At 52.5% G+C, this 121,896-nt stretch overlaps 3 pseudogenes; 1 reads left to right on the top strand and 2 right to left on the bottom strand.

Moving 5' to 3' along the window:
* Nucleotides 1–22,979: 22,979 nt before the first annotated feature.
* Nucleotides 22,980–52,240, bottom strand: LOC132340110 (Fc receptor-like protein 2; annotated as a pseudogene).
* A 4,590-nt stretch (nucleotides 52,241–56,830) lies between these two features.
* Nucleotides 56,831–73,678, top strand: LOC132340109 (Fc receptor-like protein 2; annotated as a pseudogene).
* A 24,408-nt stretch (nucleotides 73,679–98,086) lies between these two features.
* On the bottom strand, nucleotides 98,087–101,794 carry LOC132340108 (Fc receptor-like protein 3; annotated as a pseudogene).
* Nucleotides 101,795–121,896: the final 20,102 nt, after the last annotated feature.

Raw genomic sequence — 121,896 nt, 5'->3', positions numbered from 1 at the left:
TGCTGCCAGGGGTGGCATCAGTTTTATCTCTGCCTTATCAGAAGTGCAGTCATAAGTTTTATTGCATGCCCACCAACTCACTTTGTCTGCCCACATTCTGCTACTAGTGGCAGTGTATGTTACTGCTGGATCTGTTTCATTCTCGGAGCCTGCCCACTTAATACACCAAGGGGTGTTTGCCATATATTGGAATTTTTGTAATATACTCACAGACCACGCACTGTCCCAAGGTTCTTTCTGATCTTTGGCCTCACACTTCCATACCAGAATGGTTTCTGTAACATTTTCTATGACCTTTTTATAGTGTGGCAAATAGCATTGCCATTGTGTGATGCCTCCCGACTGTCCCATAGGGGTTCCTAGTATGCCATCACTTAGAATACAGTCTTTCTGGCTCATAGATCTCATCCATGTTCCTACTTTCTCCCAAGTTTCCTTGACCACCTGTCTCAACTTGGGTACCTGTTTTCATGCAATTGTTTTGTTCTTTTGTATTTCAGGTAGTTTTGATGTTATGATCCCCCAATTTACTGGGTCTCCTGCTGCCTTTGGTATTGGCAGACAGGCAGTTATTCTACTGGTGTTTTGTATTTTGGCAAAATCTTTGACTAATCCAATAATTACATTCTCAGCCTGAACTGCATTAGAAATTTTCATCACCTGTGTTTCTGCCTCTCTCTTCATTCTAGAATGAAGAGTGGTTAGTTGATCTTTTTGCATCCCGCGTCCCAAAGACATTAATGACCATAACATTAGCACAATTACTAATAACAATCTCAAAGTAATTAAACACATCTTATCTGCAGTTTTGGTTCCACAGTTTACACAGTCCGTGATCCAGGATGGACTTTCTTCACTCGGGTATAGTGAATCCAGGGGTCCACACCGGCTACTTTCACTGCTGTAAAGGTGGTCAACAGTACCTGATAGGGTCCACTCCACTTTTCTTTCAGTGGTTCTTTGTTCCAGTTTTTAATGTACACCTTGTCTCCTGGATGTATGTTATGAACTGGATTCTTGAGAATTATTGGTCTATTCCACACGAGGATGCTCCGGAGCCGAGCTAAAGTTTTCCCAAGAGACAGAACATAATTATACACTTCCTGTTTTCCTGTAACGTGTACATTAGGGTTAGGCTCAGGAGATTCATATGGTTTCCCATACAATATCTCATAAGGACTGACTGACATCCCTCTCCTAGGTTTTATCCTAATCCTCAACAGTGCTATTGGCAAAGCCTGGGGCCACTGCAGCTTGGCTTCTTGGCATATTTTACTGATTTGCCTCTTTAGTGTCTGATTCATCCTCTCTGCCTGTCCACTTGACTGGGGTCTCCATGGTGTGTGGAGGTCCCAAGTTATCCCCAGCAATCCACCTACTTCTTTTACTACTGCAGCTATGAAATGGGGCCCCCTATCTGATGATACCCCTAGGGGTACCCTGAACCTGGGAGTAATTTCCTGTAGTAACCACTTAACTGTTTCTTTTGCTTGGTTTGCGCGACTGGGAAGGGCTTCTGGCCATCTGGAAAACGCCAAGCCCTACTAACAGGCATTTGTATCCTCGAGTTCTTGACAATTCTACAAAATCTACCTGCCAATAGTCTCCTAGCTCTATTCCTATCCGAATTCTTCCTAGCTGTGCCTGTCACCTAGCTGCTGGGTTGTTTTTCAAGCAGATATCACATTTTTACATGACTGATTTTGCCATTGTAACATCCGTACCGAAATTAAATTCTGCTTTAGCAATTTTACCAATGCCTCTGCACCCCAATAGCATTCGTTATGTTTAATTTGTAGAACTTCTCTCATTATCAAGGGGAGTACCACTATTTGTCCTTGTGCAAATACCATCCTTCCGAGTTTTTTGTGCATTTAGTCTCTCATCTTCTACTGAATATCTTGGTTTTGGAGGCAGATTAAATTGGGATATATTGAGCTTTGAAGGTATCAATGCCATTGTCCTTTGCACCTCTCGAGCAACCTGTCGGGCTGCCCAGTCTGCCTTTCGATTTCCTTCACAGATTTTGGAGTTTCCTGATTGGTGTGCTTTACAATGAATAATTGCGACTTGCTTAGGTTTTTGTACTGTTTTTATCAGTTGCAGGACTGCATCTTGGTGTTTAATGTGCGTACCTCGAGAAGACAATAATCCCCTTTCTTTCCACAGTGCTCCGTGTACATGCCCCACCCCAAAGGCATATTTTGAGTCAGTTCACATATTTACCTTTTTCACTTCACTTAATTCTAGTGCTCTGGTTAGAGCAACCAGTTCTGCCTTCTGGGCAGATGTGTTTGGTGGTAATAGCTTTGCTGCCACTACTGTGCTGACTGCTGTTACCGCATATCCAGCGTATCTGGTTCCATTTTCCAAGAAGCTGCTTCCATCTGTAAATAGCTCCCACTCCGGCTGCTCTAGTGGGACGTCTTTCAAGTCTTCTCTTGCTGAATAGGTGTACTCTATTACCTCTACACAGTCATGTTCCAATGGGCCTTCTTCAGTTTTGGTCCCTAGGAACAAAGCTGGATTCAAAAGGTTAGTTGTTTTTAATGTGACATCATCCTGCTCAGTCAGGACTACCTGGAATTTTATCATCTGCTTGGAGATAGCCAATGGCCCCCCTTCTGTTCTAAGACAGTGGTTACCATGTGTGGTACATAGACATCTATGTGTCTTCCCATAGTATGCTTCCTGGCTTCTTGTATCAGCATCACAGTGGAAAAGTAGCCCACCGGCCTTTTCCAGCTTCCCAGACATTGGGTCAGTACTCCTAGTGCTAGGCGTAGCCTTTCATGTACAAACAGCTGAAAATCTTTAGACAGATCAGGTAACCCTAATGCTGGAGCAGTTGTCAGTGCTTATTTTTAGTTTTTAGGAAGGCTTATTTCTGTGGCTTGCCCCAGGTGAATGGCTGCATCTTCTGAGCTTCATACAGGAGTTTTGCAATCAGTCCATAGTCCATGATCCACAAGCGACACCATCCTTCCATCCCGAGGAAGACTCGCAGCTCATGTAAGTTCTGGAATAGCACAAATAGCTTGGATACGGTTAGTACCTAGTTTTCGTTGCCCTTGTGAAATTTCACATCCCAGGTAGATCACAGTCTGTTGGTCAATTTGTGCCTTTCCTCTGCATACTTTGTAACCTCCCATTCCCAGTGAATTTAAAATCTCAATGGTTATTTTTGTACAGGTTGCTTTTTCTTCTGTGGCTATTAATATATCATTAATATACTGCAACAATAGGTATTGGTCTTTTGGTACTTGCCCATTTTCGTTCTAAATCTCCAGCTCTTTTGCCAGTTGGTTTCCAAAGAGGGTTGGTGAGTTCCTGTCCCTTGTCGTGTCCAGGTGAGTTGGGTCTTTCTTCCATTCCCTGGGTTTTCCCACTCAAAGGCAAACTGTTTCTTACTTTTGTTGTCAAGGGTGATGCAGAAAAAGGCATCTTTTAAATCAATTACAGTAAACCATTTATATATCTCTTTTTACGGATGTTAGCAATGTGTAGGGATTTGTTACCACTGGATAAATGTCCTTTGTTATTTTATTATTGCTCTCAAATCCTGCACTAATCTATATTCACTATTTGGTTCCTTTACTGGAAATATTATGTCCTAACCTATTTTACAAATTCTATGTCTAATCAGCTGCTATGTTCTCCCAACACCATCGCCTTGGTAAGGTTTTCCTGCCAGAACTGATTGCCCTGGTGAAACCTGTCTGGGCACTCTCGTTTCCAATGCCCTTCCTGCTTGCAATATGCACATTGATTTAGGCTTAACCCTTGCATAACTGGTCCTCTGGTCCTCTACCACAACTACCTCTGCCACGTCCCCCGAAACTTGGGTTCCCTTTTCCTTCTACCACTGCCAAAGATTTTGCTGCTGCCCCCCACCAGCTTCTCTTTCGCCATTATTATACACCCTCCAGGCCACTCCCAGGATTCTGAGTTTTCATAACGATTACCCTACCCATGCCACCTTACCAGGACCTTCTCTACAAGTTCCAGCTGACCGCCTCTAAATAATCAAATCTGCAGGAAAAAAAAGGCACTTCTACAAACACTGGCCCCTCCACTCCCACATCTTGTCGCAGGGGAACAATCACAGTCCGTTTTTGTCTGCCTATGTCTTTTTCCCTCCACAACAAGAGCAAGCCCCGACCGGCTTCGGGTTCCGTGGGCCACTGGGGTCGCTGATTCATTACCACCACCATCTTTTTCACCTGCATCCCTCTCCCTCCTTTCTATCACAGTTAGGTTTTGCTCATCTTCTGAGAAAGAGGGATCAGGTGATGATGGGAGAGGAGAAAAAAGAGGGAAAGGTGTACTAGATGAGACAGGCTCAGGATTGGGTGAGGTAGGGAAAGGCAGTGGGATAGGGACAGATGAAACAGGTGGGGTAGGGCTGGGCTCCCTTGGAGCTACCTGTAAATCAATATCTGCATAATTTTCCCTACTCAGACTTTCTTTCAACGCCAAGTGTTTTAGACAACGTTTCTTGCAAACCCCACACTTATTACTTGCAGACGCTCTAACCATCATTAATCCACATTCATCTTGCCATTCTGGCTTTTCCCGTAAATAGAAAAACAAATCAACATACGGAACCTCATCCCATTTTCCTTCTTTCTTACAAAATGACATTAACTGTGAAATGGTGTTATATTGCAAAGTGCCGTATTTTGGCCATTTTTCGCCATTCTCCAAGAAATATTCTGGCCACCATGTATTACAATAATCAATCAACTTAGCTTTACGTAATTCTTCCCCAAAATTACCCGGTTTCCAATGTGCTAATAAGCACCCCAAAGGAGAAGTTTGCGGAATAGAGGCATTGCTGCCGAAAATTCCTTTGAGCTTCTCCATTCAAAAATATACCACAAATGCTGAACCAGAAATGCTTTCATGATTGTCTTACGGAACAGCGCCTAGGCAATACCACCAGGAATTCCTTAGCCCAACCAAGCGTAGCTTTCGCTGCGTCTTATTGGCAGGCACCCAAACCAAAATAAAAGCAACTTACCTCTCTCCCGGGGACGTTGTGAGCAGCAGAGGCGGTCGCGGCTGATGGGCTCCCTGAGAATCCCTCAGTGCCGGCTGGAGCTTGTTTGTGTTGCGAACTCGCTCAGCAGCACTCACAGGGTCCCATCTGGGTCGCCAAAATGTTAGCGTTCAGGAACACATAATCACAAGAAATGATTATATGCACATGCTTTTATTGAAGAGCTCTGGGTGTCAGGGGTACAAACCCAAATCTGACTCCGACATAGGTTCGGGATGGATATGCTTTTATATTCTATCATTATATAACTTTCATGTTAATTATTAAACTTACATTGTTCTATAGTATACATGGATTTCAGCCAAGCATAGCCTCCTTAGACTAGGAACATACAGTTTCTCGTTGTTCTTCTTATGATTATACAATAATTATTTTAATTACTAAACAATCATCACATCTAGCAATACTACTACTTACGCAGGTAAAACACAAGGCTAAACATTTCAGAGTTTTATCTTAGCATTTTTCCAGGGCCTCACTATCAACCCCACCCATGGCACCGACATCCCACCTTACCAGGTGCCAGCCCTATCTGTGCCCCCGCTGTGCCCATGGCCTATGCCACCATCATCCCCGGTCCCCTGTCACACCAGGTGCGAGCAGGTGACCCCGTGACCCTGCGCTGCTTGGTGCAGGTGGGCTCAGCCCCTGTCACCTTAACCTGGCTGCACAACAGGCAGGACGTGGCCCGGGGTCCCCTCCTAGAACTTGGGGACATCGATGTGGGATATTCGGGCACTGACAAGTGTGTGGCCACCAACCAGCTGGGACAGGAAAAGCATCTCATGTTCCAGGCACTCAGCCCTGAGCTGGATCTGGAGGTGACACCTGGCTCATCCTGGGTCCCAGGTGGGGTCACACAGGGTCGCTGGGTAGTTTAGGACCCTCGGGGTTCAAGGTGACCCCGGTGTGTCCCCTCTGTCCCCAGCAGTGGCTGCGAATGTCAGCAGGACCCTCTTGTTCCTGCTCCTGCTCCTGGCTGTCATCACGGGCTGTCACTGGTGGCACCACCGAGGTGGGTGACAATGGCAGGGGGGAAATGGGGATCCTGGAGTGAGGGGAAGCCCCCAGAATGGGGACATAGATCAGCAGACCCCAGGGCCCCTGAGCTGGGGGAAACTGAGCCTGCAGTGACCTTGGCTGGGGGTCATGGGGGATCTGGGGGAAGTTTGAGGGTCTTGGTTGTGCTCCAGGGCCATGCCTGGGTGGGCTTTGAGGAACATTTGGGTGGCACTGGGAGCTCCTGGTGGGTTTGGGGAGCTCTTGAAGGGCCATGCAGGGATTTTGGGGGATCTTTTTGGGTCCTGGGGGAGCTTGGGGGTCCCCCTTCCTGCCAGGCTTGGGGTTCTGGGGGCTCAGAGGGTAGTGGGGCACCAGGGAGAGTGCAGGGCACTGCCATGGTGCAGAAGTTCTGGGGGGTTCAGGGGGACTCAGAGAGTCCGGGGGGGATTCAGGGGTTCATTGTAAATTGGGGCTGCAGAGGGAATTTGGGGGTTCCGTGGGTGGTTGGAGCTGCTGAGGTCCCAGGAAGGTTCAGGGGTCCCGGGGTCCCCACAATCACCCCCTCCCCTATTTCTTGCAGCTTCCAGGAAGCGCTAGCACAGGTAAGTGCGGGGCTTAGGTTGGGACTCCCCTTTCCCCCTCCCCAGACCACTGAGACCCCTCCTTATTCCCACAGGACCCCCCTGGAGGAGGGGGCTGTTCTCAACACCCATGTTGTGGGCACTGAGTGGGCTCGGGGTGAGTACGGTGGGTTACACTGGTATACCTCACCAATGGGTGTCACCCCTCGCCCAGGTGCCCGCAACCGGTGTCACTCTCAGGGGCCCTGTGGGTGTCCAGCAGCCCTGCCCTGCCTCGGTGTAGTATATGATAGAGATAATTCATGCTTTTCAACTATAAAAATTATAAGAGCCAACCATGCCTCTGACCCCCATGGCCAGAAGCAGGGCCTTCTTTCTATTCAATGATTTCCCGGACTCACCCAGATAAAATCATGCCTATTAATGAATTAATGAGTCCTTCTCAGGTAATAAGCAGCTATTTTCCAGGAATGTCCAAACATTCAAGGAACTGCACCTGGAAGAGATTACATGGAGGACCAGCGATGTTCTGGCTACAAGTAAAAAGAAGACTATCTTGAGGAGCCCAGACAGCCGTCCGAACCTATGGACTAACTTTTGTACGGGTCTGAATCTGTATAGTCCCCATTATACATATGAAGGGATGTACAGAAATCTTAGGTCATTTCTGCTCCAGGCGGAATAAACTGTATATAAACTGGCTACCTGAAGCAGTTGGTGTAAATCACTGGGGAGACGCTGACACTACATCCTCCCAAACCAGGTTCACTCAGCGTCAAAGTCTGGGGTTGACACTGTCTTGGCTGTGGCGGTTTTATAATATTCAGTTGGTTGTCAATCTAATAAATTTATAAAACTCTTTTATAAATTTGGCTGCTGATTTGATCATTTACAACACTTGGCATCCACAAGTGACCAATATGGAGCTGTCAGGACCCCACAAGGGACAGTGGGATCCCCATGACTACGAGAGCGTGCTATGACCCTGGGGGCACTGGGGTGCACTGGGGACACTGGGGTGCACTGGGGACACTGGGGGTCCCTTCCCCAGAGCACCTCTTGTGTGACTCCCCCCCAGATTCTGTGCTCCAGGGTTGGCCATGTGTTGGGGGTTATGAGTAAAAAAGAGTCACCCATTTTTTTTTAAAAACGGATTTGCAGAGTTTAAGTTAAGCTGGTAGCTGATTTCTGGCCAGGAGAGTTCTTTTGTTAGCTGAATGTTGTAATCACCTGTTGAGTATCAAGTCCTTAACCCTGTATTGTAGAGAATTGTTCTATCACTACCACCCTTGCCTGCTGCCAGGAGGATGACAACCTCTCCCCCCCCACCCCTCCCCCCCGGACGATGGGAAGGGAGGAGATCTCAGGAGACATGCAAATATAGTCTCAAACCCAGAGTGCAACAGGAGGAGATCCCCCACCAAATCCCGGAAAATACCCTAAAAGCAACAAGCCAAAACAGAATTAAGAGATCAAAGAAGTGTCTCGACATGAGGGGCGAGGTCTGAAGCTGGCAGAGACGCTGAAAACCTCAGTCGCCCCTCGCCCCGATTGAATAAGACATCAGTTGGAGCCAGGACCCCTGGACAGGTAAACCAAATGGAACCCGGGGTATACCCCCATTGCCCTCATGAGGATGAGACTTTCGGCTCTGTCCCCTAGGGGACAGAGCTGCACTTTTCTCCTCCTCCAAGTCACTCCTGGGAGCGGCAGCAGGGAACCGTGGACCTGTCAACCCCCCATCCTGAGCTGATCACTTTTAATAAAGGCATTTAAAGGAGAAATATCTCCTGCCCTGTTTATTTCATCAGGGATCCCATGTTGGGCTGCCCAGAGCTCCTCATTCCAGTGCTCCCAGTACCTCCCGGGGCTCCTCATTTCCTCCCCCAGTGCCAGGAGGCACAGGACCCCTGTCCCTCTTATTGGACCCAAAATGCAGCATTTTGATTATAACAGGAGAAATGTTTTTTGTTTGTTCAGCTCTGCCTGGGTAGCTCTGGATTGAAGAGGGTCCCGGTCAGGTTGTTGAGCAGATCCTTGAGGTCTTTGCCGGATTTTTGGGGCTCCCTCAGTCCCTCAGTTGGTGACAGGAACAAAATGATCAATTGGGGCATTTCCGAACTGGTTTCCTCTCAGCTGCCTTGCAGAAGGGAAGGATCTGCCGCTCCCTGTTCATTCTCCCTTGGTGACACTGGCCAAGGGCTAGGGCACCTATGGCTGTGTTGCCCCGTCACCACAGGCACCGATCATGCAGCTGCTGAGTCCCTCTGGCCCACCTGAACTCAGCCCATCCCTGCCCCAGCCCTGCCTGGTACTCCTGCTCCAGTGCCCAAAGCTCCTCTCCTTGTACTCCCTGAATGGCATCTGAGCCCTGGAGCTACTGTGGAGCCCCAGCCGGGCCCGGCCCTGGGGCAGGCTGGCGCACCGGCAGGTGCCGGGAGGGCAGAGGGGACCATTGACCCCAGGGAGGAGCCCTCGGCACTGCGGGAGCAGAGTCCTGCCCTCGGGTCACTGTCACCGGTCGTGGCTGCCATCCCGCTGAGAGGGTTGGGACTGTCCTGGGCTGTGAGGACTGATGGTATTGCTGTGTCCCGAGGGGGGAATTTTGGGGTCTCACCCTGTCACTTCTAGGACCCCTCGATCCCCCATTCCCGCTCGGCTCCGGGGCTGTTGGGGACATTGGGAACAGCGCCACTTGCACCAGGGGCTGTTGGGGACATCTCACAACAGCAGCTGCCGCTCCCCATGGCCGGGCCTGGCGACAATTGCGATATCTGTATCTGCCAGTGGCAAAACACGACAGCAGCCCCTGCCCAGGATCCGCCTCCCTGCATCCTGGGGACCGTGTCCCCAATCCCAGTGGGTCCTGTGTCCCCCAAAACCCTCCTGGGGACACCTCACTTCCCTCCAGACCCCCCAGTCCCTCCTGTCCCCCCTGGGCTCAGTGGAGGCTCCGCAGAAGCTCCAGGGCTTGGAGCCTGCCCGGGGAGCGCCAGGTGCAGGGTCGGGCACCGAGGGGGCACTGGGAGGGGAACCAGGCAGGGCTGGGGAGGAGGGATTTGGCACCGGGTGCAGGGTTTGGGGCACCAGGGGTCACCAGGAGGCACCGGGGGGAACTGGGCAGAGCTGAGGAGGGGGGATCCGGGCACCGGGGGGATTTGGGGAGATTTTGGGAGATTTTAGGGTGATTTGGGGAATTTGGAGGGCATTTTGAGGTGATTTGGGGTGATTTGGGGGCCATTTGGGGTATTTTGGGGTGTTGTGGGGAAATTAAGAGGAGTATTGGGGTGATTTTAGGGGATTTGGGGGTGATTCAGAGGTGATTATGGGGAAGTCTGGTGAGATTTGGGGTGATTTTGGGGAGTTTGGAGAGATTTGGGGGGATTTATTAGATATTTGGTGCAGAATTTGGAGGATGTTGGGGTGATTTGGAGGATTTTGGGGGGATTTAGGGATGATTTGGGGCAATTTGGGTGTAGGGATTTTGAGGGGTTTGGGGGTTTTGCGGTTGATTTTGGTGGATTTTCAGGGGATTTTTGTGGTATTTTGGGGGCGTTTTTTATGGCAGTTTTTGGTGGGATTTTGGGAGAATTTTGGAATGATTTGGGGGTCTCACCCTATCCTTTCCTGCAGCCCATGCGTGCCTCCAACTCCATTGTGCTCCTCCACGATGTCACCGTCCCCCCTGGAGCACTGCCCTCATTCCGGGACAAGCCCAAAACCATCCAGGTCATCACCAGGGACCTGATCCAGGACCTCATGTGAGGCTCCCAAAATCTGCCATTTTCCCCCAAAAATCTGCGAATTTTACCTCCAAAATCCAGGATTACTTCCCCCAAAATTTGGGATTTTTTCACTGAAAATTTGGGATTTTTTCACTGAAAATTCAGGAATTATTCCCCCAAAATGCAGGCTATTTTTAAAAAATCAGGATTTTTTTACTGAAAATCTGGTGGTTTTTTCCCCCAAAATCTGGGATATTTTCCCCAAAATTCGGGATTTTTACCCCCAAGATGCAGGATTATTTTCCCCAAAATCTGGGATATTTTTCCCCTGTCCCTTATCCTGGTCTGTGTCCCCCAGAATTCTCAGGGATTGACCCCTTGCCTCGCTCATCATTGGCACCGAGGAATTCCAGCAGACGCAGGAGGAGGCTCAGCCTCCGCCGCAGCTCGTGGATTGGCTGCAGATCCTCAAATACTACCAGGATACGGCTTTTGTGGGCATCTCCCAATTTCCTGAGCCCAAATTTCCCAGTCCTGAATTTCCTGATCCCCCTTTTTCCAATCCTGCTTTCCCTGATCCCGATTTTCCTGATCCCGCTATTCCTGGTCCTCAATTTCCTGAGCCCAGTTTTCCCTACCACAAATTTCCCAATCTTGATCTTCCCAATCCCAAATTTTCTGACCCCGCTTTCCCTGATTTCACTTTTCTGATCTCAATTTTCCCAATTCCACTTTTCCTGATCCTGATTTTCTGGGTCCTGTTGTTCCCAATCCCAATTTTACTGATCCAGGGAATGCCCCGGGATGTTCCCAGGAATGTTGCCAGGAATGGCTCTGGGAATGTCCCCGGGAATGCCTCAGGATGTCGCCAGGCTGTCCCAGGGATGTCCTCACAATGTCCGTGGGCTCTCCCAGGGATGTCCCCAGGAATAACCCCCAGGAAGACCCCGGGAATGCCCCAGTCTGTCCCCAAGATGGTCCTGAGTTGTTCCCCAAGAATGTCCCCAGGGATGCCCCGTGATGTCTCTGCAATGTCCCCTGTCCCCACAGGAGCAGCTGCGGCAAATGCGGAGTGCGGAGCTGGGCAGTGACAAGCAGCAGGACAGGGACAGGGACAAGGACAGGGAGCGGGATGAGGACAAGGACAAGGACATGGATATAGACAAGGACAACAACAAAGAGAAAGAGGGGGAGAGGGCAAGGAAGGTGAGGCTGGAGCCATTTTGGAGGAATTCTGGAGGAATTTTGGAGGATTTTTGACAGAACTTTGGGGCATTTGGGGATCTCTCACCCCAAAATCTCACCTCAAAATTTGATGGATTTAGTGGGGGATTTTAGAGGGATTTTGAAGAGATTTGGGAGATTCTTAGGGATTTGGGGAATTCTGGGGTGATTTTGTGGAGGCTTTTGAGGGGATTTTGTGATTATTTTAATGAGATTTTGAGGGGATTTTGGGATGATTTTGTGGGGATTTGGAGGGTGGATTTGTGGGAAGGATTTTGGGGTGATTTTGGGGTCTCACCCCATCCTTTCCCACCGATTTCGGGCCCCCCAGCCCCGTTGTGCAGCTCTGGGATGTGAGGAGCGCCCCAGGCCTGGTGTCCTTCCCTCAGGACAAGCCCAAAACCATCTAGGTCTTCACCAAGGACATGGTCTGGGAGCTCATGTGAGGCTCGGGGGGGATTTGGGGACCCCAAAAGGGATTTGAGACCCTCAGGGACTCAGAAGGGATTTGGGGACTCAGGTGGAAGCTGGACTCAGAAGGGAATTGGAGACTTGGAGAGGATTTGGGGATCCAGGTGGGATTTGGGGACTCAGGGGGAATTTGGGGACCTGGGGGATTTGCGGACTATGGGGAATTTGAGACTCTGAGGGATTTGGGGATCATGAGAGATTTGGGAATTCAGGAGAATTTGGGCACTATGAAGAATTTGGGACCCTGGGGGGATTTGGGGACCCCGAGGGATTTAGTGATGCAGATGGGATTTGGGGACACAGGGGATATCAGGAGCTGCCCCCATGTCCCTGATCCTGGTCTGTGTCCCTTAGAATTCCCAGGGATCAGCCCCAGCCTCACTCATCATTGGCACCGAGGAATTCCAGTGGATCCAGGAGGAGGTTCAAGCTGCACGGCAGCTCAGGGATCGGCTGCAGATCCTCAAATCCTGCCAGGACACGGCTTTCGTGGGCATCTCCCAATTTCCCAAGCCCCAATTTCCTGATCCCAAATTTCTGGATCCCCCTTTTCCCAATCCTTCTTTTCCTGATCTCTCTTTTCCTACTCCCCTCGTGCCAGGGCTCCTGCAATGTCCTGGGACTGTCCCTGCAGGAGATCCTGGGAATGTCCCTAAGGAACATCCCAGGAATATTCCTCAGGAGTGCCCAGGAATGTCCCCAGGATATCCCAGGCTTTTCCCTGCAGGAGGCTCTGGGAATGTCCTCAGGAATGCCCCAAGGAATGTCCCCAGGAGTGTTCCTGTCCCTGTCCCACAGGAGGCCCAGGAATGTTCCCAGCCGTGTCCCTGTCCCACAGGAGGCACGCAGCCAGGCCCACAGTGCAGAGCGGCAGCAGGAGGAGCTGCAGGAGGTATGGGCCTGCTTAGAGCTGGAGCTGCAGCAGGAGCTGGAGCGGCGGGAGCTGCTAGAGCGTGCAGCGAGGATGAAGCTGGAGCAGGAGGACGAGATGCGGCAGCTGAACTTGGTATGTGTTGTGGTTTGAGGGGAAATGAGTTTTTTTTGGGACAGTGTAGTCACGCCAATTGGTGTCTAGATTTTAATATTGGCACTTGGTTTGTCTACTGAGGGCATAGATACGCCTCTGAGAACACAGGGGGTTAAAAGCTGTGAACTCTCATTAGAAGTTCACAATGGCAAAATGTTCTCTAGGTGGTGCCACACGTGACACAGAAACATGAGAAGTTTCGACTGTTTCCTGAGTGAAGTCTGTGGTGCAAGAGGGCCTCCTCTCTTCTCGAAGAATTGAGAATTGATTATCCAAAGAGTAGTAACAGAATTGAGAAATTTAGTGGGGGGAGGAAGAAAAAATTTAGAAAGTTTTCATCCTGTGTTCTGTGTGTTTTTCCCTGTAGCTTTAAGTTAATAAAGGTTTTTTCCTTTCAATCGTAAGTTAGAGCCTGATCTGCTCTGTTCTGTCTCTAATCACATCTCACAGTAAATACCAAGAAAAAAGTATTCTCATAAAAGCACTGGCATTTTGCTAAGCTCAAACCATGACAGTATGGCCGGAACCTTCCCCTTTTTCCTTTCCCATTTCCATTTCCATTCCCATTCCCATTCCCATTCCCATTCCTGTGTCCCATAGCTCCTGCTGACTGTCCGCTGCAGCTCCATCCTGGAAAGGCAGCTGGCAGAGAAGCAGCAGATCCAGGGGGAGCTGTGGGCAGAGGAGCAGCGCCTGGTGTGGCTCATGGACACTGAGCAGGAGAAGGAGCTGCAGCTGGAGGAAGAGTTGGAGCACCGCAGAAAGCAGGAGCACATCAGGTCTGTGCTTCCCTTTTCCTCTTCCCTTCTCCTCTTCCCTTTTCCCTTCTTTTCCCCTATCCCTTTCCCCTTATCTATTTTCCTTCCCCTGTTCTTTTTTCGCCTCTTGTCTTCTTCCTCTTCCTTTTCCTCTTTCTCCTGTCCCTTTTCCCCTTTTCCCCCCTTTCTCTTCTTTTCTCTTTCTCTCATTTCCCTTCTTTTCCATTCCTCCTTCCCTCTTTCCCCTTTCCCTCTTTTTTCCTCCTTTTCTCTCCTTTTCACTCCTTTCCCCTCCTTTTCCCTCCTTTCCTCTTTCCTTTTCCCTTTTTCCCCCTTTCCCCTTTCTGTTTTCCCTTTTTCCTTTTCCTTCCTTTTCCCTTTCTTTTCCTTCCTTTCCCTTTTTCCCCCTTTCCCCTTTCCGCTTTTTCCTCCTTTCCCCTTCCCCACCCTGTACACTCCACAATACTGGAACCAGACCAGAACTTTTCCATTCCCAAATTCCCAAATTCCCAAATAATTCCCAAATGCTTCCCAAATTCCCAGCAACAAGCTGGAGGTGCTCCAGCAGATAGAGCAGCGCCAGGAGCAGTGGCTGCTTAGGGCCAAGCAGAAATTCCAGGAGGGCCAGAGGTTCCTGGAACACCTGGAGCAGATGAATAGGGAGGATCACAAGGCTGGAGATTCCCAGCAGGAATTTGGGAATTTTGGAATTTGGGTTGGAAGAGCTGGGGACAGCACAGGGCGGGATTGGGGCTCTGGTGGTCTTGGGGATGTGGTGGCATCAGTGGGAGGGGACACAGAGCTGCTGTAAATTCCAGGGAAAGCATGCTTCGGGGATTGGGGATTTCTGGGAGTGGGGATTTCAGGGAATGGAGATCCCAGGGAATGGGATCAGGAAATTTGGGCTTGGGAAATTGGGGCTCAGGAAAAGAAGGATTGGGAAAAGGGGGATCCGGAAATTTGGGATCAGGAAATTAGGGCTTGGGAAATTGGGAGATGCCCACGAAAGCCGTGTCCTGGCAGGATTTGAGGATCTGCAGCCGATCCCTGAGCTGCCGTGCAGCTTGAACCTCCTCCAAGGAATGAGGGGGCCTGAGGAGGGGAATCCCAGGAATTCAGGATCCCAGGGAATTGTGGTCCCAAGGAGTGGGAGATCCCAAGGAATGGGGATTTCAGGGACTGGGGATCCTGACGAGGGAGATCCCAGAGGTTTGGGATCCCATGGAATTGGGATCTATAGCAGGGGAATCCTGAGGAATGAGGAATCCCAGGGGTTTGGGATCCCAGGAAATGGGGGATCCTGGGAAATTGAGGATCCCAGGCATTTGGGGATCCCCGGGAATGCAAGTCCCACAGAATTGGGATCCCCATGGGAAGGTGGGGTTTGAGGGGCTCTGCGGTGACGGGATCGGTGTCCCCGTGGTGTGGCCATGGTGTCCCCGTGGTGTGGCCAGGCCTGGCAGCAGTGGCAGCAGTGAAAGCAGCAGCTCCTGGCCAAGAACCAGCAGCTGCGACAGCATGACAGGGAGCAGGACAGGTGCACCAAGCTGCGGGCCCTGGAGGAGTAGCGCCAGAAGGGGGTGAGGGGGGGCTGGCAGGGCGCTGTCACCTCCCCCAGGGTGCTGTCACCTCCCCCGGGGCGCTGTCACGTCCCCAGGATGCTGTCCCACCCTGAGGCAATGTCCCCTCCCCAAGGTGCAGTCACCTTCCAGGGCTTCATCACCTCCCCAGGGCTTTGTCACCTTCCCAGGGCTCTGTCCCCCACTGTGTCCCTGTCCCCAGCCAATATCCCTGTCCCCAGCTGTGTCTCTGTCCCAGTGTCCCTGTCCCCAGTTGTGTCCCTGTCCCCAGGAGCGGGACATGGTGCTGGAGGCAGAGCGGGCGCGGCTGTGGCAGGAGAGGCAGCGGGAGCTGGACTGGGTCAAGGTCATGCAGGAGCATGAGTGGGGCTGGCAGGAGGCGCATGTGGGTGGCACAGCCACCCTTGTTCCCTCTCCGGTGCTCTGTCACCTCCCTGGGGCTCTGTTGCCTGTCGTAGGATGTCCTGGAGTGGTGGCACCGGGACCTGTCCCTTTCCCTAGTGTCCCCAATGGCTTCAATGTCCCCAGTGTCCCCTGTCGCTGTCACTGTCCCCAGTGTCCCCAATGGCCCCAATGGCCCCAGTGAACCCTGTCCCTGTCACTCTTCTCAATGTGCCCAGTGTCCCCGATGTCCCCACAGGAGGCTCTGTGCTCCAAGCGCAGCCAGGAGGTGGCAGAGCAGGACTAACGGCACCGGGAGCTGTCACTGTCCCCAGTGTCCCCAGTGTCCCCAGTGTCCTCAGTGACCCCTGTTACTGTGCCCAGTGTCCCCAATGACCCCAGGGTCCCCAGTGTCCCCAGTGCCACCAATGTCCCCAGTGTCCCAGTGTCCCCGCAGGATGCTCTGCACAACAAGCACAGCCAGGATGAGGCAGAGCATGCCTGGCTACACCAGGAGATGTCCCTGTCCCCAGTGTCCCCAAATAGAGATGTGGGGACAAAGATATAGAGAAAGGAACCTTGGGGTTGGGGCAGCTGTGGGGACAGGGACAGGGGAACAGGGATACAGGGACAATGGCCACGTACCATGCAGATGGACCATGGGGCAGGTGGGACCATGGGCACAAGGCCATGGGGATGTGGCCATGGGGCTGGTGGGGGTGACCTATGCCAGCACAGGGTCCCCATGCCTGAGCAAGGAGTGGCTCCAGTGTCCCTCTCCTCAAGACATCTGTGCCACACCAGTGCCCGCACGGAGAGCTTTTGGGGAAAGGCCCCATACCCCGTGTCCCTTTACCTCAGTCTCCTTGGGGCCACCCCCACCCAGCCCTGTCCCTTCTCCCTTCCAGCCCAGACCCTTGGCCTCGCTGGTGAATCCTTGGGGGATGCCACAGCCCCACCCCGCTGTCCTCAGCCCCATGATGGTCCTGGCAGGCTGGTGTCTCCTGTCACCTGCCGGCCCCCTGACCACCCAGCTCCCCTGGAGGCCAGTGGTGTTGTGGGACCAGGTGACACTGACCTGCCAAGGCTCGGGGACCGCAAGTGCCACCACCTGGTACAAGGAATGGGCGGCGCTGGAGGCAGGGGGCACCTGACCTCTTCACTGTCACTGAGAGCGGCACCTACACGTGTAACAGACCCGGCACCGGGCTCAGCCCCTCCGTGAGAGTCTCAGATCGTGAGGGAGGATCTTAAATGATCTGGGTGGCCCCTGATAGGACTGGGTGGGCTCGACTCCATGGGTGGCCTCACAGCCCTTGTGTAGTGAGAGCCTGTGCCTTGAAAACAGAAAAATCCCAGTGCACCCCAGTGCACCCAGATGTCCCCAGGGCCATGGGGGCCCACCTCGAACCTGTCTCAACCCTCTCAGTTGGATGGGACCCTCCTGTCCACCAAATGAGCTGCTGCAGGTGCCAGCACGGGTACTGCTGGAGGGGGACACAATGACAAAGAGCTGCCAGGGCTGGTGGAGTAACCCAGCCATATGGGTCCAATTTTACCAGGGTAAGAATAATCTGACGGGGTCCATCAATAGGACCCAGCTGTCCCTGACCCCTCTACAGCTGCACCACAGCAACTGCTACCTCTTCAAGGTCTTGGTTTGGTCCTGGTTGTCACATTCAGCAGCAGTGACAGTGACAGTGCAGGGGAAGCCCCGCCGTGGCTGGAACTTCAATCTCCTGACACCTCCAAAGCCACTTCCCAGTGGACTCAATGTCCTCACCTCTCCTCTCCTTCCCTGAGCTCTTCCTGGTGCCGGTGCTGGAGGGTCTCCCCGAGCCCACCATTGGGTCCCACCTGAATCTCATTTGCCTCAGCACCCCCAGCCCCCTATGCCCCCGAACCCCCCTCCTGCTCATGTTCTACTAGGACAGGCAGGTGGTGGGGGGCTCGCAGGGATCTCCACAGCTGCTGGGGGAATTACAGCTGCCAGCTGTGCTCCGAGTGGGGGGCCGTGCGGTAGATAAGCACCCAGCTCTGTGTCACAGTGTGCAGTGAGTGCGGGGGTGGACACAGGGAGCCCCCACAGCCTCCTTGGGTACCCTGTTGGGGGACCTCCATGTCCCTCTGAAACATTACTTGGGTCCTTCTGCCTCTGCCCCGTGTCCCCTCACCCCTCGGTGTTGTGACCTTATCCATGACAACCCCCATCACACCCATCCCCCACACCAGCTGCCAGCTCCTCCCTGTGGCCTCAGCCCTGTCTGTGTTCCCACAGTGCCCGTGGCCAATGCCACCATAACCCCCTCATCCCCTGTCACACAAGGTGCACACAGGTGACAATGTGACCCCGTGCTGCTCAGTGCAGGTGGGCTCAGCCCCTGTCACCTTCACCTGGCTGCACAACAGGCAGAAGGCGGCCTGGGGTCCCCTTCTGGAGCTCAGGGACAATGATGTGGGACATTTGGGCACCTACCAGTGCATGGCCACCAACCAGCTGGGACAGGATGGACACTGCATGTTCTGGGCACTCAGCCCTGAGCTGGCACTGACAGTGAAAACATGGGGGCACAGTGGCACAGGTGGTGTCACATGGGGTCACAAGGGAGTGCAGGACCCCTGGGGTGATGGGTGATACTGATGTGTCCCCCTCTGTTTCTTGCAGTGGCCACAGGGGTCATTGGGGCCCTTTTGTTCCTGGTTCTCGTTGTGGGTGTCATTGTGGCCTGGAACTGGTGGCACCATGTGGATGGGTGACAACGGGGGACAGGGATCCCAGGGAGCTGTTGAGGCCTGAGACTTGGGGAATGATAGTACAGCACCCACAGCCCCAGAACTGGGACCTTGGCTGGGGTTCCTGTAGGGTTTGGGGAGGTGCTGGAGGGTTGTGCAGTGATGCTGGGGGTTCTTTCAGCGGCCCTGGGGGTGTTTTGGGGGGTCTCTGTCCCTGGTTGGCTTTGCATTCTTGAGGCTGAGTTGTTCGGGGTACTGGGGAGGTTCATGAATTCTGGGGGGCTTCAGGGATGTTTGCGAATCCTGAGGAGAAATTGAGGGTTTTAAGGGGGTTCAGGAATCCTGAGAGGGGTCAGGGCCCTGGGGACCTCAGTCACCCCTCCCCTCTTTCCTTTGCAGTGGCCAGGAAGCTTTAGGAAAGGTGAGTGGGGGCTCAAACTACACTCCCCTTTCACCCCAACCCCCAAGATCTCTCATTCCCTCCACCACATCCCCTTATTCCCTCAGGAACGCCCCGGATCCCCCAGCCCCCTGAGACAAGGGGGAGGTAACCAAGAGGGCAGGGGGTGAGTATGAGGGGACACACACACTGAAGGACACATCACCCATGTTATGTTTGCCCAATTATCCCTCCATCAAAAAAACCAAACAAAATTTAAAGTAGCAGCAATTTTAATTGAGTAGCTTAGGATATACAAAATTGGATACAATTTGGTTAAAATAAGGGATAATTTGGTTCCAATAATAGCGCATAAGCAAAAAGATAACTGCGCAGTAAAAATAACCACGTGGGGTACAGGATGCAAGGTCCTTGGACACCTGCTACCTCATGTACAAGCTTGCCAAAAGAAAATTCCCCCTTTTATTCCATATGTCAATGCCATCTCCTCCCATTTTCAATTAATCACACTTCTACCTCCACCCCACCACGACCTTTACGGCGCAAGCTCCATCATCTTTTAGGTGGTCACACCATTCTTCAGTGGTCTTCTCTGGATGAAGGCCCTCTTCTTCCTCATTGTCCTTTGATGCACCTTTGGGTGACACACAAGCATTGAGCTAGTATAATGTGAGCCAAGCTAGTATAATGTAGGCCAAAACTAACATAATACCATGTTCCAAGCATCAAAGCAATAAATCTCATATGATTAACATATCCTTGAAACCTAACCAGTTTTTCCTTCTTTTCTGGTAAGTTTTAGTAACTGTTATCTCTTGCTCCTTCCTACTTAGAACATCTGCAGGAAAGGGGGGGGTTGGAAACCCTCCTCTCCCTTCCGTCTTTACATTTTTAACTATTTTATAATTCCTAAATATTAATTACTGTATCAATATTGATTACCGTTTCAATTTTGTCAGCAGGAATCATACCTATTTATCACACCCATGAGTGTCACCCCACCCAGATCCCACAGCCCGTGTCTCTCGCAGCATCCCCCTGTGCCAGCACACTCCAAGATCCCCAGGTGACCTATGCAGAGATGCGGGGACCTCAGAGGTATCTGCGGGAACCTGGTGAAATCTATGGGAATGTGCTGTGACACTGGGGGGAACTGGGGGGCACTGGGAGTCCCCACCCATGGGCAACCACTTGTGTGTTTGCTGCCATGAAAAACTGCCCCTCTCCCTCCCCATGGAGGAACAAAGATCTCAAAGGGCTGAGAGAAGAACAATTTCCTGAAAAGACAATGAAAGAGAATAAAAACAATGGCAACAGAAACAAGGTTCAGAGTCCAAAGGGTCACAAAACAAATTATTTACTGGGGAAGCCCCCAAAAGAGAGGCAAATCCCAGATGATTCCTGAGCACGTTTCCTCCACCAGAGGAACCTGCAGGGCCCTCAACCTTCCTTGCTCTGATGGCCAAAGCAGCCTTCAGGAGGCTCTGGATTCTCTTCTCCCCTGTCCCAAACCCCTCCTCTGCTGTGGTCCCCACATGATGATGTCACAAAGGCCCTGTGGGGGTTCCAGAGCCTCCCCCTTTGCCAGGGCAGTTGGGATCAGGACTTGGCACAGGGTGTGGTGTCAGAGACAGGAAAGGTTTGATGTCTGGAGACATTCTGGAATACCTCTGTGTGGCAGGGGTGGAACAGGCCTTGTTTTTGGTGGGAGAGGCCCTGTCTGTCCATCAGTCCGTCAGCCACGGCACACTGGGGATGGTGTGATGCTCTGTCAAAGCCAGCTCCCGAGTGGGGGGTGACCAGAAGTGCCACATGGGGAGAGGGTCTTTGGTGGCCCAACTGGCTTAAAAGGCAGAGCATGAGGTGGCCAAGTCCATGACCCTGTCTGCTCTTGGGGTGTCTGTCCCATCCCCCCTGGAACCAGGATTTGTGTTGTGGTTTGAGAAGAAATGAGGTTTTTTTTGAGATAGTGTGGTCACGCCAATCAGTGTTCAGATTTTAATATTGGCACCTAGTTTGTCCACTGAAGGCACAGATACGCCTCTGAGAACACAGGAAGTTAAAAGCTGTGAACTCCCAAAAGAAGTTCCTTTTGAGTTCCGGTCTTAAAAGAGACCAGACCTTCCCCTGCCCAGCTCCGAGCTGGGCCGGGGGGGAGAGGGGAGCTATGCAGCCGGAGGGAGGTAAGCCAGGCCTAGGCTGAAGAGTAGAAGAGCACTGCACTGTGAGGACTTCAGGCAGCCATCCCCCATTTTCCCCCTTGGAGGGAGAGAGAGAGAGAGAGCAGCCTGTGCCTGTAATAGCGCGGCTGGCGTGAAAGAGAAAGAAAAAGTGCCCAGCAGAGCAGCCAGCCGTGGGAGTTCATGAACCAAACCGGCAGAGCCTGAAACTTTTAAACATTCTTAAGATGATAGAAACGTTGCAAATGCTGATTCCTCCTAGAGTTGGTGAAATTGAGAAAAGTTGAAAAAAACCTAAGTGAGAAGAGATGATAGAGTGGCCTTTGGCTAGACTTTTCTTAGATAGCTATGACAAAACCCTTGAGTTCCTGTGACACAAAGACTGCATTCTAAAAAAAAACAATTGCTCAAAGCCAAAAGAGTGCAGTGACATGAAAGTGTGTGAACAGAGACGACCGATAAGAGTAGTAGTAGTGGTGCCCTCCATCTTCAAAGAAGAAGAAAAAAATGATCTCTGTTCAAGAGACCCCTCAACCCCAAAGAGTGAAATCTAAGAGAGACAAGTGTCCCAAAAAGAGAGAGACTGTGCTCTTTTTTAGAACTAGACAAAGCAATCTTAAAAAAAAAATACCCTAGAAGCAGCTCTAGTCCATGTGCAGTGGTGAGAGCACTAGACATAGAAAGAAAAAGTCACAGTAGCAAAATGTTCTCCAGGCAGTGCCACATGTAACACTGAAACACGAGAAGTTTCAACTGTTTCCTGGGTGAAGTCCGTAGTGCAAGAGAGACTCCTCTCTTCTCAAAGAATTGAAAATTGATTATCTAAAAAGTAATAACAGAATTAAGAAATTTAGTAGGGGGAAAAAGAAAAATTTTAGAAAGTTTTCATCCTGTGTTCTGTGTGTTTTTCCCTGTAGTTTTAAGTTAATAAAATTTTTTTCCTTTCAATTGTAAGTCAGAGCCTGCTCTGCTCTGTCTCTGATCACATCTCACAGTAAATACCAAAAAAAGAAGTATTCTCATAGAAACACTAACATTTTGCCAAGTTCAAACCATAACAATTTGGCAACTCATTTAAATGAGAACTATCTGCCAAGGAAACTGGGAATGTTCCTGAAATGGAAAGAAGAGCCATGCCTAAAATTTTCTTTAGTTTCAAAAATAAAAGTGTAAATAATACACTTCCAGGCAAAAGTGTAGGAAAAGGAATAACAGCTTTTTACTGCGAAATTTATAAACCAGAACAGAACAAACAACACAAAACCAGAACTTTCCCTCCTAGTCAGCATTGTTGGTTTTTGTGGCAGTGACAACCACAACCAGTAGGTGGCGCTTCAGGAAGCACTTCCAGCCAGCAGGGGGCGCTGCAGGGAGCACTTCCGGCCAGCAGGGGGCGCTGCAGGCAGCGCTCCCAGCCAGCAGAGAGCACTGCAGGGAGCACTCCGCGCCAGCAGGGGTCCTCCCAAGTCGAGCTCCATCCCCTCAGAGGCTATGGTGGCCTTGGACGGGAGGCAGGAGGGGAAATCACTCCTTTTGCACACTCACGGCACCAATCAGTCCTGGCACCACCACCGTCAGTGGGCAGAAGCCACCAAGGCAGCAGGTTGGATCCCAGTGCCCAGTGGCAGTGTAGCAGTGTCCCGGGTCCAGGCACATGCCCTCTGCAACAACCATGACCGCTCTCCATGATCGTCAGTGGAAGGAAGGCAGCACCTGACCCCAGGCAGGTCTTGGGTCCACAGCAGCCTCTCTGGTGGCTTTATGCCACAATTCCTGCAAACCATCAGCCTTTCACTCCCTTTTCCTCTTTCAGCCCTGGCTCAGCAGCGCTGGGAATGTTGAATTGCCCTAGGATTTAGAGGAAAGCTGGTGCTCGGTTGTGACTCTGCCAGGGCTCCTCAGGGGGCTGCAGAGCACCTTTGGAGTTCCTGCTGTTCCTGGGCCACTGCTGGTTCTGACACCGCAGCCCTGGGGGAGGAGGAGGAGAGCAGACCCATAGCCCTGAGGGCTCTGCAGCCACAGCTGGACACAGGGAGAGCCTAGTCTGGAAGCAGCAGTGCCTTGGGAGGCCAAAATGAGGCAAAATAAAATCTGTTTTGGCCAACACCCCTGCTCTGCTCTGGGAGAGGCAGACCCTTAAGGAGGTGCTGTAATTAGGGCTGAGGTTCCTAAATTTCAGCTGCATTCCTAAAGCATCCCTGTGCACAAACACATGGCTCTGCATCCTCTCCTGGGTATTTTGGGATCCTGGGGTTGAGGCAGGAGCAGCTGGAGCAGGTGGCCCACGGGAACAGCACCTGACCATGCAGGTAGAGCAGGGGTGCTGGGAATTACGCAGGGTGCTCAGGGGAGACCCATGGGACCGAGCCATGGTGGGGCATCACTTGCTATTCCTGCTCCCCCCAGACTTTGGGACACAGCAGTGACACCCATCAGGCTCCCAAACCCTGCAGGGCTCGGGCGCAGCCTCACAGCAGGTCCTGGCCCAGGCCTTGGGGATGATTCAGGTGCTCCTGGGCTTGTTCCCAAAAAAGGGCAACGCTCCGGGAGCGCTTGGCACATCCCGAAGTAGCAGCCTGGGGCTGCTTGAGCCCGAGGGCTGAGGTCAACGATGGCGTGAGGGAGCCAGACCCTGCTCAGCTGGCGCTGCCCCAGGAATGTCTCATCCTGCAGGAGCTTGGCAGCCTCTGCTGGTGCCAGACCTGGGGCTGTCGGGGGGCACAGCTGGAGGGGCTGGGGGGAAAGCGGGTGGGAGGGATCGGGATGGAGGGGCCGGGACTCCACTGGGGAGTCCCAAGCATGGAGGGAGCAAAATAGCAAAATGGCAGAGGGGAGACCCCAGGATGGTGGGGTAGCAGAGACCCTGCAGTGGGGTCTGCAGAAAGGAGGGGCTGCAATGGTTGTCCCACAGCATACCATCACGCTGCGTGTCCGAAGCCACTATTACGATGTGTCAGAACCGAGCATTGCCAGGGTAAGGCCCCCACACCTCCGGGAAGTGGAGGGGTATCCTGGAAGGGGTGTGGCAGGGGCGGGGCAGAGCCCTGCCTATTCCCCATGCCCTGAGCAGGTGAGTAGGGCAGAGATGGAGCAGCTTTGGGGCCACCTGGAATCCAGACAGGGTCACTCCCCACAGTCCCACCATGGCCGCAGGGCAGAGCTCCTGCTTGGTATTACTGAACTTTTCTCTCTTGTCTGGCAGCCAAGCCAGAACCCAAATATTCTTCCTGGGCCATTCCAAAGGGCTGCAGGTTTGAGACAGGAAGGAGGAGGGACCAAGAAATGTTATTGTGCAAAATGTTATTTTCTTTGAAGGGTTTTTGGGGCTCTCTCAGACCCTTGCTGCAAGGGACAAAATGATCAATTGCTGCATTTCTGGACAGGTTCTCTCACAGCTCCCCCTGTAGGGGGGTTTTCCTGCCAGCCCTGCTCTGAAAAGCATCAAAGGCCCTCATAGAGCCACTGCTTGGGCTCCCATTGGGTTTTGTGCTTCTTATAGGGCTGAGCAAACCACAGGCAGGCCTTTTTCCCTGTCCTAGGGCGACGTTAGGATGCTGTTATCCCCATTCATGTGTGTGTAATTTATGCTGGATATTATGTTCTGTGCCTTTAACACTGGCAAGGTGAGAGTTTTGTTTTGGGCCTCTTATCAGCCACTCGGCAAGACATACAGATAGCACCAGGACTTAGTGTTCCTTTTTTCTTTTTGCCCTGCTTTTTGCTTTCGCTCTTTCTTCTGCTTCGCTTCTGCTTTGCTTGCTCTTGCTTCCCCCCCCCCACCCCTTCTCATTAGTTCATTTAGCTAAACAGTCCAAATTCCTTTCTGGACTGTTCCCCCCCCCCACCCACCCCGTTTGGACCTTCCGAACCCGCTCCAGACTGGGATTTTGGGAACACCGAGAGTTTACACCTTGTGGCTGCAGCAGCTGCCTCAGCACCAGAGGGACTGATAACCCCCAGGAGAGACTTTCTGAATTCGTCATCTTTTTCAGAGAAGTGAGAGTGGTGTCATCCAGTATTGTTCATTTTGTGTGCTGGGGGGTGCTGTGCTTGTCAAATAAACAGGTTCTTTCCACTTCTCTCTGAGGAATTCTTCCCGAACCAGTTGGGGGAAGGGGCCGTGTGGGTTTGTTTTTTGGAGAAGACCTGTTTGGGGATTCTCTCCCAAATTTGCCCTAAACCAGGACATTCCCCCACAGAATTCTCACCTTTGCAGAAGCTCCACAGACTCAGAGCCCATTGGAATCTGTCTGGGGTGACCCCCAAGCTGCGGGCACCTTGTAGGGGCTGTGCTGGCTCTGGGTCACCCCAAAATCTGGAGCACTCAGGGAAGGAGCTGAGACCCAGGAGTCCATCCAGCCACTGCTCATCCCTGGGACCTGCATTCCTCTGGAAATCAAATCATGGGGCCCCCATTCCTTATGTCTCCCCCTCTTTGGAACCCCTATCCCAGTAATGACATTCCCCAGGATCTCCATGGCCCAGGACTCCATTCCAAGGAACCTTCAGAGCCTGCAGAACCCCAAGCCTGTCAGGGAGGGTCACCCCCAAACTCCCCCAGGACCCCAAAAAATCTCCCAACATCCCTCTACAGCCATCCAGGACCTCCCCAAACCCTCCAGCAGCTTGCAGTGCTACCACAATGTTTTTCAAAGCCCACCCAGGTATAACCCTGGAGCACAACCAAGACCCTCCAAATTCACCCCACACCCCCCAGGACACCCAGCCAAGCTCACTGCAGGCTCAGTTACCCCCAGCTCAGGGGCCCTGGGTGCTGCTGATCTCTGCCCCCATTCTGGGGGCTTCCCCTCACTCCAGGACCCCCATTCTGCCCCCCCCCCACCAATGTCACCCACCTCAGTGGTGCCAACAGTGACAGCTCCCAATGACAGCCAGGAGCAGGAGCAGGAACAGGAGGGTCCTGCTGATATTCACAGCCACTGCTGGGGACAGAGTGGGACACACCGGGGTCACCCTGAACCTCGGGGGTCCTGAGCAGCCCAGTGACTGCGTGTGACCCCACCTGTGACCCTGGGTGAGCCAGGTGACACCTCCATTGCCAGCTCACAGCTGGGTGCCCGGAACACGTTGTGCCCGTCCAGCTGGTTGGTGGCCACACATTGGTAGGTGCCTGAATGTCCCACATTGATGTCCCTGAGCTCCAGGAGGGGACCCCAGGCCACCTTCTGCCCATTGTGCAGCCAGGTGAAGATGTAAGGGGCTGAGCCCACCAAGCAGTGCAGGGTCATGGGGTCACCTGCACACACCTGGTGTGACAGGGGACCTGGGGTGATGGTGGCATTGGCCACAGGCACTGTGGGGACACAGAAGGGGCTGGTACCTGCCGAAGTGGGATGGGAGAGCTGTGGGTACTGTCACCCCAAGCCCGAGGGTCCAGCTCACCCAGGATGGTTACATTCAGGGGTGACTCTCCACCATGTTGTCCCTGTCTGTTGCGGTGTGATGTCATAGTTTGTCTCAGGTATCCGCTCCTTCCCAGGTGCCAATCACCTCTCCTTTCCCCCACCCTGACCCCTGTTGAGTGCTGTCTGTCAACCCTGGCATTCCAGAAGAGTGTTAAGTGATTGGCAGACTTCAAAAGATGCTCTGCATCCCTGGGGGCCATTGGCCCATCCAAGTGTCCCTTTCACCTGAGACCTGCCTGCCCTGCACCTGGTTGGTGGGATTCCTACCCCTTCCCTCCCCCTCTCCCTGGCATTAAAAGAGCCAGCAACCACACGGTTCAGGAGATTCTGTTAGAGCTGTTACGGGATTCAGAAGCTTGCAGGTTGGAATAAAGCTCTGGATCGAAACCCTCTAGCAGAACCTGACTCCTTTTCCTTCACCTCACCTTAAAGCTGTCTCTAGCACCCAGCTGCAGCATCCAGCTTAGCCAGAGGTGTCTCTGAGGTGAAAGCACCACAGTTGCTGCCTTTTGGTCAAGCAGCAGAGGCTAGTCAAGCCTGGACACGTCCCATATGGCTATATTGGTAATTATTCCAATACCCGTCACTGACCTAGTGCCGCTGTCATTTTCCCCTGCGTGCAGCAGCTCCAGGCAGGAGCCAGTGCCCAGCAGTGCCCCCGAGCCCTCCTGGTGCCAGGGGAAGGACAGGGGACCTGTCCTTGTGGCCACCGCACGGCTCAGCTGCAGGTGGTCCCTGAGTGTGCCACCTATCCCCCAGGTGGCTGCACTGACAGGGACTCCCCCAAGAGCAGGACCCCTGCTCGAGGAGGATAGAAATCAGACTGGGGGTCCAGGAAAGGGTGGGGGACATGGGAGAGGAAAGGGGGGGATTGGCAAGGAGTGGAGAGGATCTCAGTGAGCAGAATGGGGATGCATCATGAGGCATGTTGGGACCTGGGGACAATGGCAAGACCCCATGGAAATGCGGAGAGACCCAGGCAGGGATGGGAAACCAGACAAGAGGCTGAGAAAACTCAGGGAATGATTTGGGGTTTAGAGATGGGCAAGTGGACCCAGGGAAGGAAGGGAGACCAGAGGGTGGAGCAGGGACCTTGGGAGGGGTGGGCTCTGGGACACCAGGAGGGCTGAAGAGGATAAGAGAGGGATGAGGGATCTGCAGGAGTAACTAAGCAGTCATGGGGGAAAACCAAGAGGGACTTGGGAAATTTTGGTGACCCAGGGAGGAGTAAAGGGAGGGATGATGGACTCAGGCAGTGGTGAGGAAACCCTTGGAGGATGTCAGGCTTCCCTGTCCCCATCCTTGCACTCACTTTGCACTGTCACTGTCACCAGCTGCAACTCCTTCCACTGTGACACAACATTGATCACATAAGCTCTTGCAGCAGTAGCGGCCGCTGTGGTGCAGCTGCAGAGGGGACAGGGACAGCTCGGTCCCATCATGAGGCCCCTTCAGAGGCTTCACTTCATGGTAGAAATCTGCACTTGTGAGCTGTTTGTTCTGCCAGCTCCAGCAGTGCAGTGTCATCATGTCCCCCTCCAGCAGCACCCGTGCCAGCACCTGCAGCACCAGCCAGCCTGGAGGACAGAGAGGATCTGTCACACCAGGGGCATCAGGAGGATCATGATGGAACCGGGAGGCACCAGGGGCCAACCCATTGTGAGAGAGAAGTCCTCCAGTACTGGGATGCTCTGGGATGTCCCCAGAGAAGGGAAGGGGCTCTGGTCACACCAGGAGGTGACCCATGGAGTGGAGCCCATCAGGAGCCCTCAGGGTCCCCATGGGTGCACAGCTAGGGACATCCAATCCCCCCTCACCATCTAAGACTCTCAGAGGGGGGCTGAGCCCAGTTCCGGGTCTGTAATACTGGTAGGTGCCACTCTCGGTTACAGTGACTTTGTTGCCTCCCTGCTGTGCCCAGCGCGGCCCGTCCTTGTACCTGGTGGTGGCACCAGGGTCCCCGAACCTTGGCAGCTTAGTGTCACCCAGTCCCACAGCATCGCTGGCCTCCAGGGGGGTTCCATGAGGAGCAGGGTGGTCTGGGCACCTGCAGGTGACAGGGGACACCAGCCAGCCAGGGACAGCATGGGGCTGGGGACAGCAGGGTGGGGACATGGCATCCCCCAAGGACTCACCAGTGAGGCCAAGGGTCTGGACTGAAAGGAGAAGGGACAGGGCTGGGTGAGGGTGGCACTGCAGGGACAGCAGCACAGGGGCAGAGGGTGTGGGGGCTGATCCCAAGCTGTCCCCATGGGGACAGCAGTTCTTGTGAGAAAGTGTGTCTGGGTGATTCCCAAAAGATTTGACGAGGCAGGGGGACATGTCTGTGTCACAGCCACCCGTGCACCACATCCCTGTGGCACAGACACCTTGGGAAGAGGGACACCGAGGCCACCCAGGTCTAAGCCTGAACATGGGTACGCTGTGGACACTCCAGGCACAAGGAGGACACCACGGACACAGCTGGCCCAGGTCACCCCCACCACCTCATGATCCCATCCCCATCATCCCATCCCCATGGCCGCATCTTCACTGTTCTTGTCCCCTTCTGTCCCTGTGTCCCATTTCCCTTCTCCCTATCCCCTGAGCTACCTAAGCCCAAAGGTGCCAGTCCCCACTTTCCTGTCCCAATATCCCATCCCCAAATTCCTTCCCCCTGTTCCTGTCCCCAAAACCACCCTACATCAGTCACAGTCCCACCAAGGTCCACTGTGGGTAACATGGACTGGCACTGCTGGCATTGGGGACCTCAGAGGACCCCGCAGCCCCCCTGTGTCTGCTCCCCTCCCCATCCCCAGGGTGTCAGGCCTGTGCCCGGGGCACTCACCCTGCAGGAGCAGGGCCACCTTCCTGGCCATCCCGGTGTCCCTAGACATGTGGACAGGCTGTCACTTGCTGCCACGGGTGGCTGTCCCCTGGCTGGTGGCTCTTTGGCCAAAGGGGAAGGAAGCGAGGTCAAGTCATATTCTCATGTGGAGGTGGCCCTTGGTGGGGGCAGGGTGGCCACAAGCTGGGCACAGGCTGTGGGCAGGGTGGGGACAGGATGGGGACAATACTGGGTGGTACACAGTGGGACATGGGCTTCCCAGGAGTGGGGGGCACAGGGGGTTTGTGGAGCCAGGGATGGGTGTCCAGGGGAATGGGAGGTTTCAGGGGAATGGGGTCCTTGGGGATGGGAGTCCTGAAGAGGGGGATGTAGAGGGTGATCTTGTCCCCCAGTGAGTTGCAGCTGGACCAGTTGCTGAAGATTGGAGGCGGGCCTGATCTTGACAGGCCACACCTGTAACCAACAAGAACTAGTGATATATAAGAGTAAGGAAAGAGGAGTGAGGGGAGTCAGATTACTACTACAAGGTCCTAGAACAGTCAGGGTGTAGAGGAGCTGCCTGTGAGGAACATCAAGAAGGTATAAAGCTCTGACAATACGAAAACCTTGTGCTATGATAATGCTAGAACTCGTGGTATCTAAGATAACAGGGGGAGACACTGGGGTTGGGGGGGGCCATGTGAGCAGGGGGTCCCCAGGGCTACGGGGACTCAGATAAGGGAGTCCTGAGGGAATGTGGGCTCCAGGGATCTGGGGCCACAGGATGTGGATGCTGGGGGAATGGGGTTCCCGTGGGAATGGGGGATTCCTGGAAAATCAAGGTTCTGGGGGAAGGAGGATTTCATGGGATGGAATGAACAGGAGAGGGTTCCTTGGGAATGGGGTCCTGGGCTATGGAGATCCTGGGGAATGTCAGTACTGGGCTGGGGTCCCAGGCATGGTGTGACCTAAGGAATGGGGCTCCCATGGTTGGTTTCCAGAGGAATGGCGGTGCCAGGGATGGGTAGTAGCTGGATGGACCCGTAGGTCCATAGCTCCTTCCGTGGATGCCTCAGATTTTGGGGCCTGACCTACAGCCCAGCACAGGTGCCACATGGTGCTTTAGGCCTGGGGGTCACCTCAGCTGGAATCTTAGGGGCTCTAGGTCTGTGTCCCCACAACCTCAGCTCTCTCCAGCCCTAGGTGGCAGCCAGGACCTGAGGATCCCCCCTACCCCCTTGGCTTTGATTCTGGCAGCTTTAGAGATGCTGCAAAGGTGAGAATTCTGTGGGGGAAAAACACTGGCCTGTGGCTAACCACAGCTCAGCCATGCAAGAAGCACAAAACTCCAAAGGGAGCCCAAGCAGTGGCTCTGCAAGGGCCTTTGATGTTTTTCAGAGCAGGGCTGGCTGGAAATCTCCAGCAGGGGCAGATGTGAGAGAACCAGCCCAGAAATGCAGCATTTGATAATTTTGCCCCTGTCCCCAAGGGAATGAGAGAGCCCCAGAAATACTGTAAATCCCACTCCAATCTGCACAACAACCTGACCTTGACCCTCCTTCTTGAACAAAGCACGCAGCCATCTAGAACCTCATGGAAAGAATGAGGGCTGTGGCTGCCAGAAGAGAGGGAAAAGTGTGGAAAAATTGAGCAGGAGCTCTGCCCCGCGGCCATGGTGGAGCTCTGGGTAGTAAGCCTTGTGCCTCCACGGGTAGGGAGAAGGGCAGTTTTTAGGGGCAGCATAGACATGAGTGCATGCCCATGGGTGGGGACCCCCAGTGCTCCCCCAGTTCCCCCCAGTGTCACAGCACATTCCCACAGATGTCACCGGGTTCCCACAGTCGCCCCTGGGCTCCCAACAGCTCTGCGCAGGTCACGTGGGGATCCTGGAGGGTGGTGGCACGGGGGGACACTGCGAGAGACATGGGCTGTGGGATCTGGGTGGGGTGACACTTGTGGGTGAAGTGTCCCTCTGTGTGTCTCCCCTCCATACTCACCCCCTGCCCTCTTGGTGACCATGACATGGGTGTACAACACCTCACCTTCCTCTGGGGGGGCCAGGGGATCCGGGGGGGCCCTGAGGGAATAAAAGGGGTGTGGGGGAGGTAATGGGAGGTCTTGGGGGTTTAAAAGGGAAGAGTGTAGTTTGAGGTCCCCACTCACCTTTCCTGGTTCTTCCTGGCAGCTGCAGAGGAAAGAGGGGAGGGGTGACTGTGGTGTCCCAGGGCCCTGACCCCTCTGAGAATTCGTGAACCCCTACAGGACCCTCAATTTCCCACAGGACCCCCAAGCATCTCTGGAGCCCCCAGATTTCGGGAACATCCCCAGTGCCTCCAGCTAACTCAGCCTCAAGAACCCAAAGCCCAGGAGGGAAAGACAACCCCCAACACCCCCAGGGCCCCGGAAAGAACCCCCAACATCCCTGCAGGACCCTCCAGCACCTCCCCTCTACAGGACACCCAGAGAAGGACACAGTTCTGGGACTGTGGGTTATGTCCTATGGCTCCCCAACTCTGGGGGCCTCTACAGCTCCCTTGAAGCCCTGTCGCCCATTGTCACCCACCCAGGTGGTGCCACCGGTGCCAGACCACAATGACAGCCACAAGCAGGAGCATGAACCAAAGGCCCCCACCGACCCCTGCAGCCACTGCAAGAAACAGAGGAGGATACATCAGGATCAACCATCACCCCAGGAGTCCTGCATCCCTGGGTGACCCTGTGTGACCCCACCTGTATCCCTGTGTGTCCCTTTGTCCTGCAGTGTCGCATCCTGGACTAGTGCTGGGCTGAGTGCCTGGAACAAGTGCTAACCATCCTGTCCCAGCTAGTTGGTGGCCATGCACTGGTAGGTGTCCGAATGTCCCACATCGATGTCCCCGACCTCCAGGAGTGGACCCTGGGCCACCTCCAGCCAACTGTGCAGCTGAGTGAAGGTGACAGGGGCTGAGCCCACCTGCACCGAGCAGTGCAGGGTCACGGGGTCACCTGCACACACCTGGTGTGATAGGGGACTGGGGGTGATGGTGGCATTGGCCACAGGCACTGCGGGGACACAGACGGGGCTGGCACCTGGTGAGGTGGGATATTAGTGCCATGGGTGGGGTCACCCCCAGCCAGAGGTTTCCGCTCACCCAGGATGGTGACATTCAGGGGGTCACTCTCGGCTACGCAGTCCCTGTCACTGACCTGGCACCAGTACTGGCCTCTGTCATTTTGCCCCGCGTGCCGCAGCTCCAGGAGGGGGCTGGTGCCCAGCGGTGCCCTCAAGCCCTTCTGGTGCCAGGAGAAGGACAGGGGACCTGTCCCTGCGGCCACCCTGCAGCTCAGCACCAGGCAGTCCCTGAGTGCCACCTGTCCCCCGGGAGGCTGCACTGACAGGGACACCCCCGAAGGCGGGGTCCTTGCAGGTGGACACAGAAGTGAAAAGAGGGGGATTGGAGGGATGCAGAGAGGATCCCAGTGAGCAGAAGAGGACCCTGGAAGGCATGTTGGGACCTGGGGACAATGGTGAGACTCCATGGAATGGTGGAGATACCCAGGAAGGGATGGGGAACCACACGAGGACTGAAGAGACTCAGGGAATGATTTGGGGTTTAGAGATGGGTGGGAGGACCCAGCGAAGGAGGGGAGACCAGAGGGTGGAGCTGGGACCTTGAAAAGGGCCCTGGGAATCCAGGGAGAGCTGGGGAGGACAAAGAGAGGCTTGGGGAATCAGGAGGGGGAACTGGGCAGTCATGGTGGAAACCAAGAGGCACCTGGGAAATTTTGGTGACCCAAGGAGGAGTAAAGGGAGGGATGAAGGATCCAGGCAGTGGTGGGAAAACCCTTGGAGGACGTCAGGCTTCCCTGTCCCCATCCCTGCACTCACTGTGCACTGTCACTGTCACCAGCTGCAACTCCTTCCATTGTGACACTACCCTGCCCCCACAGCAATAGCAGCCGCTGTGGTGCAGCTGCAGAGGGGACAGGGACAGCTCGGTCCAATCATGGGGCCCCTTCAGATACTTCTCTTCATGGTAGAAGTATACACTTGTGAGCTGTTTGTTCTGCCTGCTCCGGCAGTGCAGAGTCACTGTGTCCCCCTCCAGCAGTGCCTGTGCCAGCACCTGCAGCACCAGCCAGTTTAGGGGACAGAGGGGATCTGTCACACCAAGACCATCAGGAGGGTCATGATGGAACCGGGAGGTACCAGTGGCCACTCATTGTGAGAGAGAAGTCTCCTCACACTGGCATGAGAGCAAGGGACAGGCTCTGGTCACACCAGGGGGCTGACCCATGGATCGGAGCCCACCCAGAGCCCTCGATGTCCCCACGGGTGCCAGGCTGGGGACACCCAAACCCCCTCACCATTTGAGACTCTCATGGCGGGGCTGAGCCTGGTGCCAGGCCTCTCACGCCAGCAGGTGCCTTTCATGGTGACGGTGAAATTGTTGCGTCCTTCCTGCCACCAGCACCACCTGTCCTTGTGCCATGTGGTGGCATTGGCAGTTCCTGGGCTCTGGCAGGTCAGTGTCACCTGATCCCACAGCACCACTGGCCTCCAGGGGGCTCCACGAGCAGCTGGGTGGTCTGGGCACCTGTGGGTGACAGGGGACACCAACCTGCCAGGACCAGCATGGGGCTGGGGACAGCAGGGTGGGGACATGGCATCCCCCGAGGACTCATCAGTGAGCCTGAGGGTCTGGGCTGGAAGGGAGAAGGGACAGGGCTGGGTGGGGGTGGCACTGCAGTGACAGAGGCACCTGGGGTACAGGGTGTGGAGGCTGTCCCCAAACTGCCCCTGTGGGGACAGCAGTTCTTGTGGGAAAATGTGTCTGGGTGGTCCCCAAAAGATTTGTCAAGGCAGGGGGACATGTCTGTGTCACAGCCACCTGTGCACCACATCTGTGTGGCACAGACACCTTGAGAAGAAGGCCACCCTGGGCTGAGGCAGAACATGTAGACACTGTGGACACCCCAGGTACGAGGAGGACACGACGGACACAGCCCATGGTGGCCCAGGTCATCCCCACCAGCTCACGATCCCATTCCCATGGCCACATCCTCATGGTTTTTGTCCCCTTCTGTCCCTGTATCCCAGTTCTCTTGTCTCTATCCCCAGAGCTACCTGAGCCCAAAGGTGCCAGACCCCACATTCCTGTCCCCACATCCCCATCCCCAAATTCCTGGCCCTGTTCCCGTCCCTTAAGCCACCCTGGGTACATCAGGCACTCTGGGTAACATGGACTGGAACTGCAAGCCTTGGGCACCTCAGGGGACCCCACAGCCCCCCTATGCCCCCTCCCCTCCCCATCCCTGGGGTGTCAGGCCTCACCCCACTCATTCCACAGGAGCAGCGCCACCTTCCCAGCAATTCCAGTGTCCCCAACCATGTGGACTGGCTGTCACTTGCTGTTGTGGCCACCGCTCCCCTGGCTGGCAGCTCTTCGGATGAAGGAGAAGGAAGTGAGGTCACATCTCGTCCCCACATGTAGGTGGCCCTTGGTGGGGGCAGGGTGGCTACAAGCTGGGCACAGGCTGGGGACAAGGCTGGGTGGGACAAGGTGGGACATGGGGTTCTCAGGAGCAGGGGCTGAGCGGGTTTGGGGATCCGGGGATGGGTGTCTATGGCAATGGGGGTTCCCAGGGATGGGGGGACTCAGGGATGGGAGTTCCCGGGGAACATGGGCTCCAGGCTCATAGAAGGAGGATGCTGAGACTATGGGGGGGTCATGGAAGAACCAAGGTCCTAGGGGAAGGAGGATTGCAGGGGTTGGAATGAACAGGAGAGGGTTTCTTGGGAATGGGGTGCTATGCCACAGAGATCTTGGGGAATGTCAGTACTGGAATGGGGGTCCCAGCGATGGAGGGACAGAAGGAATTGGGGTCCCATGGCTCAGATTTTGGGGCCTCGCAAAGCCCTCCAGGGGTGCTGGTTTCCTGGGCATGAATCACATGGGGGTCCTGGGTTGCTCTGCCTCTGTGCCCTCCGCTGCCCTTGACTTTTTCCTCTATTTCACTTTTTTCCTTATTTTCCTCACTTTTGTGCCATGTTTAAACTACAATATATTTATCACATTAAAAATAGATATACAACACAGAGATTAGGGTAAAAATTGTAGTATATCAAAAGCAGTTAAAAAGTGATTACAAACTGTATTATATCAAAATAATTTGGAAAAACCAATATAACAGTGAACGCCAATGACTACATTGTTATTCATAAGAGGGAGAAGGTCTATAAACTCTTTATTTGACTTCTCCTTATCCTGCTCTGACAATAAATTCAGTTCATATCTCTAATTTTGAGGCAGTTTTACCCATGACAGGATTTGATGAGCGATCTCTCCTGCTCCTTTTCTCAACCCAGGAAACCTTTGCTCAATTTTCTCTCCGCATTCAGGTGCGAAGGGCGGTCAGAGAGTAGCTGTGGCGGGTGTGGGGCATCTGGCCACTGTCCACCCACAGCAAGGCAGGAAGGAAGAGGAGGGTCCCAGGTTAGATTGTTGAGCAGATTGTTGAGGGATTTGCAGTAGTTCTGGGACTCTCTCAGTCCCTTACCAAGAGGAACAAAAGATCAATTGCTGCATTTCTGGACTGGTTCCCTCACAGCTGCCCCAGCAGGAGCGGTTTCCAGCCAGCCCTGCTGTGAAAACCATCAAAGGCCCTTGCAGAGCCACTGCTTGGGCTCCCTTTGTTGTGGGAGCTCAGCACATCACTCCTGATGTCCAGAGCTACTGAGAGAACGCTTGGGGGGCTCGGGAGTCCTGGAATGTTGCCAAAAGCACTTGGTGGCTTGATTTTGATCCATCTAGAGATGTGCCACCGATGTATGAGGAAATGGAACCTGCGAGAACCACTCGGGTGTAAATGGTGAAGGGATGATATTATTATAGGGTGAATCACAAATTTTGGGGTTTTGGTACAGGGGGGTTGTAGAGACAAGATGGAGGAATCAGGGTGTGCCACCAGGCTTTTCCTTCTTCTTCCTGTCTTCCATCTTCTGGGGTGGTGTTGGCACTTGTGGATTGGTCTGGGATGAGGGTATACTTAGTGACGAAGATGATAGGTATTGGGGACAAAAATGTAAATATGATATACGTAGTTTTTGTTATAAAAGATGCGGCCGCCTTAGGGGTGGGCAGAGTGCCTTTGGCTGCCGTGCTGGTCAGATCCTTCAGGCAGGGAAAGGACTTTTTAGATAAGAGATAACAAACAATACTGAAGACCGAAAAAACCTAGCGTCCAGTCTCATCCTTTGAAGCCCAGCGTGCAAGAACCATCCTAAGCGTGTCTGGGGGCAGAGACAGACAGCCGACCCCAGACTTGGCAGTCCCTGGGCGGGCCACGAGGTGGGCCACGAGGTGGGCCACGGAGCTGGGCTGCAAGGGCAGTGCTGCAAGGCCATCGAGGACTGCGGTTAAGCAAGCAGTCTCGCCGGTGGGCAGCTCCCTGAGTTGGACGGGTTCCCAGGAGACCACTGATAACTCCTTGGGAAAACAGCCAGAGGAATCCGAAGAAGCAGCGGCCAAAAAGGACATCGCACTCTACCTCTGCCGAAGAAAAATCGTACCAGAACAGCCCGGACCGGGATTGGAAAGGCGCCTCCGACCCCATCTCCTGTGACCTGCTGGACAGAGACCGGGAGCCTTCGGACTGCTCTGACGACGTGAATTCGGTAAGAAGGTCAGAAATTAAGAACATGGGGAAAACATACTCCCAGGAACAAATAGAGGTTTTGTCTGCACTACAAAGCGTGGCAGAGGCAAACACAAAGGGAATTTCTAAGAGAGCGCTCAAAGATTTATTGATGTGGGTGAGACTTAATTATCCACATTTGGAAACCCGTGTGTTATTCGAAACGGGTTTCTGGCAAGAAGTTAATAGACACGTATATCTTTTGGCCACAAAGGGTGATGGGAAGGCCTTGAAATTGCTGTCTCCAGCAAGGACCATGTTAGAGGCAATTACGGCAAGATCCCGGAGTAGGGCCAAGAGGTCATTAATTGTGAATCCCACAGGGGCGGGGGGAGGAGAGCAAAGCTCAAAGCAGAGATTGTCTCTGGTCCCAACCAGCCCTGGAGAAGTAGCTCCCGATGAGAGGGAGCAGGAAGTAGCTCCCGATGAGAGGGAGCGTGAAGTAGCTCCCGATGAGAGGGAGCGGGAAGTAGCTTTGCTGCCTCCAGTTCCACTACCCCGAAAGTCCAGGAGGCCTCCAAAACGCCCTGAAACCCCAGAAACAGCGGGGAGTTCGGGTTCCGATTCAGACACAAATACGGTCCTTACCCCAGATGAATTAGGATTTTCATCTAGCGAACCGGAGGGGCAAGAACGCCCTGTAGGGGCAAACCCTCCCAGTTCGCGAAAACAGCAGGGGAAAGGGATGGGAAAAGCGTCTAAGTCGGAAAGGGGGGGTGAACAGGGACCGGAGGGGGAGGAGGGATTGCTCTCTCGCGGCGAGCGTGGCTGCGCGGCGGCGGCGAGCGGCGGGGGGAGCGCGGAGGCAGTGGGGGACGCAAGTTTCGGCTTGGGGGCTGTGAGCGCAACACCGACAGCGGCAGCATCAGCTGGCACAGTGCCAAAGACGCGCGCGCAGGGCGAGACCCGCGGGACGTCCGGGAAGGGCTCTCAAAATACAGCGTCCACGTCAGACGCGGGCAATGGGCTGGGAGCAGCTGCAGAGCTCCAAGTGTCACCTGTATGTAGATTTAGGAGACGCGTGATGATGCAGGACCCGGAAGTCGAGCCGCGGCGGTCTGCCCGGATTGCGCTGCGCATGCAGGCACAGGCGGGGCAGGGGTTGTACGCGCGAGCAGGGGGCGTGAATACAGCGTCAGAGGAGGAGGAGAGAAAGTCAGGGACAGACATAGGGGAGGAGTCATCAGAGGCGGAGCGGGACGGAGACAGTGACGTCAGTTCAGGGGAGACAGGGGGCATTCCCGAACCTGTGCATGCGCAGAGAGTGCGGAAGGAGCGCGGTCGGGGGCTAGCCCGATCCCCCGTGACGTTGCGGGCAAGGAGGGGCCGTGCTCGGGGTTCCACATCCCGGGGCTCCACCCTCTCTCCGGTTCCGGCTTTCCCGATCCCAATCCCTGCGGTTCAAACCTCTCCCATTCCTGAGGGACGTTCATGTGTTCAGGCTTCATTGTTGGCTCATTCAAAACCCGTGCGAGTTCGGTCCCAAAAATCAGAAACGCTGCATTCAGCCGAAGCAGCTGAGGAGCCGACCGAGTCCGGGACGCCATCACGGTCGTCCAGGCGGACCACAGCGCCACCTAGTGGTGGGAATACCACAGTGCTGGACATGCCAGACCCGGTGGGTTGCGCCACAGCGCCATCTAGTGGCAAAACGATAACAATGCAGCAGTTTTTCCCAACAACATACAAAAAGAAAACAGCAACAAAGAAGGAAAAAGCAACGCAGCAAACAGATTTTCAGTCAACTTTAGAGCTTCGAGGATTTGAAGACACATCATCAGAAGCGGAAGAAGAAGAAGAAGAAGGAGAAGACATGATACAAATTACAGCTTCAGAGGGAACCCCAGCATGGATGTTTACAATGGCAGAAGCAGCAAAAGGCTTTCTGCAATCATTTGATACAGTGAAGAAAAAAAAGAAGAAGTTACGAGAATTTGAAATTCCTATTCTGGATTTGGGAGCGAGGCCAAAAACCTCAAGTCGAAGGATGTGGACCGAGGAATCACCGACGACTTCCAGGGTTCCACTGTGCAACCTGTTGCCATCAGAACTACCAGAAGAGGAATTTCCAGAGGAAGAAGAAAGGCAACCGAAGAGGCCAATAGATTGGAAAAACATCAGAAAGGAGTTGTCCAAGGAGAAGGGTTTGTTAAGAGGATCAGGAGATCTGACAATGCCAGTGACGTATGATGCACAGGGACAGAACCCAAGGTGGGAAAGGCTGGGTCACGACATGGTCAAAGATTTAGCAAAGGCCATTCAAAGCAACGGGTTGAACTCACGGTACTTCAAACAACTGCTGAAGGGGACATTCGACAGTTATGAATTTACACCTTATGACATCCGAAGCCTTGTGTCAGTTATCCTCACGGACACGGAGAATCTCATCTGGGACAGAAGATGGTGACGATATCTCGAAGGATTGAGGAACAGTTATCAAGGTGGACCAAATGCGAACCTCACTGTAGCACAGTTGGCAGGGGATCCTCCAAATGACAATCCAGCGGAACAAGCAGCACGACTTCCAAGGCAAGTGCTGAATGACATCAAAGAAGCGGCGCGAAGAGCAATCCTGCAGATTCCACCAGCAGGAGTTCCAGATACCCCATTCGCATCCATCAAGCAAGGTCCCACAGAATCATTTTCATCATATATAGATCGACTCTCACAAGCTGTGGATCGACAGGTGGTAGATGAACAGGTAAAGCAGCCACTCATGGAAAGTTTAGCCTACGGCGGTGCCAACCCGGATTGCCAACGGGTCATCTCAGCAATGCCAGGACGGCCATCCTTGGCAGAGATGGTGGAGGCTTGCAGCAAAGTGGGAACGCCTCAGCATGTTGCGTCGATCGTGAGGGACGAGTTGAAAGGAGAGTGGGAAGAACAGATAAAGAGACAGCTGGAAGGACATCTAGCAAAACAGTCAGAGGAGAAGACGCTGGAAAAGATGCTCCAACAACAAAAGAGCGAAATAATGAGCAAAATTCATGCAGTCATCAAGAAGAACAACCCATTGGGAGGACAGTGTTACAGGTGTGGAGCATTTGGGCACATGAGGAAGAATTGTCCACAAGCGAACATACAAGTGCAAGCACCAAAGCTGCAAAAACCAATCTGCGCACGATGCAGAAAAGGAAGACATGCTGCGAATTAATGTTACTTCCAGATGGATGTGGACGGGAATCCTCTACCGTGTCCGGGAAACGCCAGATTGAGCGCGAACAATCGCCAGCGCGCTACAACACAAGTGATGGCGATGGCCCAAGAGCAGACAGGGCAATCATCGGAGAACGCCAGGCAAATGCACTCAGCAAAGTCCTCAGCCGATTCCCCAGCGACCCAGACCTCCTCCTACCAGGGGCACAGTGCACATTGGCAGCTTCCAAATTAGTGTGTTTCTTGGACGAGAGTCACGCAGAGATACCCACAGGTATCTGCGGGGATTCACACAAGAAGCAAGATTTTTTGATAGTGGGGTTGGACAGAAGTAGTACCCTTGGACTCATTGTTTATCTGTCTGTTGTCTCAGCAGACAAAAACACGGAACTGACAGTTTTGGCAAAAGCTCTCCATCCACCATTGACCGTGGCAGAAAACACCCACGTCGCAAGGGCTTTCGCCTTGCCACCACACGCCATCAAACAGGTCATGTCGATTTTCGACGAGGAAGGGTTTCCACTGAAGGGATATGTTGAGATACATGCTACATGGATAAAGCACATAGGCCGAGATCGACCCACGCTCACTTGCCAACTGACTTGTGGAGACAGAACGATAGAGGTCAGAGGAATGTTGGACACCGGGGCAGATGTCACAGTAATATCCTACATCTTTTGGCCCCGTGATTGGAGCTTGATTGCACCCTTGGGGACTCTCTCAGGCATAGGGGGAGCTTCTCTTTGCCTGCAAAGTGAAAATTCCATCGTTGTCACCGGACCAGGAGACAAGACGGCGATCATTCGTCCTTTTGTTGTGCAAAAGCCAATCACCGTTTGGGGAAGAGATCTTTTGGCACAATGGGGCACGAAGATCAAAGTGGATTTTTAGTCGGGGTCACTGCGGCACTCACCACACTGAAACTGACGTGGAGAACAGATGATCCAGTTTGGGTGGATCAGTGGCCCCTTGGGCGAGAAAAATTGAGTGCGCTGAGAAACCTGGTCCAAGAACAATTGCAGAAGGGACACATCAAGCCAACAGACAGCCCTTGGAATTCTCCAGTGTTCGTCATCAAGAAGAAATTTTCAGGAAAATGGAGGCTGTTGCATGATCTCAGGAAGATCAATGAGGTCATCGAGGACATGGGACCTCTCCAATTGAGACTTCCATCAGTTTCGATGATTCCCAGAGATTGGCCACTCGTGGTCATTGACCTCAAAGATTGCTTCTTCAGCATTCCGCTCCATCCAGATGACGCAAAGAGACTTGCCTTTTCTGTTCCAAGTGTCAACAAGGAAGCACCTCTGCAACGATACCATTGGGTGGTACTTCCACAGGGCCTGAAGAACTCGCCGACAATCTGTCAATGGTACGTGGCATGAGCTTTGTCACCGGCGCGGAAGAAATTCCCAAAGGTGAAGATCATTCATTATATGGATGATTTGCTCATTGCAGCATCAACACAACAGGAGCTGCAAAAGGCTCGTGAGTGCGTGATTGCAGAAGTGCAGAAGGCAGGTCTGGAAATTAGTGTTTCGAAGATCCAAGAGGTCGCACCTTGGAAGTATCTAGGGTGGAAGATCTCAGAGAGAACAATAAGACCCCAGAAAATGGAGGTCAGCACGAGAGTCAACAATCTAAACGATTTGCAACAACTTCTAGGAGAAATCAACTGGATGAGACCGATTCTAGGAATCACGAACAGCAACATCCCAACTTTGCTCGGTCTCCTGAGAGGAGACACAGACATTCGATCTCCCAGGACACTCACACGAGAAGCAAAAAGGGAGTTGGAGAAAATCACAGATGCCATTCAGAAGAGACAAGCGCATCGATTCGTTGAATCGTTGCCTTTTGAGTTAGCAGTGCTGGGAAAGGAGACACAGTTCCATGGTTTAATCTTCCAATGGGATCCATCACAGAAAGACTCTTTGATAATCATAGAATGGATTTTTCTACCTCACAGGCCTTCAAAAACAATCCTTACAGACTTGGAAATGGCAGCACAGATCATCATGAAGGGAAGAACAAGGTTGCTGACAATGACAGGAAGGGAATTTTCAATCATTCATCTACCTCTGAAGAAAGACTACTTCGAGTGGGCGATGCGGAAATCAAAAGACTTGTTAATTGCATTGTTAGCCTTTCCAGGGATTTGCACGATTCATTTCCCACAACACAGGGTGTTGCAGTCACAAATATGTTACAGAGCGAAGCCAAGAGTAAGCGAAGAACCTCTGGACAGGATCACGGTGTTCACAGACGGCTCAGGAAAGACACACAAGTCAGTAATCACATGGATGAACTCAGAGACAGGGGACTGGGACTCAAATGTGAAGATGGTTCAGGACTCTCCACAAATTGTGGAATTGGCAGCAGTCGTTCGAGCGTTTCAGTTGTTCAAGCAACCTCTCAACTTGGTCACAGATTCCGCATATGTTGCGGGTGTGGTCAGGCAATTGGAGGGTTCGCTTTTGAAAGAAGCCAACAATGAAGTTTTATATTCATACTTAGCAAGCATGAAAACATTGCTAGAGAGCAGGGAACATAAATACTTCATCACTCACATCAGGGCTCACACAACACTTCTGGGATTTCTAGCGGAAGGGAACGCTCGAGCAGACAGGTTGACGATGCCCATTTCATAGACACTCCCAGACATTATTGAGCAGGCAAAATTAAGTCATGCATTTTTTCATCAAAATGCACAAGCGCTGATGGAATCCTTCCGTCTCACAAAAACTCAGGCGAGGGAGATCATCAGTGCTTGTCCAGACTGTCAACTTGTGCAGCCGCCAGCTTCAACAGGGGCGGTCAATCCACGAGGGCTGCAAAGTCTTCAACTATGGCAGGCAGATGTCACAAAGTATCCATCATTTGGGAGGCTCAAAAATGTTCACGTTTCGGTAGATACATTCTCGGGAGCAGTTTTCGCTTCAGCACATGCAGGGGAAACAGCAGATCATGCTTGTCGTCATTTCCTGCAAGCATTTGCATCATTAGGCGTGCCTCAGGAGATAAAAACAGATAATGGTCCAACATATACAGGCAGGGTGCTTGACAAGTTCCTGAAAAGGTGGGGTGTCAAACACACGTTTGGTATTCCACATTCACCTACAGGTCAGGCAATCATTGAAAGAACACATCATACCCTGAAATCCTTTCTGGACAGGCAGAAAAGGGGTGAGCCAGAGGCCACGCCTCACATGAAGTTAAACAAAGCATTGTATGTGTTGAACTTTCTCAATAGTTCATCTTCAGAGCCCAATTCACCCATCTTGAGACATTTTGCAAACAGTTCTCAGGCAAGATTAAGGGAGAATCCTTTAGTCTTGGTCAGAAACCCTGAGTCAGGACAAATAGAGGGTCCTTTCAGACTAATCACTTGGGGCAAGGGTTTTGCTTGTGTTTCCACAGGGCGAGGTCCGAAGTGGGTGTCAGCGCGGCACGTGAAACCGTTCCGGACGCAAGAGCAGGAAAGCACCGATCCCGGAAGCAGAGAGACGAGTACCCAGACAGAAGAGGAAGTTGAAGTTACAAACAGCAGTTCGGAGAAGACAAAAGAATAAAAAGACTTTGGGGATTTTTCTTTCTTTGGGGAGAAAAAAGGTTTGGGAGGAAAAAATGGCAATGTTATGTTACAGGAATGGGATCATAAGGTTTGTGATTCTCATGTGTTCCATTTCATCATCAATTGCTTCAAATGACGAAGCAAATTTGCCAGTTAAACAACCAAAAAAGAATGTTTGGGAAGCTTTAGCTCAGGCAGCGAATTTAGATAGTATTTGTCTAACTCACTCCAGACCAGGGAGTCCATTTTCGGCATGCATGATTGGGATGCCGGTGGAAGAATGGCCAATTCCAGGGCACGCTCCAGTCAAAATCTCACAGGTTGTTAAAGATCCTGTGACGGAGTGGCGTGCTTGGACGCATCTTCTTCCTGTGGATTCTACTGAGCCTCAGGAATTGGAGATTTTTGGGTCCATGACAATGGAATTGTGCATGCAATTCGGAATCTTAAATGTGGCAAAAAATAAGACCATTGATGTCACACCAAATCATGAATATTATAAAAATGCATCAGCTTGGTGCAAAAACACAATAACAACTACAGGGTCACTCCAAGTTCCAGTGCAATTGCCAAAGGGATTGTTTTTGATTTGCGGGGACAGAATTTGGTATGGTGTTCCTGCGAATGCAATGGGAGGTCCATGCAGCATCGGAAAGATTTCAATGTTGTCACCAGATTCAAAAATGCTAAAAAAGTCAAAACGCAAAGAAAAAAGAACATGACAACATTATAGCACAAATTGCGATGATACAGTGTACACTTGGGACAAGACAAGGAGAATTGCAACAGCAATTTTCTCACCTCAGACAGCGTCGGGGGTGGCCTTGACTCAATTGGACCACATGGGTTGTTGGTTGAGCAAACATGCTCAATCAGTCTCTCTTGCACTGAGTGACATGTTGAAAAACGTGAGCAGTGTAAGACAGGCAACTCTGCAAAACAGGGCAGCGGTCGATTATCTGTTGCTTGCCCATGGACATGGATGTGAAGAATTTGCAGGGATGCGCTGCATGAATCTCTCAGACCATTCACAATCAATTACAGAAAACATCAAAAAGATAAAAGACAGCATAGAAAAACTTGGTGAGATCACTGGATCATGGACTGATGATGTAGTAAAGTTTTTTGACCTTTCTCCCATATGGAGAGAGCTCTTGAAGGTAGGATTTTATATTTTGTTAATTCTTGAGGTTCTCATAGTCTTCATACCATGCATCCTTTTGAGTGTACGGCGCATTGTACGTTCGATTACAAAGGAAGTGCTTTTTGTGCAAACAGAAGGGGGAGATGTGGGAGCTCAGCACATCACTCCTGATGTCCAGAGCTACCGAGAGAACCCTTGGGGGGCTCGGGAGTCCTGGAATGTTGCCAAAAGCACTTGGTGGCTTGATTTTGATCCATCTAGAGATGTGCCACCGATGTATGAGGAAATGGAACCTGCGAGAACCACTCGGATGTAAATGGTGAAGGGAAGATATTATTATAGGGTGAATCACAAATTTTGGGGTTTTGGTACAGGGGGGTTGTAGAGACAAGATGGAGGAATCAGGGTGTGCCACCAGGCTTTTCCTTCTTCTTCCTGTCTTCCATCTTCTGGGGTGGTGTTGGCACTTGTGGATTGGTCTGGGATGAGGGTATACTTAGTGACGAAGATGATAGGTATTGGGGACAAAAATGTAAATATGATATACGTAGTTTTTGTTATAAAAGATGCGGCCGCCTTAGGGGTGGGCAGAGTGCCTTTGGCTGCCGTGCTGGTCAGATCCTTCAGGCAGGGAAAGGACTTTTTAGATAAGAGATAACAAACAATACTGAAGACCGAAAAAACCTAGCGTCCAGTCTCATCCTTTGAAGCCCAGCGTGCAAGAACCATCCTAAGCGTGTCTGGGGGCAGAGACAAACAGCCGACCCCAGACTTTGTGTTTTGTGCTTCTTGCAGGGCTGAGAAAACCACAGGAAGGGAATTTTTCTACCACAGAATTTTCACCTTTGCAGCATCTCTAAAGCTGCCAGAATCAAAGCCAAGGGGGGTGGGGGGGACCCTGGGCTCCTGGCTGCCACCTGGGGCTTGCCAGAGCAGGGCTGGTTAATGGCCATCTCTCTCTGCAGTGGGGCTGGGCCATGGCTGGGCCCTACCCTTGAATGGACACTGCAACAACATCAGCCACTCCACAGTACATATCACTGTCCCAACACTGGCAACATCACAATATTTAATCAACAATATAATCAATAATGTAATATTAATTCTTACAATAGCCAGGGAAAGTCAACTTCCATTCACTTGTTTCTCACAATACATACCAGTAAAGAACTGTTATTCCAGTTCCCACATCTTTTCCTAAAAGCCCTGTAATTTCAAAGTTCTATTAATTCAGAGAGAAGGGTGTCGTGTTTTCCATTTCTTCCTTGACAGAGCTGAACAAAGAAACACCATTTCTGCCAGTTTAACCAAAGAGCTGCATTTTTGTCCCAGGAGCAGGGAACCGGGTCCTGTGCCCCCTTGGAAGTGGGACGGGGAACAGTAAGCCAGAGCACTGGGAGGGGGATTGCAGAGCCACTAAGCACAATGGGGTTAAGAAGAACAAATATGATTTTGATTTATGTCTCAACATATGCTATACATGAAGTGAAAAATTACTCCATGGGTTGTACACGTATTGGGAACCCTGTCCCCCAGTGAGGCTTCACGCAACAGATGATCAGGGGAGAGAAAGCTTCTGTGATCAGGCTGTGAGTGACCCCCCACTGGCTGGTGGGACACATGCCTGGAAAAATGTCTGGGAAAAATACTAGAGAAATCGGACTATGGGAGGAAACCTTGCAAATAAAAGCAGCAAACTGTGACATAACATGAGCCTTTTGCTTTGGATTCCTTCGAGGGATCAGGGGCTTGCTCAGAGGGTCAGCTTGGCCCTCTTCCCCTGTGGGATTCACATTCTCTGAACCTGGGAGAAGCAGTGAGACAAACAAAAAAGATCAAAACAATTCTTATCTCATTTACTCCTCCTGTGTTCACAAGTAGAATGCATTGTGGAAGATTGTTTACCTGAAGGGAATTGGTAATTGGATTGTGGTGTGAGTGTTTTATTCACTGACCAATTGAATCCGGATGTGTGTGTGTCGGGACTGTTGGCTGACAGTCATGAGATTCTGTGCAGTTGAGTGCAGTTGACTCATTGGCATATTCAGTTTAGATGTAATGTAATATAATATAGAATAATTTAGTAGGAAAAAGTAATTAATTAGCCTTCTGAAAAGACGGAGTCAGATGCACCATTCCTCCCGGACATGGGGCAAAAGTATCACCAATGCTCCCCGCCCTCGCCTTTTCCTCCCGGTGGTCCTTCTTCCCTATCTGCACCCCTTCTTCCCTGCTTCACTGCTTCCACAAGGCAACTCATTCCTGCTCGTCCTGGAGATTCCTTCATTGCCTCCCCCAACGGAGCAGATGCTGCCTGCACCCACCTGCCTCCTCTGCCGCGTTTCCCATGCTGCCCACAGCACTGAGCCTGCTGCACCTGCCCACCGCAGCACCAGCCCACGGCAGCCAGCCCAGAGCCAGCAGTGCTGCAGCACTAGCCTGCAGCCAGCCTGCAGCAGCCAGTCTGCAGCCATCGCTCGCCAATGCCAAACACACGACGGTGCTGTCGCTTGGAGATCACATCCAGACACTCACAAAAGCTATGTGGGCTCACCGTGGCTTGCAGCACACACACTCCATCTGCTGAGCTGATGCCCACAGAGCGTCGGGTTTCTTGTGGTAACGCTGTCCCTGTCTTCTGTTTTTCTCTCTATCCTTTTCCCTTTCTACTCCCTCTCTCCTGCTTCGGTAAGAACATTTACCCCCCTTATCAATAAACAGTTCTCAGATATAATATTGCCACGTTTGTGCTTCATTTTCATCCGAAAAAACTTTCAGAAGGAATCCTCCCCGACTCCCACTTTTACAGCGGGATGGGACAGGGGTAGTGAGAGGGGGAATGGGGAAGCCCTGGATGTACTGCAAGCACTGTGGGGAGACAATGGGGCAGTCACTGAGGGTACTTGGGCACTTGGATGGGGCTGGGGAGCCCCTGCAGGTATGAGCAAAGGGTTGGGGGAGCCCTTGAGGGTACTGGTAGAGAAATAGGGAGCACAGGGTGCCTAGTGTAGCCTCCCCCTGACCCATGACCACCTCCCTTGGAAGGATGGGCCACCACAGGAGCCATGGAGGGAGCATCCCCAGTGCATCACAACTTCTGGTGGAGATTGTCATAGATGTCACTGGGTTCCCATGGTTGCCTGTGCAGCTTCATGTATGTTGGTGGAGGATCCTCCACCGGGGTTGCCAGGGGGTCTGGGGGGGCCCTGTGGGAATACGGGGGTGTGTGGAAGGGGATGGGAGGTGCTGGGGGTTTGGGTAAAAGGTGTATCATGGCTGGAACATGCACTTACCTTTCCTGATGCTTCTTCCATCTGCAAAGGAAAACTGGAGGGGTGACTTTGGACACCCAGGGGCCCCCATCCACCCTTGGGAATCCTGAACCACCTCCAGACAAACAGTTCTCCCCAGGCCCGCCCAGTATCCCTGAATATGCCACTCACTCCAACACCCTGAGCCCCAAGAACCCCAAGCCTGGCAGGGAGGGGGACCCCTGATAGAACCCCCAACATCACTGCACAACCCTCCAACATCTCCCCAGGGCTCTGAACCATGGTCATTGGGGGCTCAGCCCCTCCCAAGTCAGGGGCTGTGGACCGCCCTATGGCCCCCTTCTATGGGGCCTATCCCACCTCTCCCCATGACCTCCGTCCCCCCCATTTTCACCCACCTACATGGTGCCACCAGTGCCAGGCCACAATGACAGCCACGAGCGGGACCAGGAACAAAAGGGCCCCACCGACCCCTGTGGCCACTGTAAGAAACAGAGGGGGACACATCAGGGTCACCCATCACCCCAGGAGTCCTACACTTCCGGGTTGTTATGAACAAAAAAAAGTTACCCTTTTTTTTAAGAGAAGAGGCTGCAGAGGAGTTATGAGTTGAGCTGGGAATTGGTCGCTGGTCAAGAGTTCTTTGTTAGTGAAATGTTGTAATCACCTCTTGAGTATCCTTAAGTATCGCCGTTTAACTCTCTATTGTGGAGAATTCTTGTTTTTCAGAACCACCCTAGCCTGTTGCCAGGAGGATGACAACCTCCCCTCGGAAGGTGGGGAGAGGGAGATATTTGCATCTCAGGAGACATGCAAATTTATCTCAAAACCCAGACTGCACTGGGACGGGACCTTCACCAAATCCTGGAAAATACCCCAAAAGAGACAAGCCAAAGCAGAATTGAGAAGTCAGGGTGATGTCTGGACAGCAAGGCTGAGGTCCGAAGCCGGCAGAGACGCTTGAAAACCTCAGTCACTCCTCGCCCCAACTACAAACGATGGCAGTCAGACCCAGGAGCCCTTGGACTGAAAACCCACATTGAAAACCTGGGTATACTGCCACTGCCTTTGCATGGATAGGACTTCTGGCTCTGCCCCCTAGGGGACCGAGCTGCGAATCCTCTTCTTCCGAGTCACTGCTGGGAGCCGTGGCAGAACTCTGTGGATCTGTGTGGGAGCTCAGCACATCACTCCTGATGTCCAGAGCTACCGAGAGAACGCTTGCGGGGCTCGGGAGTCTTGGAATGTTGCTAAAAGCACTTGGTGGCTTGATTTTGATCCATCTAGAGATGTGCCACCGATGTATGAAGAAATGAAACCTGTGAGAATCACTCAAGCGTAAATGGTGAAGGGAAGATATCATTATAGGGTGAATCACAAATTTTGGGGTTTTGGTACAGGGGGGTTGTAGAGACAAGATGGAGGAATCAGGGTGTGCCACCAGGCTCTTCTTTCTTCTTCCTGTCTTCCATCTTCTGGAGTGGTGTTGGCATTTGGGGATTGGTCTGGGATGAGGGTGTAGTTAGTGACGAAGATGATAGGTATTGGGGACAAAAGGTAAATATGATATACGTAGTTTTTGTTATAAAAGATGCGACCGCCTTGGGGGTGGGCAGAGTGCCTTTGGCTGCTGTGCTGGTCAGATCCTTCAGGCAGAGAAAGGACTTTATAGATAAGAAATAATAAACAATTCTGAAGACTGAAAAAACCTAGCGTCCAGACTCATCTTTTGAAGCCCAGCATGCAAGAGCCATCCTGAGCGTGTGTGGGGGCAGAGACAGACAGCCAACCCCATAGATCTGCCAAACCCTTCATTTTGAGCTGATCACTTTAATAAAGGCATTAAAAGGAGGAAAATCTCCTGCCCCTGTTTATTTCACAGGTGACCCTGTATTACCCCCACTGTGTCCCCGTGTGTCGCTGCATCCCGCAGTGTCACCTCCAGGACACCAGGGATGGTGGTGGAAATGGCCACGGGTACTGTGGGGGCAGAGACAGGGCTGAGGTCACAGGGAGGGGCTGGCAGCCGGTGTGGGGCATAGGGACAGGGGGGATGGATATGGTGGTGGCTGTCGGGGATAGGGTCACACCCCGGACGGGCGAGGGGACAAGGCGAGTGATGGAAGGACCCAAGAAATGTGTCTGGGGGACATGGATATACGCAGGCAGGGGATCCGAGGAGGCTGTGGGGCCTCCCCGTGCCCATCCCTGCACTCACTGCGCACTGTGATGCGGAGCCGGGGCGCTGCTCTTCTGCACGGCCCAACCCCCCCCCGCCCCCCCCCCTCCCTTGGAGCGCACCTCGCAGCTGTAATTCCCCGACTGGGAGACCCCCACGGCAGGCACCAGCAGCTGCGGGGACACCTGCGGCCACCCACCACCTGGCTGTCCCGGTAGAACACGTACAGGAGGGGGGTTCGGGGCCGCAGGGGGCTGGGGGTGCTGAAGCAGCTGAGAGACAGAAGGGACCCCAGGGTGGGCTCAGGGGGACCCTCCAGCACAGTCACCGTGCAGAGCTCAGGGCAGAAGAGGGGAGGGGAATTTCTGGCCCCGAGTTCCTGGGGAGGGACTGTGGGGGTGTCAGGGTGGCAGTGTGGGGTGCTCACCCTGCACTGTCACTGTCACCGCCACTGATTTCTGCCCCCCCCAGGATTCCACCCATCCCCCGCAGTGGTAACGGCCACTGTATTTCAGCTGCAGATGGGACAGGGACAGCTAGGTGCCATTGGGGAACACCCCCAGTTTTTCTTCCCTGTGGTAGAAGGACACCGAGGTGATCGAGTTGTCTTGCCAGCTCCGGCAGCGCAGTGTCACCATGTCCCCCTCCAGGAGAATCTGCACCGGCACCTGCAGCACCAGGCAGTCTGGGGGACGGGGGGTCCTGCCACATTTCTGGGATCTGGAGGGTCCCCATGCCACCGGGACCTCCCCATTAGGTCACACCCAGCGCACGAGGGGTCCCAAATACCCACATGGGTTTGCCCACACTGGGATGCTCTGGGATATCCCCAGACCAGGGGACAGGCTCTGGTCACACCAGGAGGTGACCCATGGAGCAGAGCACACCCAGAGCCTTCAGGGTCCCCACGGGTGCCAGGCTGGGGACATCCAAACACCTTTCACCATCTGAGATGTTCATGGTGGGGCTGAGCCCACTGCCAGGCTTATCACACTCATAGGTGCCACTCAGGGTGACAATGAGGCAGTCACGTCTCTGTTGCCACTAGAGCCACCTGTCCTTGTGCCAGGTGGTGGCACTGGCGATCCCCGAGCCCTGGCATGTCAGTGTCACTCAGTCCCATAACACCTCCGGCCTCCAGGGGGGCTCCACAAGGAGCTGGGTGGTCTGGGCACCTGCGCATGACAATGGACACGAGCCTGCCAGGGCCAGCGTGGGGCTGGGGACAGTGGGGTGGGGACATGGCATCCGCTGAGGACTCACCAGTGAGGCTGAGGGTCTGGGCTGAAAGGGAGAAGGGACAGGGCTGGGTGAAGCTGGCACTGCAGGAGCAGTGGCACAGGGGCACAGGGTGTGGGGCTGTCCCCGAAAGGTCTCCGAGTGTGGCACATAAGTCTGTAGGACAGGGACACAGCAGCCAACCCATGCTCAAGCATGGGGACCCTGTGCTGGCACAGGTCACCCCTGCCAGCCCCACAGCCACATCTCCAGGGCCCTGTGCCCATGTTCCCTTTCCAATGGCACTAGTTCCCATGGCCCAAGCACATGTTACTTGTCCCCTTGTCTCTGTCCCTGCATCCCTGTGTCCCTGTCACTGCCTGGCAGCTGCCCCAGCCCCAAGGTTCCTTCTGCCACATCCTTGTCCCCATATCTCTATCCCCCTGTCCCTGTCCCCACATCCCAGTTCCACTCTTCCTGTCCCCTGTTCCTGTCCCCACGACCACCCTACAACTCTGGTTACACTGGGCTCCATGCCCTGCTGGCATTGGGGACTTCAGAGGACCCAGCAGCCCCCTGTGCCCCCTCCCCTCCTCATCCCTGGCATGTCAGACCCGTGCCTGGGTCACTCACCCCACAGGAGCAACGCCACCTTCCTGGCCATCTTGCTCTCCCCAGCCATGTGGACTGGCTGTCACTTGCTGCTGTGGCCACCGCTCCCCTGGCTGGCGGCTCTTCGGTAGAAGGGGAAGGAAGTGAGGTCACGTCTCGTCCCCACGTTCAGGTGGCCCTTAGTGGGGGCTGGGTGGCCACAAGCTGGGCACAGGCTGGGGGCATTATGGGATAGTCTGGGGACATGGTGGGGGATGCTGTTGCAAGGATTTGGGGGCTCAGGGTATGTGGGGAAACAAGGAGGGGAGTCCAGGAGAATGGGGGTTCAAGGGAGCTGGGGTCTCCATGCCTGGGGGTAATCAGGGATGGAAGTGCTGTGGGAACAGGGTAACCAGGGATTTCAGGTCGTGGTATGTGGGTGCCAGGGTTGGGGGTGGAGAGGAACAAAGGGGGCTCTTGGGGATAGGGGTTCTGGGGGAAGAAGCAGCCGATGGGATGGGATCAAGGCAATAGTGGTCCTTGGCAATGGCAGTCCTGGGATGGGTCTCCCCAGGGAGAAGAGACCAAGGCAATGAAGGTCCCAGGGGAATGGGGAATGCCAGGGATTGGCAGTGGCTGGGTTGGCATGGGGGTCACAGCTCCTTCATGAGGTGCCTCAGATTTTGGGGTGACTCAGAGCCCAGCACAGCACCCATCCTGCAGCACCCCAGGGCTGTCCTGTGATGCTCTGGGTCTCTGCCCCACACAACCCTGGGTCAGGTCCCCCCATTTCCTGGCTCAGCCATCCCAGGCAACACTTGATGCCCAATAGGTTCAGACAAAATTATACATCTAGAGAATAAAAGCAAAAATCTTTCCCACACAATTTTTTCCCTAATAAAGAACATACTCAGCAAGAATCAAACTGACAAGGTATAAAATTCTCTGGTTTATAGAATCCATTGCTCTCCCTGTTGCAGAAATGATTGAAAATTATATTCTAGTTAAGAGATGCCTAGATTAGTGAAACAATATAAAGTTAGCATAAGTAGCAGTAGTTATGCTAAGGCCCCATAGGCCCGGTAAACTTCAAGTGAACTTTAGTGCTTTAGTGCCAGGTAGATCGGAGGATGTATTATCTAGAGAATGTACTAAACCTTATCTATGGAATGCACCTTTTGGCTGAGTAACGGATGTCATGGTGTACCTAATAAATCTCTGTATGCTATCTCTAAAAGCGTGCAGGGAGATGTTGGGTGTATCATGACGTTGATTAAAAATGCTTAGCAATGCACATGGAGTAAATGAAGCAATCATGTTAAGAAAGATATATAAACCCTGTAAATTCTGTGGCAAATTGGGGCTCTGACTTTGGACAATAGTCCTCAGGTCCCCAGGGCCCTCAATAAAGCACCGCATAAAACAACTTTGTTGTTTTGTGTCTTTCTACTCGGATCGGGCAACAGTTTTCTGGCGACCGCGGCAGGACTCCGAAGGTGGCTGGGGCGGCTCACGTCCTGATCCACTCCACGCCGGCACCGAGGGATTCTCGGGGAGTCATCGGTTCGTGCCCGACCCCTGCGCCTGTCGGACGACTGTGAGGAGGTAAGCCCGAAGGTGCTTTATTTCTGATATTGGTATTGGGGTGCCTGTCCATAAGACGAGGTGGTAATCCTCGCAGGATTGGGCTAAGACGTCTGGTTGGGAAGCCTAGGCGCCGGCTGTCAGACGCGGCGAAAGCTGCGCAGGTCCGGCACTTGCCACTCGCGGCGACGAGAAGCGGCAAGATTAGTTTTGGTTGGTTTGGTATCTAATAATAATCACGCTGTTGTTTTTGCTGTTTATTTTTGCTGTTTATGTTTGGAATAATTGAGCTATTGATATTTATAGTTTTGTTGGTGGTGCTTAGTGTTGTATTTGCTGTTTGCTTTTGCTGTTTATGGTTGGAATAGTCGAGCTATTGATATTTATAGTTTTGCTAGTTGTGCTTAGTGCTGGTGTGTATTGGTGGTTGCGGCTGATTGCTGTAAAGTTATTGAAGTAAGATGCCATTTAAAGCGTTTAAAACTATGGCCCAGTCTAACAATAACATACCGGGAAATACTCCGCTAGGTTGCTTATTGAAGCGGTGGAGGAGTGAAAGATTTTATCAAGATTTGGAAAAGGAAAAGATGATTGATTATTGTAATCATTGGTGGCCGGAATATGAAAGGGTAGGACCGGAGTGGCCGGTGAATGGGTCTGTGGATTATGAGGTGATCACTCCTTTAATGCAGTTTTTAAGGCGAAATGAGAAATAGGATGAGGTGCCGTACTTGGGTTTATTCTATCTCCTAAGGGAGAAAAAAGAGTAGCAGAAGGAATGTGGAATAATGGTTTTAGAGTTAAAGAATGCGGAATGCGGAGGGTGCAAAGAAAAATCTAAATGTACTCAGTGTTTGGCTTTAACCTCCCGACTAGAAGAGGATTTATCCCCGTTCGTGGCTCCCAGTGTTCCCTCAGCCCCTGCTCCGGTTTCCCTTTCTTCATACCCGCCGCTACCTAGAGATAGTAGTAGCGATGATAGTGAAGAGGAAAAACCGGGGGAAAGTAAGAAGGAACGTAGAACTATACAAATACAGCCTCATACTCCCTCTCCCGGCCCTTCTGGAAATGTGCAAAGAACTCCTCTTGCGAATAGGACAAGGCAAGGGCGAAGAAATCTTGGGGAACCTAAGTTAATAGCTCCCTTGAGGGAAGCAGTGAGACCCCAAGGGGATAGGGTACTGATAAAGGTGCCCTTTTCCCCCGGAGATCTGGTTATTTGGAAGCAGTCTGCAGGAAGCTATCGGGAGGATCCAGAAAAGATGGCGCGAGCGGTAAAAATGATAATTAGAACGCAGAACCCGGACTGGAATGATTTGCAAGTGTTGTTGGACACATTGATGGATTCCACAGAAAAGGAGATGGTTTTAAAAGCAGCAAAGGAGAGAGCTAGAGAGGCTATAAGGTTACAGTTAGCAGGAAGAACTGTTAATGATTTGGTCCCGAGTGAAGATCCGAGATGGGATCTGAATACAAGCGGGAGTATGAGCGCAATTAAAGAATACCAAGAATTGTTGCTGAAAGGGATCAGAACCGGTATGCCCAAGACATTGAATTGGTCTAAACTGTATTCAGTGAGACAGGACAAAAACGAGTCCCCATCAGCATTCCTAGAGAGACTGAAGGAAACTGCCAGAAAATATACTAATTTGGAAGTAGAGGATGAGCCAGAGATGCTACAGCTTGCATTAATCTTTATGGGACAATCTCAAGATGATATCCGAAAGAAGTTACAGAAATTAGAAGGAGAGGATACCCGCAACTTGGATAAAATGCTAGAGGTAGCCTGGAAAGTATATAACAATAAGGAAAGAGAGACTGCCAAGAAGCAGCAAGCAGAGATTCTAGCAGTAATTCAGCAAACTGGAAATAGAGGGAGGGGTAGAAGTGGATCTATGCGGGGCCGAGGAATGGGTCGCGGTAGGGGAGGATTTCAAAACACAGGAGGACGGAGACAAATTCTGGGACCCAACCAGTGTGCCTTTTGTCGCCAGATAGGCCATTGGAAGAATGAATGTCCAGTAAAGAACGGGATGAACGGGGTGGGAATGAATAGCAGTATGCCAGCAAGCTACCTGATGACTCCAGGAGATGTCGCTCAAGCTATGGTCCTGGGAAACTATCAGAATCGGAGCTGACTAGAACAGGATTTGAAGGTTAGGTTAAAAATCGAAGAGAAAGAGCAAGAATTTACTATAGATACTGGAGCCACTTATTCGGTTTTAAATAAACGATTAGGACTAATCAGTGACACTACGGTGCAAGTAGTAGGAGCAATGGGCCAGTTGGAAGAAAGGCCGTTCCTACAGCCATTAAATTTAAGATTTGGAAGAAAAGAGTTAGATCATCAATTTTTATATATGCCCAATTGCCCCAAGTCACTATTCGGAAGAGATTTGCTATCTCTTTTGAATATGAAAATTCTGTTTGAAGATAGAAGAGTTAAAGTAGAAGTCCCTGAGGAAGAAATAGCCAAATTATTTGTGATTAAAGAAGTAGAACCCACCCCTATCCCTGAGGAAGTGGAACAGGCTGTGGTACCATGGGTATGGGAGACAGGAGTCCCGGAGAAGTCCAAAGCTGCTCAACCAGTAATAGTGGAATTAAAAGAAGGGGCACAACCTGTAAATATAAAAGAGTATCCTATTAAACTTGAAGCCAAAAAGGGGTCGCTCCTCTCATAGCCCAATTTCTAACACAAAGAATACTAGAAGAATGTGAATCAGAATACAATACCCCTATTTTCCCTGTAAAGAAGCCTAACGGTAAGTATAGATTGGTACAAGATTTACGGGCAATTAATAACATTGTTAAGGATATTCACCCGGTGGTTGCAAATCCATATACTCTGTTAACATCTGTGTCTGAAAAATTTAAATGGTTCACTGTGATTGATTTGAAGGATGCATTCTTCTGCATTCCCTTGGCATTGCAAAGTAGGAAATATTTTGCCTTCGAATGAGAAAGCCCAGACACCGGTCGTAAGAAGCAACTCACCTGGACGAGAATTCCCCAAGGATTTAAAAACAGTCCCTCGATATTTGGGAATCAGTTGGCAAAAGAATTGGAAGGATGGCGGATGACTGAGGTAAGAGACTCACCGTCCTCATACGTGATTTTGCAGTATGTCGATGATATTTTTCTAGCCACTGAAGAGAAAAAATTGTGTTTGAAACTTACAATAGCATTGTTGAACATGCTGAGCCAGGCTAGATATCGAGTATCAAAAAAAAAAGCACAGCTGGTAAAGGAAAGTGTGATTTACCTGGGTTGTGAAATCATTCAGAGTCAGAGACGGTTGGGAATCAACCGAGTGGAAGCCATTTGCGCCATCCCGCTCCCGAGGAGTCATCAAAAATTAAGATCTTTCCTGGGGATAGTAAAATGGTGTCGATTGTGGATTCCGAATTTCGGGTTACTAGCAAAACCATTGTATGAGGCCCTGAAAGAACCACAGCTGAACTGGGACAGGTTAAGGAAGAATGCCTTTCAGAATTTAAAGCAAGCCCTGAAGGAGGCCCCAGCTTTAGGGCTCCCGGATCTAAGCAAAGACTTTCAGTTGTACGTGAATGAAAGACAAAAATTGGCTCTGGGAGTGTTAACCCAACAGATCGGGTCATAGAAACGCCCGGTGGGATACTTCTCGAAGCAGCTGGACACAGTTAGTGCTAGTTGGCCGTCGTGCTTGCAGGTGGTTGCGGCCACGGTGATCCTCATTCAAGAAGCCAGAAAATTAACAATGGGCAAGAAAATGGAGGTATTTATGCCCCATATGGTACTGGCTCTTTTGGAACAAAATGGGGGTCACTGGTTATCATCTAGCCGAATGCTGCAGTACCAAGCCATATTGAGAGAGCAGGATGATGTAGAATTGAAAATAACTAATCATATCAATCCAGCAGAATTTCTCCGCAGTGAACAGGAGGAAGGAGAATTAGCGCATGATTGTGTGGAGGTTATCGAGCAAGTATACGCGAGTCGGATGGATCTTAAAGACACACCAATGGAAGATCCAGATTGAGAACTGTTTACGGACGGATCAAGCTATGTGGAAAGTGGTACCAGGTATGCAGGGTATGCCGTGGTGACTGTTCATACGGTGGTAGAGGCAAAAGCTTTACCTCCTGGCACCTCAGCTCAAAAAGCAGAGATAATTGGGCTTACACGAACCCTTATTCTGAGTACTAGAACGAAGGTTAACATTTAGACCGATTCTAAATATGCCTTCGGGGTAATCCATGTACATGGGGCATTGTGGAAGGAGAGGAGACTACTCAGTTCACAGAGAACTTCTATCAAATACAAAGAAGAAATCTTAGCCTTGCTGGAAGCAGTACACAGGCCGACAAAAGTTGCAGTGATGCACGTAAGAGGACATCAGAAAGAGGAAGGAAAAATTTATCGTGGAAATGATTTGGCAGATGTGACAGCTCGAAAGGTGGCACGAGAGGTATGGACTCAGATGGCATTAATACCTGTCAAGGTAAGCCCAGTGAATCCCTTCCTAAACCAGGCACCTAAATACACAACAGACGATGAGAAGCTGGCAACGTTATTGAATGCACAAAAGAACACGACTGGATGGTATGTGACAACAACGGGACAGGTAGTAGTACCAGCAAAAATAATGAAAGTCATCCTTGAAACAGAACATAACAAATGCCATTGGGGTGCAGAGATGCTCGTAAAATTCTTACGAAGAGAGATAGTTTCGAACCAGATGTTAACACTTGCAAAACGGGTGAATGCAATGTGCCCAGTCTGTTTGAAAAACAATCCGATTGTCAGGAAACAAATTCAACTGGAGAAACTACAGGTAGGACCGGAACCAAGAGATTATTGGCAGGTAGATTTTTCCGAGTTACCAAAAGCACAGAATTTCAAGTACTTATTAGTGTATGTCTGTACTTTTTCAAGATGGCCAGAAGCCTACCCCTGTAGGACAAATCAGGCTAAAGAAGTGGTCAAGATATTGCTCAAAGAAATTATTCCCAGGTTCAGAGTACCCCTAGGGTTATCATCAGATAGAGGTCCACATTTTATAGCTGGAGTCGTTCAAACAGTAGCCAAGATGCTGGACATATCATGAGACTTGCACACACCTTGGCGACCTCAATCAAGTGGTCAGGTTGAAAGAATGAATCAAACATTGAAAGGGCAAATTAAGAAAATCTGTCAAGAAGCTAAAATGCAATGGCCGCAAGCATTACCGTTAGCTTTATTGCGAATTAAGATAAAACCCAGAGAGAGGTTGGGAGTAAGTCCTTATGAGATTCTATATGGGAAACCTTATCATGCTACTGTACTGAAGGGAGATTTGCATGTACAAGAGGATCAAGTGATATTTAACTATGTAATGTCACTAAACAGAACTCTCAACAGCCTACGAGGAGCCCTGCAGTGGAACCGACCTCTACCACTGGAGAATCCTGTCCATGACATCCAGCCTGGTGACCAAGTGTATGTGAAAAACTAGTTTACAGATCCACTGAAAGAAACATGAGACGGTCCTTACCAGGTGATCCTGACGACATACACAGCAGTAAAGGTGGCGGGACTCAACACCTGGATCCACTACACTCGAGTCAAGAAAACTCCAACACAATGGGAGGCTCAGATGGTCTCCCCGACGCGAATGATATTTCGCGCAAAGCCGCATTCTTAATTATTCTGTTACTGGTAATGATGAAATTGATACCTACTCAAGGTGTTGTAGTTGTCACTGTTTCAGAACCTGTTGTCGGAATCATAGAAGAGATGGATGTGAATCTGACCTGTGCTGTTACCAATGACCAGAAAGCTAAAGCCCGAGATTTACGAGTATTTTGGAAACAAAGAGCTAGGTACCCCAAGGCAAGTTTTACTACCGTTTGAGATAAGGATGCACAGAAAGGAAACACCACATTACAATTAAAGCAAGTAACCAAGGAAGATATAGAAATCTATATGTGTATAGTACAAATTAAGTATAGCTTTGACTATAAGAAAATCAAATTGAGAGTGGTATCTTGGAGATTACGGGAAAGAACTGTCTCTCAGGAATCGGTGTCAGTTAAGCCAACATCCGCTATTCAAGACATGTGGGACGGTCCCCCGTTAAGGCTCAATTGCCCATTCACGCTGACAGAAGCATGTAAACAAGATGTGAAGGTTAAGTGGTGGAAAGAACAACAACAAATGTGGGAACAAATTGACCAGGGAGTGAGTTAGTAGAAATTAGGGGACAAAGGAATTGAGTAGTTAAACATCTCAGACCCTAAACAAGGCATAGATGAAGGGCGTTATCTGTCTTTAGTTATGTGTGGATTAGATGCAGACTATGGTATCCGATCGTCAATAGCCAAAGCACATTTGGGAGAAAGAGTTAAGGCAACACATAGAATATTTCGAGCAGTACGGAACATGGCAGTCATTCTAGTCTGTAAGATAGAAAGGGATGTACAGTTTATTGAATATGGATGGTGGTTTAAGGGAAACAATATATGGGACAAGGAAGGGAAATATCGCAGGAAGAAACGATCAGACCAAACTGTCATCCTTATAATCAAGGACGTACAGCCTGAGGACGAGACATATTATTGGTGCTAGATTAGCAAGGATTCTTGGTGGAGACATTCAAGGACGATGGTCTCACTCACTCGAGAGAAACCAAGAGGAGTAAGAGAAACCAATATCACTATTCAAAATGAGCAAGAACAAGAAAATCTGATAGTAGGATTGATCAGAGATTTTGGGACAGTACAAAATGTCTCACGAATCACAGCATGCCTTCCGCTCCCACAGGCAGCTGGGGAGCCTATTCCATGGGGAGTGATTCCGGTCCCAATGCCTCCAACAATACAAAGAAACATGACAGTCATGTGTCAAATGGAGGTCGTAGAAAAGGAGGTAGTAGAGATTAAAGAAGGCTATTCCCCTGTATGGAGATATTCATCAATTTGGGATTGTCGGGAAAAAGGAGGTAGATACGAACAAAAACCTGGATTGTATGGAGGATTAGGAAATTATGGTTGGTGTTTTGATAAGCAAGACCAACAAATTAAGAGGAAGCAATTATCCCGGGAAATGCGATGTCATAATATGACACAAGAACAGCCCTTATGGGACCACTGGGAGGCTATTTGGGGTCCAAGTTTGCTGGAACACTATAGTTATATTGGGCCTGTTGACTGGTGTGTACAGTGGTCAGGAAGTAAAAACCAATCACATGACGAAGTGTCGGAGATATATACCTCTACTAGAGAGAGGGTGATAACAAAGGAAAACTGGAACTGTACAGAAGTCTATACATGTGATACTCCAGGGGATCAAATTAGCCTAGTCCCAGTAAGGGTCCTTTTGAAATGGGGATGTGAATGTAGGAAATACAATCATACAGTACCAGGCAAACCCCTTATGAATGGGTTTTATGGAAGGGTCTCCTGTAGAACAACTACACTCAGAAGTCCAGGAAATTTGGTGTGGGTAATGGAACATGGACAGTGGACCACTCATCTCCCTTTGGACGGACCAGTGACACAAGTAACTTTGGGAGTACCAACGCTATGTCCCTTGTGGAAACAGTCTAAGTTAAGGGCATCAGGGACTAGGAAAAAGAGAGAAATTGATGATGATTTGAATTTATTAGGAGATGAAGACCAATGGCATGAACCAGACAGCGGGGTGAAGTTTGGATGGGCATTGGAATCTTTGTTTGCACCAATAGCTACATATAGGAATAGAGAAATGTTGTTTAAGTTACTGGGACAAACAGACAGGCTGGCAGTAGCAACTAGAAAAGGGTTCACAGATTTGAACTTACAGTTGCAGGCTACTTCCCGTATGACCCTCCAAAATAGAATGGCTCTAGACATGTTGTTATTGAAGGAGCATGGAGTCTGTGGGTATTTAAACAAAAGAATTGACCACTGTTGCATCCATATCCCAAATGTAACAATAGAGGTAGAGAAGGATATCTTCCAACTAGAAATAGTAGAATCTGGAACAAAGGAAATTGAAAAGGAGGCCCAGCACAATTGGATAGGAGCCTTGTTAGACTCAATGGGGCTTCAGGTTTCTGGTTGGATATCGTCAATACTGCAATATGTACTGTTGTTTGTGATTGTACTAATCGTTGCTTGGATAGCATATAAGTGTGTTTTAGGAATAATAACCAAGGAAACAAGACGAACCCGAAGATTGGTAAAAGCTATAGGAAGAAACTACGGATTGGGAATTCCCCCGCCTAAATACGAAGAGGTGGTCCTTCCTGCCCTTTCTAGAAGAACCGAAGCTGAAGGTTGAGCATCCTTGCAGAAGATCTGAAGAATGCTCAAAAGGGGGGACTTGTTGCAGAAATGATTGAAAATTATATTCTAGTTAAGAGATGCCTAGATTAGTGAAACAATATAAAGTTAGCATAAGTAGCAGTAGTTATGCTAAGGCCCCATAGGCCCGGTAAACTTCAAGTGAACTTTAGTGCTTTAGTGCCAAGTAGATCGGAGGATGTATTATCTAGAGAATGTACTAAACCTTATCTATGGAATGCACCTTTTGGCTGAGTAACAGATGTCATGGTGTACCTAATAAACCTCTGTATGCTATCTCTAAAAGCGTGCAGGGAGATGTTGGGTGTATCATGACGTTGATTAAAAATGCTTAGCAATGCACATGGAGTAAATGAAGCAATCATGTTAAGAAAGATATATAAACCCTGTAAATTCTGTGGCAAATTGGGGCTCTGACTTTGGACAATAGTCCTCAGGTCCCCAGGGCCCTCAATAAAGCACCGCATAAAACAACTTTGTTGTTTTGTGTCTTTCTACTCGGATCGGGCAACATCCCAACAAGTCACTCACAATGAAAACCCAAAAAAATCCCAAAGAAATTAGACTTTTTGGTTCCCCTTAGGAGTCCCGTGCTGCATCCCACAGCAGCATTTCCTTGTGGATAACACAGAGTGGGGAATCTCCCTGAGTGTTCAACAGCTCCATGGGATTTTTCCCTGCCTGCTGGGCAGCAACCCAGCTCCGAAGGAAGCCTTTTCTTGGGCCATATTTAGGAACTCTCCCCATTTTTTTCATCTCACCCTGAAATTTGATTGACTTCCCATGGAGGAAGAAGAGAGGCTCTGTCCATCCTTGGGACAGTGCACAGGAATCTGTGGAAATACCCCTGTGTGCCTCAGGCTCTGATTCCCTGGAAAATCCTCTCCAGCCTGGCCTGAATTCCCCTGCCTGGGCACTCCCTGTTCCTGCTGTGACACCCCTGTTCCCCAGACCCATGTGTGCAGCCCTTGCTCAATATTTCCACACTTTCCCCTCTCTTCTGGTGTCCAGACCCAGAACTCAAACATTCTTTCTGGGAGGTTCCAAAGGGCTGCAGGTTTTGTTCAAGAATGAGGGTCCAGGTAAGGTTGTTGAGCAGATTATTATTGTCTTTGCAGTAGTTTTGTGGTTTTCTCAGACCCTTTGGCAAAGGGACAAAATTATGAATTGCTGCATTTCTGGGCTGTTCCCTTGCCGCTGCCCTTGCAGGGGGGCTTTCCAGCAAGCCCCGCTCTGAAAACCACCAACGGCCCTCTCAGAGCCACTGCTTGGGCTCCCTTTGGGTTTTGTGCTTCTTGCAGGGCTGAGCAAACTACAGGCAGGCCTTTTTCCCCCACAGCATTCTCGCCTCTGCAGCAGCTCTAAGGCTGCCAGAATACAAGTCAAGGGGTCTGGGGGGACCCTGAGATCCTGGCTGCCACCTGGGGCTGGGCAGAGCAGGACTGGCCAATGGCCATCCCTGCGCAGTGGGGCTGGGCCATGGCTGGGCCCCACCCTTGCATTGACAGGGGTCCCCAGGATGTGCCACCCCTGGGACAGTCAGCCGACCAGGAATGTGCAGGGATATTTTTGGAACCGCCACCCTCTGGGACACGGCCCCCCAATGCCATGATATATCACCCCCTGGAACAGCATCCTCCCAGGACAGGACCCCCCTGAATGTGCCCCCCCAGGACAGAAGCTGCCCCCTTTCCCTTCTGACTCTCAGCACAAATGGTATCTTCCCTCTCGTCCAGGAAAAAGAAAGTGTTGAGGGAGCACAGCTCAACACCTCCATCCCCCAAATCCTCCCCACCCTTCCCTGCACTATCTCTCCCCATTTTCCCCCTCCCTTGGGTCCCCACAACCCCTTCCCTGCTCAGATGCTCCCCAGGATTGCTGAGCCAGGAAGCAGGGGTGAGGGGACATGGCAGAAAAGTGAGGAAAAGAAGGAAAAAAGAGAAATAAAGAGAGGAAAAAGTCAGGGTCAGGGGAGGGCACAATGGCAGAGCTACCGAGGAACCCCAGGTGATACTTGCCCAGGAAACACTCACCCCAGGTGGGCAGTGCTGGGCCCTGGGTCACTAAAAAACCTGAGCTACCCTGTGAGGGAGCTGGTACCCCTGTGCCCCCCCATTCCCCTGGGACCCCAGCCATGAGATGACATTTCCTTCTGTCCCCCCTTCCCTAGGACCCCATACCTGGACTGCAATTCGCAGGATCTCCAACCCCAAGGAACAACATCCCTATAATTCCAGTCTCTGGGGCCTCCCTTTCTTTGGAGACCTTAATTCCCCCAAGATTCCCATTCTTACAGGGCCCCCCTTTCCCTTGGGGCCTCAATCCCTTCACTGCCACCCTATAATAACAGATCCCTGGAGGCCATATTGTTCTGGGACCCTCATCCCCAAGTCTGAGTCCACTCCACCACTGGAACTCCCATTCCCATGGGACCCTATCCCTGGACACCCCATTCCTCTGGACACCCATCCCTGGCTCCCTACCTACATCACCTCAGACTCTAAATTATGGCAACACCGTGTCCTCACCATGTCCCACCATCACCCCCATATCCCACAAGGTGCCCACCCTGCCCCCATCCTGTCCCCACCCTGCCCCCACCAAGGGCCACCTATGCATGGGGACAAGACGTGACCTCGCTTCCTTCCCCTTCATCCGAAGAGCCGCCAGCCAGGGGAGCGGTGGCCACAGCAGCGAGTAACAGCCAGTCCGCATGGCTGGGAACACTGAGATGGCCGGAAAGGTGGCACTGCTCCTGTGGGGTGAGTGCCCTGGGCATGGGGCTGACACCCCAGGAATGGGCCCTGGTGAGGCAGAGACTTGTGGGGAGGGGGCACAGGGGGACTGCAGGGTCTCCTGAGGTCCCGAAAGGCAGCAGAGCCAGAACATGAGGTGGCCAGGACCGTGGGTGGCTGTGGGGACAGGAAAGTGGGGACAAGAACAGGGGGACAGAGATTTGGGGAAGCATCATGTGGCTGGTGGGGGTGTCCACTGAAACCACGGAGTGGCTGTGGAGTCCCCATTTCCAGGGGTCCACTGTGTCACCATGTCCTAACTGAGCAAGGGCTAGCTGAGGTGTCTCCAAGGGATCCTTGCCACACTATGACAGTTTATGGACACCCCCACACCCAGTCCCTCCCTGCCAATGTCCCTGTGATGCCACACTCACCCAGCCCTGTCCCTTCTCCCTTCCAGCCCAGACCCTCGGCCTCACTGGTGAGTCCTCGGGGGATGCCATGGCCCCACCCCACTGTCCCCAGCCCCACGTTGGCCCTGGCAGGCTGGTGTTCCCTGTCACCTGCAGGTGCCCAGACCACCCAGCTTCTCGTGGAGCCCCCTGGAGGCCGGCGGTGCTGTGGGACCGGGTGACACTGACTTGCCAGGTTTTGAGGACCGCTGGTGTCACCACCTGGTACAAGGATGGGTGGCGCTGGCGGCAGGAGAAACAGGACCACTTCACTGTCACCGAAAATGGCACCTATGAGTGTGACAGACCCGGCAGTAGGCACAGCCCCCCCGTGAGTGTCTCAAATGGTGAGGGGTCCAGCCTAGCACTTTTGGGGACCCCGAGGGCTCTGGGTGGGCTACTCTCCATGGGTCACCTCCTGGTGTGACCAGAGCTTGTTCCCTGCACACGGGGACATCCCAGAGCATCTCAGAGCAGAGGGACCCCAGTTCTGGATTCAGGAACCCCTGGTGCACTGGATGTGTTCCGATTCGGGGGTCCTTGAGAAAACGGAATGGCCCTGGTGTCCTAAGACTCCTGTGTCCTGCAGCCCGACTGGTGCTGCAGGTGCCGGCGTGGGAGCTGCTGGAGGGGGACACAGTGACACTGCGCTGCTGGCGCTGGGAGAACATGTCAGTCACCGGGTTGCGATTCTACCATGCGGACAAGGAGGTGGGGAGGTCCCTCAATGGGACCGAGCTGTCCCTGTCCCCTCTGCAGCTGAGCTACAGTGGCCGCTACAGCTGCGGGGGCTGGGTGGGCTCCAAGGTGGCACCGTCGGCACTCTCGGCGCCAGTGACAGTGACAGTGCACGGTGAGCACCCCACAGTCCCTCCCCCGACACCCCCACATCCCCTCCCCAGGGACTCGGGCTCACAAATCCCCCTTTCCTCTCCTTCCCAGAGCTCTTCACAGTGCCAGTGCTGGAGGGTCCCCCTGAGCCCACCCTGGGGTTCCCCCTGACTCTCAGCTGCCTCAGCACCCCCAGCCCCCTGCAGCCCCGAGCCCCCCTCCTGCACGTGTTCTACCGGGACGGGCAGGTGCTGGGGGGCCCGCAGGGGTCCCCACAGCTGCTGGTGCCTGCCATCGGGGTCTCCCACTCAGGGAATTACATCTGCGAGGTGCGCTCCGAGGGTGGGGCCGTGCAGAAGAGGAGCGCCCGGCTCCACATCACGGTGTGCTGTGAGTGCGGGGATGGGCACGGGGAGCCCCCACAGCCTCCTCGTGTGCCCCTGCCCTGTGTGGGGATCCCCATTATTGGCCGGGATCCCACCCTTTCCAGGTACCTCACTGGATCCCCAGCCCTACGTAGGTACCCCCATCTTCCTCATTATTTTTTTCCACCTCCACCCATTACTGCTGGGGTCATCTTCCGTGTCCCCCCATTCGTCACTGAGGTCCCTTCACCTGTCTCTGATTCAACCACAGCCCTCTCTGATCTCCCCCCATGGTTCTCAGGTCTCACCATTCCCTCCCTGGCTCTACATACCTTTCCTGGGGTCTCCCCATATTCCTCTCCCGGTGTCCCCTCCCTAAACAATTCCATCCTTCCTTGGGGTCCCGTTCCAAACCCCCCTCCTATCTCTGCACCCTCTTTTCCTCAGTGGGGTCCCATTTCCCCTCTTCCATCCATCCTCCCTACTGCCCCCTGGTGTTGCCGCCTCCTGCAGGGGTCCCGCTCTCGGGGGTGTCCCTCTCAGTGCAGACACCCAGGGCACAGGTGGCACTCGGGCACCACCTGGTGCTGAGCTGTGCGGTGGTCGGAGGGACAAGTCCCCAGTCCTTCTCCTGGCACCGGGGGGTTCAGGGGCACCACTGGGCACCGACCCCCACCTGGAGCTGCGCCACACTGGGGACAATGACAGTGGCCAGTACCAGTGCTGTGTCAGTGACAGAGTGGCTGAGAGTGTCCCCCTGAATGTCACCATCCTGGGCAAGCAGGACCATCGGGCTGGGGGTGACCCCAACCACAGCACCCCCATCCCTCCTCGCCTGGTGCCAGCCCTGTCTCTGTCCCCACAGTGCCCGTGGCCAATGCCACCATTACCTTCAGTCCCCTGTCACATCAGGTGCGTGCAGGTGACCCCGTGACCCTGTGCTGCTCCATGCAGGTGGGCTCAGCCCCTGTCACCTTCATCTGGCTGCACAACGGGCAGGAGGTGGCTGGGGGTCCCCTCCTGGAGCTTGGAGCGGTTGATGTGGGACATTCAGGCACCTACCAATGCATGGCAACCAACCATCTGGGACAGGATGGGCACCAGGCACTCAGCCCAGTGCTAGCCCTGGAGGTGACAACACAGGAGAAGGGCACAGGTGGGGTCACATGGGGTCACACGGGGGCTGCAGGATCCCCAGGCTTCTAGGTGACCCCGATGTGTTCCCCTCTGTCCCCAGCACTGGCTGCAGGGCTCAGTGGGTCCCTGCTGTTCCTGGTCCTGCTCCTGGCTGTCATCAGGGGCTGTCACCAGTGGAACTGCCAGGGTGGGTGACAACAGAGGATTGTTGGGATCCCAGGGATTGGGGTGAAGCCCCCCCAGAGTGCGACATCCGTAGGGTAGCACCAACAGCTCTTGACCTGGGTGAAGCTGAGCCTGAAGAGACATTGGCTGGGGGTCCTGGGGGATTTGGGGAGGTCCTGCGGGGTCGTGCGGGGAAGTTGGGGATTCTATCAGGGTGTTTGGGGACTCTGTGGTCTCAGTGGATTCAAAGGGTGGTTGCAGGTATTTTGGGGGTTTCAGGGATGCTCAAGGGTCCCAGGGACAGTCGGGGTCCTGATGGTGTTCCAAGGCCCTGAGGACCCACAGTCACCCCTCATGCCTTTCCTTTGCAGCCCTCAGGAAGCAGCAAGAAAGGTGAGTGGGGGACTCCAGGCCTGAACCCCCATTTTACTCCCACCATGAAACCCCCCATGCCTACAGACACCCCTTATCCCTGCAGGGCACCCCCAGAGCCCTCGACCCGCCCAGAGATGGGGGAGGTGCTGTACAGCGATGTCATGAGCACCAAGAAGGCAGGTGGTAAGTACAGGGGGGACACAGGGGGACATTACCCATGGGTGTCACCTTCCATCCAGGTCCTCACAACCAGTGTCTCTCACAGGGGCCCCCCGAGCCACATCCCCCCAGGTGACTTACGCAGAGCTGCCAGGACCCCACAGGAGACAGCGGGACCCCAGTGACATCTGCGAGAACATGCTGTGACACGGGGGGCACAGGGGGCACTGGGGTCCCTGCCTGAGGGCACCCCCAGCTCCCATGGGTGCCCACTGTGGCCAGGGGGTGGCCATGAGTGGGGGCTCCCATGTGGGCCTGCCCAGAGCTCCCCGTCCCAGTGCTCCCAGTAGCCCCAGGGGCTCCCCATTCCCTCCCCCTGTGCCAGGGGGCACAGGACCCTTGTTCCTCTTACTGTACCCAAAACGCAGCTTTTTGATTAAACCAGGAGAAATGGTTTTTGTTTGTTCAGCTCTGCTGTGTTCCCAGTAGGTTGTTTAACCAATCCTCCTCAGTTTTCAAAATTCAGAATTCAAAGAGTCACAAAAGGATTAATTTCTAGGGAAAGCTCCCAACAAGGAGCAAACCCCAGAAGCTGCCGCCGGCACGTTTCCTCCACCAGGAAGAACTTGGCAGGCCCCAGACCTTCCTTGCTCTGATGGCCAAATCGGCCTTCAGGAGGCTCTGGATTTTCTCCCTGTCTTAAACCCCTCCTCTGCCATGTTCCCCACACGATGATGTCACAAAGGACCTGTGGGAGTGCCAGAGCCACCCTCTTTCCAGGGCAGTCAGGATCAAGCCATGGCACAGGGTAGGGCTCAGCTTCCAGTCAGTTCCAGGAGCTCTGGACACCCCTCCAGGTCAAGGCAAGCTGTGTCCTGCCCTCTGATGCCACAGGAATGGGGACAAAGGCTTTGGCAATGTCCATAGGGACACCATTTGTTTGCCTCACACTCCAGCTCATCCTGGAGTTCTGCCATGTCCTCTCTCAGGCACAGCATCTCTCAGTAGCACTGGCACTTGGTTCTGGCCCCTGCAGTCCCTGTCAGTTTCCACTCTCCACTGGACTCACGCTCTGGCCATGTAGGGCTCTTGTCAGGGGCATTCCCTGGAAATTGTTCCTTTTCTGACCCTTGGGATTCTGAATCTTGTTGCTGTTGCTGTTGTTTTGTTCTCTCATTGCTGTTTGCAGGAAATTGTTCTTCTCTCAGCCCTTTGAGATCTTTGCCTTCTGTGCCTCCACTGGGAGGGGGAGGGGCAGCAGACCCTGGTTTTTAGTGGCAGCCCAGTATTGGAGAATCCCATTCCTAAAGCTCATTAGAGCTGAACAAAGAAACCCTGTTTCTGCCAGTTTAACCCAAAAGCTGCATTTTGGGCCAATAGCAGGGGTCCTGTGCCTCCCTGGCATTGGGAGGAACAATGGGGAGCCACTGGGAACATGGAGGTATATCTTGGGGTGGTTTTATGATGATGCCCTGTTCCTGATTGCCTGCTTTATGCCCAGCAATGGCTGCTGTAGGTTTAAAGTGGTTCTGGGAGAGGGTGGGAGCCTCAGAGCTCCTGTGCGGGCTTTGTTCAAAGCCTCCCTCTGAAGTGTGCTGGGTGCAGTGTGGTGTGGATCAGATGTTATTTTGTGGCTTAGCTAGCTTGGCTTTTTGTTAGCAAGAAGTTTTTATTTTTTTTCTTCCCCTGGCTTGCAGAGGCTGCAGTATCAATCCTTTGGTGGCTTCTATTTTTTTTTTCTCTTGAACTGTTTGGCTTAGTTTTGGTCTGAGATCAAACAATTGCCTAGACCATCAACTGCAAGCCCCAGTCAGCCCAAGACCTCAGGAAAAGATGAATCAACAAGAGAAAGGGCACCAAAATCCACTAGCTTCATCTGCTTTGAGGAGGAGATCAATGCCAGAAGTTCAACAGGTTCCTACCTGTTTTGCCCAAGCTGCTGCCCAAACTCTTGTTTCTCCCTTCTCTGAGACAAAAGCCAGCCCCGATTTTGCCCCCCTTTTACCAATCAGACAGACCATTTATTTCTTGCCCTTGGATTTTGGAGATTTTTGTTCTGCTGTGGGCATGTGTAAATTTGTGGAAGTTCAATATCTAGCATTTATTCAATTTTTTTCCTGTGCCATGCAGGCACTTTGTTTGTAAATAAATAGGCTTTTTTTCACTTTCACTCAGTGGCATTCATTTTTCTCATTGGCAAAAGGGATTACTGAAGCCCTTCTCTTTAGAGGAAACACTCATTCCAGAGCAGTTTCTTCTGAATTTTTCTGTAAACCAAGACAAGGTACTGGGAAGAGGAATGGGGAGCCCCTGGGATCATAAGGGTACTGAGAGGGGGAATGGGGAGGCCCTGGATTCTCTGGGAGCAATAGAGAGGTACTGGGAAGAGGAGTAAGGAGCTCCTGGGGATACTGGGAGCACTGGGATGGGGAGTGGGGGTACTGGGAGGGGGACAGGGGAACCCCTCGTTCTTGGGGTGGGGAATGGGGAGCACTTGGTGCTTGTGCAGCCCCCCCCCAAATTGTGACCTGCTCCTAAACAGGATGGGAAACCACAGGATTTGTGGAGGGGAAACGCTGGTTTCCCAAGTGCCCCCAGTGCCCTAGTTCCCCCAGTACCCTCCTTCTCTTCAGTGTTGTGGTACATTCTCATTGATGTCACTGTTGTCCCGTGGTTTCTCATGGAGTCTCAGCAGCCTTGGGTAAGTCACCAGGGGATGCTGGAGGGGGGAGATGTGGGAGGGTCCTGCAAGAAACACCATTTGGGGGATGAGGATGGGGTGACAGCTGTGGGTGACATGTCCCTGTCCCCGTCCCCCATACTCACTTCCTGCCCTCTTGGTGATCACATCTTTGGTGTTCAGCACCTCCCCCTCCTCAAAAGCAGCGTTGGGGAAAAGGCGGTGTCAGAAGCAGTCTGTAGAGGGAGAAAAAGGGGTCCTGGCTGGAGTGTTTCACTTCTCCTGGGGCTTTCTGGCAGCTTCAAAGGAAAGGGTGGAGAAGGTGACAATGGAGTCCCCATAGCCCTTGAACCCCTGGGGGTCCTCAGGACCTCCAAACCTTCCCAGGACTCCTGAACCCCCATCAGACCCTTAACTGTTGCCAGCACTCCTGAGCACCCTGAAGCCCCACAGAACCCCTGAATCATCCCTGTACCACCAACCCCTCCTTTTACCTCTGAACCCCCAGGATTCCAAGCTTCCTCCAGACAGGGAGGGGCACCCCATAAACTGTTCCAGGATTCCCAAAGCCCCCTAACATCTCTGCAAAACCCTCTAATATCTCTCAAGCCCAACCAGGAGCTCCCAGTACTATCATAATATTCCTTAACCCTCCCATGGAATGATACAGGAGCACCGGAAGACCCTCTGGAATCCTGAGCCAAAGTCAGTTGTTGCTGTCCCATTGTCCACCCCCAATTAAAGGGGACCTCCCTTTGACCAGAGGATCCCCATCCATATCCAGTGTTACCCACCCACACAGTGACATCGGTGCCAGTCCCCAGTGAAAGCCACGAGCAGGACCAGGAACAGGAGGGACCCCAGTGACCCCTGCAGCAACTGCTGGGGACAGACAGGGCCACACTGGGGTGTAGGAGACGGTCCAAAGTTTCCCTCATTTTTGTCTCACAACCATTGCAAGGACAGAGACCGGGACCCTGAGGACCCTGTCTGGAGTTCTGGCCTGGTTGAGGTGGATGCTCACCAAGGGATTGTTTGCAGGTGTGCTTACCTCCACAGTACACTGCTTCGAGCAGAGACTGAGAAGGAGTGACACACCCTATATCCTTACACCTGCTTCATGACAATAGCCCATGAATTTCCCCACCTCTTGACCAAATGAACTTTCTGGGGTAACTTTGGCGGTCCCCACAGAAAATCCCTAATCTGTTTCACAACTACCATGATGGATGGAGATTGAAGCCCCCTCCCAAGGACTGAGACCCCCATAATTCTGAGACGGGGCAATGGCCTGACTGAAGTGAGGTATCTGCCAAGTGTTGCCTGCAGATGTGTTCACTGGACCAAGACTGGTTCCCCATGGGAACCAGTCCTGAGACAATGGGTCCTGCTCACTGCTGAGATTGACTTATCCTGTTCTGGAACATGGACTGTCTGTATCCATTTTCAATAGACTAATTCTCCATTGTCTTTTACCTGTTCCCCCCTCAGCAGAGGACAATAATAGCCCCCTGAGTTAATCAAGTATCGAAATAATTACCAATATAGCCATATGGGACGTGTCCAGGCTTGACTAGCTTCTGCTGCTTGACCAAAAGGCAGCAACTGTGGTGCTTTCACCTCAGAGACACCTTTGGCTAAGCTGGATGCTGCAGCTGGGCACTAGAGACAAGTCCAGACATGCAGGAGCTCCAGTTTACCTCTGTTGAAGATGCTTTAAGGCAAGGTGAAGGAAAAGGAGTCGGGTTCTGCTAGAGGGTTTCGATCCAGAGCTTTGTTCTGACCTGCAAGCTTCTGAATCCCGTAACAGCTCTAACAGAACCTCCTGAACCCCATGGTTGCTGGCTCTTTTAACGCCAGGGAGAGGGGGAGGGAAGGGGTAGGGATCCCACCAACCAGGTGCAGGGTGGGCAGGTCTCAGGTGAAAGGAACACTTGGGTGGGCCAATGGCCCCCCAGGGATGCAAGGCCTCTTTTGAACTCTGCCAATCACTCGGCGCTCTTCTGGAATGTCAGGATTGACAGACAGCACTCAGCAAGGGTCAGGGTGGGGGAAAGGAGAGGTGATTGGCACCTGGGAAGAATCGGGATACCTGAGACAAACTATGACATCACACCTCAACAACCAAGATTTCGAGATTCTCCCCAACGTGACACGGTGGATCTATTGGCTGGTCCACCAGGATTTTGTCTCTACATCTGGTAGCTATACCCCTTTCCCCTCTTTCTCTCTCTCTCTATCCTTTATCTCCTTTTTTATTCCCTCTATCGTATTCGCTGTGGGCATTCAATAAAATGTGCATTTGATTTGATTAATATTGAAATCCCCTCCATGCTGTTTTTTGCACTCTGAGATCAGTTAGCAAACCATCACAACCCCTGCTAATATGAGCGGATCATGACATGAGGTCACCCAGAAACCTGAGGGTGCTGCAGCCCCCAAGGGACCCCACGTGACCCCACCTATGTCCCTTTGATGCTGGAGTGTTACCTCCAGGCCCAGCTCTGGGCTGAGTGCCTGGAACACAGAGTGCCCATCCAGCAGGTTGGTGGCCATGCAGTGGTAGGTGCCTGAAATTCCCACATCAACAACCACAAGCTCCAGAAGGGGACATCGGGCCACCTCCTGTTCATTGTGCTACCAGGTGAAGGTGACAGGTGCTGAGCCCACTTTCAACAAGCTGTGCAGGGTCACGAGGTCTACCCGCATGCACCTGGTGTGACTGGGGTGATGGTGCCATTGGGCACTGCAAGAACAGAGACAGAGCGGAGGCCAGTGGGATGTGCTGGCACCCAGTGTGGGCGGATGAGGGATCTGCATGGTGGCACCTGGATACAGAGGTGTTCAGCCAGGAAAGTGACCCCATGGTGATGGGGGTCATTATGCGGTGTGGGATGAGGGCATGTGATGGATGAGGGGTTAGGGATTAGGAGGGTTTGAGGGTAAGTTGAGCATGGGATGAGGGATGCTGTACCCAAGGGTGGTGATGGCCGTCACATTGTGGGGAGTGTGGAATGGCGTGGGTAGGATGGGATAGGTCCAATGAAGCATAACAATGGGAGGATCACCCCAGCCCCAAGGGTCTCACTGCCCTGAGAGGGTCACACTCAATAGGGTGAATGTGACCTGATGTGGAGTGGGGGATGGGCCAGCTGGGATTAGGGATGCATAGCTTGGATGTCCTGGGTGGGGATACCTGAACCCAGATGGTCCCAGACACCCTGGTCTTTGACACCCAGGGGTGGGGTCTGTGACCTGGGCTGGGTTGGGATGGTGGGGGGGGGATGAGGTGGAATGGCAATGTGTGGAACTGGGGATGCTGTGGGTGGGGTCACCCTCTGCCCAAGGGTCCCGCTCACCCAGGACAGTGATGTTCACTGTGGGGCTCTTGGCCATGCTGTCCCCATCAATGACCCAGCCCTGGTACTGGCCACTGTCTTCGTCCCCAGGGTGGTGCAGCTCCAGGCAGGGCCAGTGCCCAGAACTGCCCCTGAGCCCTCCCGGTGCCAGAAGAAGGACAGGGGCCCTGTCCCCAAGGCCGCCATGCAGCTCAGCACCAGGCAGCCCCCAGTGACACCTGTCCCTCAGGGGGCTTCCCTGACACGGACACCCCTGAGGGCGGAACCCCTGCAGGAGGACATAGGAGGGATTGGTGACATGGGAGGAGTGGGGAACAGCAGGGAGCAGTGAAGGAATCAGGGAGGGGGAGGAGCAGAGAGGGATGGGGGGATCCCCGTGAGGAAGAAGGGGGCCCAGAGATGGCGAGGAAGCTTGGAAAGGGGTGGAGGGGACCCCAGGGAAGGATGAGAGATTCAGTGAGGGGACACATGGAGAGGGTTGAAGGTAACCATAGGGAAGGTTTTGGGGACCCAGACTGGCATGGTGGGACCTTGTCACGAGCCGTCATTGCGGACAGGTTTTGTGATGGTTTGTAAGGGATCTCAGGGTGCAAAAAACTGACACGGTACAAGGAGTTTGCAGTGATAATCAACACAAATGCACTTTTATTGAAATAACCACAGCAGAAATGCAATAGAGGGATTAAGGGAGAGAAAAAATAGAGAAAGAGAGAGAAAAGAGAGAGAGAGAGAGGGGGATATAGCTACCAAACGGAGAGACGAAGTCCTTTGGTCAAGTCCAGTCAAGGACCCGCCTGTTACGTTCGGGAGATCTCAAAATCTCTAGCTAACTCAGAGGTTTTTATTATGATAACTCTATTGGAAATTGTGAGGGGGAGGGGGAAGAGATACAATAAGGAATAGATGTAACAGGTAGTCCATGTTCTCAGCAGTAAGCAAGAGCCATTGTCTTCTTGGTTAGCTTGCTTCCCCCATACACCTCCCCCGTGTTGGGTGTTTCAGTCCCAGTCCTTGGAAAGAGCAAGGGGGCCTTTTTACATAGGGGTTTCATGTCTCAGTCTTTGATGGAGAGGCTTCTTACATCTCAGTCTGTCTGTCACAGTAGTTGCAAACAAGAGGGGTCTTCTGTAGGGGACCACCCAAAAGCTCAGGAGAAGTTCAGCCAGGGTGAGAGGTGGGACAGCTTCCAAGGCTGTTGTTGCAAAAAGGGCACAGTGCCCCCTTCTTCTTCTCATTGGGCTCAGTGTAGCATACAGCAAAAATACCTGTGAAAACAGTAGCTTAGCAATGCTCTCAGGTCTCAGGGCCTTTGTGTAACTTTCTCCTACAAAGCCAGAAATTTTAGACAGGGGGGGTCTTTTCTTCAGTGGTCCCCCAATGCCGATCGTGAGGCAGATGAGGGATATTTCGGACAGACTCTCACAGACCTGTGGAGAATGGAGGGACCTCAGAGCAGGAGAGGTGCACGCAGGGAAGGGTGAGGGCACCTGGTGAGGAATGCAGGCACCAGGGAAGGTGATGGGTGGAGCTAGGGAGAGCCCTGTCAGGCAGGGCTGCATGCAGAGATTTGAGCAAGGATGGGGTACTCGGGGAGGGATGTGGGGGCTCCCTGTGCCCATCCCCATACTCACTGCACACCATGACAAGGAGCCGGGTGCAGCTCTTCCGCATGGCCCCGCCCTTGGAGGGCACCTTGCAGCTGTAATTCCCCAAGTGGGAGAGCTCCATGGAGGGCACCAGCAGCTGTGGGGATCTCTCTGGTCCCCCTACCACCTACCCGTCCCAGTAAAACATGTGCAGGAGGGGGGGCTTAGGGCCACAGGGTGCTGGGGGTGCTGAGGCAGCTGAGAGTCAGGGGGGATCCCAGGGTGGGCATGGGGGACCCTCCAGCACCGGCACTGTGAAGAGCTCTGGGAAGGAGAAGGGAGGTGAGGACTGAGACTCAGTCCACTGGGAAGTGGCTTTGGGGGTGTCAGGATATTGGAGTTCCAGCCTTGGGGATGCTCACTGTGCAACTGCTACCGTCACTGCTGCTGACTGTGACAGCCAGGACCCCACCAAGCCCTCACTGAGGTGCAGTTGTAGATGGGACAGGGACAGCTTGATTCCTTTGAGGGACCCCCAGGTCCTTCTCATCCCAGTAAAATCACACCCTGGTGACCAGGTTTTCCTGCTGGCCCCAGCAGCACAGTGTCACTGTGTCCCCCTCCAGCAGTGCCTGTACTGGCTCCTGCAGCACCAGCTGGTCTGTGGGACAGGAGTGTCCCATCTCACTGAGGGGGTCAAGACAGGTCCAAGGTGGGTGCCCATGGCACTGAGGACATCTGGGTTGAGTCTCCATTGCGTGGGAGAATCCCAGGGACATCAGGAGCCACCCTGTGTCACAGGTGTTGCCATGGGGGGCCCATGGCTCTGGGAAGGAGATAGGCGGAGGAGGGCACACGATCCCGAGTCTGCTGTGAAGGGGCTGTGGGGGTGCTGAGGTTTGAGGTGTGGGGTGCTCACTGTGCACTGTCCCTGTCACTGGTGCCAACTGCACCCACAATGACCATTCTGGCCAGGAGCCTCCCTGGACATTGCAGTGGTAGTGGCCACTGCGCTGAGCTTCAGGGGCAGCAGGAGCAGCTTGGTTGGACGGAAGTACTGCCCCAGATCTTTCCCATCATGGAATCACTTCTTCTGCCTGACCTGGCTGCACAGGGTCACTGTGTCCCCCTCCAGCAGCGCCTGCGCTGGCACCTGCCACACTGGGGTGGCTGTGGGACAGGAGGGTCCTGATGGCAACAGAAGGAACCAGGGGTCCCCTATTGCAATAGGGTGCTCTCATTGCACTGGGATGCACTGGTGTGTACATGGGATGCTCCAGTCATGCTCTGGGATGTCCCCGTGTGCAGGGAATGGGCTCTGGTCACATGAGGGGTGTGAGCCATGCAGCTGAGCTCATCCAGAGCTCTCAGTGTTCCCACAGGTGCCCGGGTAGGGGCACAAACAGCTCTCACTGTTTACAACATGCATTGGGGAGATGAGCCTGGTGCGGGCCAATCTTGCAGATGAGCCAGGGCTCGAGTCATTCTGACCACCAGTGCCTACCATCCTTGTAAGAGATGGTGGCACCAGGTGGCCCCAACCCCTGGCAGGTCAGTGTCACCTGGTCCCACAGCACCGCCAGTATCCAGGGGGGCTGCATGAGGAGCTAGGAGGTCTGTGTTCCTGTGGGTGACAGGGGACACCAGCCTGCCAGGGCCACTGTGGAATGCAGACAGCAGGGCAGGGCCATGGCATCTGCTGAGGACTCACCAGCAAGGACAAGGGTCTGGGCTGGAAGGGAGAAGGGACAGGGCTGGGTGAGGGTGGGCCTGGAGGAACAGTGGTACACGGGGACAGAGGGTGTGGGGGCTGTCCCCACACTGTCCCCTTTGGGACACTGGTTCTCATTAGAAAGTGCTCAGGAATGGTTCCCAACAAGTCTGGAGAGGCCAGGGGACATACCTGTATCACAGCTGCCCACAGCCACATCTGTTGGGAATTGATTCCTTGAGCATGGGGGGCAGTGTGGCCACCCTGGGTGGACACAGGAAGTGGCAACACCACAGACACACGATGCTGGCACAGGTCATCCCCACCAGCCTCATGGCACCTGTCCCCATGGCCATGTCCCCATGGCCCTGTGCCCATGATCCCATTCTGAAGGAACCAGTCACCACGGCCCATCTGAATGGTGCAGGTCCATATGTCCCTGTCCCCAGTTCCAAGGTACCTCTTGCCATATTTTTGTCCCCACATCCCCTTCCTCACACCCCCTCCCTCAATTACTCTCCCTGCATCCCATTCCCACATCCCAGCTGCCACATTCCTATCCCCTGTTCCTGTCCCCACAGCCACCCCACAACCCTGGTCATAACAGGGAGTCCACCATCATGGACTGGCTCTGCTGGCCTAGGGGACCTCATGGGAACCTGCAGCCCCCTGTGCCCCCTCCCCACAAGTCTCTCCTTTACCAGAGCCCGTCCCTGGGGCATCAGGCCCATGCCAAGGGCACTCACCCCACAGGAGCTGCGCCACCTTCCCAGCCATCCTGGTGTCCCCAGCCATCCAGGCTAGCTGTCACTCACTGCCAGGGCCACCTTTCCCCTGGGTGGTGGCTCTTTGGCTCAAGGGGAGGGAAGAAAGGTCATGTCTCATCTCCACATGTTGGTGGTTCATTGCGGGGGCAGGGTGGGGACAGGGCGTTCCCAGGATTGGGGCAATGAGGGAATATGGGGAGTGAAGGATGGGTGTACCAGGGAAAGGAGGGGTAACCCAGGAATGGGTTCTGGAAGGGTTGTCTTTAAGGAAAGAGGGTTCAGGGAATGGGGATCCCGAGGAGGGTGGCCCAGGGGATTGGGGTGCCTGGGAATGGGAGTTCCTATGGGTGGGGGCCCCAGGAATGGGGTTCCCAGGAGAGCATGGGCCCCAGGGACTTTTGCCCACCGGATGCAGGTCTCAGGGATGGGGTGCCAGTTGGCCTGGGGCCTGTGGGAATGAGGGTTGTGGGGGAATGGGGACCTATGGGATGGGATGATAGGAAGGTGGATTCTGGGCCATGAAGACACTGAGAAATGGCAGTCCTAGGATAGGGGTCCCAGGGAGGGGGGACCCTAAAGAATTGGGGTCCCAAGGTAAGGTTCCCTGTGGAATGGAGGTCCCAGGGATGAGCAGTGGCTAGGTGGGCATGGGGGTTGCAGCTCCTTCTCTGGGTACCTCAGATTTGGCAGACACCCATGTTCCAGTGCTGGCCCCTGGGGTGCTTGTTGTTGGGGAGGTGGGCACCACAAGAGGCTTCCAGAAGGTTTCAGTTCTCTGCTGTGAGGGATGCAGGTGCCCAGCTGTGCTCCCCCCCCCCCCCCCCCCCCCAATGCTTTCACTTCATCTTTCCTGCAGCAGAAGGAAGAGACAATATGTGCTTAGGGTGAGATGGGGGGGGGGGGGGGCGCGGTTCTGTTCTGGGGGGTGCCACACACATCCAGGGAGTTCCTTTCTTGTTGGGGTCTCTGTTCTGGGGGTGACATGTTCTGTTGGGGATCCTGTCCCAGGGATGACACATTCCGGCAGGCTGCGTCACTGTCCTAGGGGTGGAACATCCTGTGAACCTTTTTCCTGGGGGAGCCCTGCCCACCCCGACTCTCCCTGGTGGCACATAGAGACCTCTGGAGTGTTGCAACTTGGGAATTTCCCTGTCCCCTTCACAACCACCCTTGATGCCCTTATCCAGTTTAGGAGCCCTCAATTCCCCTTTTAAATTTTTAGATGCAAGCCATCTTCCCCCCATCCCACAGCCCTCCAAGATCCTTCCATGTGTGAGAAGCCCCATGGTGGTACCAGTGGGGGGTGACATGGGGTGGATGTCAGCTGGGGAGGGCACAGACCCCCTGAGAGCCCCCAACAATGACTCCATCCCTCAAGGTCTCAGCAGTGGGAGCCAGATAAAACACTCATGACCCCCCAAATGTGCCCCTCCTCTGTCCACAACTCCAAGGACCATCCTGCCCACTCCCCCTAGCAGTAGGATGGAAAAGTACAGCTTTTTCCCCCTGGAAAAGTGGCTGACTTGGCCCCAAATTTGCTGCTACAGGGCTGAGACACAGGGTGGGGCTGAAGCTGTTTGGGGCTGCCCCCTCCCTCTCCTGCTCCCCATTATTCCCCCCACAGGATTACAGGATTTCTGTCCTGGAGCTTGGGATGATTTGAGTCTATTGGGTTTTGGGAGAAATCCTGTTCCAGACTTCTTCATTCTTGCTTATCCTCTGCAGGAACTGAGCTAGCAAGAGCAGCTTGGAATGGAGCCCTGGGCAGGAAGGAGCTCCCAAACTCCTGCTCCTTGAAGACAGTGGCCATCTAGGGATGGGGCCCAGCCATGGCCCAGCCCCACTGCACAGGGATCGCCATTGACTAGCCCTGCTCTGGCCAGACCCAGGTGGCAGCCAGGACCTCAGGATCCTCCTCACCCCCTTGGCTTTCATTCTGGCAGCTTTAGAGCTGCTGCAAAGGTGAGAATTATGTGGGGGGGAAAACGCCCTGGCTGTGGTTTCCTCAGCCCTTCAAGAAGCACAAATCCCAAAACAAGCCCAAGCAGTGGCTCTGGGAGGGCCTTTGATGGTTTTCAGAGCAGGGCTGGCTGGAAACACCCCCTGCAGGAGCAGCTGTTAGGGAACCAATCCAGAAATGCAGCAATTGATCATTTTGTCCCTCTTAGCAAGGGACTGAGCGAGACTCAGAACTACCATAAGGACAACAATCTGCTCAACAACCTGACTGGGTCCCTCCTTCTTGAACAAAACCTGCAGCCTTCTGGAACCTGTCAGATAGAATGTTTTTGTTCTGGCTTGGCTGCCAGAAGAGAGGGAAAAGTGTGGAAATATCAAGCAGGGGCTCTGCCCTGTGGCTGTCGTAGGGCTGGGGAAAGTGAACCTGTGTGCATTCCAGGTGTCCCTAAAGCTGCTCCATCCCTGCCCTCCTCACCTGCACAGGGCACAGGGAAAAGACAGGGTCTGCCCTGCCCCTTCCAGGGTACCCGTCCACTTCCCAGAGCTGTGGAGGCCTTACCCTGGCAACAGTTGGTCCTGACACATCGCAACAGTCGGACATGCTGCCACACTCGGTTCCGACACCCAGAGACTGTCCTGGCACTCACAGCACCATGGCAGCTGGGCCCCTTCCTGGTGCTCGGGGACTGTTACTGACATGTTTTATGAAAAATCCTTTCTTTCGGATTTTTCCTCCTGAGAAGCTGAGAGGCCTCAGGAACAAAATGTAAACAATGATTATCTGCTGCTGTGGAATGCAACAGGGGGATCGGTGATCGGTCTCATGTGGTTGTTTCTAATTAATGGCCAATCACAGTCCACGTCTTGGACTGTTTCGGTCAGTCTGAGCCTTTGTTAATCATTCCTTTTCTATTTTTAGCCAGTCTTCTGATGAAATCCTTTCCTCTATTCTTTTAGTATAGTTTTTAATATAATACATATCATAAAATAATAAATCAAGCCTTCTAAACATAGAGTGCTGCTCCTTTAGGATGTGCTGACCACTCCTGGAGCACTGCCTTTTGTTGGGAATGAGCCCGGGAACACCCAAATTATCCCCAAGGCCTGGGCTGGGACCTCCTGTGAGGCTGTGCCCAAGCCCTGAGGGGTTCGGGGGCCCAATAGGTGTCACTGCTCTGTTGCAAACTCTGGGGGGAGCAGGAATGGCAAGCGGTGCCCCACCATGGCCCAGCCCCATGGGCCTCACCCTGCAGAATTCCTGGCACTCCTGTTCCCCCTGCATGGCCAGGTGCTGTTCTTGTGGGCCACCTGATCCAGCCGCTCCCTCCTCAGCTCCTGCCCCAGCTTGGCCTTCCTGGCCAGCCAGCAGGAAGCAGCGGCCACATGGCACAGGCACTGAATCATCCCCAGCACCAGCAAAGACCTTCCTGGCAGCCAAAAGAGCTCCTTGTGGGCAGAGCTGGAAGCATCTGACCCCCAAATTTTGTCCAATGCTGGCAGCACGCAGCCCTTCGCTTGGTGTCCAGCCCCCAGACTCCGCATATCAGGCCTGGGACCCGTGCAGAGGAGAACAGGAAGGCGGACTATGCTAGCGCAGAAGACCCACACGCCCAGGCCACCGAGGCCCCCTGTTGGCCCCGGCACGCTGAGAGAGACCTCGAAGAAGGAGGAGGAGGCGGACTGCACCTGCACACTGGAGCAGCAGGCCGGCCGCTCGTGTGAGTGACAAAAGCTTGTGTCGAGGACTGATTCTCAATAGATCGCAGCGAGGGAGCTGCTCAGTGACGTACGAAACCCTGATCCAGAATCAGGTCATCTATGAATGATTTAGCGCTGGGTGGCCCACAATCAAGCGGTACGCGACGGGGAAGAGGCAGCGTTGCATCAGTCCGCCCCTCTGGTCCCAACCACAAGCCCAAAGTATGTAGCCCAAATTTTCTGGGAGAGGCAGAGGCGCCATGTGTTTGCACACAGGGCTGCTTTAGGAGCATGGCTGAAGTTTAGGAACCCTGGCCCTAATTACAACACCTCCTTAAGGGTCTGCAGTGGCCAGAGCAGAACAGAGGCATTGGTCCAACCAGCTCCAGTTTTGCCCCATTTTGCCCTCCCAAGGCACTGCTCCCAGCCCGGGCTGTCCCTGTGCTCCAGGTGCAGCTGCAGAGCCCTCAGGGCTGTGGCTCTGCTCTCTTCCTACTCGTCCTTCTCCCCATGAGGCTGCTGTGTTGGGACCAGCAGTGGCCCAGGAAGAGCAGGAACTCCAAACGTACTCTGGAGCCTCGTGAGGAGCCTGGGCAGAGTCAGCACTGAGCACTAGATTTCCTCAACATCTCAAGGCAATTCATTATTCCCAGAGCTGCTGTGTCAGGACTGAAAGATGAAAAGGGAGTGGCAGGCTGAGGGTTTGCAGGAATTGTGGTGTACAGCCACCAGAGGTGCTACTGTGGACCCGAGACCTTCATTCCTTCCTTTTGCAATCAGGCAGAGCGGTCACGGGCATTGCCCAGGGTGTGTGCCTGGTCCCGGGACACTGCTATGCTGCCACTGGGCACTAGGATCCAACCTGCTGCCTTGGCGGCTTCTCCCCGCTACCGGTGGTGGTGCTGGGACCAATTGGTGCCCATGAGTTTGCAAAAGGAGCGATTTCCCCTCCTGCCTCCTGTCCGAGGCCACCATGGCCCCTGAGGTGATGGAGCTCAACCGGGGCGCCCCTGCTGGCTGGGAGTGCTCCCTGCAGCGCCCCCTGCTGGCCGGGAGTGCTCCCTGCAGCGCCCCCTGCTGGATGCCGTTATAACTGCACCAAACATGAACAAAGAGCCCTGAGGGGGAGGGAAAGTTCTGGGTTTTTTGTTGTTTGTTCTGTTCTGGTTTATGAAATTCCCAGTAAAGAGCTGGTATTCCTTTTCCTACATTTTTGCCTGGAATCCTCATAATCTTTGAAATTAAAAAGAGTTTTAGATATGAATTTTCTTTCCATTCCAGGAAGGTTCCTGCTTTCCTTGCCAAATATTTCTCCTGTAAATCAAGACAGTTACCAACTCCCAAGTTCCAGTGTGGATGGGACAGAGACCCAAGACAAGACAGGGGTCAGGGACTTGGCCACCTCATGCTCTGCCTTTTAAGCCAGTTCAGCCACCAAGGGCCCTCTCCCCAGGTAGCACTTCTGGTCACCCAGCCACTCAGGAGGTGGCTTTGGCAGAGCGTCACACTGTCCCTCTGTGCCATGGCTGACAGACTGATGGACAGAGGGGGCCCCATCTCACCAAAAGCAGGGCCTGTTCCACCCCTGCCACACAGAGGTATTCCAAAATGTCACAAGACATCAAACTTTTCCTGTCTCCGACACCTCTCCCAGTGCCATGGCCTGATCCCAACTGCCCTGGCAAAGGGGGATGCTCTGGAACACCCTCAGGTCCTTCATGATATCAATGTGTGGAAAAAACAGCAGAGGAGGGGTTTGAGACAGGGCACAAGAGAATCCAGAGCCTCCTGAAATCTGCTTTGGCCATCAGAGAAAGGAAGGTCCAAGGCCTTGCCCTGGACAAACAAACCCTGGACACTCTCCCCAGCACATTTCCTCCACATTTCCTAGTTGAGGGGGACATTGTCCAGCTTTTGCTCCTTGTCAGGGCTTTCCGTGGAAATCGTTCCTTTTGTGACCCTTTTGATTCTGAAACTTGTTGCTGTTTCTGTTGGTTTTGTTCTCTTGTTACAGTTTCAGGAAAGTATTCTTCTCTCAGCCCTTTGGGATCTTTGTGCCTCCACGGGGAGAGGGAGGGGCAGTTTTTAGTGGCAGCACACACACGAGTGCATGCCCATGGTTGGGGACCCCCAATGGCCCCCAGTTGCCCGGAGTGTCACAGCACAATCTCATTGATGTCACTGCACTCCTGTGGTCACCCGTGAGGTCCCAGAAGCTCCGCGTAAGTCACCGGGGTTCCTGGGGGACAGTGACACAGGGGAGCCTTGCAAAAGACACCAGTTGTGGGGACCAAGGTAGGGGTGACACCGGTGGGTGACGTGTCATGGTCCCCCCCCACCAATGTACTTATGCTGTGCCTGTTTGGTACTCACAATGTGTACTCCCACTCCTCTGGTGGGGATCTGGGGCTCTGGGGGGGCCCTCTGGAGAAAAAGAGGATATGTGCGAGAGGATGGAGAGTTGTGCAGTGGGAGTTAAAGGGGACACATCTGGAAACCCCCACTGACCTTTCCTGGTGCTTCCCAGTGGGTGCAAATGAAAGAGGGGAGGGGTAACTGTGGGGCCCCCAGGGCCCTGACCCCTCTCAGGATTCCTGAAAACTCACAGGACCCTCATTTCTCCTCAGGACCCTCAAGCATCCTGAAGCCCCCCAGAATACATTAACATCCCCAGTGCCCCAAACCAACTCAGCCTCAAGAACCCAAATCTTGGCAGGGACAGAGACCCCCCCCAAAGCCCCCAGGACCCCTGAAAGAACCCCCAGCATCCCTGCAGGACCCTCCAGCACCTCCCCAAACCCTACAAGACCCCCAGACAAGGCCACAGTTTTGGGGATGTGGGTGCCACCCTATCACTCCCCAACTCTGGGGGCCTCTACAGCTCCCTAGGACCCCAGTTCCCCCATTGTCAGCCACCCATACGGTGCCATGGGTGCCAGGCCACAATGACACCCACAAGCAGGAGCAGGAAGAAAAGGGCTACTACAAGAAACAGAGGGAGACACATAAGGATCACCCATCAACCTGGGGCTCCTGCACTCCCATGTGACCCTGTGTGACCCCACCTCTATTGTGGTGTCCCCACAGTGTCACTGCCAGAACCAGTTCTGGGCTGAGTGCTTGGAAAACGTGGTACCCGTTCTGCTAGTTGGTGGCCATGCACTGGTAGGTGCCTGAATGTCCCACATCGATGTCCCCAAGCTCCAGGAGGGGACCCCGGGCCACTTCCCGGCTGTCTCACAGCCAGGTGAAGGTGTCAGGTGCTGAGCCCACCTGCACTGAGCAACACAGGGTCACGGGGTCACCTGTGCACACCTGGTGTGATGGGGGACTGGGGGTGATGGTAGCATTGGCCATGGGTACTGTGGGGACAGAGACAGGGCTGAGGCCATAGGAAGGGGTGGCAGCTGGTGTGGGGGGATAGGGACAAAGGGGATGGGTGTGATGAGGACTGTAATGGATGGGGTAACAACATGGAGGGGTGAGGAGGAGAGGGGAGTGATGGAAGGACCCAAGAAAGGTGTCTTGGGGACATGAAGGTACCCAGACAAGGGACCCAAGGAGCCGGTGGGGGCTCCCGGTGCCCATCCCCACACTCACTGTGCACCGTGACACGGAGCCAGGCACTGCTCTTCACCACAGCCCCCCCCCCACCCCCCCCTCAGAGTGCACCTCACAGCTGTAATTCCCCGAGTGGGAGACCCCCACAGAGGGCACCAGCAGCTGTGGGGACCTCTGTGGGACACCCGCCACCTGCCCATCCCGGTAGAACACGTGCAGGAGGAGGGCTCGGGGCTGCAGGGCGCTGGGGGTGCTGAGGCAGGTGAGAGTCTGTCGCTCTGATTTTCTAGGATTTTCTAAGCCTTGTGATGTTTACCTCCTTGTGGAGAACTTTATCACACACTGTCTAGAGATAACACATTGTTTTGCATTCCTTTATGGAGGAGGAGAGACTTGATAGACTGTTGGTTTGCCCAGTGGCATTGGAGAGGTGGCACTGTCACCCTCCAATCCACTGTCACTTTTAGAAAACTATAAATGTTGGAGTCAGAAAATAAACTTCCCTTTTTGTTCTACACCTTGGAGCAGCGGTGTGCGTCTAGTTCTTTCGTGTTTGATAGCAACAAGAGTCAGGGGGGAAACCTTTGTTGCCTCGGTGGGACCCTCCAGCACTGGCACTGGGAAGAGCTCTTGGAAGGAGATTGGGAGTGGTGGGGGGGGGAGGGGTGATTCTGAGTCCCTGGGGAGGGGCGGTGGGGGTGTCGTGGTGGTGGCTGTGGGGTGCTCACTGTGCACAGTCTCTGTCACTGGCACTGACACCTCACACTCCCTTTATTTCAGTCGGCCCCTGCAGTGGTAGTGGCTGCTGTGGTGCAGCTGCAGAGGGGACAGCTTGATCCCATTGTGGAGCTCCATCAGTTGCTCCTCCTCATGGTAGAAGGACACTGACGTTACTGGGTTGTTCCGCCAGCCCCTGTAGCACAGTGTCACTGTGTCCCCCTCCAGCAGTGCCTGCGCTGGCACCTGCAGCACCAGCCTGCCTGGGGACCAAGTAGGTCCCGTCACATCACAAGGGTTTGGATGGTCTCAATGGCACTGGGACCCCCCCCCCCCAATTGGGTCACACCCAGCACACCGGGGCTCCCTAATCCCATCACAGGGGTCCTTCCACACTGGGATGCTCTGGGATGCCCCTGTGTGCAGGGGACAGGCTCTGGTCAGACCAGGGGGGTTTCCCATGGAGCAGAGCCCACCCAGAGGCCTCAGGGTCCCCCGGGTGCCAGGCTGGTGACACTCAACCCTCCTCACCCTCTGAGACTCTCAAGGGGAGGCTGAGCTCACTGCCAGATCTGTCACATTTGTTGGTGCCACTCTCGGTGACAGTGAAGAGGTCACGTCCCTCCTGCCACCAACGCCGCCCATCTTTTTACCAGGTAGTGGCACCAGTGGCCCCCTGAGCCCTGGAAGGTCAATGTCACCTGGTGCACAGCTCCGCCGGCCTCCAGGGGGGCTCCACGAGGAGCTGAGTGATCTAGGTGCCTGCAGGTGACAGGGGACACCAGCCTGCCAGGGCCAGTGTGGGGCTGGAGACTGCAGGGTAAGGACATGGCATCCCCCAAGGACTCACCTCGAGTAAGGCCGAGGGTCTGGGCTGGAAGGGAGAAGGTACAGGGCTGGGTGGGGTTGGCCCTGCAGGGAAAGCAGAGCTTGGGTTTTGGCATTTTCCCCAGGCTTTCCCTGTGGGGACACCAGAGTAGCATGGACCTCTCAGGGACTGGGCACCAGGGCCAGCTCAGGCTGAGGCAGGACGCAGGAACACCGTGGACACCCTGAAAATGGGGATGCCGTGACCACACCGTGATAGAGCAGGTCACCCCAACCAGCCCCACAATCTCTGTAACCATAGCCCATATGCATGGTGCTTGTCCCCTTGTCCCTGTGCCGGCATCCCTGTCCCTGTTCTCACATCCGCACACGCCCCAGGATGCCTAACCAAATCCCTGTCCCCTCGTTATTGTCCTCATGTTCCTGACCCCCCCCTCTCCTGTACCCACAGCCACCCCATGACTCCTGTCACCTCATGCATTGTCACTGCTGCCAATGGGGACCTCAGGGAACCCTGCAGCCCCCCTGTGCCCCCTCTCCACCAGTCTCTGCCTCACCAGGGCCTGCCCGGGGCACTCAACCTACAGGAGCAGTGCCACCTTCCCAGCCATCCCTGTGTCCCCAGCCATATGGACGGGCTGTCACTCGCTGCTGTGGCCACCATGCCCCTGGCTGGCAGCTCTTCGGATGAAGGGGAAGGAAACAAGGTCACATCTCGTCCCAATGTGTAGGTAGCCCTTGGTGAGGGGAGGGTGGCCACAAGATGGGGCCAGGCTGGGGAGATTATGGGACAATCTGGGGACATGGTCTGGGGACATGGGGTTCCCAGGAGTGGGGGGCTCAGGGGGTGTGGGGAAACAAGGATGGTGTGCAGGAGAATGGGGGGTCCAGGGGAATTGGGGTCTTCATGCCTGGAAGGATTCAGGGGAATGGGGGTGCTGTGGGAACATGGTCCCCAGGGATTTGGGGTCATGGCATGTGGGTGCCAGGGTTGGGAGTGCAAAGGGAAAAAGGGGATCCTAAGGAATAGAGTTTCTGAGGCAAGAAGCAGCCCATGGGATGGGATGAAGGCAATGGAGGTCATGGGCAATGGCAGTCCTGGGATGGGAGTCCCCAGGAAGGAGAGATCAAGGCAGTGGGGGTCCTACGGTTGGTGTGCCAGGAGAGTGGGGGTGCCAGGGTTGGGCAGAGGCTTGGTGGGTAAATGGGTCACAGCTCCTTCCAGGGATGCCTCAGATTTGGGGTTGACCCAGGGCCCAGCAGTGCCTTCCCTGGAGTGTTCGTTTCCTATGCATGCATCACATGGGGGTCCTGGGTGGCTCTGCCTCTGTGTCCTCCCCTGCCCTTGAATTTTCTCTCTCTTATTTGTCTTTTTCCCTTTCTTTTTTTCTCTTTTTCCTTTTTTTCCTCACTTTTGTGCCATGTCCCCTCAGCCCCAGTTCATGGCTCAGCAATCCCAGGGAGCAGCTGAGCAGGGAATGGATTGGGGGGAGCCAGGGGAGGAGGAAAATGGAGTGTGGGGGTGCAACGAAGGGTGGGGAGGCGGTGGGGGATGGAGGTGTTGTGCTGTGCCCCCTCAACATTTTCACTTTCTTTTTCCTGAACAAGGAGGAAGAGGCCAGGCCGTTTGTGCTGAGAGTCAGATGGAAAAGGGGATGGGTTTCTGTCCTGGGGGGACACATCCATGGGGGTCCTGTCCTGGGGGGATCCTGTCTCAGGGGTAGCACATCCTGGGGACCCCTGTCAATCCAAGGGTGGGGCCCAGCCATGGCCCAGCCCCACTGCACAGGGATGGCCATTGCCCAGCCCTGCTCTGGCCAGTCCCAAGTGGCAACCAGGACCTCAGGGTCCCCCCCGCCCCCTTGGCTTTGATTCTGGCAGCTTTAGAGTTGCTACAAAGGTGAGAATTCTGCGGGGGAAAAAGGCCTGCCTGTGGTTTATTCAGCCCTACAAGAAGCACAAACCCCAAAGGGAGCCCAAGTGGTGCCTCTGTGAGTGCCTTTGATGTTTTTCAGAGCAGGGCTGGCTGGAAACCCCTCCCTGCAAGGGCAGCTGTGAGGGAACCAATCCAGAAATGCAGCAATTGATCATTTTGTTCTTCTCACCAAGGGACTGTAGTCATTGGTTTTCACCATTATATTGGTTTTTGCAAATTATTTTGATATAATAAAGTTTGTAATCACTTTTTAACTTCAATTAAAAAGTGATTACAAACACTACAATTTGTCAGCCTTTTTACACTAATCCCTGTGTAGAATATATCTTTTTAGTGTGATAAATATATTATAGTTTAGGCTGTCCTAAAATATCAAGATAAAGACAATGTGCTGTGTATTATAACATTAACTTTTGCAGATGTAGCTAATGCCTTTATTTGTGTAACTTAATGACAATGGTGAGAATAACTCAGATAATTTTGTGACATAGCTGATGTTGGGTTAATATACTGGTGGAATATCTCATCTGTATGATAAGATAATACTGAAAAGAAGCAAGTAAATAAACAGCAAAAGAAAGAATGCAAAGAATTTACCACTGACCCTTTGTTTATCAAGAACTGTCAAACCACAGAACAGGGGGTCTTGTGAGGACATAAAATATATTAATTTAATCCGCTGTATGGCCTGTACTTTATGAAAACAAATCAAGGGTCAAACCAAGTAAAAGAATTCCCTGAACAGGTAAATTGGAAAGAATGTTTGAATATGTATAATCCTCTTGAGCATGTATTTAACCAATACAATGAAAAGGCATACAAAAAGAACTGTTATAGTGAACTGTGTTCCTCTGGCAGTTGCTAAGCACCCAGCACGCTCTTTACCGTCCCTTTTATCCCTTATTAAACATTTACAAATTTTCAAGAGTAAGCCTTGTTTCTCAAACAGTTTAACCAAAAAGCTGCATTTTGGGTACCATAAGAGTGAAAAGGATTGCATGCCACCCCCAGCACTGGGAAGGGGAATGAAGACTCCCATGGGGTGCTGTGAAGAGGAAAAAAAGACCCCTGAGGGGAATAGATGCCCACCCTCCCAGTGCCCCCCAGTGCCCCCCAGTGTGACAGCATGTTCTCGTAGTCAAGGGGGTCCTGCTGTCCCTCGTAAGGTCCTGACAGATTCACGTTGGTCACTTGTGGATCCTGAGGTGCAGCAGGGCTGTGGGGGCCCTGAGAGTAATACCGGTGATGGGGACCTGGGTGGGGGATGACAACCATGGGTGGTGTGTCCCTGTGTGTCCCCCGTACTCAGCCCCTGCCCACTCAGTGCCCACGATGTGGGTGTTGAGCACGGTCCCCTCCTCTGGAAGGTCCTGTGGGGATAAGGGGACTGGGTGATGTCTGAGGAGGGGGAAAGGGGAATCTGTGCTGGAGCCCCTCCCTCACCTGTCCTGGAACTTCCTGCTGGCTGCAAGGAAAAGCAGAAGGGGTGACTGTGGGGACATGGGGACCTCTTCCTGGGACCTCAGCAGCTCCAACCACCCACAGGACCCCCAAATCCCCACTGCAGTTCCGATTCCCAATGGACCCCTGATTCCCCTTGAACACTCTAAGCACCCCTGAACCCCCCAGAACTTCTGCACCACTGCAGGGTCTCCAACCCCCCTGAGCCCCCAGAACTCCAAGCCTGGCAGGGAGGGGCAGCCCCAAACTCCCCCAGGACCCCAGAAAGATCCCCCAAAATCCCTGCACAGCCTGCCAGGAGCTCCCCAAACCCTCCAGGAGCTCGCAGTGCCACTCCAATGTTCCTCAAACCCACCCAGTGATGGCCCTGGAGCCCAACCAAGACCCTCCAAATTCCCCCCACACCCTCCAGGACCCCCATCCAAGGTCACTGTGGGGTCAGTTTCACCCAGCTCAGGGGCCCTGGGTGCTGCCGATCTCTGCCTACATTCTGGAGGCTTCCCCTCACTCCAGACCCCCCATTCCCCCCAGTTGTCACCCACCCCAGTGGTGCCATCAGTGACAGCCTGCAATGACAGCCAGGAACAGAAGCAGGAACAGGAGGGTCCTGCTGACATTCACAGCCACTGCTGGGGACAGAGAGGGACACATCAGTGTCACCCTGAAACCTGGGGGTCCTAAACACCCCAGTGACCCTCTGTGACCCCAACTGTGACCCAGGGTGAGTGATGCGTCACCTCCAGGGCCAGCTCATGGCTGAGTGCTCAGAACACAGGGTGCCCGTCCAGCTGGTTGGTGGCCATGCACTAGTAGGTGCCTGAATGTCCCCCATCAACATCCCCAAGTTCCAGGAGGGGACCCCAGGCCACCTCCTTCCTGTCGTGCAGCCAGGTGAATGTGACAGGGGGTGAGTGTTGCTGTCGAACATGAAAGAACCAGACACACACCGCTGCTCCAAGGTGAAGAACAAAAAGGGAAGTTTATTTTCTGACTCCAACATTTATAGTTTTCTAAAAGCGACAGTGGATTGGAGGGTGACAGTGCCACCTCTCCAATGCCACTGGGCAAACCAACAGTCCATCAAGTCTCTCCTCCTCCATAAAGGAATGCAAAACAATGTGTTATCACCAGACAGTGTGTGATAAAGTTCTCCACAAGGAGGTAAACATCAGAAGGCTTAGAAAATCCTAGAAAATCAGAGCCACAGGTGAGCCCACCTGCACCGAGCAGCGCAGGGTCACGGGTTCACCTGCGTACACCTGATGTGACAGGGGATGGGGGTGATGGTGGCATTGGCCACGGGTACTGTGGGGACACAGACAGAGCTGATGCCACAAGAGGGGCTGGCAGCCACTCTAGGAGGATAGGGACAGAGAGGATGGGTTTGGTGGAGGATATCAGGGATGGGGTCACACAATGGAGGGGTGTGGGGACATAGAGCAGTGGCGGGGGTACCCAAGAAAGGTTTTTGGGGGACATGGAGGTACCCAGGCAGGGGACCCAAGGGGTCTCTGGGTGTCCCCATGCCCATCTCCACGCTCACTGTGCACTGTGATGCAGAGCCAGGCACTGCTCTTTCGCACGGCCCCCCCTTGAAGTGCTGAGAGGGAACCAGTCGTAGCTGTAATTCCCGGAGTGGGAGACCCCCATGGTGGGCACCAGGAGCTCCTGGGACTCCTGCAGGCCCCCCTCCACCTGCCCGTCCCTGTAGAACACATCCAGGAGGGGGGCTCAGGGCCGCAAGGGACCTGGGGTGCTGAGGCAGCTGAGAGTTGGAGGGACCCTTTGGTGGGCTCGTGGGGAATGTCCAGCACCAGCACCACAAAGGACTCAGAGAAGGAGAGGGGAGGTGAGGACTGTGACTCTGATTCTGCTGGGAAGTGGCATTGGGGGTGTCAGGAGATTGGATTTCCATCCGTGCGGGTTCTCACCTTTCACTGTCACTGTCACTGCTTCTGACCGTGATGGCCAGGACCTCACAAAGCCCTTGCAGTGATAGCGGCCTCTATGGTGCAGCTGCAGAGGGGACAGGGAGAGCTCGGACCTTCTGAGGGACCCCCCAGATCCTTCTCATCCGGGTAAAATCGCACCCTGGTTACCGTGTGGTTCCACTGGCCCCAGCAGCGCAGTGTCACCGTGTCCCCCTCCAGCAGCACCTGTGCTGGCACCTGCAGCACCAGCTTGTCTGTGGGACAGGAGAGTCCCATCTCACTTAGGGGCTCGAGACAGGTCCAAGGTGGGACCCCATGGCACTGTGGACATCTGGGTGCTCTGGGGTGCACTGGGGTGCACTGGGATGTCCCTGTGTGCAGGGCACAGGCTCTCACCACACGAGGGGTGTGAGGCCACCCATGGAGTGGAGCCCACCCAGACCTGTCAGGGGCCACCGTGATGATTTAAGATCCTCCCTCACCATCTAAGACTCTCATGGGGAGGCTGAGCCCAGTGTCCAGTCTGTCACATGTGTAGGTGCCACTCTCAGTTACATTGAGGTGGTCGCATCCCGCCTGCCCAAATCGCTCCCTGTCCTTGTACCAGGTGGTGGCAAAGGCAGTCCCCAAGCTCTGGCAGGTCAGTGTCACCTGGTCCCACAGCACTGCCGACCTCCAGGGGGGCTCCACAAGGAGCTGGGTGGTCTGGGAGCCTGCAGGTGACAGGGGACACCAGCCTGTCAGGGCCAGTGCGCAGGAGTGGGGACAGCGGGGTGGGGCCATGGCATCCCCGGAGGACTCACCAGCGAGGCTGAGGGTCTGGGCTGGAAAGGGAGAAGGGATAGGGCTGGATGGGGGCGGCACCGTGGGGACAGAGACATGGGGGCAGGGGGTTGTAGAGGCTGCCCCCAAACTGTCCTTGTGTGACATGGACGTCTTGGGGACAGGGACACCACGGCCACCCCTTGCTCAGGAAGGACACCGGGACACTGTGGACACCCCTGAACTGGGGATGCCATGGCCACCCCGTGCTGGCACAAGTCACCCCCACCAGTCCCACAATGCCTCCCCAAATCCTTGTCCCACCATTTTTGTCCCCATGTTTCTGTCCCCCTTCTGCTGTCCCCATGGCGACCCCACAACCCCAGTCAGCTCATGCTTTGGCTCTGCTGCCATTGGGGACCTCAGGTGACCCTGCAGTCCTCCTGTGCCCACTCCCCTTCCCATCCCCAGGGTGTCAGCCTCATGCCCGGGGCACTCACCCCACAGGAGCAGCGCCAACTTCCCGGCCATCCCGGTGTTCACAGCTATGTGCACTGGCTGTCACTCACTGCCAGGGGTGGTTGTCCCCTGAGTGGCAGCTCTTTGGCCAAAGGGGAAGGAAGCGAGGTCAGTTTTCATCCTCAAGTGTAGGTGGCCCTTGGTGGGGGCAGGGTGGCCACAAGCTGGGCACAGGCTGTGGACATGGTGGGGACAGGATGGGGACAAGCCTGGGTGCGACAAAGTGGGATATAGGGTTCCCATGAGTGGGGAGCTCAGGGGCTTTGAGGGACACAGACATGGCTGTCCAGGGGAATGGGGGGTCCCTGGGAATGGGGGTCCTGAAGAGGGGGAATCACTGGGGATGGGGGGCCATGGGAGTAGGGGTCCCCAGGGGTGGGGGAACTCAGAGATGGGAGAGCCAGGGGAATGTGGGCTCCAGGGATTTGGGGTCACAGGATGGGGGTGCTGGGGGAATGAGGGATCCCATGGAAACTGGGGTTCCTGAGAGAATCAGGGTGTTGGGGGAAGGAGTATTTCAGGGGATGGAATGAATGGGAAAGGTGTGAGAGTCTGTCTGAAATATCCCTCATCTGCCTCACAACTGTCATTGAAAGACCGCTCAGAAGACCTCTTTGTCCCTTTCCTAGCCACAGTGGACACGCCAAGCCAGGGGTTTTCATGACCTGAAAGTGTTGCTAAGTTGCTGTATCCACAGGTGCAGTTCTCTGCATGCTACACCGAGCTCAAGGCACTGTGTTCTTTTCATAACAATAATCTTGGACGCTGTCCACCTCTTGGCCGGGCTGGACTTTTCCTCCTTGAGTTTTTGGGTGGTCTCCTACAGAAGACCCTTCTCGTTCATCTACAACCACCGTGACAGACAAGCTGAGATGACAGAAGCCTCTCCACCAGAGAAGACCCCGAGAAATCCCCATGAGAGAAAAGGCCTCCCTCACACTTTCCAAGGACTGGAACCCCCAGCCCAGGGGAGGTGCACAGAGGGAGGTGAGCTGACCAAAGCAAGATGGATGACTGCAGGTGCGGGCACTGGACCACGAACACAATGACTTTCGTTCGTTGCAAGGTGGACTGTGTGTACCTCCTTTCCAAATACCATTCCATACAATAGATTTGGTTTTGAAATAATCCCCTTCCCCCTCATCGAAAAGGGTATAATTGGAGTCCAGATGGACTGCATCTCTAAGATCTCCCTGGGACGTGACCTGGTGAACCTCTTCGGCTGGATACCGAAGGACCTCCGCCATACTCACGTTTTGGTAGCTATAACCCCCCCATTTTTTCCTTTCCCTTCCTTATTTTTCCTTATTTTTCCCTTTTTCCCTAATTTCTCCCCAACGCATTTTTGCTGTGGTTATATTAATAAAGTCTATTGTGTTGATTAACCTGCAAACCCCCTTGTACCGTGTCGGTTTTTTGCACCCTGAAATCAATCTAAAAGAACCTCCACGAAACCCGTCCATAGGGACAGATTGTAACAAAAGGGCTCCTTGGGAATGGGGTGCTGGGCCGTGGAGATCCTGGGGAATGTGAATACTGGTATGGGGGTCCCAGGGGAGGGTGGATGGAAGGAATGGGGATTCCATGACTGGGATCCCTGGGGAATGGAGGTGCCAGGGATGGGAAGTGGCTTGGTGAACCCATGGATCAAAGCTCCTTCCCTGGGTGCTTCAGATTTTGGGGTTATCCAGGGCCTAGCAAAGTCCCCCCAGGGTGCCTGTGGTTTGGGAGGGTCACCCCAGGGACATTCCAACAGGCTCTGGATCTCTGTCCCCCCAGCCCCCAAGGGCTTTTTCCCCCTCTTTATTTCCATTTCCATAATTTTGCCTCTCAATTTCACAAGCCCCCAGTTCATGCCTTGATGATCCTGGGGAGCTCCTGGCAATGAGCATGTTGGGGGAAGCCCAGGGTGGGGGAAGTAGGAGTGAGGGGTCTACAGGAAGTGCTGGGGAGGCTGTGGGGATGGGGGTTTCCAGCTTTCATCCCCACCCCCCTAACACTTTCACTTTCTCTTTCCTGCAGCAGAAGGAAGAGGCCGTTTGTGCTAAGGGTTACACGGGGGGGGGGTGGGGCAGGGGAGGGGACAGGTTCTGATCTGGGGGGGCACATCCAGGGGCCTCTTGTAGTAGGATCCTGTCTCAGGGGGAACACATATGGGAAAAGGGGATCCTGTCCTGGGGCATTGCAGCTCTGGGGGGGTCCAGACTTCTCTGTTCTTGCTTGTCCCCTGCAGGGGAGCAGCTTGGGAATGAAACTTGGGCAGGAAGGAGCTCCCAAACTCCTGCTCCTTGAAGACAGTGGCCATCTAGGGATGGGGCCCAGCCATGGACCAGCCCTACTGCACAGGGATGGCCATTGCCCAGCCCTGCTCTGGCCAGACCCAGGTGGCAGCCAGGACCTCAGGGTCCCTCCTGCCCCCTTGGCTTTGATTCTGGCAGCTTTAGAGCTGCTGCAAAGGTGAGAATTCTATGGGGGAAAAAGGCCTGCCTGTGGTTTGCTCAGCCCTGCAAGGAGCACAAAATCACAAAGTGAGCCTAAGCAGTGGCTCTGGGAGGGCCTTTGATGGTTTTCAGAGCAGGACTGGCTGGAAACCGTCCCTGCAGGGGCAGCTGAGAGGAAACCAGTCTAGAAACGCAGCCATTGGTCATTTGTCCCTCTTGGTAAGGGATTGAGAGAGCCCCAGAACTACTGCAAAGACAACAACACTCTGCTCAACAACCTGCCTAGGACCATCCTTCTTGAACAAAACCTGCCTTCATGGAAAGAATGTTTGGGTTTGGGCAGTAGCTGCTAGATAAGAGGGAAAAGTATGGAAATATTGAGCCATGGTTCTGCCCCATGGCCATGGTGGAGCTCTGGGGAGTGACCCTGTCTCGATTTCAGGTGTCCCCAAAGCTGCTCCATCCCTGCCCTCCTCACCTGAGTGAAAGACTGAGGGTTTGCAGGAATTGTGGTGTGAAGCCACCAGAGGTGCTGCTGTGGACCTAAGACCTTCCTGGGGTCAGGCGCTGCATTCCTTCCATCTGGGATCATGGAGAGTGGTCATGGGCATTGCCCAGGGTGTGTGCCTGGTCCCGGGACACTGCTACGCTGCCACTGGGCACTAGGATCCAACCTGCTGCCTTGGTGGCTTCTACCCACTACCAATGGTGGTGCTGGGACCAATTGGTGCCCATGAGTTTGCAAAAGGAGCGATTTCCCCTCCTGCCTCCTGTCCGAGGCTGCCATGGCCCCTGAGGGGATGGCGCTCAACCGGGGCGCCCCCTGCTGGCCGGGAGTGCTCCCTGCAGCGCCCCCTGCTGGCCGCGGTTGTAACTGTCACAAAAACAAACAGCGCTGAACAGGAGGGAAAGTTCTGGCTTTGTGTTGTTTGTTCTTTTCTGGTTTATAAATTTCCAAGTAAAGAGCTGGTATTCCTTTTCCTACACTTTGGCCTGGAATCCCCATAATCTTTGAAATTAAAAACGTCCTTGACATGGGTCTTCTTTCAATTCCAGGAACGTTCCCACTTTCCATGGCAGATATTTCTCATTTAAATGGGTTGACAGCTCCTGGGTTCCAGTGTGGAGAAAAGAGACACACCAAGACAAGACAGGGTCAGAGACTTGTCCACCTAATACTCTGCCTTTTAAGCCAGTTGGGCTACCAAGGACCCTCTCCCCAGCTGGCACTTCTGGTCATCTGGCCACTCAGGAGCTGGCTTTGGCAGAGCGTCACACTGTTCCTATGTGCCATGGCTGACAGACTGATTGACAGATGGGGCCCTGTCTCACCAAAAGCAAGGCCTGACCCACCCCTGCCACACACAGCTGTTCCAAAATGTCTCGAGCCATCAAACTTTTCCTGTCTGTGACACTCCACCCTGCGCTATGGCCTGATCCTGACTGCCTGGAGAAGGGGGAGGTTCTAGAACCCCCACAGGGCCTTTGTGACATCATCGTGTGGGGAACATGGCAGAGGAGGTGTTTGGGACAGGGGACAAGAGAATCCAGAGCCTCCTGAAGGCCGCGTTAACCCTCAGAGCAAGGAAGGTCCAGGGCCCTGCCAGGTTCCTCTGGTGGAGGAAACGTGCTGGGGGAAATGTCTGGGTTTGTTCCTTTTTGGGGGCTTTCCCAGGAAATCATTCCCTTTGTGACCCTTTGGACTCTGAATCTTGTTGTTGTTGCTGTTGATTTTATTCTCTCTTGTTGCTGTTTCAGGAAACTGTTCTTCTGTCAGCCCTTTGGGATCTTTGTTCCTCCATGGGGAGGGAGAGGGGCAGTTTTAGTGACAGCACACACATGACAGTGGGTGCCCATGGGTGGGGACCCCCAGTGTCCCCAGTTCCCCCCAGTGTCACAGCACATTCCCGTAGATGTCACTGGGTTCCCGCGGTCGCCCCTGGTGTCCCCGCAGCTCTGCGTAGGTCATCTGGGGATCTTGGAGGGTGGTGGCACGGGGGGACACTGCGAGAGACACGGGCTGTGGGATCTGGGTGGGGTGACATTCGTGGGTGACATGTCCCTCTACATGTGACACCCCCCATACTCACCCCCTGCCCTCCTGGTGACCACAACGTGGGTGTACAGCACCTCCCCCTCGTCTGGGACGGCCAAGAAATCCGGGAGGGCCCTAAGGCAATAAAGGGGATGTGTGGGAGGGAATGGGAGGTCTTGGTGGTTGAGGTAAAAGAGGAGAGTTTGTTTTGTGCCCCCACTCACCTTTTTGGAACTTCCTGGCAGCTACAGAGGAAAGAGGGGAGGGGTGACTGTGGTGTCCCAGGGCCCTGACCCCTCTCAGGATTCCTGAACCCCACAGAACCTTTAATTTCCCATAGGACCCCCAAGAAACCCTGAAGCCGCCCAGAATTCATCAACCTACTCAATGTCCCCTGCCAACTAAGTCTCAAGTACCCAAAGCCTAGCAGGGACCCCCCAGCACCCCCAGGGCCGCTGAAAGAACCCCCAACATCACTGCAGTACCCTCCAGCAGCCCCCCAAACCCTACAGGACCCCCAGCCAAGGTCACAATTCTGGAGCTGTGGGTGCCGCCCTATCGCTCCTCAGCCCTGGGGGCCTCTACAGCTACCTGGGACCCCCATCCCCCCATTGTCACCCACTCACACGGTGCCACTAGTGCCATCCACAATGACACCCATGATCAGGACCAGGAACAAAACAGCCAAAGTGAACTCTGCAGGCACTGCAAGAAACAGAGGGGGACACATCAGGGTCACCCATCACCCCAGGGGTCCTACACTCCCCGGTGAACCCACGTGACCCCACCTGTGTCCAGGGTGAGCAAGGTGTCACCTCCAGGGCCAGCTCAGGGCTGTGTGCCAGGAACACACAGTGCCCATCCTGTCCCAGCTGATTGGTGGGCATGCACTGGTAGGTGCCTGAATGTCCCACATCAAGAGCTCCAAGCTCCAGAAGAGGACCCAGGGCCACCTCCTGCCTGTTCCACAGCTAGATGTAGGTGACAGGGGCTGAGCCCACCTGCACCGAGCAGCGCGGAGTCACAGGGTCACCTGCATGCACCTGGTGTGACAGGGGACTGGGGGTGATGGTGGCATTGGCCACAGGCACTGTGGGGACAGAGACAGGGCTGAGGCCAGGCAGAGGAGCTGGAACCCAGCAAGAGGGAAAGAGGAATAAGGGGCTGAGGGTGTCCTAGATGATGCTGTGGGTGGGGTTACCCCTAGCCTGAGAGTCCTGCTCAGCAAGGACTGTGACATTTAGGGGGTCACTCTCTGCCAGGCTGTCCCCGCCACTGACTCATCACCGGTAGTGGCCATTGTCATTGTCCCCAACATGGCACAGCTCCAGGGAGGGGCCAGTGCTCAGCGGTGCCCCCAAGCCCTCCAGGTGCCAGGAGAAGGACAGGGGACCTGTCCCCACAGCCACCCTGCAGCTCAGCACCAGGCAGTCCCCGAGTGCCACCTGTCCCCCGGGGGGCTGTGCTGACAAGGACACCCCCGAGGGCAGGACCCCTGCAGGAGAGGGGAACACCAGGGAACAGGGAGGGATGTGGAGGGGTCAAGGAGGGGCAGGGGAACGCCAGTGAGGGAGAGAGGGTGCAGGATGGAGGGGTCTTGGAAAGGAACCCCGAGGGGGGATGCATGGTTCAGGGAGGGGACACCTGAAGAGGGAGGAGGCTGCCACCAGGAAGGGTACCCAGAGACCTAGGGAGGTGATGGTGTTACCTGGAGACTATGCCAGGGACCTCAGAGAAGGGTGGGGGTCCTAGGGAGGGGTGAGGAGACCCAGTGAAGGATGAGGGGACACGAGCAAGGAATGGGTGACCTGGGGTGGGACCTGGAGAAAAGATGACAGGACACAGGACAGGTGTCAGGGAAGGATGGGGGTACTCATTGTAGGGCTGGTGTACCCAGGGAGGGACCCGAGAAAGGAGGGGGGAGCCATGGAAAAATATGGGAAATGTTGGGTGCCCCAGGGCAGGTGTCGGTCAGGGTTAGGGGTCCCCAGGCAATGATGGGGGACCCAAGGAGGCTGTGGGGGCTCCCCATGCCTATCCACGCACTCACTGTGCACTGTGAGGTGGAGCCAAGCTCTGCTCTTCCACATGGCCCCCACTCACTGCGCACCTCACAGCTGTAATTCCCGGAGTGGGAGACACCCATGGTGGGCACCAGGAGCTACAGGGACCTCTGCGGGCCCCCCACCACCTGCCCGTCCCAGTAGAACACCTGCAGGAGGGAGGCTCATGGCTGCAGGGTGCTGGTAGTGCTGAGGCAGCTAAGAGTCAGAGGGGTCCCCTTTGCGGGCTTGGGGGAACCCTCCAGCACTGGCACCGTGAAGAGCTCAGGGAAGGAGATTAGGGGCAGTGGGGACTGTGACCCTGAGTGCCTGGGGAGGGGCTGTGGGGGTGTCGGGGTGGGGGCTGTGGGGTGCTCACCGTGCACTGTCACTGTCACCGGCTCTGACATCTCCCAGTCCCTGTATTTCATCTGGCCACTGCAGCTGTAGCAGGCTCTGTGGCTCAGCTGCAGAGGGGACAGGGACAGCTCAGTCCCACTGTAGAGCACCCACAGTTCCTTCCCATCGTGGTAGAAGGACACTGAGGTGATCGTGCTGTTCCGCCAGCCCCTGTAGCACAGTGTCACTGTGTCCTCCTCCAGCAGCGTCTGCACTGGCACCTGCAGCACCAGACTGCCTGGGGAACAAGTGGGTCCTGTCACATCACAAGGGCTTGGAGGGTTCTGATGGCACTGGGACCTCCCCACTGGGCCACACCCAGCACATCAGGGGTCCCCAGTTCCATCATGGGGGGTCCCTCCACACTAGTATGCTCTGGGATGTCCTCAAAGCAGGGGATGGTCTCTGGTCACTCCAGGAGGTGACCCATGGTGCAGAGCCCACCCAGAGCCCTCGGAGTCCCTGAGGGTGCCAGGCTGGTGACACTCAACCCCCCTCACCATCTAAGATTCACACAGGGGGGCTGAGCCCGCTGCCAGGTCTGTCACATGTGTAGGTGCCACTCTCGGTGCTGTTCCAAGAGGAACAGCAGCTGCCTCTTCTACCACTGGATCTTCAGAGGAAGAATACATCCTTTTCTACAGGACACCTTGCTCCAACAGAACCACACCTGACTCTTCAGGAGGACTGCAGCCACTTTTCCAATTGGACTGGTACCAACACCCTGACCAACAGGGTGTCAGGTTGAGTTGTGACTCAGTCAGTGTTGTTCTAGTGTACTGCATTGTTTATTTTATCCTTTTCTTTTTCTTCCCTATTAAAGAACTGTTATTTCCTGCTCTCATATTTTTTGCCTGAGAGCCCCTTAATTTAGAATTTATAGCAATTTGGAGGGGTGGGGAGGGTTCACATTCTCCATTTCAGGGGAGGCGAGGCTCCTGCCTTCCTTAGCAGACTTCTGTCTTTCCAAACCAAGACAGATTTTGGTGCCCAATGTGAGGCTCAAGGGCACATAAACAAGAAGGGAATAACAGTCCTTAAGTAAGCTAATTTTTTGTATGCGGCTATAGAAACCATGCGACACAATGTGGTCCAGCTTGTCCTGGTTTGGATGGCACTTGATCATGGCTATATTTCTCCCATTTGTAGGCCCTTATCTAAACATGGGTCCTATAACCAAGCCTACTGTGGCTATTATCCAGTTTGTTTTATGGGTGAATAAGGTGAGGAATTCATGGATTTTTAACTTCCTCTCGAAAGCAGGCACATGGATTCACAGCTATCACACACTAACTGTATATTTTTGGGGATACTTTAATTATGGCACCTGCTGTAAGGAAATGACACCTGGGGAAATCTTCTCCCAAACCTTTAACCATCTCTTTGGGTCCTACCCACCAGTTTTTGAAGGGTTCAGATCCACTCTAAATATTAATGATATCATTCAGTTCTTGGTGTTGCTGATAGGCCTGTTCTATTTAGCATTTAGAGAGAAGGGCAGACTAACCTGGATAACTACCCCGACACCTACCCCAGAATCTTACACACCACCAGAGCCTAGGGATACTGCCGCCCCAGAGCCTGACCCTACCCCACAGCCTACCCCAGATGTGAACTACCCAGATTAGATGGGGGGTCTGATGAAGGAGATATGTGAGATGGGCCAGATGCTGAAGGAATACACTTCCCCAGCTGAGGGCTTCTCCCCCAGGTGAGAAGCCCTCCCCCTGCCTTGAAGAGAGAGAATCTAGTAGTGCAGCAGCGGAACCCACAGATGTTACAACTGTCCAGGTTCTAGCTGAACTGCAGAGGTAGTCACAGCCAGCAGCAGTTGCCCCTGTAGAAACAAGGAAATCTAAGACGAAAGCAGAGCACCAGGATAGGGGAGGGCCCTCACAACCCACAGGGGAGCCAGAGGTTGCAATCATCACCAAGTCCCTTACGTACAAAAGTATCCGTAATCTGCACAAAGACATTGTACGACGGGGACGTGAGGCTTATACAACCTGGCTACTTACGGGTCTGGGATCTTACGGGTACAGGCGTCCAGCTGGATGGTGGTGAGGCAAGGAATCTGGGACCCTTGACCCAGGACTCAGGTATCAATCAGATTTTTGTAAGTGAGCCAGGGTCCCTTTCCCTCTGGGACCGGCTTTTAATAAGTGTCAGAGAGAGGTTTGTCCACAGGGAAAGAATGCAGGACCACCACCACAGAATGTGCCTGGAAGACTCTTGAGGAAGGGATCCAAGAGTTGAAAGAAGTGGCAGTATTGGAGGGACTCTTTGGGAGGGATGGACAGCATGATAATGACCCCGACCAGGTCAGGTGCACAGGGCAAATGTTGTGGAGTCTGGCAAATCTGGGCCATCTCAATACACCACTTTCATTGCAACGATTAATGCTGGTACCAACCGAGAGACAGTGGGCTCTGTTGCAAACAAGCTTAAAAATTATGAGAGTATGATCAATGGCCCTACACAGGCTCATGTCTCTGCCATGGTCCAAGAACTCAGAGAGGAGATGAGGGAGATGAGGGAGGCAGTGAGAAGGAACAATTCCCATATTGCACCAGTGCAAGTCACAGGCTCCAAAGTCAGAGCCCAATGTTACCCTACTAGAGAGAGAGGGTACACCCCACGGGCTGACCTATGGTTCCTTCTGCGTGACCATGGGGAAGACATGGGAAGGTGGGATGGAAAACCCACTTCAGTCCTGGCAGCACGGGTGAGTCAGATCAAGGAGGGAAACACTAACCGAGAGAACTCCAGTAAAGTGAAGGTAGCCTCAACCTCCCATGACCGAGCTGCTGAGTATGATCTGTCAGATCCCCTTGAAGGTACCTCTACCATGTATGCCCAGGGAAGAAATAATAACCAGGGTTAGGGGGGCCCTGCCTCTAGCCAGGGAGAGGCACGGGAAAATCGGATTTTCTGGACGGTGTGGATCAGATGGCACATCAGAACCACAAAGGTACGATGCTTTAGTTGATACTGGTGCACAGTGTACCCTGATACCATCGGGACATGTGGGGGCCGAACCTGTTTCCATTGCTGGCATGACAGGGGGATCACAGCAATAGACCCTTTTGGAAGCTGAGATGAGCCTGACTGGGAAAGACTGGAAGAAACATCCTATTGTGACTGGCCCAGAGGCCCCATGTATTCTAGGCATAGACTTCCTCTGGAATGGCTATTACAAAGACCCAAAAGGACTCAGATGGGCTTTTGGCATAGCTGCTGTAGAGGCAGAGAACATTAAGCAGTTGAACACCTTGCCTGGACTGTCAGAAAACCCATCCGCAGTAGGACTCTTGAATGTGGAAGAGCAACGAGTGCCAATCGCCACCTTGACGGTGCACCGCCGGCAGTATCGGACGAATCGAGACGCGGTGATCCCCATCCACCGTGATGATCCGTGAGCTGGAGAGCCAAGGGGTGGTCAGCAAGACTCACTCACCCTTCAACAGTCCCATCTGGCCTGTGCTCAAGTCTGACAAAGAATGGAGATTGACTGTGGACTATCGTGGCTTGAATGAAGTGACTCCACCACTGAGCGCTGCTGTGCCAGACATGCTGGAACTCCAGTAGGAGCTGGAGTCCAAGGCAGCAAAGTGGTATGCCACCATTGACATTGCTAACGCGTTTTTCTCCATTCCTCTGGCAGCAGAGTGCAGGCCTCAGTTTGCTTTCACCTGGAGGGGCATGCAGTACACCTGAAACTGACTGCCCCAGGGGTGGAAGCACAGCCCCACCATCTGCCATGGACTGATCCAGACTGCACTGGAAAAGGGTGAGGCCCCAGAACATCTGCAATACATCGATGACATCATTGTGTGGGGGAACATGGCAGTGGAACTATTTGAGAAAGGAAAGAAAATCATCCAGATTCTGCTAGAAGCCGGTTGCGCCATCAAGAAGAGCAAAGTCAAGGGACCTGCTCGAGAGATCCAGTTCCTGGGAGTAAAGTGGCAAGATGGACGGCGTCAGATTCCCATTGAGGTCATCAACAAGATCACCGCGATGTCTCCACCAACTAGCAAGAAGGAAACAGAAGCTTTCCTGGGTGCCATAGGCTTTTGGAGGATGCACATTCCCGAGTACAGTCAGATCGTGAGCCCTCTTTACCTGGTCACCCACAAGAAGAACGAGTTCCACTGGGGCCCTGAGCAGCAACAAGCTTTTGCCCAGATTAAGCAAGAAATTGCTCATGCTGTTGCCCTTGGCCCAGTCAGGACGGGACCAGAGGTAAAGAACGTACTCTACTCTGCAGCCGGGAACCATGGTTTGTCCTGGAGCCTTTGGCAGAAGGTGCCTGGGGAGACTCGAGGCCGACCACTGGGATTCTGGAGTCGAAGCTTCAGAGGGTCCGAAGCCAACTACACTCCCACAGAAAAGGAAATCTTGGCTGCCTACAAAGGAGTCCAAGCTGCCTCAGGGGTGATTGGCACAGAAGCACAACTCCTCCTGGCACCCCGACTACCGGTGCTGGGGTGGATGTTCAAAGGAAAGGCTCCCACCACCCACCATGCCACTGATGCTACATGGAGTAAATGGATTGCCCTCATCACACAGCGCACCTGTATTGGAAACCCGAATCGCCCTGGGATTTTAGAGATAATTACAAACTGGCCGGAAGGTGAAGATTTTGGTCTTTCTGATGAAGAGGAACAAGAGCAAGTAACACGTGCCGAAGAAGCTCCACCATACAACCAACTCCCAGCAGAGGAAACACACTACGCTCTTTTCACTGACGGTCCCTGTCGCATTGTAGGGTTGAACCGGAAGTGGAAAGCAGCCGTATGGAGCCCCACACGACAGGTTGCTCAGGCTATCGAAGGAGAAGGTGGATCAAGTCAACTTGCTGAACTCAAAGCTGTTCAGCTAGCCCTGGACATTGCTGAGAGAGAGAAATGGCCAAAGCTCTATCTTTATACTGATTCGTGGATGGTAGCCAATGCTCTGTGGGGCTGGCTGGAAAGGCGGAAAAAGGCCAGCTGGCAGCGTAAGGGAAAACCAATCTGGGCTGCTGAGGAATGGAAAGAAATTGCCGCTCGGTTGGAGAACCTACCTGTGAAAGTCCGCCACGTAGATGCCCACATCCCCAAGAGCCGGGCTAATGAGGAACATCGAAACAACGAACAGGTAGATCAAGCAGCAAAAATAGAGGTGTTGAAGATAGACTTAGATTGGCAACATAAGGGAGAGTTGTTCCTAGCTCGATGGGCCCACGATGCCTCAGGTCATCAAGGTAGAGATGCCACCTATAGGTGGGCACGAGACCGAGGAGTAGATTTAACCAAAGACAGTATTTCTCAGGTTATCCATGACTGTGAAACGTGTGCTGCCATCAAGCACGCCAAGAGAGTGAAGCCCCTGTGGTATGGTGGGCGGTGGTCCAAGTACAAGTATGGGGAGGCCTGGCAGATTGACTTCATCCCACTGCCCCAGACACGCCAAGGCAAGCGCTACATGCTGACCATGGTGGAAGCCACCACGGGATGGTTGGAGACCCACCCTGTGCCTCACACCACTGCCCGGAACACCATCCTGGGCCTGGAAAAGCAAGTGCTGTGGAGACATGGAACCCCTGAGAGAAATGAGTCGGACAATGGGACCCATTTCAAGAACGGCCTTATCAACACCTGGGCCAGGGAACATGGTATTGAATGGATATACCATATCCCCTACCATGCACCAGCTGCCGGGAAAGTTGAACGGTGCAATGGACTACTCAAGACTACCCTGAAGGCACTTGGTGGGGGGACTTTTAGAAATTGGGAGATGAATTTAGCAAAGGCCACCTGGATGGTCAACACCAGAGGGTCTATCAATCGAGCTGGTCCTGCCCAGTCTGAACCCCTGCACACTGTAGATGGAGATAAAGTCCCTGTTGTACACATGAAAGGTATTTTAGGAAAGACTGTTTGGATTACTCCCACCTCAGGCAAAGACAAACCCATCCGTGGAATTGTTTTTGCTCAAGGACCTGGTTACACTTGGTGGGTAATGCAGAAAGATGGAGAAAGCCATTGTGTACCACAGGGAAACCTAGTCTTAAGTGAGAACTGTGTGTAAGGATTCATTGTGATGCAGATGGAAATAGAATAAGGGGTGGATAATGTTCTGGATTTCAAGGCAGGATGTATTCTATTACCATCTGTATGGCAGTTGTCTAGGTGTTAAGTGGGCAATTTCCCCTTATCTCTCTCCCTGAGAGATCACAATCACTCCTCCCTCAGCAGGGGGCATCACGTGATAAGAGGCTATTGAATGTCACTGCATGGCTGATAAGAACTGTAACATCCCATTGTGAGATGCTCCGCCCAGAGGGAGGAGCCGAGCATTGCTATCCAGATATAATCAGGAGATTCTGACACACCAGCACAGCTTCTCCACTGGATTCACCAGAGGAACAGCAGCTGCTTCTACTTCCACGGATCTGCGGAGGAAGAATCACCCTTTTTCTACAGGACCCCCTGCTCCAACAGAACCACACCTGACACCTCAGGAGGACTGCAGCCACTTTTCTAATTGGACTGCTGCCAGCACCCTGACCAACAGGGTGTCAGGTTGAGTTCTGACTCTGTCATTTTAGTGTACTGCATTGTTTTTATTTTATCATTTTATGTTTTTTCCCCCCTTCCCTATTAAAGAACTGTTATTTCCTGCTCCCGTTTTTTTTTTTTTTGTTGCCTGAGAGCCCCTTAATTTAAAATTCATAGCAATTTGGAGGGGTGGGGAGGGTTTGCATTCTCCATTTCAGGGGAAACTCCTGCCTTCTTTAGCAGGCACCTGTCTTATCCAAACCAAGACAGTTATCTTTATATACTACAAACTACGTGTACAATATTTACAATTATTTTCCAATATCTATCATCTATATTAGACAGTGAGTTTCTACTTTAGACCAATCTAAAAGTGCCAACATCACCAGACAAGATGGAGGTAGAGAAGAAGAAAGGCTAGAGACACCCAAATCCCTCCATCTTGTCACCAGAAACCCCTATACCAAAAATCCTAAAACCTACATTTACACCCTGTTAGAACTTTATTTTTATATTATCAAAACTGCCGTGGCTTTTATCTCTTCATGTAAAGGTGGTAATTTGTTCCGTGGTTCATAATCAAACCCGCTGGTGTTCTGGGCTGCGTGCCAGGGTCTCCGAGCCCCCTGGCAAGGGTCCCAGGAAACTCCGGACTCCCAAAGGAATGTCCTGAGTTCCGACATCTCCCCCTTCTGTTTGCACCAAGAAGACCTCTTTGGCAACTTGGCTCACAACCCGCCGTATGCACAAAAGAATTCATGGCACAATGAACAAGAGAACTAAAAGCCCTACTAAAATATAACAAGCTATCATCTAACATCAATTCTACAACACCACTGATTCCCACACCCATGAATTGACCCAAAGTCCACAGTCTTCTGTGGGCAAAGCACAAGGGGTTGGAATCTCTGTGCAGTCCACATCTGTACATCTTCTTTTCTGCTTATGGAATGGTCAGCGTTTTCTTGCCCGCGCTTCTTGTCAACATTGTCTTGCACTGGATGGAGTTTCACATTCTTCACTGAGATTCACCTGGTCTTTTGCACCTGCTAAAACACAAACAAATCCACGTCCCCGAAGAGACTGGAGGATTTTCTCAAAATCTCGGAGGTGAAGAATGGGTCCTGATAGGAAAATAAAACATTGATCAACTCTGTTTCAGTCTCTATGCAATTGCATAGGGAAATGTAAAATGACAGCAATTAGAAATCAATTAGATAATACACATAACCAATAACACATCTGAAATCATACAATTGTCAAACACTACAACACTGAACTGTCATCCCAGAGTCTGCAACAGCTGATGAACCTCACAACAACAGAGAAGTGGAGAATCCATGTCCGGATTCATGTTTCTCCAAACTCTCTCTGAAAACAGGCTCAGCTATCATTGACGGTCAAATTGCCAAGCCAAAAGGACTTGAATGCTTTTTGATGCAGAAAACATCTGGGCTGATTGTCAATCACTCCATTCAAGTAGAGCTAGGACTTGGCCAGAGCCCGAACTCTAATTGATGGATATCACTTAGCACATTCTTAAAATGAGACTCTTAAAAACAGCAATTATGAATAGGAAACCTTAGGATTAAAGATCTATCAAACCATTAAATAATTGGATGCCTCTGAAACTTCTGTTGGGATAGGAATTCTTCACACAGTAGACTTCTTGAATTCTTGGCTGAAGTACCTCTGTAATAACTGAAGAAACAATAAATGAAGAAAACCACAAGAGCGGCAATCTGGATTTAAAAGAAATCCAAAAACCGTTAGTAGTTAGGAAATAAAGACAAGATTCTGAAGAGACATGTGGCTTCACACAAAAGAAATAGTGAAACACTGGCTGGCCATAAACACTACAATACCCGGATAATAATTCTTATCACAAATTCTGAGAATTCTCATCATATAATCAACTTATCAACAGGAAGTATTTGAAGGAGTTAAGACAACCTTTTTAAAGTATTCATATAACATTAACAGCAATCCTTATTTATCAGTATTACCTATAAAATCTAAAAATAACAAAGGTTACAAACTCAGTGACAACAATCCCTAAAACTCTGAACCATTGGAGAATCAGCTGATGACCCCACAGATAGGATCTGATTGATGTTTCTCAAATGCTCTGTCTTCAGAGACACTTCGAGTAATTGAATCCTCACTAATGCTATCTTTATATGGTGCCGTCTCTCTCCCTGAGAGGCATTTTTCAAAACAGAAGATTTCCATCTACATCATATTTGGAATAACATTGATTTGCATTGATTTTCCCTTCTTTTTTCTGTATCTTGGGCAAAAGCCCGGCGCTTTCTCACTTTTCTCTGATTTTAGACATCTCCTTTTTTTTTTTTTTTTTTTTCCCACGTCCATCTTTTGCATCTGAAACTTGATCATCTGATAAATGCTGTTTCTGTCACTTCTGTGGGAGTAGCCTGTTGAAGAGCTCGGTGTGCCTCACTCAACATGTGCTACACCCGCGAAAAATCTCCAACTTGAGATTTTGGTGGAAGCTGAAAACTGCGCGCTGGCTGCTGCGATCAGCTGTGTGCTGTCTGTTGCCATGAGACCGGAGAGGGGTGGTACCTGGGGCAGCCTCTGTACCCTGACCACGCCCCGTCTCGGCCTGTGACGTCACGGGAGTATGGACAACCCCGCCCCGACCGCGCCTCCCCTGCGCTCGTCTCGGCGCAGGCGCGGTCTCGGAAATGTCCTTCTCTCTCTGATCGACACCAGTACAGCTCAGATCCCATTCTGCCCCCGTGCCAACGCCCGCAACCGGCGCGCGCGGTCCCTGCTCGGCCGGTGCCCGTCCCGCGTCCGCGAACTGGGGAAAAACCCTTCGCGCCCCGACTTCCGGGTCCTGCATCATCACCGCGCGTCTCCTGCGTCTGCCTACGGGTACCGCTTGGAGCTCTGCAGCTCCTCCGAGCTTACTGGCCGCGTCTGACGTGGACGCTTTATTCTGAGAGCCCTTCCCGAACGTCCCGCGAGTCCCGCTTCTCGCGCGCGTCTTTGACACCGCCTCGTCTGAAACTGCCGCCGCTGCCGGCATCGCGCCCGCGCAAACCGCGTCTGTTCCCGCGCCTCCCACCACCTCCGTGGCCCCAACCCGCTGGCTCCGCCGCCGCCGCCCCCGGCTGCCGCCGTCTGCCCGGCGCTGCCTCGGCGCGGCCTCGCCTGCGCAAAAAGGGTGCCTCCCCCCCTTCCTCAGGTTCCGACACCGTCCTCCCTGCCACCGAATTCGCTGCTGTCTCTGCCCTACATCCGCTTTTTGGCTTTTGCGAATCAGGCTGACCTGCCTCTAGAAAGGCTAAGTCCAAATTTTCCAATTCGTTAGGGGAAATCTCCAACCCTAAGCTCTTCCGGGAGTGACAAGAGATGAGTTTGAATCGGTATCTGAGTGTCCTGAGATTTGTAAAGCTCTAGGACACTCTGGGGTTCCCGTGGGCCTTTGAGGCACTCAGGGGTTTGGAGGTGATGACGTTCCTCCTCCTTCCGTGCTGCGCTTCGCTTTTTTTTTTTTTTTACTTTTGCTGCGATAGGGCCGTGCGCGCTATCGCCTCCTGTGCTGCTGTGTCTGCTACTACGCCCGCTGCCCCCGTGGCCCCCCCCGCCAGCCTCCGCAACCCCCACGGCCGTCTCTGCGGCTCCTCCGGGCTGCTGGCTGGCTGGCGCCACCCTGGCACGGGTTCGCCAGTGTCCGAGAAGCAGCTCTCCCCCGGGTCCCGCGACCCCCTCCGCCCTCCTCCCCTGAGTCCGTGTCAGAGGACCCTGAAGGTTCTGGGGATTTTGTGCGTTTTGGGGACCCATGGAACTCTAGAAATTACGCCAATTCTTCCCACACCTGTTTGGTAGGGTTTGTTTCTGACCCTCCCTGCCACCTGCTGATGGCAGGGCAATTCCCCTTCCCCGATCCTTGGGAGAATATTTCCTGCCTGCTGATAGCTGGCAGACCCCTGCAGAATTCCGCGAAATTGCCTCTAGCATTACCCTTGCTGGGGATAAAAGTTTCAAGGCCATTTTACCTTTTTTCAGAGATTTTCACAAGGTGTGTGGCTGCCAAACCTTGTAAGGCTGACAAAATCCTTAGCTGTTCCTGAGAGCATGTACCCCCTATGTTCTCAAATCTCAACCTTTTTACCAAAAGCTGAATCATTTGCAAGGTCAGTCTGGAGGTCGCCCTGGTCACTGGCCCCCCCTGCCAGATCTGGATGCGAGTCTTTTCGGCAGAAGTTGGATCTTGGATCTTCTGTGTGGATTTTTTTTCCTTTTTTTTTTTTTTTTTTTTAATTTGTTCCGTGGTTTGTAATCAAACCCGCTGGTGTTCTGGGCTGCGTGCCAGGGTCTCCGAGCCCCCTGGCAAGGGTCCCAGGAAACTCCAGACTCCCAAAGGAATGTCCTGAGTTCCGACAGAGGGTAGCCAATGCTCTGTGGGGCTGGCTGGAAAGGGTGGAAAAAGGCCAACTGGCAGTGTAGAGGAAAAAAGGCCAACTGGCAGTGTAGCCCAATCTGGGCTGCTGATGAGTGGAAAGACATTGCCTGTTGGTTGGAGAAGCTACCTGTGAAAGTCCATCATGTGGATGCCCATTTCCCCAAGAGTTGGGCTAATGAGGAACACCAAAACAATAACCAGGTAGATCAGGCAGCAAAAACAGGTGTCAAAGATAGATTTAGATTGGCAACATAACGGGGAGTTGTTCCTAGCTCAATGGGCCCATGATGCCTCAGGCCATCAGGACAGAAATTCCACCGATAAGTGGGCATGAGACCAAGGGGTGGATTTAACCATGGACAGTATTTCTCAGGTTATCCATGACTGTGGGATGTGTGCTGCAATCAAGCAGGCCAAGAGGGTGAAGCCCCTGTGGTATGGTATGGTATGGTGTGGTGTGGTGTGGTGTGGTGTGGTGTGGTGTGGTGTGGTGTGGTGTGGTGTGGTATGGTATGGTATGGTATGGTATGGTATGGTATGGTATGGTATGGTATGGTATGGTATGGTATGCAGTAGTCCATGTACAAGTATGGGGAGGCTTGTCAGATTGACTACATCACACTGCCCCAGACACACCAAGGCAAGTGCCACATGCTCACAATGGTAGAAGCCACCACAGGATGGTTGGAGACCTACCCTGTGCCGCATGCTGATGGAGTCGATGGGAGACAAGCACATCCGATGATGATCAACAAGTCTCAGTTTATTGATTTAAAATGCGTGCTCTTATAACAGTGATAATAAGGCTCATACATATTGCAAAACTAAAGCTCACTATTGGTTTGCTATAAAAGGTCAGCTCAGCCTTTGCTATCAGATACTCAGGATGCCTATGTTTTCTCCCCTCATTAGCTAGTCTCTACTTCTGCATCCCGTTATCGTATAACTTCCTGCTCAAGGACACTCTGGCCCTGCTAAAGGCCCCCCGCCAAAGGCCCATTGCTTTGCTATCAGATACTCAGGATGCCTATGTTTTCTCCCCTCATTAGCTTGTCTCTACTTCTGCATCCCGTTATCGTATAACTTCCTGCTCAAGGACACTCTTGCCCTGCTAAAGGCCCCCCGCCAAAGGCCCATTGCTTTACCAGCTGTATTTTATCATGTCCCTTCTCTTCAAGCTACGTCTCCACAAAACTGTCCACACTTCCCCCGTTTTCTTTTTGAGCAAGAAGGTTTGTCTGCCAGGTTTTTTCTATCATTCGACTGACCATATTCTGAATACAATTAAAAATACAAGGCAAAATAAGCAAAAGCATCAAAACCACGCCCAGTATCCCTATAGCATATATTACAAGGTTCCTTAGCCATGGTCCAAGTCCCAAGCTTTTAAGCCATTCATCAATTCTTAGTCCTTCCTCTTCTTTGAGACTGTGAAGTCCCTGTTGTAATTCTTTTATTTTAGCATGAATTGATACAGAGTGGTCGCTCAAATTCATGCAACACATACCTTCAAATTCTTCATATCCATGCCCATGAGCTAAAAGCAAAAAATCTATAGCAGCCCTATTTTGTAAAACAGCATGATTAACACTTTGCACATCTGCAGTTAGCATATCTAGAATTTTTGACGTCTTATTCAACTCACCCTTGGCCCAACACCCCAATTGCTTTGCTAAGTTCATAGCTTTATTTGCAGCTCCTCCTGGCAAGATAGTTGAAACTATCACTTGTTTTAACTCACTCCAAAACTGTGGGATTCCTATCTGATTGCAGTCTAGGTTGTTCAAGCTGCGTCTCTGCCTGCTTGAATTTCGGCTCAATTGCATCAATAGAGACACATTGGGGTGAAACAATGACAATTTTCCCAAATAGCAAGGTCCTCCCTGTGGTTTGGCCGGTATACCATTCCAAGCTCTGTCTCCACAAATTAAAAATATCCCTGTGGGTAATTTCTTCGGGGCAGTGATATTACTGCCGTTGCATTGGCTATAAAGCTGCTTATGCACTATACCTGATTCCAGGGATGAATCTAGGGTAACCCATTTCCCTCTATTCTGATTAAGATCCTGGGAGCCTAAGGGCTCAAAACTGATCCAATTAGCCTTTAAGGTGTTAGTCATACTGGCGTTTGCACTTCCAACTCCTCAGGAGGAGAGTGCAAGGTGGTATTAAGTGACAGAATTATTTGACATTGACGGTAGCCATCATTTTGTGTAGGGTTTGTAGGGTCTGTAACCGTCGAAAGGTTTTTGCACAAGGTTTGATTATAAGCAGGACCATTATCCGTCTTAATTCTTTTTGGCGTCCCCATTACTGCAAAACAACTGTACAAATGTCTTTCCACGTGTATTGCTTTTTCTCCTGTCTGTGCTGTTGCCCAAATATATTTGCTGTAGGTATCAATAGACACATGCACATATTTTAGCCTACCAAAACTGAACACATGCGTAACATCCATTTGCCATAACTCATTTGATTGCAAGCCTCGCGGGTTTACTCCCATGCCTAGACCACCACCCCCATTGTGGTGGCTGCAAATTGGACAGGCCCTAACAATAGCTTTTGCTTCTGCCAGTGTCACCTTGAATTCTCGAGTTAGGCCTTTTGCATTTTGGTGAAACATGGAGTGAGCTTCCCTTGCTAGCTGTTGACTTGACATGGGTGTGCTCTGCACCACAGCAACCAATCTATCTGCTCTATCGTTCCCTTCCCCTAGACCAACATTCCACTTGTGGCTTCTAATATGAATCACAGCATAAGCATGCTCCCTTGATCTTGTGGCCTTTTTTAGCTGTACTAGCAATTCGTACAGTCTCTGATTTTGTACCTCCTTTATGGAGGAATCTTCAATTCTAGCTACAACCCCAGCAACATACAAAGAGTCTGTAACAATATTCAGTGGTCCTTTAAGCTGTGATATTGCCCATACTACTGCCAAAAGTTCCATAGTCTGTAAACTGTCCACTGCCTCTGCCTGTAAGATCTGATGTTTCCATGATCCTTTCTCCTGCCAAGTTATTGCGGCAGTTCTTGACTTCCTGCCAGCATCTGTAAATGCAGTAGTAGCACCTGCAATAGGGGAACTTTCTCGCTTCGGGCGAGTAATCCAGTCCCATTCCCCTATCCACTGAACCGGAGCTGGTCGAAGCTTTCCTGTTTCAATAGGACAGCATGCACCTAAAAGTGCCTCCTGTAGTTCTTCTGAATTGTTCAGGTACCAGTCTAAGGTATCTTTTTTCATTGGTATCCTGATTACTGCTGGTTCAGTTCCCGCTACTTGTAACATTCTCTCCCTGCCTTTCTTTATTAAGTCTGCTAACATTTCGATTTTTTGAAAAAGAGTTTTACTCTGTTGTAACACGGGGGAAATCCATTCCAATACCCTTATCTCCCCCGTTTTCTTTTGCAACTGAGATAGTGCACTGAGAAGGTATTTGGGACCGTTCCAAATGGTTAAGTCTATTGCCAACTCCGGATCACGCTGATGGACCTGTCCTTGGGTAACACAGTCCATTATTTGCTGAAGGGCTTTTTCCTGTTCTGGAGTAGCACGGATTGGACACGTCGGGTCTGTAACCTTAAGAAGCGGACATATTTCATCCAATAATTCGTTCGGTATCCCAACAATTGGTTTTAACCACTGAAGATCACCCAATAGTTTCTGAGCCTCATTCAAAGTTGTAAGCTTTGTCTGCAGCTGCAACTTTTGTGGTTTAACTATCTGTTCGGACATGGACCATCCCAAGTATTTCCATGGAGCCGTTGTCTGAATTTTCTCAGGGGCTATAACAAGAGAGTACTGTGCTAGTGTTGCCCGTATTTCCCAAATTTGCTGTTCTGTGAAAGGTGTAGGTTGGGCAAACAGTATATCATCCATATAGTGGTAAATTACTGTGCTCGGCCACTGTTTCCTTAAAGGTTGTAATGCAGAGTCAACATAGATTTGACATAAGCTAGGGCTATTGCGCATTCCCTGCGTCAATACAGTCCACTCAAACCTTTGATCAGGCCCTTCCCTATTAATGGCAGGTAGCGTAAATGCAAATCGCCTCATGTCCTGTGGGTGAAGTGCAATAGTGAAAAAACAATCCTTTAGGTCAATAATTAGTAGTGGCCAATCCTTTGGAATCATTGCAGGGTTAGGTAATCCTGGCTGTAACGCACCCATAGGTTCCATTTGATCATTAACAGCCCGCAAATCGTGGAGCAGTCTATACTTCCCAGATTTCTTCTTTATCACAAAAATTGGAGTATTCCAGGGACTAGTAGATAGCCGCAGGTGTCCCTGCTCAAATTGTTCTGTTACCAATTGATGAGCATGTTGAAGACTTTCCTCTTTTAAAGGCCATTGCTTAACCCATACCGGGGTGTTAATTGTCCAGGTAATGGGAATCGGGAAAGTCCAAGCAATGGCTATTACCCCAAAGGTCATTAGTTAAGACCACTCCCAACTGAGCCAGGATGTCCCACCCTATGAGGCACTGCACGGTAGGCGGCAATTGCACTATTGAAAAAATAGCTGTTAGCTGTTTTCCATCTATGTGAACCCGGAGAGAAGGAGAACGACTCGCCAGGGTTAAACCTCCAACCCCGGTCACTGTGGTGGCTGCTGGTTGCAAGGGCCAGTGTTGAGGCCAACAACTAGGGCTAATAATGCTAGAGTCCGCTCCAGTGTCTAACAAGCCTGAGAATGACCTTTTCTGTCCTTGAAATTCCACTTCCACTCTTTTCCTTGGTCTCTCAGAAAGATTCAGAGTCAGCAAGGTGAGACCTCCAGTGGACCCAAAACTCTTTTCACCCCTCTCTTGTCCTTTTATTGTTTGTAATCCCTTAGTCATTTGCTCCAGTGGCACCAATTGAGCAATTCTCTGTCCTTTATTAATTTGGAGTGGTGGGAAAGGTGTATGCACCATAACCATATTTTCTCCTGTATAATCCACATCAATGACACCAGGTAAACAAACAATCCAAGCATAGACGCAGATGACCTCCCTAAGAGCAAAGCACCCACCGTTCGACCCTGTATAACAACAGGTCCCTGAATCCCTGTCGGGATTTTTTGTGGGTGTGGAGTCATCAGTGTAACCTCTACTGCCACTGCCACGTCCAGGCCGAGGCTTCCTGTGGTGGCGGGTTGGAGACAGGGGAGGTTGGAAGTGCTGCAGTGACGCCTTGTGTCGGAGCGCGGCCACTGCAATTCGCGCTCCTGGCGGAGTTTCCCGACTTCCGCCGACAAGCGCCTGTATTGTGTGTATTCAAGCAGCATTTCTGGCACCAGATCCCTGTTGCTCGGCATTCCCGATGCATGTGACCCATGCCTGCACATCGGTAACATCTCATCCGATTTCCTGTCGGAGCAGGGGTAAGTGCAGCTGACGCTTGAAGGGGTGCAAGGGCAGCCAACACCTGATTCTGAGAAGCCTTTGCTTGTTCTTGTAACCCTAATCCCAGCTGATTGATAGCATCTACCAAACAGACTTGTGATCCTACCGGCATCTGTGCCATTCTTTCTAGTGCTTCTTCTATGGTCCAGTTTGCACCTAGTGTAATAATTACACTCCTTGTAGCTGAATTACAATTCTGAAGAGCACATTGTTTCAACAAAGCCCCTCTCATATACTCGGGTACCCCTGCCTTCTCAATCGCAGCAGCAGCTTTATCTATAAATGAACCGAACAATTCCTCCTGGCCCTGCTTAATTCCCATATACACGGGTACTCCTCCCGGTTCCTTCACTCTATCTATTGCTAATCTAACCAACCTCATTGCCTCTCGGCACTTGTCCGGTCCAATCAGAGCCTGTGCTTCAGTGCGAAGAAATGCTCCTAAACCCATAAGCTCATCCACAGTCACCCCATGGAGAGGGTCTCCTGGCTGCCGCTGTATCGCTACACACTCATTAACAAGCGCCTGCCAATGTGCATTAAATAAAAGTTGTTGATGCTGAGTGAAAATCAACTTCACTATCCCTCTGCAATCAGCAGGCAAAAGTACCTGAGTATTCCAAACATAATCCAACATCTGTCTTGCTGGTTCACTAGTTACCCCAAACTGACTAACAGTAGATCGCAATTGTGATAGCAATTTCCAATCGAGAGCAGTGATTGTTGCTAGTAATCCTCCACCAGCCTGTGCCTGGAAGGTCACCGGGCATGCTAGCTGGGTTGCCGCACTAACTGCACCGTCATCCCCTCTCTCCAAGCCATCTTTTGCCAGCGCAGCCCAAAACCCCCTTCGCTCCCTGGCAATGGCCTCCGCTAGGTCGCTTTCCGCCCCAGGGATCGGCTCATTACTCTGCGGGAATTCAGCAGTGGGTGCCCTCGGCCGTGGCCCCTGCTCTTTGGGGGGTGCAGAAGGCTCACAAGCAACCTCAGGACCGGCTCTGGTAGAAGGCGATGGTGGAGGCGGCAGGACCAACTTTGTGAACACAGGGGGTAAAGGAGTGGTCTGATCCTGATCACTCCCATAACTCCTATTCTTGGTGTGAGCGGCAGATGCCTGCTCAGCTGCTTTCTTTTCTGCCTGATGCTGCAGAAGCTCATTGTGTACCACCCTCCAAAGCTTTCCCAACTTTCTAGCCGTCTTATCGTCCTCTAATGTAGCCTCCCATAATAAATCCCAAATTTGCGCCACTCTGTCAACTCATGTACAGTATGAGGATTTGCAAAAACTCCCTTGGCATACCCATATGCTAAAAGCCCCAGTAACTCCTTTTATACATCTATCTCCTTAACCTGCCGCTTTTCTAAAAAAGCGGTAAATAAATCATATGCTGCTTGCCTTTCCATACCTAATTCGTCAGCGCTGTTGAAGCCCCTCAAGGTCTCGGCAGCACGTATCGGCCAGGCTCGTCTGTACGGACACCCAGGGCACAGCGTGTCTTAACTCTTCTTTTTCGTGCTTTTTTGCTGTCCCGGCTGCTTCGGGACCCGACCCGGTCGTCGCTCGTCCGTGGTGTCTGGCAAGGATCACATCGTAGGAGTCACCATTTGACGGAGTCGATGGGAGACAAGCACATCTGATGATGATCAACAAGTCTCAGTTTATTGATTTAACATGCGTGCTCTTATAACAGTGATAATAAGGCTCATACATATTGCAAAACTAAAGCTCACTATTGGTTTGCTATAAAAGGTCAGCTCAACCTTTGCTATCAGATACTCAGGATGCCTATGTTTTCTCCCCTCATTAGCTAGTCTCTGCTTCTGCATCCCGTTATCGTATAACTTCCTGCTCAAGGACACTCTGGCCCTGCTAAAGGCCCCCCGCCAAAGGCCCATTGCTTTACCAGCTGTATTTTATCATGTCCCTTCTCTTCAAGCCACGTCTCCACAAAACTCTCCACAGCATGCCACTGCCTGGAACATCATCCTGGGCCTTGAAAAGCAAATCCTGTAGAGACATAGCACCCCTGAGAGAACTGAGTCAGACACGGCCTTATCAACACCTGAGCCAGAGAACATGGTATGGAATGGATATATCATATCCCCTATCGTGCACCAGATGCTAGGAAAGTTGAATGGTGCAATGGACTACTTAAGACTACCCTGAAGGCACTTGGTAGGGGAACCTTCAGAAACTGGGAACTGAACTTAGCAAAAGCCACCTGGATGGTCAACACCCGAGGGTCCATAAATGATCTGGTCCTGCCCACTCTGAACCCTTGCACATAGTGGATGGAGATAAAGTCTCTGCTGTACCCATGAAGGTATTTTAGGAAAGACTGGATTAATCCTACCGCAGGCAGGAGCAAACCCATCTGTGGGATTGTTCTTGCTCGAGGACCTGGTTACGCTTGGTGGGTAAGGCAGGAAGATGGGGAAAGCCGTTGTGTAGCACAAGGAGACCTAATTTTAAGCGAGAACTGTGTGTAAAGTTTCATTCTGTATTATATATCTATATAAAAGTGGATATCGGTTTGGGTATAGATGGTAATAGAATAAGGGGTGGATTATGTCCTAGTTTACAATATAAATATGTATTCTATTCCCGATTAAGAGCTGTTGAAACCAGGAGGGGCACTGTTTTTCCTCATCTCCTGTTAATGGGTGCCGGGGGCTGTGTTTCTTGCCGGTCAGAGTGACCCCGACTAAAGTTCTAAAGTTTCTTTTCCCAGCCCGGTACTTGAAGAAGAAGTCAGAGCTCTTCATTTTTTCGGTCTCAAGATTGTTTATTGCATCTTATCTATAAAGTTCTTTCTCCCTGTCCAGCCGAGATCCGTTTGGCAGGACAGCCAGAGGCACTCCCCCCTCCTCCAGGGCGGTGTTATCTTTATATACTACAAACTACGTGTACAATATTTACAGTTATTTTCCAATACCTATCATCTATATTAGACAGTGAGTTTCTACTTTAGACCAATCTAAAAGTGCCAACATCACCAGACAAGATGGAGGTAGAGAAGAAGAAGAAAGGCTAGACACGCCCAAATCCCTCCATCTTGTCACCAGAAACCCCTATACCAAAAATCCTAAAACCTACAATTAGACTCTGTAATTATTTATTCTTACACTATTTACACTATTGTGGCTTTTATCTCTTTCTATAAAGGTGACAAGTTATTCCGTGGTTCATAATCGAACCCACTGGTGTTCTGGGCTGTGTGCCAGGGTCTCCAAGCCCCCTGGCAAGGGTCCCAGGAAACTCCGGACTCCCAAAGGGATGTCCTGAGTTCCGACATCTCCCCCTTCTGTTTGCACCAAGAAGACCTCTTTGGCAGCTTGGCTGACAACCCGCCATATACACAAAAGAATGCATGGCGCAATGAACAAGAGAACTAAAAACCCTACTAAAATATAACAAGCAATCATCTAACAACGGTTCTATAACACCACTGATTCCCACACCCATGAAGAGACCCAAAGTCCACAGTCTTCTGTGGGCAAAACACAAGGGTTGGAGTCTCTGTGCAGTCCATATCTCTACATCTTCTTTTCTGCTTATGGAATGGTCAGCGTTTTCTTGCCCACGCTTCTTGTCAGCATTGTCTTGCACTGGATTGAGTTTCACATTCTTCACTGAGATTCACCTGGACTTTTGTACCTGCTAAAACACAAACAAATCCACGCCCCCGAAGAGACTGGAGGATTTTCTCAAAATCTCGGAGGTGAAGAATGGGTCCTGATATGAAAATAAAACATTGATCAACTCTGTTTCAGTCTCTATGCAATTGCATAGGGAAATGTAAAATGACAGCAATTAGAAATCAATTAGATAATACACATAACCAATAACACATCTGAAATCATACAATTGTCAAACGCTACAACACTGAACTGTCATCCCAGAGTCTGCGACAGCTGATGAACCTTACAACAACAGAGAAGTGGAGAATCCATGTCCGGATTCATGTTTCTCCAAACTCCTTCTGAAAACAGGCTCAGCTATCATAGACGGTCAAATTGCCAAGCCAAAAAGACTTGAATACTTTTTGATGCAGAAAACATCTGGGCTGATTGTCAATCACTCCATTCAAGTAGAGCTAGGACTTGGCCAGAGCCCGAACTCTAATTGATGGATATCACTTAGCACATTCTTAAAATGAGACTCTTAAAAACAGCAATTATGAATAGGAAACCTTAGGATTAAAGATCTATCAAACCATTAAATAATTGGATCCTTCTGAAACTTCTGTTGGGATAGAAATTCTTCAAACACAGTAGACGTCTTGAATTCTTGGCTGAAGTACCTCTGTAATAACTGAAGAAACAATAAATGAAGAAAACCACAAAAGCGACAATTTGGATTTAAAAGAAATCCAAAAACCTGTGAGTAGTTAGGAAATAAAGACAAGATTCTGAAGAGACGTGGCTTCTCACAAAAGAGATAGTGGAACACTGGCTGGCTATAAACACTACAATACCCTGATAATAATTCTTATCACAAATTCTGAGAATTCTCATTATATAATCAACTTATCAACAGGAAGTATTTGAAGGAGTTAAGACAACCTTTTTAAAGTATTCATATAACATTAATAGCAATCCTTATTTATCAGTATTACCTATAAAATCTAAAAATAACAAAGGTTACAAACTCACTGACAACAATCCCTAAAACTCTGAACCATTGGAGAATCAGCTGATGACCCCACAGATAGGATCTGATTGATGTTTCTCAAATGCTCTGTCTTCAGAGACACTTTGAGTAATTGAATCCTTACTAATACTTCTATCTTTATATGGTGCCGTCTCTCTCCCTGAGAGGCATTTTTCAAAATAGATTTCCACCTACATCATATTTGGAATA

This window comes from Haemorhous mexicanus, chromosome 31, assembly GCF_027477595.1.
Source record: "Haemorhous mexicanus isolate bHaeMex1 chromosome 31, bHaeMex1.pri, whole genome shotgun sequence".
NCBI classification, from domain to species: Eukaryota; Metazoa; Chordata; class Aves; order Passeriformes; family Fringillidae; genus Haemorhous; species Haemorhous mexicanus.
The sequence above is the reverse complement of the archived record's forward strand: the minus strand, read 5'-3'. Positions and strand labels throughout refer to the sequence as shown.